Source organism: Bolinopsis microptera, chromosome 5, assembly GCF_026151205.1.
Source record: "Bolinopsis microptera isolate Bmic1 chromosome 5, MBARI_Bmic_1.0, whole genome shotgun sequence".
In the NCBI taxonomy this organism is placed as follows: Eukaryota; Metazoa; Ctenophora; class Tentaculata; order Lobata; family Bolinopsidae; genus Bolinopsis; species Bolinopsis microptera.
The window spans coordinates 21298600-21438818 of record NC_087076.1 but is presented as its reverse complement, the minus strand read 5'-3'; the positions used below and the strand labels follow the sequence as shown (position 1 = coordinate 21438818).

Sequence of the window (140219 nt, the reverse complement as noted above, 5' to 3'; positions counted from 1 at the left end):
TTAATTTTATTCTATTCTTAAATGTATAACAGGAAGAAGAAATTGTATCCCAATGGCAGAATCGAGTCACAAAGACATATATGCAGATGGGAAGGCAGTATTCAAGGGGGTGAATTTAAAGTCAGCCCTCAGAGTGCCAGTGGGTCAAGACCTTCAGAAACTGGATAAAACAACAAGCATCACAGGCTAAAAGATTCTTCGTTTGCACTGGGAATTATGATGCGTATTATAAGGACAAAAAAAACGCTCTTCCAAAACATTGCAGGAAATGTAATTCAAAACTGAATCGTGACAATCTCTGTAAGACAGGGAATTTTTTCCTGTACACATCTGTTTCCCAACAACTTACTTCTTTGTTAGGACTGTTCGAAAACGGTTAAGCAGTTTTAAGTTTCCAAGAAAATATCAAAACTGCTCAATATACAAATTATATGAGTGATGCAATCAACTCGAAACGGTATAAAGAGTTAATCTTGGATAATCCAACAAGTTCAGAACAAGACATCCCCTTCCTAAGCTTCTCTATGAACTTAGGAATTTATTGCAGTACGAACGAACGTGCAAAAGAAACTTGTGCTCAGGGAATAAGGAAGAGTCGCGTATAAGAGAAGAACATGCCTGTTCCAATACTTAATATTCAATTACCTTTAAATGTATTTATTAAGTTAAAGTTTTCATTATTAACTTATTAAATAAATATCATTGTTATTATTAATAAACTCATAGTGAGTAAAAAAGACAGTGCCAGAACCCTGGAAGTAGTGGAATTAACCCCTCAATAAATGTAACAAATATTTGCTAACAGTGTTAATATATATATATATATTAACACTGTTAGCAAATATTTGTTACATTTATATATCAATAGTATATATATATGAATATAATTTCAATAACAACATTTTTCAGGGTGTTACAGTGTTCCTGCAGCGCAATCAGTGAATGAGATACTGAAAGTGAAACTACAAATATTCTATTTAAAATGTGGTTTCTCTTGAATATCTTTTAAAGTTTTAAAATATCTATACAATCTATAAAATCGATAATATAAAACAGATTTGCAGTATTGATTTTATTGCAGGAAAAGAAGCAATTATGCTGGACTCCCTCCCTCTCTTCCCTATCTCCCTCTTCCATATGATGGATTTTTTCCTTTATGAGCTTTTGAGCCCTCTTATTTTTAAGGCATTGTTTGCCACCATTCGTGTTATGGGAATATGTATTAAATGTGGAAGCAATCAATTTCAGTCCCAATGATAATCAGTGACCCTAAAATTTTATATAATGTTATTCTAGTGCAGCAGTTGTTGTAGAGATCACCCACGTGACACTTCCGCTCACACGGCATGCCCTTACCAGTCAGTGGACAATAAGCTGACCTGTTCGTCCTTTGGTCCATCATGCCAGGAGTGGCCACAGATATAACATTGACTTATACGGGGGGTGATATATGTTGCAACATGTGCAATACAATGTCTAAAGATTTACTGGTCAATATAAGAATATATTGTTGTAAGAGGAAGGTCAGGGGAAAGCAAAGGAATTTATATTTCCCACTGGTGGGTATTGATTAGATATTTTTATTGCTGTGAAAAGATAAGATAATATATCGTACTTATTTAATTGATAGGGTACTAAGCCAACACACCACTCAAAAATAAGTGTCTCCGGATAAGTGCAGTAAACAAATCTTCAGATGGACCAGTTTAAAATCAATAAAACTCTATTTAAAAAAAATTGAAATGTATAAGCAGTAAACACTAAACATGCAAAAATTTTGTACAAATTGAGTTTATGAAAACACTCTTCAGAACATATCAAGAGAAAGGTCAGCCCAGAAGATAGAAAATCGTTATCTTCGTCATTGAAAGAGAGAATTTCGCAACAAATCTTCAGCAGTGTATTCATTGCTCCATGCAACTTAACAAATGGTACAATAAACCTTTTTACTGCAAATGCAGAACACCTTTTTTGTATCGACGATGTAAGGAAAATCATCGGAGACATGTACACTGCCCAGATGGTGATCGAGGAAGTAGCTGACTTTTTCGAGGATATGTAAATTGTTATTACCACTGAGCACCAAGCTCTGCCTGCTGTACGCGAGCTAGACAATTTCTGGCATTCTGATTCGCCACTTCTACCCCTTCACAATATGAGCATTAACCCTAGAATGCGAATGGATTGTGATGAAGAAAACAACATGAGTTAAACATAATATATCAAAACAATTTTAACTTAATCTCTATTGTTTGATAAGATACATATTTTAAACACTGTTCCATTGGTATAATTTCATTTAGTATGTCTGAGCTAGTAGTAGTATGTCTCAGCTATTAATATGTCATATTATTATGCGGAAAGAGGAGTCAGCCGTGGTCGCACTATACTATGTAGTATGTATGGCATACTTTTACACAATATATATTAATATTCAGAAACCAAGACAAGTTCTGCCTATAACGGAGCAGGAGGATTTGTAATTATTTGATATCTTTATAGTTTTAAAACTATATTTAGTCTTTACATTTGTATTCAAGTTACGAAACTGGTCGAAGCATCAGTAACTGTAAATTATTAAGTGTACATTGTAATTTTGCATGGTGCCTTTCTTGTCATTTGTCATACGTATGACAAGTTGTCAGCATGACAAAAGTGTAAATAAAATTCAGGATCTCGGCCCTGCAGTTTAAATATAACTGTATATTATAATTTATAATTAAGAGAAAGGGTCCGTACGTTGAGGAGGTGTCGGCCGAAAGTAGTCTAGGATAGACTTGGCCTACTCATCTTTCGAAAGTTGTCACAGACCGTATGTGTAAAAAGCTTTAAACTAAAGTACGCATTAAGTGGAAATATTTGCTTTCCGATTCAATAATAAGCGTTTGATCATACCATAAAAACTATGCAGGATAGTTTTCAGTATGCGTCAGAAAAAAGCTAAAATTAGACCAATTGTAATGTTTTTAGGGATCCATGAAAATGCTGAGGAAAAGCATCTTAAGAGAAACCAATCATCAGCAAAAGAACCATAACCAAAAACGAACGCGATGAAGAATTTACAATGATTAATACTTACCTTTCGAATTTGCTCTCATTAAAAAAGGCAGAATATGCAGCCTTGGGGTACGTTAATTTTGTTGATCAAGCCTCGGGCTCAGATGTCGAGAAAAATTAATATTTTGTACACTTTTGTATTGAATCTATAATTATATTAGTTATTAAGTTATTTATAAGCTACCCACATGTCAAAAATATAATCACCCCTCACCAGCATCTATATTATATATCAACAGTTTATGAATATCATTTCATTAACCATACAATAATTTTCAGGGTGTTACAATGTAGCAGGAACATCAGGAACCGAAAAACTGTAAGTAATACTACAATTACAAATATTCTTGTTCAAATGAGTTTTCTCTTGAATATCTTAAAAATCCATAACATAGAACAGACTTGAAGTATCGATTTGTTTGCAGAAAAAGGAATGGATACAACTAACATCGACAAACAACTTGTCCGATAAACAAGGAACCGAAACCAACGAGTGCTCCAGGAACGGAGATTCTGTAAGTAGTGATATGTAAATATTCTTGTTAAAATGTGGTTTCTGTTGAATATCTTGAAAAAAATCGATAATATAAAACAGACTTAAAGTATTGATTTTATCGCAGGAAAAGAAGCAATTATGATCCTATTATGCCTTGTTGTGTATTGGATGGCAAACATGGTGACTCCTCCTTGATGCATATATCACGGGAGAAACAATCGGCCCCATAATACAGACAACGCCCAAACCAGGTATATAATATATATATTACTATATGTTAAGCGAGGGGGAAATATTTATTATTTTTCGGGTCTCAATTTTCCAGAGCCATAAAATCATTTTATCTCATAAAGTAATACCATACAGGATATGATTATATTTCTTCTACTAATTTCAAGAAGTTCCGGTTTAGTGACGGATAACAGCGTTACTGTCACTAACCGGGGCATTGACCCCGCAATGTTCAAGGTGTTCAAAAACCAGTTCGAGAGTAAGTAATGATTATTTCGAATACATGTCATTTCATCTTATAAAATAATTACTTACAGCATATATGCTATGATCATATTTCTATTTATAATACTTAATATTCAATTACCCAATAAAGTGTTCAGTCCATCCATAAAAATAAAATGTGCTCTGTAATTATAGTACCATTTAAGAGGGGACAACCGCCGCAGACAGAGTAGATTCCTCTGGAGGACCTGTCGTGATATCATGGATCGCTTAGGTTCCACCAGGATCTGGTAGTCCTCATAATTCTGCGGCCTCTATGTATCGTCATCTCGTACAACTCTTTAAGAATCTTTAAAGGGATTTGGCATGTGGAAATTTGCAGCCTTCCAGACATTGATTGGGTTAACGAGGTGTCGTACGTCATCTCAGTCACGTGACCTCAGGCTCATAATCACGTGACCTCAGACCCAATCAATTGGGTTCTGGCCTGGTCAGCCCCCTGTCACCCGATCTTGAGGTGACGTACGACACCTCGTTAACCCAATCAATGTCTGGAAGGCTGCAAATTTTCACATGCCAAATCCCTAAGATTCTTAAAGAGTTGTACGAGATGACGATACATAGAGGCCGCAGAATTATGAGAACTACCAGATCCTGGTGGAACCTAAGCGATCCATGATATCACGACAGGCCCTAGTGAACCTACCTAATATACATTCAATTAAAGTTTTTACAGTGATCATTATAAGTACACTCACAACTATAATGTTTAGAAAGCTATGTCACTGCACACAGTGCAAATAATACATTTAAACGGGTTGAAAGGGCCGAGGTTCTATTTCCGGACAACGCCGAAAATAAAGATCGGAACGTGAGTAACGAATCTAAACTTTTAATTTCTTTTTTCTTTGGGGTTTCACACAAATTTTATAATATAGTTATCTGTTGCATTAACCATTCCTAACTTTTAAATGTAATAGAAATCTACTGACTTTATTCAAACACGATGTTTCAGTGAGTTATCCTGCCACATCAGGATAAAGAACTGTAATGTCGCAGAGAAATTACACACTCTTCTCGAGTTTAAAAATGAGCAGGTATATACATAAACTCTCGTCCACCCTAACCGCACAGGAGGACAACCCTGTGTGACGTGTGTCTAGTAGAGCTTGAAGCTCCGGTAATTAATATGATACAACACATACTTTCCTGGAAAACTCCGAGCAACTACTCAAAACCCTAACCTTTTACTTTGATCGTAATTTTTGAAGTCATATATTTATCAATCAACGTCCGTATTTTAGAAAAATTGTCACCTTTACGATAACATAATCTCGTTCTGTTAATTCAAACAGCGAAACTGCTAAAAAAAGAAAAAAGTTGTCTTTAAACTTTCATAAGCATATTAAGATTTTAGTTAGTAAAACAAAGACTCATAACTTATCTTATCTTAAAGAGAATGCCCATAACGCTAAAGTCCACGATTCAAAACTTCACCGTTGTGGAATGGAAAGTCGCTAATAAGGGCGAGTCTCCAATAGCTGTTGTGGTAACTTAATCAAAGATAAAATTAAAAATGTATTTCGAATTTTCAATAAGTGGTGCGATCTACGCATCAACAAAGTAGGATAATAATAATGTATAAGAAAATGAATATCGATGATATGTTATAAAATTAATTGCAATATCTTAAAACGGGTACTCAAAGGTTGCAGGATTTTATTAATATAACGAAAGAATGATTTTTTTAAGGACTCGAAGTCGGGAAAAACGAAGAAAACAGGTACTGCTTCCTCTGGGAAAGGTTTTTCCAATAGGCGAAATGAGAGGAGATACGTGGATAGCAGCATTAGTTCACAGCACATTAGTTCACAGCACTGGAGGTTTGTTTGTTTTCCCTTAAAATTGGAATTTACCTTTATCAGTTTATCCATCCAATTTGTGTTCGTTTTAAAATTGTATGTGAATTACGACTATAATCATGAACTTCATGACCACAAATAAAAGTGATAAACTGGAATAATAATTGCACTTTATATTTCAGCACTGTAAACATTGTCATCACGAAAACATAGAGTTCCCTTGTGACAAAAAGTTCCCTTGTGACACTTATCACAAATGGTACCCTACGAAAGTGGCACACAATCTTTATGTGGCAAAAGTACACGAACCCCTCGTAAAACCCGCGCCTGCCCGTTTAGACGAGAGTTCATGACAAGGTCCACTAGTCATCCCCTTGTCGACGTTGAGGACTCTGGCTAGAAACCTGACGGAATGTATTTTGACGTCTCATCTTTTAAATTTTAACAGTTCTTTTAATTTCATTTAAAATAAATTTGTTTAAATGCAAAAAATGTTGTGATTATTGATCTTTATTTCTCCAGTGAGGTGTCTCATAAGTCATAGTAAACTGTCAGATCTAAGTTTCATGTTTTTGTGTATTATACACTGGCCTTTGCACTAATTCAGGAATTGCTGTACAGGGAATGTAATGATGGATGTAATAAGTCCTTTCATCATTTAGGTGGGGGTGTGGCACAATCATACATCTACGTCTCCAAAAGCTGTGTCTCCAATGTCCCTAATGTCCCCAATGTCTCCAAAAGCTGTGTCTCCAATGTCCCCAATGTCTCCAAAAGCTGTGTCTCCAATGTCACTAATGTCTCCAATGTCTTTGTCTTTTTCGGAAAGATAAGGTGCGGGAGACATTGGAGACGTGTCATCCCACCCACCTTATAGGATATGATTATATTTCTACTTCTTATTGTGGACCTTATGTTCCGGTTTAGTGACCAATAACTGCACTACGTGCGTTACCTGAGTATGGACGAAGGAAACTCCCCTCCAGCCCAGCCAGCCATGAGCCACCATTCCAGCCACCATTCCAGCCACCAGCTATCCACATGTTAAATCGTTTTAAGAGAATTGAAGCAGACCTATTCTTCTTACAGACTTTACATATAAAGATCTTTTATTTGTTTCTAAATTTTACAGAGCCGCATCATTTTATATCGTAAAATAATACCTTTACTTACAGGATATTATGATTTTATTCCTATTGATGATCATTGTGGACCCATGTTCCGGTTTAGTGACCAATAACTGATGATTACGAAGGAGTGGACGAAAGACACTTCCTTAGAGATACAAGATATTTTAAACTGTGTGCGCCTCTCTCCCCAATAGAAAGTGCTGGTTGAACTCTTGCCTTGTAACCAGATATGCAGGAAACAGTACTCATATTCCTCAACACTGTGATATCGAGGAGCTTAGAACACCTAGTATAGGTCAAGAACGTAAGTCCTAGCGACACTCTTGTCTTGATTTATTCGTGTTGTGATATCCGACATTATATGTAATATTATAATACTTGATATTAGATAACCCAATAAAGTTAGATTGGCAACTTGTTATTGGCAAGATGCAAGGGAGGATAAAAAAGGTTCCCAACATTTTATGCAGGAAGGGGCTTGGTTTGAAAAATAACCCGCTTAATAAGCGACTTTTGGTTTGCAGTTTAATGAGTCACAGTACACACTACACATTTGATTTTTATCTTATAATTAAGATAATCTGTATAATTATAAAAAAACCTAAAACTAGTTATACTCGAAGTGAAGAATAAGGGTCATATCGGGAATCAATCAGACCCTGGGTGTAACATGATGCGATGTTTGTCTCCAGTTGAACTGGGTTTAATTAATTTAATTGGTCCCAGTATACACTAAACATATGATTTTAATCTTATTATTAATACAGCGCTTTTAAATCCTGAGTAGGTGTATCAGTTTGAATTGATGGGGAAAAGAAGTCAGGAGTTCCCGGATAGGAAGAGGGTGGCTGAGAAGGACGTTTGGGATCGCGATTACGAATCTATTTATGGGATTTGTTTTGCCCCCGAGCACAATAATCATGAACTGCTGAGTTCTTAATTATTTACATGCAGTTTTATGCTTATATTTTATTTTATTTACTACGTAGTATAGACTTTGCAGACAATAGAATATGCCTGAATTTTGGAGAGAGTCGATTCTAGCTAATTTCTACAACTCAAATTAAAACAGAGGAAAAAGAGAAATTCCAGCAGTAAATGATACAAATTTACAGCATCTTTTATGATTGGACAACATTTTGGACAACTACTTTGCGGTGAGGATTCCTACTACTTCATGAGTAGAATGGACAAAAAGGTTATAAAAACTATATATAAAGATACATGTATAAGTTAATATAATGTTATATTTGTGGCAAATTACGCTTATTAAATAAATAAAACAAATATTTAAAAAAAGAGGAGCGACCCAAAGCCTTGGATCTTACCCTGGCTTGAGGCGGCATGCAACCGCAAGAAGTTACTTTTTTTTGAAAAAACTATAAATCCATCACAAAAAAACTGCGACGCGTATGATAAAATGAAAAAGTTTTGTCACAAACATGTGAATCTAGCCAAAGAAAAGTACTATAAGAAAATGTTTGACAAATACCAAAACTGCTCTAAAAATCAATGGAAAATTATCAATGGCCTCCGGAACCGTAACAGAAAAAAGTTCGGACACACCCGTCTGAAGGACGACGATGGCACGATTATAAGCTCCGATCTGGCAGTCGCTGAGAAATTTAACGGCTACTTCTCCAGTATTGCAGCCAGTATCAAGAGGCAAATCGCTGCCCGTCGAACCTTTGACCCAGGTGGTTTCAAGCATTTTCTTAAGGCTTCGTGTAGTAACTCGATGTTTCTTAAGCCTACATCACACGGTGAAGTCCAAAAGATAATATCAGGGCTTAAGAACAAGTCCACACTCGATTGTAAAATTGAGCCATTGAAAATTGCAAACAGCTGCGAAAACTTTACCAGGGCACTAGCTAATGTCATTAACTGTTCGTTCTCCAGTGGTACCTTCCCAAATGCTCTAAAAACTGCGAAAGTCGTTCCTATCCACAAAGGTGGTTCAAAATTGGAAGTAGCTAATTATAGGCCGATCTCTCTTTTGGGATCATTCTCGAAAATTTATGAGAAACTTATGCATGCTCGTGTTTTAGAATTTTTAGATAAGAACGATTCTCTTTTCGAAAATCAATACGGATTTCGGCCAGGAAGATCGTGCGAACATGCACTGCTCAATGCCCAAAATTCTATACTACACTCTCTGAATAAGAAACAAATTTCCCTACTGCTCCTGCTCGATTACAGTAAAGCCTTTGACGTGCTTGATCACATGAGACCTTACTTAAGAAGCTTGACCATTGTGGGATCAGGGGAGTCGCGCACGAATGGTTTAGATCTTACCTTTGTAATCGATCTCAATACGTAACTTTAAACGGAACTTGCTCTTCTAGCATGCCCATAGTTTACGGCGTACCTCAGGGTAGCATTTTAGGACCTCTCTTATTTGTAATTTATATAAACGACCTACCTGGAATTAGTGATTTTGCAAAGTTCATCCTTTATGCCGACGACGCAAACATATTAATTAGTGGAACCACCCTAGAAGAAATACAATTAAAAGCTAATCAGCTAATTTCACGTCTTGTAGATTGGGTAGGTGCTAATGGGCTATCTTTAAATGTAAAAAAGACGTGTTACATGATTTTCACTAGAAATAGAATCGACTTCAGCGGCTTTAATTTGTCCATTGACAACACTGTAATCGAACGTAAGACTGAAGCAAGATTTTTAGGAGTGATCCTAGACGAAAAGCTCACTTGGCAAAAACACATTACGGCAGTTAGAATAAAGATGGGTCGTTACCTCGGAGTTATGTATAAGCTAAAGCACCTTCTACCTATCAAAGCCCGCCTAAACATTTTCCAAAGCCTTATCCAATCCCATCTAAATTTCTGTTCTTTAGTGTGGGGATTTGCCTCAAAATGTCACATTGAATCTCTGTTCACCAAGCAAAAGCAGGGAATTAGAGCTGTTATGTCAGGATATGTAAATTATAGATATAAAGACGGCAATCCCCCGGAGCACACAAAAAGTGCGTTTAGATTGCATAATATCCTAACAGTCCATAGCGTCATTGTAAAAAACGCTCTTATTCTACTACACAAAGTAAGGAACATGCCAAGCCTTCTCCCTAAATCCATCAAAGAACTTTTCCCTCACGATATTCCCACCTATAATTCCACATACGAACATAACCTTTCTTGGTTCACAACTTACAACGGCCCAACATTTAGAAATACTCTTTTCTTCAAAGGACCCATGCTCTCTATTACAAAACAAAGTAAGGATATAACTACTCCAAGTTCTACCTTTTCAATTGAAATCTTTAAAAATTCAGCTAAGCGCGAACTCCTCAAGCTGCAAAGCTCAGGAGACGATGAAAATTGGCCAAATTTCTTACTTTATAGTATACCTGGGCTAAGAAAGTCTCAAAGAGAAGGGCGCTCGCAGATAGACTACAACACCGAGTTAGTAAGCGACAACGCGTAAAGAAAGATCACTCGCGACAAATGACCATGATCTTTTATCAACAACATATCATTTTAATTTCACTGCCATTATGCAATGCCGAATTTACATCTGCCGCGCAAAACTTTTTATCTATTATTATTAAATAGTAATTAGCATGTTTACAAATTGCGACTTCAACCAGTTTTGCAGACCGTTAGTTATATAGTACTTTTAGTAGGGCATTTATTTTAATATATTTTATTTTACATTATTATATTTTAGTGTGACTTCTATAATTTCATTTATGTAATAACCATTGATTAATAAATTGCGGCACACGCCAACCTCCACCGTGGGGTTTCAAAACAAACAAAGACAACTGAACAGAGGTAGGGATGGTGTTCGCTGGGGTTTTCTGTGGAGACTCAGATGTGATGTTCTATATCCGCTTCGCCTACAACATTCTAAAATACCGCCTAAGAAATCACAAGTTTCCACTTGTAAACATAACGGTGGAAAAGAAAAAGGGGGAACTGAAGTACCAGATGTTTGTTTATGCAAATAATAAGCTGAAGTGATCGAAGTGATCTACATTTACTGTAGATATACTTGGTAGTTCTAATTTGATGTAATCCTGAAAATTTGGTATTTTTAAAGAATAAAATACGACTTGTATCGCCCGAACTTATCCGACTGCTTGCATCGTACGCATTTAACCCCCGGTACGATACGTATTTCTCCTCCTATGTGGGCCCAGAAGGAACAGGGAGAAGTGCACCAGGCTATTGTACTCAACAAAGTTTATTGTTGAACAATAAATAAGGAGAATAGAAAGCGAAGACTCCTATAAGGACAAAGTGATGGAGATTGATTTTGTCGTAAAAGGGAAGTAAGTGTATTTAGTGGGGCCTAGACCACCAAAAAAAAGACGTAACGGCCGGTTGTTTAAGAGTATATCATGTCAACTATTCTGTCGAACATTGGAGTACAAACTACCCTAGAAACATCATTCATTTCAAAGGGCAACATTGTAAAATGGTGCGGAGATTTGTAGCCGCATTAATGGGACAAGGTGGAGCGTCATGCACAAGACCGTGCCCGTTTTGTTACGTGTTACTCGATGATAAAAACCTGCCACAGAACGAAAGGAGGAAAGTAACAATGAAATGTTGATATTGTGTGCAGTTTAACAGTTTATCATTTTAAGTTCGAAATTAGTGTCCTGGTTATCAAAGCTAAACATCACATTATCTTCTTTTCGCAAGAATATCTTGAGAATATTAGAATTTAACATATAATATAAATAGTTTTGTACAAGATTCAAGATAAGTAATAATTGCAGGCTGATCATAAGGAATTTAGTGGTGGAATGATAGTTTAAGCAGATCCATTTACAAGGAGCTCCTAGCTCAATACTACATGCAGGAAACAGCACTTTGACTAAGACAGAACTACTGGCACCTTAGAACACCTCGGGAGGCAATGACAATATTGAAAATGATGCGTATATATATTCAATCATTGCGTATATATATTCAATCCGCCATGCTACGGTACGAGAAACAGCGGCAGTGCAAGATCCGGTTCTAAGAGATTTTTATGGTCGCGAAGAATCTCGCCAGGCTACACTGCGTCGGTGGGAGAACTATTTAGGTTCATGACATCTAACGCCCGCCCAATCATGGCAGCCCCATGACAATAGGTTGATGTCCGACCCGTTGTCCTTGGCCTATCTCGAGTCGTTGGGTCTAGGCGGAAACGCCGAAAGGGATGATGTTACCTTCTTGACTTAAACGTAATGGTAAATTTTTCTCAAAATCCTTGAATAAATGGGTAACCCCTAGTAATGTCTTTTCTAGCACTTTTAGATGTTGCAATGGTAGAGGTTGTCTCACTTGCAACAGTTTTAATCCTGTTAATACATTTAGGAGCAGTACTTTTAATAATGATTTTATCTTTGGACATACAAATTTTATATTTAATTGTAAAACTAATAATGTTATTTATGTTATTACCTGTTCTACCTGTAAAAAACAATATGTTGGAGAAACAACTCAACCACTTCATAAAAGAGTCAATGGCCACAGAAATTGTGTCAAAGCCAAATCATCCACATTTTTATATGAACATTTTAATATTCCTGGTCACGTCTTCTCAGATGCTTCCATACAGATTGTAGATTATGTTGATTCTGACATGTCCACCGATGTCAAAAATGATTTACTTCTCCTGGAGGATTACTGGATAGAGAAGCTTGGGACAGCATTCCCTCTTGGTCTTAATGACAAGAAGAAAGGAACGGGCAACATCTCCCAAGATCGGGTTATGAATTATTTTAGTGGACAGATTGCTCGATACAAACGTGGCAGAGGGAATGGAAAGAAGAAAGTTCAGCCTAAAAAGTCTCTGGATACCATAGAGTCTGATATTAACAGGCTGAAAGATAACATCTCTTCAGAACATTCCATATACAAAACATTAAAATGTTATAGCTTATCAGATTTAGACACTCTCTACTCTTTGAGTCAAAATAATTCAGGATTGATTTACAACGTATGTTCCTCTTTCTGTTCAACATTTTCCCCCAAATACCATCAGAACAAATCTGAATCCAGTAATAGAGAATTTATAATTGTTCCATTTAATTGCAAATTCATTGATAATCTTAACCTAAAATCTATTTTCTCTGACACTTCAGTCATTGATTTGCTTCCCATTTTGATTCAGTCTTTTACACCATTACAGATTTATTATGAGTATAATGATCCTATAAGTCTTTCTATTTGTAACTATGCTTCATTCTTAAAGAAACTTTCTATTTCTGATATTAAATCTATTTTAGGTAGTCCATGCGATTGTCACTCCTCCCCTTTCAATTATCCTCCTCATGGACATGTAGTTACTGGTAATTTAGATATTGTTGATAATGTTGAACTTAGGGAAGTACTTTCCTACGGTTGTAAATACAGAATTCCCACATTTAAATCTCCAGATGAGATATATATGTCAGTTACCGAAGCTGTCGATAAATTTATAAAATCAAAAAGTAGAAAGTACTGTCAAAAAGAAGTAAAGTTCAGCGATTGGAAGGAAAAAGTGTTATCAATAGTTTCCAATCGTATTGAATATTACAAGAAAAACTTTCCTAAAACATTTGAAATAAAAGAAAACACACTGGAAAAAGATGATGTTAAAAGAAGTCTTAAATTGCTGAAAAGTAAATACATTATTTGTAGTATCGACAAAGCTTCTGGTAATTTTTCATTTATTTGTAAAAAGTTTTATGTAAAAACTCTTGTCAATGAAATGGGTTTTGATCCTAATACTCTAGAATGTATAGGTAATGATACATATAAACCCTGTAGCGAAGACGAGACTCATTATGTCAATAAAATATCTGAGAGTCTAAAGGAGAGATTTAATGTACAAGTTGAAGATAAAAACTTGCGACTAGCACGCATCTTCTGGAACCCTAAGCTTCATAAGAACCCTTACAAGGCGAGGTTCATTGCAGGTGCCCGTTTTTGCGTTACGAAACAACTTAACGTCCAAGTTAACTGCTGTCTGAAACTTTTGAGGAAATACTTCAAGAAATACTGCGAGGCAATCTACAACAACAGCGGTATGAACATGTTTTGGAGCATAGATTCCTCAAGTGAATTCCTTGAAGCTATCAAAAATAGCGATGTTTATAATATACAAGTATATGATTTTACTACTCTTTATACCAGATTAGACTTGATTGAAGTAGAGAATATGATTAATGAAGTTGTTGATTTAATATTTTCAGACCGTAACAGATATATTTGTATTTCTAAAAGAGACAGTAATACATGTTTCTTTTCCAATAAAACCTATGATTCTCATGCCTGCTTTAGTCAAGATGACCTAAAAGAGGCTGTTAAATTTATTATTTATAACACTTATGTCGTCTTCGGTGGGATTGTATTCATACAAACCAAGGGTATTCCTATGGGTGGAAATTCAAGTTCCCCTATAGCTGATCTCACTGTTGGCAAAAAGGAATTTAATTATATGAAACGTTTACTTCAGGAAAAGAAAATGGGATTAGCAAAGATATTATCCAATAATAAACGATATGTTGACGATTTATCTATTATTAACTACCTTTACTTTCATAAATTGATTAAAGATATTTATCCTAATTCATTGGAGATGGAGCGAGCTGGTTCCAATAATAAAATCATTAACTACCTTGATTTAAATATTAATATTTCCACAGAAGGACTAGAAATATCAGTGTATAACAAAACTGATGATTTTAATTTTCATGTTGTATCCCTTACATTTCCTCACAGTAACATCCCAACCGAGGTTGGCTACAACGTTTTTTCAAGTCAAGTTCTTAGATATGGTAATGTTTGCACTAGATTGGATATCTTTACCTCCCATCTTCACAAAATATTCAAAATTCTAATTGATAGAGGATATAGCCGTGATAGACTGATTAAAGGCATTAAACGTTGTCTGAGGAAATATGATAACGTTTTCAGGAAGTTCGGTATTCTAGATGACCATAACATTATTAAAGAACTCCCCTGATATCTTTTGATTTATTGAAACACGGGTACTAACTCTGCTAAACTGAACAAATTCTGAAACTTAGGTGAATAAGTGTACAACGTGCTAAACCGAAGTTCAGACTGACCAGTGAAAATGGGCGAGCGTACCAAGTGTCATTTTATTTAGAGGTTTTAGTCAGTGATTTATTATTGAAGCTTGTAATTACATTATCTAATGCTCCTATAAATACTTTAATTAATTGTTTGTTCCGTTATTCTTTTTCCTTCCTCTTTTCCTTGTCATCCCCTTTAGTTTTAAGATTCTTGCTATAAATGGCTACAGCTAACACTATTAATGCTAAGTACCAAACAACAAGTGGGAGGTGGATCGTTGGTATACCATTAAATCGATTTAACACCGCAATTCCAGTCGCAAGCCTGGGACCACTACTAGCATAGTCACAACATCTACAAAGCTGCCATATAGCCTGACTGACAATTTTCTCGACTGACTGACAATGTTTCTTCTTTTTCCCCATTTAGAATACAAAGATTAGTACATTTTAGCTTATGATTAATATTATATTTTTACCTATAGTTTACCTAGATTGAAGTTCATAAATATTGGTAGCAATGGACCATTTCCTGTAAGATACACGGCCCACCTATTTTTCTTCTGTTCCAGTCGAAGTTGCAAGGCTGTGATTACGTACACTCCTCTCACACTTGAATATTGACAGGGAAATTCAAAGATGATTGATTTGCTTTGATTCACCGGGACGGAGCGGAGGTGTTACAAAGTAATTTAGATTAGGCTGGGAACACGCGTCAAAAGATAACAACGAACTCATTAAAAGCCCATCAACGATGGAGTATATAACTCATACCAGAACCCCATTGGGTTGGACTTGGACTTCAATCCCAATCTCTACAAGAAAGCCTATTCCGAGGTTTGCAGCTTGCAACCTAGCCTTTTTTGCTATGTTTCGCGTGACAACAAAAAGCCTTACGTTACACAGAAAGACAGATTCTTCAGGTTTAACAACGATTAGTGCCATCGGATGTACTACGAAAATATGTAGCTAAGAGGAAAGCTAGAAGCGCTTCAGAAAGAGACTGCAAAACGTCATTTTGGACAAATACCTTGCAGTAATGAATCACTGCCGCCTAGTACTGTTATCGAGAATCACGCCACAGAACATTTAGGTAATGATTAGTATTTCTTAAGGTTCGCAACACATATCAAAAAGCAACGTTTAGGGCAGAATTAATTAATCGGCACATTATTATACGACTCAATCCCGATACAAGCAAATTGGCAGGTTATCAAGTCTAAGAATTTTTTTCACGCAAGAATATATCGACAAAATAAGAATTTAACAGAGTTTGTTTAAATTAACACAGTTTGTTCAAGTTTAACAACGATTAGTACCATCGGATGTACTATGAAATCATGCAGCTTAGAGGAAAGCTAGAAGCGCTTAAGAAAGAGACTGCAAAGCGTAGAGAGGCAGATCAGAACGATCTGGCTGATCTCTAAGAGGAAATGAGGAAAATGAAGAGGTGCTTGAGGTCCCTTAGTAAAGGAGGCTGAACTAGCCCTGTTAACAGCCCGGCCCCGGTGACCGCCTGGTCCCGGCGACAGCTCCGGCCCTGAGTCGAAACTTCATCTCTTACAGCATTGTCCACCGTTGAACAAATTCAAGGATTCACAAGAAGCTAAAGGAACCAGAGAGTAGTTAGAAAGAACTATTCGAAAAAGCGATGGAAGAAGCCAAATAGATCATAAAGGAAGGAACCTCTCCCTGTGATCTACCAGATCCTCCTCGATACACAGGATGGCAAAGAATAACTTTTAGTTTACAATTTGGCTTTAAGTAAAGGATGATGATCGGAGAGCTTACTGTTGCGAATATCTCACAAATATATTATTTAAGTTATATATTATTTATTACACAGATTTATTACATTATGATTTTCACTATCTTCTTGTTAAATTACTTTTTCAAACTCTACATGTGATATTCGAACCTACCTAGGACAAATTGAACTACTTGTAATTAACACGAAAAATAATTACTTACTCCATCCTCCGCTTGCTTTAGCCTGTTTTAAATTTGCTGTCTAAAACACTATATTTAACATTACAGTAATTTTTAGTTGCCTTAGGTTTTACATCTAAACATTTAATACACTCAAAATGCCAAAATTTTGCGGAGAATAAATCAAGCGCTACCTCACAGTCTACACCTGTAGATAACCTCTCTAAATTCTACAGAGCAAGGAATTTTTCTTTCTTTCAGGGAGCACAAGAAATGCGGTATGTTTATTAGGAGAAGAGCAGAGAATACCTTTATTAAAGAGTAGTGAGTACCCTATTCTGATTTAGGTTACAACAATTAAAGACCGCGAAAATTGCGGAGACCATAATTAGGGTAACCTGAGACGTCGAAAATCCTGAGACAAAATCCTGAGGATCTCTATATCTGAAAGACGAGATGGGGATAAGTCCTAAGACCGACATTTTCTTATCTTCAAGAGTGAATAGTAGAGAGTTTTTTCTGGCTTATGATGTCTCAATGCAAGGTTACCTGCTGTTGAAACATTTCGGTGACGGACTAGAAAGCAGCCATGCAGAGATAAGATGCAGGAGAAAAAGGTAACAGGCTGCACAAAGAACTCCTCTGAATCGACTCCACTCTCCAGGCAAGATACACTACACTCAAATATACTAACTCAAATTCGAAGTTCATATAAAATCCTGTTTATGTATTGCAAGTAACTTCCATGACCTAGAAAGTTACTTCCAATTACAAGCTTGACGATCACAAATTGTGGTTTCGGTTATTAGGAATACAGCCAGTTTAGTAATACAGTTAAATTCTTGAACTGTTTGGACCATAACAAACATTTTTAACGTTACAAATATAATTTCCTATGACGGTTAAATAAACAGTGTATCTAATCTAGGCCAAAAGTATTTTTAATATCTTTCTTCATTTCCCAAACATCTCAGTATTATGTGAAAGACACTCTTCCAGACACTATTGTGAACGAGGAATGTGATACTGACTTTCCAGGATTTGAGGAGTTTGATGACTTTTTATTATTACGACAATGACATTTGGATCTCCAGACAGTGAATGGAAGGTGTTCTTGGTGATACGAGCCTAGATAAGGATACCAAGTTTTACCAAAGAATTTTGCTGTTCCTTTCATTCACTGTGAGACATAATTTAAGATAATATTACATATTAATATATTACTATAACAAATCACGGTAATTATTGGCTAAAATATTTAACTTCTAACTATTCAAATTTAGTCAATGACAATGTAGAAAAGATCACAAGAAAGGCGACCTTCTGATTTTCTGATTCTCCATTATATTACGTAACTTCTTGCGTTTCAGGATAACGAGTTACCATTGCATATAGCTGGGATGGCTTTAGTTTTAGAAGAAGAGCATCGCCAGGTAAACCTTTCATTGACTGTGAGACATGATTTTAGATAATATTACATATTATATTACTGAAAACAAATAGATAGATAATACCGATAGAAATAGCTTTTGCACTTGCAGCGTTCACGTAGACTTCTTTAGCTTATAAGGATTGTTATTATTTAAGTTGTATCAAGTGTCTTTTAAAAATTGTATTGTATCATGTGAGTTGTATCACGTTTTTAATTCAGATAAAAATATTAGCTCTAACAGAAATAACGGAGGTGATCGAACTTCTGGAAGAGAACAAAAGCAAAAAGGGTACATTGCTGAAGTACCAATAGATGAAGCAGTCGCTTTCTATTTCAATCAAGATCACAGCACTTGATCGTGGACTGAGCTAGGGTTATTCTTAAGAAAGTACGGTGTCTGGATTCCAACTCGGAATGTGCTGCATCTCTCAACTTGCAATTTTGCTCTCACATCGTTATAGAGAGGGAGAAATTAGGCACGGGGCAATATTACAGGACGAAGGCTTTTAACATCGAAACTGCTATATGTTTGATTACATGAGAAGTCACTATGTTGAAGTGAGGTCAATTTTAATAGACACAGAGCGAGGCAACGGTTTCTTAATATATTAATGCCGTTCAAAAACTTCGGGAAAGGTCCCTAAATTGGGCAACCTCTTAGAAATTATCCAAGCTTGTCTGCCTTTAGTTCTTTACATTATCTTAAAAGATTAACTGGATAGACAGTAGCTTCTGTGAGGAGGATCAGACAGAGATTGTAATTGACTTTTATTCGTAAAAATGCAAATTGTGTTTTAATTTGATACATATTATTTTCATTTATTAAAAAAGATGTATGTGATCTTTTTGTCTGAAATATTGATGACACTGGTATCTTGCAGTGACATGATGAATTTAGAATTTCTAATTTTCTAAAAGAATTTCTGAAAGAAGAACATTAGAGGAAGTAAGGAGTTTGTGAGCAGGGTCTGCAAACGAAACCACAGGAGTCAGCTCACATTAAGGAGGTAAAAGTGCTGTTACTAAACAATAGTTGACGTCAGTCTCACCTGGTTACATCTTCATGTTTATACTATTTAATATTAACATCAGGTACGAAGGTGGATCACAGCAACTGTGATACTGGTAGTCCCTTATTAGGAATGGTAGTTGCTTCCTCACCAGTAGCTGGAAGTAAAAACTCCGCGAAACAGGTTCGCCATCTGATCAACTCAGTAAGGCAATAGTTTGGGGATGAGAGATTCCGGATTTCCTACGAAATTGCGAAAAAAATGTTGATTGTCTCGAGCATTATCGAACAAAAAAGAGAAAAAAGAAAAGCTACTATTCAAAGGAGGAGTTGAAAAACACAGTAATATCTATTTGGAAAATAGTAACTGTAATGCAGTCATTGGAGAAGGTACCTGAAATAAACATTATATCATATTTTTTAATAGATACGATTTCTAATATTTACACCATACTCAGGTCTGATAGTTAAAAAAATTCCCCCTAAAGATACATAATCTAGTCAAATAATCCTATTTTTGCTACCGCTTGCGCTCGTGTTCTTCCTATATGAGGTTTAAAATCACTACCTGTTTTAAAACTAGGGAAGAAGCGGTGATGGGGCCGACAAGGGTCTGACTATATGGGATCGAGTGACCTTCCTAGGTATATTTGGGCAGTTTGCCACCATGCCCAAATCTACAACAGACGAGTGTAGGGTAAGCAATAGAAACTGATAATTCTTATTGTAATTAAAACACAATGGCTGCAACTATTGAAAATAATAGCCACAAAAAAGTCATCAGTTATATAATGTATTTTGGAAATGTATTCGGAAATAAAAGAAGGTCTTAGTATTTTTAGTATATCAGAACTCTACGCAGAGGGAGATATTAAAAACCTTTGAACAGTGGTTTTTACGGACAGCACTCACAAAACAAACCATTGTAGCTTGCCTATTTTTCTTGCTGGCCTGGAGAACCCCCGATGGTTGCTTCCTCAGCAACCCTTGGGGGTTCTCCCCCCAAGGGTTGCTGAGGATATTTGTGCTAAATATTGAGATCAATTTAAAAGACTGTAACTGTTATATACTTATATTTGAATTGTGATTGATCAATAACCTGTTATAGTTATATACTTTATTAGGTACGGGCTACTTCCAGGGTGTACGGACTACTCTATCATGGACTAAACTTGAAATACAGATAAATAAGCTCACAGGTAATTAAAAATTATGATAATTGTTAAAACTGATTTCCCAAACGCTTAACCCCAGATTGGCTGAGATCACATGGTTAACTCTGGTTAAGTTAAGTGGTTAAGTATTAAATTTATATAATACTAGACTTGCCCTGCTTGCCAAGCTAAAGAATTTCCTAGATTCGGTATCAACTTGAATCATATTTCGAGCATTTCAAAAATTCTAACAACCAAGAAAAATGTATTTGACGAAAGAGTAAAAGACAAAGTATTTGTAAATGGAAGATTCAACTTCAATAATTTGGCTTTACTGATACGTGAAGACGTTGGTAATCAGGATTCGTTCCCCAGTGCCACTAGCGATCCCATATCCAGCTCTATAATATCTGCTGCTAATATAGCAACTTACAATCATGCTAAATCGACGCTTCTTCAGTCATACCAGCGAATTTTAGATAAATTAGCAGGCGACGAAGTAAAAGATTACAACTTGATGAAAAATAGCAACATGGTTAGATGTCTCAGTAAAATTTATGGAGAGACTGATACGGATCTGCTCATATTAGACAAGTGTATTGGTTCAATGGAAAGTTACCAGATTAAGTATAGGGGCAGGGATGACTCGCTACAAGAAAACGAGGGCTATTTTTAAACACGAAAAAAGTACATCATTAAAATTCGTAGGCATATTAGTAATCTAGCATCATACAAATTAAAATTACAGTCTGAAAGTTTCACCCAAAGCTCCAAGGTTGATGATCTTCATGACAGTAGTGGGTTGGATGTAGTTTCTTCTGATCCCCTTGTTATTCAGTTAGGTAATTTACAGAAACGTATGTTAGCATTACAGTTTACCAGGCACACCCTTTTTAAGGAGTCTAACTGGGACAGACGGACTATAACTATTTATCTTAATTTACTTACTTTACTTATTTTTCTTAATTTACTTAATTTATATATTATTTTTATTCTGACCAAGACTGACCTAATTCATATTACGAATCACACCAAAAATCTGTTAGCAACATGATGACATATTTGAATCCAAAAAAGTAAGTGTCGTTTATGAGTTTACTGACAATATGAAAGATTGGGATCGGACACAACCAGTACCATAAGGACTTCGTTTAGTTCTAGAACAAGCTCATGCTTTGGAAACACAGTAGGAACAGAACAAGTGGTCCCAAGTAGACCAAAGTCAGCTTAAATAATAAAGAATCAACCTGCATTCTGCTAGGATCAATGAAGATGCTCCGGTAAAACTGATAAGGGGATAATACAGATTGCAGGGAAGGAGTGCAACCTCCTGGACAGCAACCTCCTATACAACAACCTTCCTTAATTTATATATTATCTTTATTCTGACCAAAAATCATATTACGAATCACACCGAAAATCTGTGAGCAACATGATGACATATTGAATCCAAGAAAGTAAGTGTCGTTTATGAGTTTACTGACAATAAACATATACATTTTGAGAAATTAGCTGACGTGTTGATGATCCTAGTCTACTCATTGAGAATTTAGTTCGTTTATTTGATCCTGATAGTTGTATGAGCTATATTTCAATTGGCCACACTCCTAAGTCATAATTGATTATGTGGCATCCCATACAGATCTTGGTGTAATAATGAACAACAGATTTCTGTGGGGTGCACATTGTGATCAATTGATATCTAAAGCAAGCTCAAAGCTTGGGCTCTTAAAGAGAACCTGTCATTTTACCATGGATAAACGCCAAAAGAGGGCTTTCTACCTTACCATTGTAAGATCAATCTTTGAACATTGCTCAGTTATATGGTGTCCTCAGCGATCGACACACATGTCGAAGTTTGAGGCAATCCAGAAAAGAGCGATCAAATGGATCAATGGACAACAGTTTGATCATTATAGTGATATTGAATTCTATGAGAAGCAGAAGGAGCTTAAAATTCTACCCATTAGATCTAAGTTCATCCATAATTCAATTACGCTCTTCTATAAAATAGTAAATGATTTGGTAAGTATATCTCTACCTGAATATATTACTGTTGTTGAAGCTGGAACAATGAGGTACACAAGGAGCACGGCATCAGTCATTGAAGGACTTGACACCAGCACATATACCTGCTCTATTGTACCAAACTGCGATAGTTTCAGAAACAGCTTCTTTTATAGAACAATGCTTCTGTGGAATGCACTGCCAGCCTATGTTAGACAGACTGAGAAAATTTCTATTTTCAAAACAAAGCTAACTGAATTTCTCTGGTCTTCTGACGTATGCTGGCCTGATTAGATGGCCCATCATGGAATATTATTATATATATATTTTACTTTATGAATGTCATACTCTCTATAATTTGCCCCTCGCACCTGCAGTAGAACGCGCCGTTTTTTCTTTTATGAAACAACCCGAAACAAGCGCGTCACGCAGTACGTGAGTGGCTAGATTGTAGATTGTTTTATTATAATATTATTTAATTATGTTATTTTGTTGTTATGTCGTGTAAGTTTGTGGAGTAGTAGCAAGAAGGTATCGTATACATTTAAATTTGTTCTCTTGATTATTTATTAATGATTTTATGTAGGGTCGGCACCAATGTTATTATGGTCTTACCACCGTGTTTTGGTTCAGCCGAAATAAATTTTACGTTGATGTTTTTACAATTTGTTTCTCACTCCAGCTGAGTCTGGTAGTGTTGAGTATCATGAATATTTTTCTAGCTCTCTTTTTCCATGTTTTTGCTTCACAGGAGATATTGTGGTCTTTTTATTGAATATAACTGTAATACATTGATGTAAAGTTTATTTGAATTTTGAAATAAAAATTAAGTAAAAACGCAAGAATTCTCTCATTTGAAAGTAGTTAAGTGTTAATATATTAAAAGTTACATCAAAGAATCGTTAAAAAGTTATTTATTTTTCATTTCATTATGAACATTGGGACACAACCAGTACCATAAGAACTTCGTCCAGTTGGAAACACAACAGGAACAGAACAAGTGGTCCCAAACACGGGTGGAACGGGTGATCTCGGTGTCAATTACAAGTGCCGCAAGCATGAACCTTCCTATGCTGGCTCAGTGTGACAAACTACTGAGTCAGACAATCAAAAATATAATATTTTTTCGGTTCTTAAATATAGGCTTTAACAATTGAATCTTTTATATCGCGTACGAGAGTGGAAATTTAACCATAATTTACCAAATGTTATGTAATTTGTCATATTTCCAGGTTCTGAAACACCATCTCAGACCCCCGAAAACTCGAAATCAAACCAAGATGAACAAGGTATGAATTATTGTGCAATACAATTGAAAAATTAAGAAATCGATAATATGATTAAGAAACTAGAAGACGCGATCGGGCTGGTGTGCTATGAGATAAAGGAGGCAATAGTCAACCACCTCGAACAAGGTGAAAGACTGTAACTGTTATATACTTATATTTGAACTGTGATTGATCAATAACCTGTTATAGTTATATACTTTATTAGGTACGGGCTACTTCCAGGGTGTACGGACTACTCTATCATGGACTAAACTCGAAATACAGATAAATAAGCTCACAGGTCATTAAAATTATGATAATTGTTAAAACTGATTTCTCAAACGCTTAACCCAGATTGGCTGAGATCACATGGTTAACTCTGGTTAAGTTAAGTGGTTAAGTATTAAATTTATTTAATACTAGACTTGCCCTGCTTGCCAAGCTAAAGAATTTCCTAGATTCGGTATCAACAACAATCATATTTCGAGCATTTCAAAAATTCTAACAACCAAGAAAAATGTATTTGACGAAAGAGTAAAAGACAAAGTATTTGTAAATGGAAGATTCAACTTCAATAATTTGGCTTTACTGATAAGTGAAGACGTTGGTAATCAGGATTCGTTCCCCAGTGCCACTAGCGATCCCATATCCAGCTCTATAATATCTGCTGCTAATATAACAACTTACAATCATGCTAAATCGACGCTTCTTCAGTCATACCAGCGAATTTTAGATAAATTTGCAGGCGACGAAGTAAAAGATTACAACTTGATGAAAAATAGCAACATGGTTAGATGTCTCAGTAAAATTTATGGAGAGACTGATACGGATCTGGTCATATTAGACAAGTGTATTGGTTCAATGGAAAGTTACCAGATTAAGTATAGGGGCAGGGATGACTCGCTACAAGAAAACGAGGGCTATTTTTAAACACGAAAAAAGTACATCATTAAAATTCGTAGGCATATTAGTAATCTAGCATCATACAAATTAAAATTACAGTCTGAAAGTTTCACCCAAAGCTCCAAGGTTGATGATCTTCATGACAGTAGTGGGTTGGATGTAGTTTCTTCTGATCCCCTTGTTATTCAATTAGATAATTGACAGAAACGTATGTAAGCATTACAGTTTACCAGGCACACCCTTTTTAAGGAGTCTAACTGGGACTGACGGACTATAACTATTTTTATTAATTTACTTACTTTACTTATTTTTCTTAATTTATATATTTTATCTTTATTCTGACCAAAAATCATATTACGAATCACACCGAAAATCTGTGAGCAACATGATGACATATTTGAATCCAAGAAAATAAGTGTCGTTTATGAGTTTACTGACAATAAACATATACATTTTGAGAAATTAGCTGACGTGTTGATGATCCTAGTCTACTCATTAAGAATTTAGTTCGTTTATTTGATCCTGATAGTTGTGTGAGCTATATTTCAATTGGCCACACTCCTTGCTCCTTGGGATTAAGTAAAAACGCAAGAATTCTCTCATTTGAAAGTAGTTAAGTGTTAATATATTAAAAGTTACATCAAAGAATCGTTAAAAAGTTATTTATTTTTCATTTCATTATGAACATTGGGACACAACCAGTACCATAAGAACTTCGTCCAGTTGGAAACACAACAGGAACAGAACAAGTGGTCCCAAACACGGGTGGAACGGGTGATCTCGGTGTCAATTACAAGTGCCGCAAGCATGAACCTTCCTATGCTGGTGCAGTGTGACGAACTACTGAGTCAGACAATCAAAAATATAATATTTTTTCGGTTCTTAAATATAGGCTTTAACAATTGAATCTTTTATATCGCGTACGAGAGTGGAAATTTAACCATAATTTACCAAATGTTATGTAATTTGTCATATTTCCAGGTTCTGAAACACCATCTCAGACCCCCGAAAACTCGAAATCAAACCAAGATGAACAAGGTATGAATTATTGTGCAATACAATTGACAAATTAAAAAATCGATAATATGATTAAGAAACTAGAAGACGCGATCGGGCTGGTGTGCTATGAGATAAAGGAGGCCATAGTCAACCACCTCGAACAAGGTGAAAGGAGAGCGGTGGAACGGATCAAAAGTAACCCCAAATATTTCTTCTCCTATGCCAAATCATTCTCCAAAGTGAAACACAACATCTCTACTCTCCTGAACGACAGTAACTCGCTAACATCCTTCAACAACAGTTCTCAGCGACCCTAACTGTCCCGACACGTGTGCACGATACTGATTCGAGAGTTCCAGAAAAAGCTCCTCAATCACCAGCTACCAGAATCCAGATGACTTGGTTTTTTTGGAGAACAAAATCGAAGTTTAACAAATATTTGGTAAAACACTATTGCTAGCACCGTATTGCAGATTGCTGGCACAAACGACCCACTACACTAGTTGCAAGAATATGACAAGTTTTCACTTGGATGTCAATTATTAATGATGGCCATGGTAGGCCCCCCATGGTAAGATAATATGTGCAGTTACACACCGAGAATCCAAAACTGGAGAAGTCGTCATCTACATGGAGCTGCTACGGCTTGGGAAATCCCAAGGCAGCGATCTCAAACGTAAAAAAGGCATACCAGAAATGCTTGAACGCCTTGAACCACTATTGGAAAGCGATGCTACTCTGTGCTAAGTATAAAGTAAACGGAAACCACCCAGCGAAGTCAAAGATATGTTGTCTAAAGCACAAGAACATGGAAAAGAAGCATTCTTTTTCAGTGATTTGGGGTGGGGTGGCTGTTACCTCACTGCAAAAATGATAAAAGTAACTTATAAATAAGGACATTCAACCATTGAAAATAGTTGAAGTAAAGTGGGGGAGGGGGTAAACATCTGGGCAAAATAATGAAATTGCCTACAGTGAGTAATATTTTATTATTTTTTACTAAGTAAATAATTATAGTGCTTATTCCAAGACTATTTCCATCCAAGACAGCTTCTACCTGCTTTCTGGAATGTATTACCCAATACAACAAAATGCTCACCAAAAAAACAGTTTAATTTCCTGCAAAACATTTAAAGAGTTTAGTAGTAGGTAGAGACTGAGGGAGTAGACAGCAACCTCCTAGACAGCAATACTGATTCGCGAGTTCCAGAAAAAGCTCCTCAATCACCAGCTACCAGATGACTTGGCTTTTTTTGGAGAACAAAATCGAAGTTTAACAAAAATTCGCTAAAACACTATTTCTAGCACCGTATTGCAGATCGCTGGCACAAACGACCCAGTACACTAGTTGCAAGAATATTACAGCAACTTTACACTTGAATGTCGATTATTAATGATGGCCATGGTAGGCCCCACATGGTAAGATAATATGTGCAGTTACCTAAGATTTCTTTCACCTTATAACATATCAGGCGGGATGGTCCACACCGAGGAATCAAAACTGGAGAAGTCGTCATCTACATGGAGCTGCTACGGCTTGGGAAATCCCAAGGCAGCGATCTCTAACGTTAAAAAGGCATACCAGAAATGCTTGAACGCCTGGAACCACTATGGTATGCTACTCTGTGCTTGGTATAACATAAACGGAAACTACCCAGAGACCAACGAAATGTTGTCTAAAGCACAAGAAAACGGAAAAGAAGTATTAATTTTCGGTGATTTGGGGTGGCTGCAAAAATTATAAAAGTAGCTTCCCATTTCAGGTGTAGGATAAGGACATTGAGCTATCAAAAATAGTTGAAGGAAAGTGGGGAGGGGGTAAACACCTTGGCAAAATAATAAAAGTTGCCTACAGTGAGTAATATTTTATTATTTTTTACCACGTAAATAATTATACTGCCTATTCCAAGACTGCTTCTACCTGCTATCTGGAATGTATTTTACCCAACAAAATGCTCACCAAAAAACCAGTTTATTTTCCTGTAAAACATTTAAATAGCGTATCCTTATATAAAAGGATGGCTCAAACCTACATGAAGGAAATCGTCAAAACGTACAAGATTAAAAATTCCTTCACAGAAACGACCGAGCTGGACGAGATAGAGGAAGAGAAGCCCTACAAAAAGGAGTGATTTCGTTTATTCTTTTTGATCAATATTAATTTCAGTTTTACAATTAACAATTCTTCAATTTATCCATAGGAAACAATTTGTCAAGAAATTACTTTAATTTCGATTGACCAACATTTAATTGGCTATGGTATTGATTGTTAATGGTGATTATTAGATTATATTTTCCCTTTCAAAGAGATGAGAAAATATCAAAATAATTTATCGGAGAAATTATCATTTACATAAATAATCTTTTCAATCAGATAGAAGACCATCTTTCACAGGATTCAACGCAGTTCAACACAGTCATGTTGCCGGGAAATAGGTCAGTCATTGACGACCTTAATGCCGAATATACATCTGCCGCGCAAAACTTTTTATCTATTATTATTGTGTTTTTTTTTTTTAAATTTATTTTTTTATAAATGAAAAGTTTCAATTTTAATATAATTCTATCAATATAAAAATATTATGCAGGTACCAAATTAAGACCACACTGGCTATAATTGTTAGTCGTTCTGAAATATGACGCATATCGTGCGATGGGCCTTGGTTTCGAGATAGCACCAACAAACCAGGACCGGTGACCGCCAAAGGGTGCCCATATCGCGAACTGAGATATGGGCGATTTTGTTCATTTTTTACGACAGAATCCACAGTTAGGCAGATATTGAGCTGATAATCGTAGAGAATGTGTATATGTAGTTTAGGCTTACCTTTTATATTAATTTGGTTTCATTCAAAAATATTGATATTTGACCAATTTATTAGTATAGCCAAAATCGATCAAATTTGGTACGTTGCCCAAATATGGGCATATAGTTTTAGCTCATAACTCAGTCATTTTGTTGTCCAATCTTAATGAAATTCATATATACGAGTTCAGAGGACCACTAGCTACAAGTAGAGCACCTGGGTTTTGGGCATGTTCAGGATATTTGGCTAAATTTGGTCCGATTTGGACCAAATATGGGCGGTTGGGGTCCGGGACCCCCTCAAGAGTTCGGTCACCGGTCCTAGTCCGTTGATCAACCGCTACCTCGAAATTCAAAGTTTCACAAAAAAATCAGGGTGAGCCCAAAGGAAGGCGGGTGAGCCTTAACCCATATTCTTCCACGGTACTTTTAAAAGTACGGTTCATAAACAGTGACCTAACTTGTCTCGTGACAAATATTTTTTGATACAGTTTTTTGCATTAGGTTAGAAAAGGTCTGCTGATGATTTTAACACCCTGACCAGATGGTTAAGAAAAGCAAGAAATTTATAGGATGTTTGCAAAGGTGGTCAAAAATGGTACTTTGAAAAATGGTAAATTCTCGGTACCACCAGCCAATTCTCCAACTTTGATGGATCCCAAATTTGGTTTTTTAATATTGCCTAAACGATCGTGCAATAAATAGGCAATAATGTGGGGCGACATAAAAATCATAAATTGCCTCTAATTGAGATGTAAATTGGGTGTACTTTTAAAAGTACATCATTCTAGACAATGATGTACTTTTAAAAGTACGTACTTTTAAAAGTGCATTATCTTCGAATGATGTACTTTTAAAAGGACAGGTTTCACGAAAGATGTACTTTTAAAAGTACAGGTTTATAATTTATATAGACTACACAATGTGTGCTGGCATGATTAATGTCAGTAAGACTGTAATGGCAGGTAAATTGTTCTGAATCAGAATGGAAGTCACAACAGAAACTTTCTGTTGTGACTTCTGGGATTTAGTCGATCTTGAAGGATCCACGTTTTCACCCGGTTATTCCACGTCTTCCAGAGCGGCCTTCAATATACTCTTTCTTAATGCGGGGGGGGGGGGGGGGGGTCATAAGGTCAGAATCGTACGTGACGTGGGGGGGGGGGGGGTGGGTCATATTTTCTTCCAAAACACAGTTAGTACTTTTGTACTAAGTGGTGGGTCTGCTGCTAATTTTTAGTACAAGGTACTAAGGGGGTGTCCAACCCCAAAAAATCCATTTTACCTCAAATTTCAATTTTGGGAATGGGTTTTGTTTTGGGTTTTGAGGTTTTTTTCCTTTTTTTGGGTTTTTTTATTTTGTTTCCTTTTTTTGCAACTTTTTATTTAATTCGACTGCATTGAAAAGAAACCCCCTACTAAATAGTGGGTATAATTTGTCCATTTCCCAATGTTTAATGAGCTGTTTAAAGCAATTTATGGGTGGGTATCTTATTTTATATACCAAAACACAGTCAGTACCGTGATTTCTCAAAAGTTAGTACCGCAAAAGGGGTGGGTGTCCTAAATATTATCCGAAAAAATACAGTTAGTACCGCGAAGGGGGTGGGTGGGTTTTTTTTTGTAAATTCCAAAGTTGCACTTATTCGACGTTACGTACGGCACTTGGTACCTGATCCCCCCCCCCCCCCCCCCCCCCGCTTAATGTTTACAATCCTAGATCTTCTGCTACTCTCTTCTGTTCCTCTAGAACTCTCTCAGCTTCTGCTTCTCTCTTATGCTCCTCTAGAACTCTCTCAGCTTCTGCTACTCTCTTCTGTTCCTCTAGAATACGCTCAGCTTCTGCTACTCTCTTCTTCTCCTCTAGAACTCTCTCAGCTTCTGCTACTCTCTTCTGTTCCTCTAGAATATGCTCAGCTTCTGCTACTCTCTTCTGTTCTTCTAGAACTCTCTCAGCTTCTGCTAGTCTCTTCTGTTCCTCTAGAACTCTCTCAGCTTCTGCTAGTCTCTTCTGCTCCTCTAGAACTCTCTCAGCTTCTGCTACTCTCTTCTGCTCCTATAGAACTCTCTCAGCTTCTGCTACTCTCTTCTGCTCTTCTAGAATACGCTCAGCTTCTGCTACTCTCTTATGCTCCTCTAGAACTCTTTCAGCTTCTGCTACTCTCTTCTGCTCCTCTAGAATACGCTCAGCTTCTGCTACTCTCTTCTGCTCCTCTAAAACTCTCTCAGCTTCTGCTACTCTCTTCTGTTCCTCTAGAACACGCTCAGCTTCTGCTACTCTCTTCTGCTCCTCTAAAACTCTCTCAGCTTCTGCTACTTTCTTCTGTTCCTCTAGAACTCTCTCAGCTTCTGCTACTTTCTTCTGTTCCTCTAGAACTCTCTCAGCTTCTGCTACTCTCTTCTGCTCCTCTAGAACTCTCTCAGCTTCTGCTACTCTCTTCTGTTCCTCTAGAACTCTCTCAGCATCTGCTACTCTCTTCTGCACCTCTAGAACTCTCTCAGCTTCTGCTAGTCTCTTATGCTCCTCTAGAACTCTCTCAGCTTCTGCTACTCTCTTCTGCTCTTCTAGAATACGCTTAGCTTCTGCTACCTTCTTCTGCTCCTCTAGAACTCTCTCAGCTTCTGCTACTCTCTTATGCTCCTCTAGAACTCTCTCAGCTTCTGCTACTCTCTTCTGCTCCTCTAGAAAGCTAGAATACGCTCAGCTTCTGCTACTCTCTTATGCTCCTCTAGAACTCTCTCAGCTTCTGCTACTCTCTTATGCTCCTCTAGAATACGCTCAGCTTCTGCTACTCTCTTCTGCTCAGTGCTCCTCTAAAACTCTCTCAGCTTCTGCTACTCTCTTCTGTTCCTCTAGAACTCTCTCAGCTTCTGCTACTCTCTTCTGTTCCTCTAGAGCTCTCTCAGCTTCTGCTACTCTCTTCTGTTCCTCTAGAACACGCTCAGCTTCTGCTACTCTCTTCTGCTCCTCTAGAACTCTCTCAGCTTCTGCTACTCTCTTCTGTTCCTCTAGAGCTCTCTCAGCTTCTGCTACTCTCTTCTGTTCCTCTAGAACACGCTCAGCTTCTGCTACTCTCTTCTGCTCCTCTAGAACTCTCTTATGCTCCTCTAGAACTCTCTCAGCTTCTGCTACTCTCTTCTGCTCCTCTAGAGCTCCCTCAGCTTCTGCTACTCTCTTCTGTTCCTCTAGAACACGCTCAGCTTCTGCTACTCTCTTCTGCTCCTCTAGAACACGCTCAGCTTCTGCTACTCTCTTCTGCTCCTCTAAAACTCTCTCAGCTTCTGCTACTTTCTTCTGTTCCTCTAGAACTCTTTCAGCTTCTGCTACTTTCTTCTGTTCCTCTAGAATTGTCTCAGCCTCTGCTACTCTCTTCTCATTCTCACCATTTTCGGTATTCTTTAAGTTGTGAAAAGCGTCTGGCTAAGTGCGAAGTGTGTGACGTTGCACTTTGTGTGCTTTGTTTTAAGCCTTATCATCAGTTAGAGTAAAAAGCACAAAACCAGACAATTTTCGTAAAATTCTAGTAAATTGGTAAATGGAATTATCATAGTAGTTTATTGTTTATAAGTATAGCTGTTCCCACCATCATGATTTGTTTAGTGTACCACTTAAATTTTGTTTGGTATTGTTTACATTTTATTCAGCCATTCTGACAAGGGCTTTTAGTTTTATTATCTGACCCAGAGTTTCTGTTTAATTAAGTAACATACCTCCAGAAGTACACTATTCATTAAACCCGTACTTTTAAAAGTACATTATTTATTAAACCCGTACTTTTAAAAGTACATCATTCAGATATGATGTACTTTTAAAAGTACGATGCAATGTTCCAAAAAAGAAAGCTCCAACAATGAACTTTTAAAAGTACGGGTCGAAAAAGCTAAAAAAAATATAAATTTTTTCAAAATAATTATTGCACCGTCGGAGTTGGTACCTCAGTGCTTAGGAAATAAAATTTCATCAAAAAATTCGAACGTTTAGAGTTGTTGGTATTATATGGGTTAAGGAAACTTATTCCTAACAACTATTTACTAGAATTCTGTTCTATTTATAGTTTTATACTTCAATATTTCATAACGTTCGAGTAACAAATAACTTTAAGTATATATCCATTTCAGGAGGAAAGTTATTGAAACTTTTTACTTAATTGTTCATATCCAGGCTTGCCAGCCAACAAATATACGAGGAAGATTAGCGGGATCTTGCGCCTTTCTGATGAGATGGTTCATTTGTCCCTCCACCCCCAGGACCACTCCCTCTTCAATACCCTCCAGCCTTCTCTTCAGAGATCCTAGGACAAGCTGTGCTTGGTTGTTACTATTATCCTGGCTTTCTTCGTCAGATTTGGGTGAGTCATGTTCTTTCTTGGTGTCGATGGTGGTGTCGTTGATACACCAGTTAAAAGTATCTTCATATTTCAGGTGTAGGATAAGGACATTGAGCTATCAAAAATAGTTGAAGTAAAGTGGGGAGGGGGTAAACACCTGGGCAAAATAATAAAAGTTGCCTACAGTGAGTAATATTTTATTATTTTTTACCAAGTAAATAATTATACTGCTTATTCCAAGACTGCTTCTACCTGCTATCTGGAATGTATTACCCAACAAAATGCTCACCAAAAAACCAGTTGGATGGCTTAAAAGGATGGCTCAAACCTACATGAAGGAAATCGTCAAAACGTACAAGATTAAAAATTCCCTAACAGAAACGACCGAGCTGGACGAGGTAGAGGAAGAGAAGCCCTACAAAAAGGAGTGATTTCGTTTATTCTTTTTGATCAATATTAATTTCAGTTTTACAATAAACAATTCTTCAATTTATACATAGGAGACAATGTGTCAAGAAATTACTTTAATTTCGATTGACCAACATTTAATTGGCTATGGTATTGATTGTTACTGGTGATTATTAGATTATATTTTCCCTTTCAAAGAGATGAGAAAATATCAAAATAATTTATCGGAGAAATTATCATTCACATAAATAATCTTTTCAATCAGATAGAAGACCATCTTTCACAGGATTCAACGCAGTTGACCATTGATATACGAAATTGATGTGCTTGTTTATGAAGTGACTTTAATCATAGGGCCTGTCGTGATATCATGGATCGCTTAGGTTCCACCAGGATCTGGTAGTCCTCATAATTCTGCGGCCTCTATGTGTCGTCATCTCGCACAACTCCGAAAAACCGTTGTGAGTTTGGTATGTGAAAATTTGCAGCCCTCCAGACATCGATTGGGTTAACGAGTTGTCGTACGTCACCTCAAGATCGGGTGACAGGGGGCTGAACAGGCCAGACCCCAATTGATTGGGTCTGAGGTCACGTGATTATGAGCCTGAGGTCACATGACTATGACGTCACCAGAGCTCGTTCTCCGTTTCCCGCTCTTTGGACCAGGTGAGCTTGCATGCTTGTGAAAGTGGGTGTAAGTACAGCTGTACTGTAGTTACATCCAATTACCCCTAATAGAACGAAGATTTATTTTCTGACAGAAAGCTAGAAATTTACCAAAATATCGACTTTGTTCAAAATTTATTTTGATGACCACTCCTGACCTAAAATTGCACGAGAAATCGATTAAACTTGGTTTCGGAACTCAACAATGCTTCCTTATGCCTTAAAATCCATTTTTATCGATACAATAACATTTTGATCCTGTGGATTAATTAGTAACAGGTAACAAATGCACAGAAAAAACCATCGCACTTACATTACATTCTTAACGGGTCAATTTCGAGTGACCAATAATCGTCGTGATGATATTTATACGTCATGCGTTCCTGATCATCATCAGCAATCAAGAGACAGGAGCAGCGATTGCTTTAAATCAACGGTTTACGTTATTTTTGTGAATTCGACCCCTGTTTTAACGGTTATCACAGTTTGTAATTGAATGTATTGGGGATAGCTTTACAAATAAGAGGACCAGTAAATAAAATTGCCACAAGTGTTTCTCTCACTCACTTTCGAAAAGACACAATGGAAATTCTTACTTCCATAAGATTCGGAATTTTTTTAAACGCTAAAGAAAATCGGAATTTTATAAAATCTAATCACACTTATCAACCTTTGAACGGTTAATCGAAAAATTGTGAATGATACCGCTGCAATTGTCTTATCAGTTATATGTATAAAAACCTTGTGTTAGGTGGCAGTTAAATGAGGAATGAGTTGTTAGAATGACGGGACGGTTATTTCCAATGATATCTTTGTATTGTATTGCAATTTGTGCAATTTCAGTTGGGCAGCTTTTTTAAGTGTCTGTTTTTTCAATTTTCGTAAACCTACTACCTAGGAATTTTTTGAATTTAAAAATGTGGCCATCCGATCCCCGATTGTTACTAGCACTTTGCAAATCCAACGATTTCTAATAAAATTCACGTTGCACTGGTGAGGCTAATTGGAAAAAGTGAGTCGGCGATTGGTACAATATAAATGGAAAAGACAACTACTTTTAAAAATAATATAATGATTTATTTTATAAAGTAACTTATGAATTTATTCGAGAAATAATCTGGAAGTATAATCGGCATCTTTTCACACATATATATAATATGACTACAAGCACATACACAGTGGCCAATTTGGTAAGCTGTTTACAGCAGGGTTTTAGCGTAATAATCGATCTTTTAGAATGTTCTAGTTTGAGTGTATGTTCTAGTTTACGTCACAAAAAACGTCTGTAAGTAGTATGTCAGGGATTTTTCAATAGCCATTTTGAGAAAAAGTGAGGCACGCATAATGAAAGTAAGCATATTACGTAATGTTACCGGCGGCGACCTTGTAATTAGTGTGATATCATGTTCCATGTGGAAACTAAACTGGATGTAACTTGATTATTACGTCATGTTCATTGCTCACGGTACATTTGTGATCTTATCGTGTAACGATCTTACCAGATTAGAGTGGGTCAACGTGAAATAATAATGTACCACAAGCACACTATCCTTACCCTATAGATCACTTGATTGACTCATTCAATCGTTTCTAGTGATTAATTTACACCATCTGTCAATATAACTGATTGATAATTTTAAAAGAAGGAAAACAAAATGGTTCGTAACTGGTTGGAAAATAAATGGAAATAAATTTTACGAATAGCATTAGCTGAATAATATTTACACGATACACATTAAAATAACTTTTGACTGAATTAAATTAAGGTCTTAGTTTAAATCTATAAATATCAAATCGTACACACACAATTCTTTCCACTGTCCATTTTGTTGATGGTCTATGTAGTCGAGCATAGTCAAAGGCGTCTTGTTGCTCAATATCCTCAACAAATTGTCTATAATCAGACGGAGTTTCTAATAATCGAGGGAGTGTAAACAGCATCGTGTTGTTTGACGGATGAAAGAACTTTAGTTCATCTGTAGTCCTGTCCTTGAGAATAAATCCAAACGCCACATTAACTTTGAACTTCTCGTTGTATTTTGCAACAACTTCTTCAGCTTTTCTCAAGATCGCACTATTATCAGTGGTGATTATAGGAAAATGGTAAACATCTTTCAATCGACCCTGTCTCACACTCGTTTTAATTGTGTTCCAACTCCTTTTGTAAATATCCTGATATTCTCCAGGAATCTGTGCAAGTGTGGAACGGTCCATAACTAATAATATTGATAGCAGAATATTAATTTTGAAAACCAGTTCCCCAGATGCTTTTATAGTCTTTTGTTCTGGAGGTCAAATATTTTTCATTAATTTCAGTCACTTTGATCCTCAAATTGTGAAATGGAATTATTTTCTAGCGTGCTTTCTGATTCTGACTGATCAATTTCACTAATATTAGAATCCGATGAGTACTGTTCTTCTTCCGTGTCTGATGCCATTTCAGATTCGGACTGATCAGTCATAGAGTTATTTCCATCAATATCTGATTTCTCTTCTTCAGAATTTATTTCTTGTTTCCCAGAATCATTACTTCCGTCATCAGATGGTTCAAACAATTCATCAAGATCAGTTTTCATTCGGTCAAACATGTTGACGAGATGACTAAAATTTTCATGTATCATTGCTTTTGCCGTTAATTTCGAAGCATTAGATATTTCATTTAACAGCTGGATTTCCTCCTCACTCAGTTTACTTGAGTCCACCGTTTTCAGTATTAACTTGAGGACATTACGGAGTTTAGGAATATATGCAGTCACTCCGCCTATATCATTTTCAACAAAAGAGTTCCTTATTTCAATCATATCATCGATAAGATCTTCGGCTGCCAGTTCGTCAAAATCAACATCAATCTCTTGACCAACGTTTTGGTCGACAGTATTATCCATAGTATCTTGAATATCTCTAATATCATTTTCGTTTGATTCTACTCTGAGTTTGAGTACTCTGAGTTCATTTGATGGAAGAATGCTGTCCTCATATTTAACAAAGTGAGCTTCATTAGTCACACTGTCATTACTTTTCATCTCCGCACTCATGTTCCGGACAAGTCTGTCTAATTCATCGACAGTCGATTGCAGAATATTTAGGTCTGCTTTCATTAGTACAATGTCCGTAACTTTATCCTGTAAATAATCGTATCCAGGACTATCTGTTGTGAATACGTTGGCTGCTGGAAGCTTATTCTTAGTAGCGTAATCAGTACCATACTCGTAGTCGAGACTCACGGAGTCATTGGGTGAACTGTGGACCTTATTTATATTTCTGCTATCTTTCTGTGCCCGGTGATACGAGTAGCGGTGGGTGCGAAGACTTTTAGAATTTTTGTACTGCCTTCCACAACTATCACATGAATATGATTTACTGCTCATTTGCAAGCTAGATGAAGACCTATTGAATTCATATCAGCTGTTTAAAGTCCCTTATATACCTCTCAGATGAGAGTGACATTAGTTGAAAGAATTAGTCGCATCGTTATTATAATACTAACTACAATAATACAACGAAAGTTGTATTATCAATAATGACGGGTATTAATGACGGGTACTGCTAATAATGACAGGTATTATCAATAATGACTGGTTTAGTGAGAGGTATTATTATTAATGACCGGTATTATTATTAGTGACGGGTACCATAATTAATAATGACGGGTATTATTATTAGTGACGGGTATTGTTATAAATGACGGATATCATTATTAATGACGGATATCATTATTAATGACTGGTATTATTATTATTAATAATGACGGGTATTATTATTAATGGCGGGTATTATTATTAATAATGATGGGTATTATTATTAATGACAGAATAATGACGGATATTATTATTAATGACGAGTATTATTATTAATGACAGGTATTATCAATGATGACGGTATTATTATTATTAGTGAAATGAAACTAATGACGGGTATTATTATTAATGACGGGTATTATTATTATTAATGACGGGTATTATTATTAATGACGGGTATTATCATTATTAATGACGGGTATTATTAATGACTGGTATTATTATCATTAATGAAATTAATGACGGATATCATTATTAATGATGGGTATTATTATTAATGACGGGTGTCATTATTAATGACGGGTGTCATTATTAATAATGACGGTTTTATCATTCCGTCATTAATAATAATAATACCCGTCCCGCATTAATAATAATACCCGTCATTAATAATAATACCCGTCATTAATAATAATAATACCCGTCATTAATAATAATACCCGTTATTAATAATAATACCCGTCATTAATAATAATACCCGTCATTAATAATAATAATACCCGTCATTAATAATAATATTACCCGTCATTAATAATAATAATAACCGTTGTTATTGTGGTATTTTGTGGGTCAGATTCAGCAATACCCAATGGGTACTTGCTGAATCACTGTTTTATACACTCTGTAACCAGTTCCTGTGTTCCGTCCCTTGCCCTGCAAGCCCTGTTTCTTGATTATACAGCATTTATTTATCGTGTATTACACTGTAGTATGTAATAAACATTTGTAGTAGTGTAGGATTGTTTGAATTTCTTTTTGCTAGGTTTTATAATATTTATTTGTATAATTTGTGATTGTTTCTCCCGGTTTTCTTCCCTTGCGTAGCAAGCCCTGTCTCTTGTAAAAACAACCTCGAAAGATTTGTAGATACACATAGTCTCTACACCTTTACCCTCTGGTCCCTAGGGTCAGCTGATCCCGGGCCAGAGGAAAACTACCGACTGCCAAGGTTTGACGCCTAGGCAGTCGAGACCTCTTATTGAGACCCTTTATAATAACCGTCATTAATAATAATAATACCCGTCACTAATAATAATAATACCCGTCACTAATAATAATAATACCCGTCATTAATAATAATACCCGTCATTAATAATAATACCCGTCATTAATAATAATACTCGTCATTAATAATAATACCCGTCATTAATAATAATATCCGTCATTAATTTCATTAATGATAATAATACCCGTCATTAATAATACCCGTCATTAATAATGATAATACCCGTCATTAATAATGATAATACCCGTCATTAATAATAATAATACCCGTCATTAATAATAATACCCGTCATTAGTTTCATTAATGATAATAATACCCGTCATTAATAATAATACCCGTCACTAATAATAATAATACCCGTTATCATTGATAATACCTGTCATTAATAATAATACCCGTCATTAATAATAATATCCGTCATTATTCTGTCATTAATAATAATACCCATCATTATTAATAATAATACCCGCCATTAATAATAATACCCGTCATTATTAATAATAATAATACCCGTCATTAATAATGATATCCGTCATTAATAATGATATCCGTCATTTATAACAATACCCGTCACTAATAATAATACCCGTCATTATTAATTATGGTACCCGTCACTAATAATAATACCGGTCATTAATAATAATACCTCTCACTAAACCAGTCATTATTGATAATACCTGTCATTATTAGCAGTACCCGTCATTAATACCCGTCATTATTGATAATACAACTTTCGTTGTATTATTGTAGTTAGTATTATAATAACGATGCGACTAATTCTTTCAACTAATGTCACTCTCATCTGAGAGGTATATAAGGGACTTTAAACAGCTGATATGAATTCAATAGTTCTTCATCTAGCTTGCAAATGAGCAGTAAATCATATTCATGTGATAGTTGTGGAAGGCAGTACAAAAATTCTAAAAGTCTTCGCACCCACCGCTACTCGTATCACCGGGCACAGAAAGATAGCAGAAATATAAATAAGGTCCACAGTTCACCCAATGACTCCGTGAGTCTCGACTACGAGTATGGTACTGATTACGCTACTAAGAATAAGCTTCCAGCAGCCAACGTATTCACAACAGATAGTCCTGGATACGATTATTTACAGGATAAAGTTACGTGGACATTGTACTAACTAGCAGGAACCCGTCTACCCTAAAGTGGTGTCTAGGCTCGAGAGAATAAAATAATTATTACCTATTTAATTCGCGTTTTTGACACCACTTGGGAGTCCAAATTTTGGGCACTAAAATCCTTATTCCTTGGCCAATTTTTAATTTTTTCATGCTGATTTGAAGGCCATTAAAGCATTTGACCCAGTCAAAAAAGTTTCAGTTGTATATCTTTTACGGTTTTTGCGGAAATTCGCGTTAAAGTTGATGCCGTGGTGTCAGTAAAATGGCACGGATAAATAAATATATATATATCGTCTCGCTTTATATATAGTAAGATGAAAGCAGACCTAAATATTCTGCAATCGACTGTCGATGAATTAGACAGACTTGTCCGGAACATGAGTGCGGAGATGAAAAGTAATGACAGTGTGACTAATGAAGCTCACTTTGTTAAATATGAGGACAGCATTCTTCCATCAAATGAACTCAGAGTACTCAAACTCAGAGTAGAATCAAACGAAAATGATATTAGAGATATTCAAGATACTATGGATAATACTGTCGACCAAAACGTTGGTCAAGAGATTGATGTTGATTTTGACGAACTGGCAGCCGAAGATCTTATCGATGATATGATTGAAATAAGGAACTCTTTTGTTGAAAATGATATAGGCGGAGTGACTGCATATATTCCTAAACTCCGTAATGTCCTCAAGTTAATACTGAAAACGGTAGACTCAAGTAAACTGAGTGAGGAGGAAATCCAGCTGTTAAATGAAATATCTAATGCTTCGAAATTAACGGCAAAAGCAATGATACATGAAAATTTTAGTCATCTCGTCAACATGTTTGACCGAATGAAAACTGATCTTGATGAATTGTTTGAACCATCTGATGACGGAAGTAATGATTCTGGGAAACAAGAAATAAATTCTGAAGAAGAGAAATCAGATATTGATGGAAATAACTCTATGACTGATCAGTCCGAATCTGAAATGGCATCAGACACGGAAGAAGAACAGTACTCATCGGATTCTAATATTAGTGAAATTGATCAGTCAGAATCAGAAAGCACGCTAGAAAATAATTCCATTTCACAATTTGAGGATCAAAGTGACTGAAATTAATGAAAAATATTTGACCTCCAGAACAAAAGACTATAAAAGCATCTGGGGAACTGGTTTTCAAAATTAATATTCTGCTATCAATATTATTAGTTATGGACCGCTCCACACTTGCACAGATTCCTGGAGAATATCAGGATATTTACAAAAGGAGTTGGAACACAATTAAAACGAGTGTGAGACAGGGTCGATTGAAAGATGTTTACCATTTTCCTATAATCACCACTGATAATAGTGCGATCTTGAGAAAAGCTGAAGAAGTTGTTGCAAAATACAACGAGAAGTTCAAAGTTAATGTGGCGTTTGGATTTATTCTCAAGGACAGGACTACAGATGAACTAAAGTTCTTTCATCCGTCAAACAACACGATGCTGTTTACACTCCCTCGATTATTAGAAACTCCGTCTGATTATAGACAATTTGTTGAGGATATTGAGCAACAAGACGCCTTTGACTATGCTCGACTACATAGACCATCAACAAAATGGACAGTGGAAAGAATTGTGTGTGTACGATTTGATATTTATAGATTTAAACTAAGACCTTAATTTAATTCAGTCAAAAGTTATTTTAATGTGTATCGTGTAAATATTATTCAGCTAATGCTATTCGTAAAATTTATTTCCATTTATTTTCCAACCAGTTACGAACCATTTTGTTTTCCTTCTTTTAAAATTATCAATCAGTTATATTGACAGATGGTGTAAATTAATCACTAGAAACGATTGAATGAGTCAATCAAGTGATCTATAGGGTAAGGATAGTGTGCTTGTGGTACATTATTATTTCACGTTGACCCACTCTAATCTGGTAAGATCGTTACACGATAAGATCACAAATGTACCGTGAGCAATGAACATGACGTAATAATCAAGTTACATCCAGTATAGTTTCCACATGGAACATGATATCACACTAATTACAAGGTCGCCGCCGGTAACATTACGTAATATGCTTACTTTCATTATGCGTGCCTCACTTTTTCCCAAAATGGCTATTGAAAAATCCCTGACATACTACTTCTGTAGCTTAATTAAATTTCAGATCACATCATTAATGGGTTATAAATATGACTAAACATAAACCATATTAAGTGAATGTAACTTATTATTTAGGCTTTTAACAACTATATGTCCGATATATATCCGTACCATTTTACTGACACCACGGCATCAACTTTAACACGATTTTCCGCAAAAACGCGAATTAAATAGGTAATAATTTATTTAGTCTCTTGAGTCTTGACGCCACTCAGGGGTTAGACGGGTTCCTGCTAGTAGATTTTAACCTGTCGACAATATTTCAGGTTCAATGATTCCCGCAAGAAATTATATTCCTTCGTTTTGCTCTGATCCCTACTCTGGAACTAACTGCTAATGGAATTTCATACGATTCGTTGATTTTTTGTAAAAATTGAACTTACATTTTATAAAATTCCGATATTCTTCAACGGTTGAAAAATTCCGAATCTTATGGTTAAGTAAAAATTTTCATTGTGTCTCATCGAAAGTGAGTGAGAGAAACACTTGTGGCAATTTTATTTACTGGTCCTCTTATTTGTAAAGCTATCCCCAATACATTCAATTACAAAGTGTGATAACCGTTAAAACAGGGGTCGAATTCACAAAAATAACGTAAACTGTTGATTTAAAGCAATCGCCGCTCCTGTCTCTTGATTGCTGATGATGATCAGGAACGCATGACGTATAAATATCATCACGACGATTATTGGTCACTCGAAATCGACCCGTTAAGAATGTAATGTAAGTGCGATGGTTTTTTCTGTGCATTTGTTACCTGTTACTAATTAATCCACAGGATCAAAATGTTTATTGTATCGATAAAAATGGATTTTAAGGCATAAGGAAGCATTGTTGAGTTCCGAAACCAAGTTTAATCGATTTCTCGTGCAATTTTAGGTCAGGAGTGGTCATCAAAATAAATTTTGAACAAAGTCGATATTTTGGTAAATTTCTAGCTTTCTGTCAGAAAATAAATCTTCGTTCTATTAGGGGTAATTGGATGTAACTACAGTACAGCTGTACTTACACCCACTTTCACAAGCATGCAAGCTCACCTGGTCCAAAGAGCGGGAAACGGAGAACGAGCTCTGGTGACGTCATAGTCACGTGACCTCAGGCTCATAATCACGTGACCTCAGACCCAATCAATTGGGTTCTGGCCTGTTCAGCCCCCTGTCACCCGATCTTTAGGTGACGTACGACAACTCGTTAACCCAATCGATGTCTGGAGGGCTGCAAATTTTCACATGCCAAACTCACAACGGTTTTTCGGAGTTGTGCGAGATGACGACACATAGAGGCCGCAGAATTATGAGGACTACCAGATCCTGGTGGAACCTAAGCGATCCATGATATCACGACAGGCCCTACTTTAATCACTGGAAACGAATTATTACTTCAATATTATATAATATAACTAGAAAATCCGTTTCGCAAATATCGCGAACTGAGATATGGACGATTTTGTTCATTTTTTGCGATTATTTGAACACAGAATCCACAGTTAGGTAGATACTGAGCTGATAATCATATCTAGAATGTGTAGTATAGGCTTACCTTCCATATAAAGTTGGTTTCATTCAAAAATATTGATATGTGACCAATCTATGGGCCAAAATCGATCAAATTTGGTGCGTATGCCCAAATATGGTCATATGGTTTTTGGCTCATAACTCGGTCATTTTTTGTCCAATCTTAATGAAAATTCATATACGAGTTCAGGGGACCACTAGCTACAAGTAGAGCACCTAAAATCTGGTTTTTGGGCATGTTCAGGCTATTTGGCTAAATTGGGCCTAATTTGGACCAAATAGGGCCCCCTTTCTTGTGTAAAAGCGACATGAACCCTAAAAGGTAGCCAGAAGCGACCCAAAAGCGACCGGAAGCGACCTAAAGGGCCCCCTTTCTTGTGTAAAAGCGACATGAACCCTAAAAGGTGACCAGAAGCGACCCAAAAGCGACCGGAAGTGACCAAAAAGCGACCAAAAAGCGACCAAAAAGCGACTAGAAGCGACCAAAATTTAAAAAGCGACCAGAAGCGACCAAAAAGCGGCCTCAACGTGAAAAAAGCGACCAAAAGTCGACGTTGTTAAAAAAAAGTGACCCAAAAGGGCCACTTTTCGTCATCAAAAGCGACGGTCGCTTTTACACATGAGAGGGGGACCCAAATATGGGCGTGGCTGCCCCGCGGGCACCGTTTGGCGGTCGGGGTCCGGAACCCCCTCAAAAGTTCGGTCACTGATCCTAGTTTGTTGGTCAACTGCTATCTCGAAACCAAGTTTCACAAAAAAATCAGGGTGAACCCCCCCCCCCCCCCCCCCCCCCTTAATGAAAACTTTACTTGTTTGAAGTCATTTTGCATCAGGTAATTGGTTTTGATATGGTTGTCTATAAGGTCATTTTAATCACTTGAAATGAATTATTACTTTAATATTATATATAATTCCACTAAAAATCAGCTGCTGGAGCATGATAATAACTTTTTAAAACACATACTATGCGCAAGTAACTGAACCCTAAGTTTCTGATAATCTGTTTATTTGCTTAATATTCAGGTTTCTATTTAGTTCTATAAGTATCAAGAGCTGGAAGAATACGATCAATGATCTTTTAAGCACACACGCACAAACAGAAGAAAGGCAAGCAAATATGGTTTACATGATCATGCTCAATGCTAATAAATAATATCCACATAACTAACAAAGATTCTTACTTAAAACAAGGAGATATAGCCACTTGTGAGGCCTAGGCCCCCGTCGGCGTCACTTCCAGGACCAAGTCAGCCACTGCAGCAGAACATTTTAGGGTTTGGATCATTTGTTAAGAAGCCTATTAAGTCAGGACTTAGTCATGCAGTACTATACCACATTGGTATGCAGACTATATACAACTGTTAGAACCCTTTTGAACAAGTTGTAGAGTCCAAAGTTTTTTAAAGATATAGGTTACACCAGAGTTGGCTAAGAACTGTATGTAAAACTCATCTGAATGGTCGCAATGCTTTCAGCGCATTAAAAAGGCTGCTGAGTGGCTTTGTCAATGTGAGAGAACTGCAGCCTTGGATTAGTTTGGGCTACGAGGAGATACTGATGCAAGTCATGGGATCTCTCTTAAAAAAGAATAAAAAAGAGTTGGCTAGGTTTGCCAAGGTTCAGCACCCTTCAGAGCTCGACATTAATCTAGTGAAGTCCGAGGTACGCAGCCTCATCAGTATGAGCACTAAAGGTGACTTTGAGACTAGCACTACATTGATGGATGGGACCTTTATTAAGGCCACGGAGTAAATCATACTTTTCAAATTAAATTTAAATTTGAAATTTTTAAAAATATAAACCAGAGACCCCTTAAATTTACCTGTGGCCTTAATGATATGGTTCAGATTTAATTGTAAATAAATTAAAATTTAATTGTAATAAAATAAGAGGATGTGGGACAAGTAAAAGAGAGAACAAGACGACCAGCTGATACCAGCTTGGAAATCCTGACAGGATTATCAGCTGCAAGTGGGAACAAGACGACCAGCTGATACCAGCTTGGAAATCCTGACGGGATTATCTGCTGCTAGTATCTTTCGACTGGCAGAGTTTGAGGATCTATTCAGAAGCGCAAACTTTGTTTTTTACAAAAGAAGAAGAACTAGTTCACCAGTTAGAATAAAGGATGAGGGACAAATAGAACCCAGAACAAAGATGAACAGCGGAAACATAGCCCAACAAGAGGTGTGTATTCTAAAGGATAAGAGGGTTCAGACTTTGCATATTTTAATATTTTAACCTGCACGTGCTTTTCGATTTGCTGACGTTGGAGATCACTTAAGCAGCGAAAACTATGTCTCCTACATTGCAACTCCTTGACTCCTAAGAGAACTTCTGCTCTTCTAAATACCCAAGAAGATAAATGGTCTCTCAGCTGCTTGCTGTGTCGGATTTTGTGGACACCTTGCAATACACAAGAGCGGGTATAGGTGCTATTAGCTACCTTTCAAGTATCGCAGCTGGCCACGTCAAATTGGCACAGGAGATACTGAAACTCTTCCCTAACATCTATGAGGATCCAGGTCTTCTTCAGTTTGTTCTCGTGCAATGTAAAGTGGAGCGGCCCTAACGTGTCAAGATGTCACTGAAGTATTGGAAAGACAGTGAGTTCATCATAAAGGCTCGCCTCAAACTGACTGACGAGGTTACCATTAATGGTATGGTTCAGATTTAATTGTAAAGAAATTACAATTCAATTGTAAATTTAATTGTAATAAAATAATAGGATGTGGGACATGTTCCAGTGCGACGTCCGCTGACCAACCCAGTGCTCCCAGTATAAACCTAACCGATTTGGTTGAAATAGTTAAAAGCCACGTGTCATACAACAACAACATCCATAAGATAGACCGAGCGCAAGCGGCTGCAGAAAGTGCAAGTGGTAAAGTGGAAGTGGAAGGGCTACATAAATGTAACAGGACTAAACAGGACTAAATAAATGTTTAAAGTCCGAATTTTTGTGGCAATTTGGCGTACATTTTCATGACAATTGAATGTTCCTTTAAAATACATAGTCAATTATTGTCTCCGAAACCCAAATTGATATTAATTAGAAAGAATCAATAGATCAAACCCAGATGCCGGGGTCCAGGTGTTATATATTTAAATTGTAATTGATTAATAGGGGGGGGGGGGGGGGGGGGGGGGGGGGGGGGATCATGTTATTTTTTGTCCGTTTTTGTCCGTTAATTTTTGTCCGTTTTGAAAATATAGCTGCCAAACGGACAAAAATTGTAACTTTTGATTTAAATTTTCTCCACAATTTGTAACAGGCTATCTGCAGAAATGGGTAGCCCGGTTAATGACCATGGTCCTTTCTCAAACTTTTAATCTTCAATTAGGCACAAAGAATAGTCTACACATTTTTTAATAACATAAAAAGGGATGAAAAGTTTTATTACTGGAGAGTAAAACTTTGTTAAACACAAAGATTCTTGAGCACATTTTGAGTCAGGCTCAAATGCGCTTAAAAACATTTTAGTATATAACAATAAATTATGTTAACAATAACACCAACAATAATTATAAATTGAACAAATTATTGAGAGATGAAAGAGAGGAAAAGGAGGAGGGGGGACTGAGGAGGGGGACTGAGGAGGGAGAGGAGGGGGGCTGAGGAGGAGTGAGACTGAGAAGGAGAACTGAGGAGGAGGAATGAATAGGAGGAGGAGAAGAAGGACTCAAGAGGAGGAGGACCCAAGAGGAGGAGGACCCAGGAAAAGGCCCCATGAGGAGGACTGGGGAGGAGGAGGACCGATGAGGACTGATGAGGACTGATAAAGAGGACTAAGGACGAGGAGGAGGAGGAGGAGGAGAAGGACTGAGGAGTGAGGAGGAGGACTGATGAGGAGAAGGAGGGGACTTGTACTTCATAAGACTTCTATTTAGCTTATTGTTTTAAAAACAGATGGAAGTGTACTGCTACTATGCAGGGAAGTCGCGGACAGAGACTCTACCGCGATCACCTGGGCTAAAAGATAATATAAGGAATATGATAAGAAATGTTGTTATGCACCGAGTAGCAATATTACGTTAGGGTTACTTTAACATCGACAGCTGTTAAATTTATGAATTCTAATTCATGATACAAATTTTACCATCGTTAAACTATTAGTTTATTATGGATATATGGAAGAGACCACGTCGATTGTCGACCAATATCTCACAGAAAAAGAACTGCGATACACAAGGAAATACATTTATTGTGTAGATGAACTGCTCATCACGAACGTTGCAGATAAAATGTCTGACGCAGAGTTGTAAGTTTAAGTTACATTTTTATTTTATCAATGAATACTGAATAGCAATCTTTATCAGATTTTTAATGCATTTCTGTAAAAAGGTTTTGTAGTTGGATTTAAATGTCAATCACATTTTGGTTTTCTGACGCTTTGAACCATTGGAATTTTATATGATACACAATACACATTCGCCCACATAGCATCTTCATTTATTCCACCATTCACCATATGATTCAATTAGTGACATCATTATTAATAAATAACTGGTTTTGCAGGTACCCTAGGATCGGAAGGGTGCATCAAAAGCTGAAACAGCAAAGAACATAGAGACCCTTTGTAAATTACTCTCAAACGACCTCAGCAGTAAGTTGAATCACATAGAATCTATAGTATAGTCGGGGTATAGTCCAAAAAGTTCTGTTTCTACGTGAAAATTTATTGAAAATAGTTATGTTGTTATATTAATAATTAACCTTGACGCGACGCCATCTATATCTTCCTTCAAGACTAAGAGCTACTTTACACCCAGCCAAAATGTGCTGAATGGAATTGTAAATTTCAAGAGCATATCAATATAGAAATAATGATTCTATATTTGATTGCCATTTACATTGCACTCTATTGTAAAGGGACACATCCCCAGATGGCACTATCTAAAATAGTGTTATATTCATAATTATTTTCTGGCAGAAATTGTTATAAATATAACTATTGTGAGTTATATTAGTTATAATTATTGTAAGTTATATTAGTTATAATTATTATTTATTGTAAGTTATATTAGCTATAATCATTGTAAGTTATATTAGTTATAATCATTGTAAGTTATATTAGTTATAATCATTGTAAGTTATATTAGTTATAATTAGATTGATTTACAGTTCAATTTTAACCGGAACTTAATAAAATATTGCTGACAAAAAAATATGCTCCACTGTTGTAAACATAGAAAATTATATTTGAAATTTCAAATTCAGTAACTTTCAAATTCTATAAGTTTCAACATTATAACATTGTACAGCACACACCACTGCTTGTGTATATTACTATTATACGAAAGAATGGCTGTGAAAAGAAATTCCCGATACCTAGAGAAAATCGACCCATACAAAGTAATCAAAAACTGTGTCAAGATATTAGGAATCTAATAGGACATTGTCTAATTTATTATCTAATTGATTATCTGGACATGTTTGAAGCTTATTTATTGAAGTAATTGCAAGGATGAGCTAGTTTTAAAGTTTTTGAAAAATAGTGCATGCTTATACTTTCCCTTTTCTTTGATGATTATTGATAGAGGATCGAAATGGAAATAGTATAATTTATCAAACTTATGCAGATTAATTCAAATTTATGTCCCTGTAAGTATTTAAGAAGAATATTAGGGTACGGGAGATTTGAAAGTTTAATTATACACAATGTTTAAGGATATGACAGAAATAGAGGTTGCAGAAAAGAACTGAAGAAAATTCCGGGAGAAACAAAGACAGTTCCAGCTTAAAATTAATGTTTTACTCTCCTTTCACGAGGGCACACGCCATTTTAGACTACTAGTTCTTCTTCTTATGTTTTATTGGCCTTTTGTTATATACCTCGTTACACACGGTTAGCAAGCTGTTTCAGTGTTTCCACCTCACTTTGGTTTCATTTGTACCCTAAAGACCTATTACTTTATCAAGTTGGAACCTAAAAATGGAGCAGGAGCAGCTAGATGCCCCTCTAAATGAGGAGTGGCATGTGCTGATGCTGATGCTGATGCTCGTTTAGAGGTCAATTCGTTGAATTTACTTTTAGCTTGTTTCACTTTCCGGCGGTATCCAACTATCACAAGATTACTAATTTATGGCTGCTCAAAATCGAAAAGTTAAATATTTCTGATGTGATATTTATTTCCATCATATTCAATATTCATAACTCAAGGTTAATATGTCAACAAGTGTATGCCCATATCACCAAAAAGAGAATAATTAGGTAATTGGTCCCCCCCCCGCCACTTTCATAACATATCGCGTTACAGTCATGGTTACATCAGCTGTTGCTTTAATAATGTGTCGCGTTACCATGGTAACATACTCTTACTATTAAATACCATGGTACACGCACTAGCGGGCGCCGCTAAAACACCGGTATAATTAATACCGCTCCACATCCCATGTGTACCTTGTTTTTGTTCTGTTTTCTTTTGTTAATTTCCTTGCTCAGTGTGCGTGTCTGACTATTGAGGTAGGACTATCGAGTGTTGAGCAGGTACCTTAAGCTGTACATCTTGTTATCACATCATCTTGTTATCCTTACAATACGTCTTTCTTTCTTGAGTTCATTTTTCTTTATTCAATTCATTTTTTAACCGTTCAAGTTGTGTGGTTTTACCCGTTTTTTCTTATCCTTACAATAGGTCTTTCTTTCTTGAGTTCATTTTTCTTCATTTAATTCATTTTTTAACCGTTCAAGTTGTGTGGTTTTACCCATTTTTTCTCATCCTTACAATACGTCTTTCTTTCTTTACTTCATTTTTCTTTATTTAATTCATTTTTTAACCGTTAAAGTTGTGTGGTTTTACCTGTTTTTTCTAGAACTTCCCTAAAATCTTTTCTATACACACTATAACACGTACTTCTTCAATACCACGTACAAGACTTTACCGGCTTAACTTAAGTTGTTCCCATGGCCATATTTTATGATTATGGCTGGTATTCTAGAGTATTTTTCTGGTTCTTCGCTTAACCAATCTGATAATAAAAGGAAGTTATCTGATGTAAGTGCCAGTAGTTCGCCTTCTCACAAGGATGCTCCAAAACGTCAAAATTTAAACCTTTCAGGCTCTCCTATTCAAACCGAAGAGCAGTCTATGGTAAAGCTAATCGAAAAACTGTTTGTTAATTTTTCTAATTCGATTGTTGCCAGACTTGATGCAATCTCCAATAAATGAGAAAGTTTCGATTCTAGATTAGATACGATTTCGTCAAAACTTGATACGTATGATTCCCGAATGTCTTGTATTGAGGAGAGAGCGGGGTCCCATCAGCGTTCGCCTTCTTTCTATAATTAGTTTTCATTTTTATTTTTGATTCTTAGCGAAAATAACTTGTGACAATAGCATCTTAACAATGCAAGAGTTTAGAGTTGACCAACGCGAAGTAAATCTGTAGCACAAATAGTAAAACATATATTTACACTACTGACTACCCTCAGTGGTGTGTATAGGTGTTGGTATTTGCTAAATTTTGAGTAATATAAAAATTCAATTTATTAATTATAATGGAACGTGTTTCCTTGAGCCAGAGATCATACGATGAGGATTTTATTAAGGAGGTAAATCTTTGAGTTAAGGACGGTGATTTACTTGTCATGCTGTGAATTGCGGCCCATTATCAGGTTACTTAAATATAGCAAGTTTTACCCATATATGCTTAACTATACGATGATTAAATAGTATCTAGGGTATCTATCAAGTATGACTGAACAATCTAAAAGAATCTACCTCATAGATGAGATAACCGTCAGAAAACATTGAATTTATCTCTATGGAGAAGTTATACGTTACAGATTTCCCCGACACAAATTTTTATTAACTAAAATTGTGAATAATCTAAAAATCCAATTTATTGATCATTTATAATAGAACTTGTTTCCTGTGTTCTTCGATGGAGCCAAAGGTTATACGCTGAAGATTTTATTTAGGAGTAGATCTTTGAGTTATTTGTCCTAGTATTTTTCAAATGTTGTCTTCTTTAGGAAAAGGTTGAAACTTGAGATTTTTGTGAATTTGATTTTTTGCCAATTTGATTAGCATCTACTTAAACGAATTTGAGTATCTTTGATTGGACGACTTTGTGTATCCTCACTAATTACTGAATCATAAATACCTCTAGAACTGTATCTAAACACTCAACCAGTAACCAGTAACCAGTTACCTTACCTTAAACACAACTTGAATTCCTTGAGAATAAAACTTAAACCATCATGACGTGCCAATGATACAATATAAATAATATTCCTTTCCTGATAAGAGCATTTTTCCTTGTCGCATCAAACGGGATCAATACAATTTTAAACAAGAATACATTGCAACCATGCGACTCATAAACATCCGAATTTTACCATATAAATAACATCTATTAATTTAACGACTCACTCGAAGAGTACCCTAATGTCTGGGTTGTTAGACATAGCAAGGGGTGCTCTTCCAAAGTTATCTGTGATTGTCTTATCAGCCCCTAACTGGAGCAGAGCCTTTATCTCATGATCCCGGGATTCCTTAGCTGCGTAGTGTAGAGCAGTGCTGCCTTGTTCTGATCTCCAGTTTACAAAGCGCTCTTCTCGTCCTGTAAAACATGTTTTAGATTCTCATTTCTTAGATTCTCATTGCTTAGATTCTCATTTCTTTGATTCTCATTTCTTTGATTCTCATTATTTAGATTCTCATTTCTTAGATTCTCATTTCTTAGATTCTCATCAAGGACAAAAGGAAATCGCGGCACGTGCGGAATCGCGATTTCCCCATTATCTGCGAAAGATCGCGATTTTTCACGTTTGCTGCGACAAATCGTAATTTTCTTAGATCCTCGCGACAATTCGCGGAGATATTTTCGGCTAATATTGATCAGGGTAGCATGAATAGATGAATCGTGAACAAAAGTAGTTTCTAGAAAACTTAGAAAAATATTGACTTAAAAGATTTTCTGTCAGAGTCATCCTCAATACGTACCTCTGAAGGCAGAGCTCACGCTTCTGAGCTCGTATTGCAGAGGGGAGGTCATATTTTCTCCCAAAAAACATTTAGTACATGGTTATTAAGGGGGGTCTCCAACCCCAAAAAATCCATTTTACCTCAAATTTCAATTTTGGGAGTGGGTTTGAGGTTCTTTCCCCATTTCCCCCCATTTTTTTTGCCCATTTCCCAATCTTATTTTATATACCAATACACAGTTAGTACCGTGATTTCTCAACAGTTAGTACCACAAAAGCCGCGAAGGGGGTGGGTGGGTCTTTTGACAAAATTCCAAAATTACACTTAGTCGACGTCACTTACAGAACTAAGTACCTGATACGCCCCCCCGCCCACATGGAGTGTGTTTAGACACTTGATATCATTTAAGAATGTATAGTGTGTGAACTGGGAATTGTCGAAAATGTGTAATGTATGAAAGGCAATTCCAGAACATGTAAGACTATTGTCCCTGGATCCTCGAGTCTCTCCCGATCGGCAACAGTTAATACAGCACTCAGCAGCTCAATGTGCAATAATAAATAAAATAATAAACGCTATTAAGGAACCAGGATGTATCACATTCTTTTCAGATTCGTAGGCAGCGATCATAGCAGTAAGGCCCCACATGATAAAATCTAGACTACTACTAGACAAGATTAACTACCTGAACATAACCATAAAACCAAAAAAAAAATGTTAGTCTAATAATGATCAGAGTAGCATGAACCGCGGAGAAAATTGCTTTCCAGGAATCCACTTTCACAAGCATTTCTTCACCCGCTCCCACTCGCCTGCTGAGTGCTGACGTAACCTTGTCGGCCAAAGACTTGACCACTAGACATTAAGTTGACCAGTAGACATATAAAACTTGACCGGGGGGGGGGGGGGGGGGGGGGGGGGGGGGGGGGGGGGGGGGGGGGGGGGGGGGGGCCAATGACTACCAATGGAGACTTTTGGGGACTAATGGGGACTAAAAATCATGGGGACTAGAGGTCAACTCGTTGACGTAATTCACCATTTGTCCCCATAAGTCCCCAGAATTTTTGACAGATATTTATGGTTTTCAAGTTAGTTTAATAACGATACGATCGAGATGTTTTGTCCAAGATAAGAGTAGGATAAATATAAATGGGGACTAATGGAGACTTTTGGGGACTAATGGGGACTAAAAAATCATCTAAATGGGGACTAATGGAGACTTTTGGGGACTAATGGGGACTAAAAATCATGGGGACTCGGGGTAAAATCGTGACGGAATTCCCCAAGTCCCCAAAAGTAGTCATTGGCCCCCCCCCCCCCCCCCCCACTTGACCACTAGACATAAAATTAACCACTAGACATTAACTTGACGACTAAACATATAAATTGACCACTAGACATTAACTTGACCACTAGACATAAAGTTGACCAGTAGCCATATAAAACTTGACCACTAGACATAAAATTAACCACTAGACATTAACTTGACGACTAAACATATAAAATTGACCACTAAACATTAACTTGACCACTAGACATTAACTTGACCACTAGACATACAATGGATTATGAAATCGTGCAGTAGGTGAAATCAGTGCTGTTATTGATTGTCAGCTGTCGGATACTTGTCACAAACGTCGTCGGATCTATAGTTATTGATTTGTGTTTTGCTTGTTATTGAACAATAGACCGCTTGTCGCGGCGCCGCGATTTTTGGCCAAAATAATCGCAATTTTCTTTTGTCCTTGATTCTCATTACTCTTATTCTTGGCTTCTTTTCGGGCCGGGCCTTCCCTCCAGCAAGCTGTTTGGAATTATCGCCCGTAGCCCTCAAAAGCAAACGTCACACCATATACCGGCTAGTCTACACGTCCTTAATGTGGAAATTGAGATGTGGACAGTGTTTCAGTCGGTTAACTTAGTTCACACTTGAGGTACATAGCTAACGAGCGGTCAGCCCCGGTTGACTGCACTGTTTAGCAAACTAGTACTTATAACTTGATTAATTCATGAAACGTACCACTTTCGTCACACGATTTCCTGAAGGGAGACTTTTTGCCAAGTCGTTTGGAATCTTTTCGCTTGTCAATATCTCCAGTGGATGCCCTTTTTGTTGTTTGTTCTGCCTTGTTAACGCACCACGTTATCATATTCAACTGAAATTAAACTTGGTTACCATAGAAATATGGGGAGAATTGCCTTATATGGCAGTGTTAGCATAGTAACACTACAATATATTATGGTAGTGTTACTAAACACAATAGGTTTTATAAACACAATAGGTTTGTACAAATGTACAACAGATCTTACCACCAGGCCACGTGCACTGTGACCTCGACACCTGCTTTATTATATAGTTATAATACTCTCTTGTGCTTCTACAACTCATACTAATTTGATAACCGTGTACTGCCCCTGGAACTGCTTCCTTAACGCCTTGTATGTAACGACTCATAATAAGTTAAGAACAGTGCAGAACTGAAGGACACATTCGCTCTAAAGAGCACATGGATACTTTAGGTCGATGGTAAACTCCACCAACCCTTTCTGCCTTTTGATGGAGGGTAAAATAATGCTAACTGTCAAGGTTTTGTTCATTACTTGTTCTACTGCTTCTTCGGACTAGCCCTGCAAATTGTTTCTGTCTAACCAGTATTTAACTGAAGGACACATGAGCCTCTACACCCATCTGCTCTCTGTTGGTCTGTTTGTTGTTTGTTTATAAACAGAACCCGTCCACAATCTTACCCTCCCCCCTCCTCCCCAATCTCGTATTGGAAAATAAGCACCCTGGTACGTGGGTTTTGATACCGCCAATTGTTATTAATCTTTTGTCGTGAGATTCACATATATTTGGTTACAACTTACATTGGTATTGTAGCAGTAATTTCGGTAATTTCTAGTAAATTTTTATGCCGATAAAAATGTTTCATTTAGATAAACAGATAACTTTTAACGAATTATCGGAGATAATTATCGGTTACGATTATCGGAGTGGATACCCTAGTTACAACGTACATGACGTGCAATGTGGATAAACCAGTTTAACATAAATGAGCTAGTTTCCAATAATAATATAGCAGCTAGTTTTTAATCATGGTCAGGATGTTGAACTGGTTTTTAACTGGTTTTAATCTGGCTTTAAAAGTCTGTGTCAAAGACATCGGGACAGTTTAATGTTTATAAATCGTCTTATCCGTGATTATGTTTTTCCTTCCATTTCTAGGATTGGATAGTTGTGCTTAGTTATGTTTTCTATCACACTATGTAATATAACTGATAACCCAAGTTTAAACGTATGAGATGACATAACCAAGTTTCGCCGCGAAATTGATCGCTTGTGACCCGTTTATCCATAAAATCGTTAAGATTCGCTCAAAATGATGCCACAAAGATTACCTACTTTTAGAAGATTGCGATGAAATAAATAGTCTAACCCCACTTCTTTCAATTTTATAGTGTATGTTGCAAGTGCACAGGGAAGCAGTTAATTGGTAATGAAATGAGCAATTCTGATGAGAGTAAGAAACTGAAGGATGACTTTGACAAAGAACCGGATGCAGAAGTAGATATAAATGAAGCAATGGAAACAGCAGGATTCGGATGTGGAAACATTCTTTTTAGTCTGGGTCCATTCTTTTTCTGCTGCTTAGAAGGGGGAGAAATAATAGTCCTGTCGGTAGTTGGAATCATGGTGAGATGTGAGTGGGAGCTCACTACTTTCTGGGTTACTGCTCTTCAGGTAATTTATTAATCTTAATCTCTATTAATAATCTTTATTCATCTTAATCTTTATTATCTAAAGTCTTAATAATAATAATAAATTGAAGAACACCGCTATTAAGATAAACTTATACTCAGCAGCCATCCCAGAAACTTTCATGATAAAATATAGGACTGGTAACATATAATACTTGAAAATATGTTTATTAATCTTCATACCTGATCATTAATAAATTGATTTCTTCCAAGTTTGTTCTTGATAACATTATTTTTGAAGGATTGGCCAGATAATATAACGTTTAGTATCATTTGCACTCTTTACTTTTCGCAGATAAATGTGTTCATAGGATTAGCGCTGGCATCGCTCCTTTTTTCTGGAGCGGGTGATAAATTTGGCAGGAAGCCAGTAGCTCTAGCTGGAGCTATAGGAGTTACCATAGCAGGATTGCTATGTGGACTTGCTACAAAATACTGGCATCTAGCTGTACTGCGGGGACTTGTTGGGGTGTTTATGGGAATTGGGATGGGGCCTTCTATCGCTCTTACAGGTAAGCACGGATCAAGATAATTTCTGCTACTTTTATTCCCTGATATTGCTCAGGACACTGCTTTGATCAGTATCCGTTAGCACCAAAATGTTACGAATTACGATACGTCGATACCATAATATCTCGGCTATCGAGTGCTCTTAGCATCCCCGCACGTGCGCGAGTGCTCTGCACGAAATAAAGTCTAAGTATTATGTAATATGTATTGTAATGTACGAGGGTTTCTTAATGAAAAAATTTATGTTACGCACTGTTCATCAAGGCGATTCAATAATTATCAGCGATCACTGTTCACGCATTTTCGTGGATATGTTGGAGAACAATATAAATATATTTTTTCCCGGCACACACTCAATTTAAATAAATTTCAGCGGAAATAGCAACAGTCAAATGGAGAGGATTTCTGATCTCTTATGTTTCCCTGGCGTGGGGGATTGGTGCATCACTGGCAAGTGCTTTGGCGTACTACGTCATTGATCCTTACGGCTGGAGAGGGTTTATGTTAGGAACTGCAATCATGTTTTCTCCATCAATCTTCTTCTTGGCCATCATGCCAGAGTCTCCGAGATTTGAAGCTAAAAATAGAAACTGGGACAGAGCGGAAAATACAGTCCAAACCATCGCTAAGCTCAACTGCAACAGCGGAAGCGGTATCATCAAATTGAAAAGGGTAGAAGATGACGATGACACTTATAATAAGGAAACCGGACTTTTCGGTGCCTTGAACTTTATTAAGGCAACTGGACGTATGACGGATCTGGTAGTCGTCTATGCGCTGGGATTTACAGCAATATTCATCTACTACACCATCAGTTACTCCATGCCAAGATTTCTAAATGAAGGATACTGTACTGGTATAAAAGTGACACAAGATGAATCTTGTATCTTCAATAAATCGGTTCTGTTTGATCTGGGTGTCATCAGTTTATTCGAACCCCTGGGAGTCCTAGTAGCAGTTATACTGATGGAGATCATTGGCCGGAAAAAGACATTCCAATCATCAGTGTTATTGCAACTGATTGCTCTTACAGCGTTATACTTCTGTGTAAACGACAAGTACTCATTTGTGTTTTTCACAATATCGAAATTCAGTGCGGCCCAGATTGGACTAAGCCAATTTATACTGGGGGCTGAGTATTTTCCAACTGAAGTGAGATCTTTTGTAGTTTCATTTGGGTTAGTTTTTAACAGAATAGGGGCCTGTGCTGGTATTGCATGCTCTCAGTTTATCTTTAATCTCCACCCAAGAATTGTGTTAGCATTTGCTCAAATCGCGGCAGTTGTTGTCAGTATTTGTCTGTGTGTTCTTGGAAAGGAAACAGCAGGAACTCACATCGAGTAGGGTAAGGTGGACTTATCCACTCTTTTGGTGTTATAATCTTCAAATTTTGTAGTACAAGTTGTTAGTTGTAAGGAATGATTATTGTTCTATTTCTTTGTTATCTGGAAAGCTGGAAATGGTGAAGATTTTTTGGTCAATTTCACTAATATAAAAAGGACCTTTCAATTCCGTGATCATTGTCGAAGAGTGTCTTGTAAAATTTAAAATCTGTGAATCTGTGATTTTCCTATCGAGGCTTTCCGTTGTGATTTAATCTCGGAAATCATGCCTCCCCTTAAACCGAGCTCCAAAGCACAGACCAGTAAGTCAAGTCTGTTCTGATATTGATATTTGATACCCATGAAATTCTTACTAGTAGTATTCCGCTCTTTTTATCTTATCTTATCTTATCTTTTTAACCATTTTAAACAATTTGTATGATTGATAATTGAAGGATCAAAGAATTCCTGCCCGTTTTAATTTCAACTGGTGTTGTCTCGAAACTCACGTACCTATTTCAAAAAAGAGGCACATTTTCCAGTTTCAGGCTGTTTAGTTTATCTGTTTATATATATATCAAGACGCAATTATCTTGGTATTTTAACCCCTGTATCTTGATTACTTACGCTTTAAGAGGTATAAAGATCTAACTTCAAGTATTTAACTAACATGCCCGGTTGATAGGTCTAGATATTGTACCCATGTACATTGTAATAATATCCTATTAGCCACATGAGCAATATTCCGGGAGGGATATAACAATAAAATTAATGTAGCATTATAAACTTTCATAAAATTAAAGGATGAGGGGACCTAAGAAAAAGTTGTCCAACCCGATTTTTCCGATCATTCCGATTACGATTTTGGCCTCATCAACCCTCATATCAGAAAAATCGGGAAAATTTAAATCTTCCCTCTGAGGTTTCTAGGCGATATAGGTAGCTATTTCTGAACTTAAATATGACAAGAAATCGATTGGTGGTTGTCCCAGAAACCCAAAATGGTTTCTTGTTCCAAACAATTATCGTTTCGTCCGAAAAACAACACACTGTCGCATCAACTCTTGTTTGACAGAAACATCCACCCCGGTCCACAATTGAAAGAGGTACGGTTGGTAATAACAATCGTAACAAATAGCGAACGCTTTAGTAACTTTTGATTTAAATAGTCTCCACAATTTGTAGGGCTATCTGCAGAAATGGGGTAACACGTTAATGAACATGGTCCTTTCTCAAACTTCCAATCCTCAGTTAGAGACAAAGAATAGTCTACACAATTTTTAATAACATTAAGGATGAACATTAGGGATAAAAAATCACTTTATTATCAAAATCTTTATTTATCATGTAACAACTTTTCATAGTACTGGAGAGTAAAACTCTGTTCAACAAAAAAATCTCGAGCACATTTTGAGTCAGTAACAGTAACATGTCAATATGTTACAGACTCAAATGCGTTTAAAAACATTAATTAACAATAAATTGTGTAAATTGATGAGGAGGAGGAGGAGGACTGAAGAAGAAGAGGACTGAGGAGAAGAAGGAGGAAGACTGAGGAGGAGGGGAGGACTGGGGCCGGGAGGACTGACGAGGAGGAGAAGGACCGAGGAGGGCTGACGAGGAGGAGGAGGACTGGGGATGAGGAGGACTGAAGAGGAGAGGGAGGACTGCGGAAGAGGACAGGATTGATGAGAGGAGGAGGAGGAAGAGGAGGCCTGAGGACGGGAGGAGGAGGACTAAGAGGACACGAGCGCTAAGGACGAGGAGGACTGAGGACGAGGACGAGAGCGAGGACGAGGACTGAGGAGGAGGACTGATAAGAGGGAGAAGGAGGAGGAGGAAGAGGAGGAGAAGGAGGACTGAGGAGGAGGACGGAGGACTGAGGAGAAGGAGGACTGAGGAGGACAGAGGAGGAAGACTGAGGAGGACCAGGACGAGAACTAGGAGGATGGTCCGAGGACTAAGGACGAGGACTGGGCGGATGAGGACTAAAGACGATGAGGATGAGGACGAGGACTAAGGACGAGGACGACTGAGGAGGAGGACTGATTAGGGAGGAGGAAGAGGAGAAGGAGGGAGGAAGATGAGGAGGAGAATTGAGTAGGAGAGAGAAGGAGGAAGACTGAGGTAAAGAAGAGGACTGGGGAGGACTCAGGATGACTGAAGAGGAAGGGAGGACTGAGAAGAGGAGCAGGATTGGTGAGAGGAGGAAAATGAGAAGACGAGAAGGAGGAGGACTGAGACGGGGAGGACTAAGGACGAGGAGGGACTGAGGAGGAGGACGACACGAGGAAGAGGAGGAAGACTGAGGGAGGAGGACTGATAAGAAGGAGAAGGACGAGGACTGAGGATGAGGAAGAGAAGGAGGACTGGGGGAGGACTGAGGAAGAGGAGACTTGGGGAGACTGAGAAGAGGAGGAATGAGGAGGATGATGAGGAGGAGGACTGAGGATGGGGGGGAGGATAAGGAGGACGGGGGAGGACTGAGAGGGAGAGGGAGGACTTAGGGAGTAGGGAGGAGAAGGAGGAGGAAAAGGAGGAGAAGGAGGAGGAGGAGGAGGATTTAGGAGTAGGAGAACTTAGGAGTAGGAGGAGAAGGAGGACTGAGGAGGAGGAAGAGTGACGATTAACTATATGATAGTCATAATCATGATAATGTAAAGTATGTAATTCCTATTGAGGCTCTACGACTATTGAGGCTCTACAACTATTACACGCTATATGATGCGGTGCAGTGGTATGGGTTTCTTCTTTTCTTAGTCTCATCTGCTACTTTTGATGGTTGAACCTGTCGAGACAATTTTCGTATCTTTACTGATTTTGCAAAGTGTAAACCTTGCCATTCTTCATTAAATAATACTAGTTCGCTTCCTCTACTGCTCTAACCAACTCCGGAACAAACTTATAACCACAAAGGCATGTTTACACTGTATTCTTATCAAGATTTTGTCCGTGCGATTTTGTCCGTCTTCAGAAAATAGGGTAGAACACAAAACATGAGCCCCCTCCCCCCCTAATAATGAGTGCAGATCTGCAGTATAAGCTTCTTGAATACCATAGTGTGCCTTGAAAAACAAGATCCCTGAATAGCCAAATTTTAGTAAGGGGAAAAGTGGTCGATTTAAGGGTTCCGTTGGATTTAAATGTCACAAGGATTTAGCAACGGAATATGGTAGTTTGGAACCCCTACGAACATAATTAGACTTGTCACCAATTTTGTATCTCGACAGAAACACCACTTTTTACACTTTTTACCACCTTTGTACCACCTTTCTGGTTTGCCAAATATCTTTAGTTGTGAACGTCGTAGAAGGCTGAAAATTAACCTAGAATGTTTATCTTATCAAGGAGTAAAACTTTTGTACGACAAATTTTTACATTGGACAATCAGCTAATTGGATAATTACCAATTAGTTAATTACCAAAAAAAAGTGAAACATTTTTATTGGCTCAAAATGATTAAAATCGTTTCAAACACGGAGAAATGTAGTTTTTTAGAAAAACTTCAAAACTTTTTCACTTACAAATTTTTTCGAGACTTGAAAAAATTTCGAAAATTTGAAAAAAAAAATTTTCCGCCAAAAGTAATCGAATTGCATGAAACGTGGATAAAAATGATTTGCAGAAAAACTTCGAACATTTTTAGATTGGGGAATACTAAAATCATAAATATTTGAAGTTGGAGTTCAGTAAATCTCGGCATATTTTAGTAATTAGGAATAGCTTAGCGGAAAGGGCTGAACCTGAAAAAGGTTAACCACACAATATTAGAGTTTCATAACTAATTACAATACAGCTTTACCAAATTCCACATAAAGAAACAGCACAAAAGGACCGTTTAAGATCGAACCGATTTTACCTGCTGTATACTATCATTTTATTGATTTCAATGATCAAAACCTCTCTGTACCGTCAATCTTGCCAATCTATACCGGGTATCTGAATGTACCGGACCTCTTCTTTGCCTCTATAATAATTAGACCCAGTTGTGGCAAGAAATGCGATTTCTCACAAGGGGCTTCTTTTAACTGTGCACTTTTTGTCAATCTCGCAAGAGCCCGCTATTATAGGGGGGGTATAGAAGCAAGCTGTAAATATACCTTCCATTATCCACTGTGGGTTTTTTGTGTTGTGAATGCGCATGCCGCTTCGTTTGCTATGGCAAGATACCTCGAATACCCCCATATGTCATTGCCAGGGTCGGGATAGAGCTGGAGATAGCATTGAGAGTTGCTAGAAATAGCTAGACTTAGAATAAACTGGTGGTGGTAGCTGGGTGGGTGCTAGCATGAGGTAGCAGAACGAGCTACACGGGGTTTCATTGGAGTTGGTTATTTTAAATGGCCGAAGAGTGCCGGAACTAAAGTTACTTAAGATTGCATTTAGGGGCAGTGCAAACCACGGTGGAGTCAGGGAGCACAGAGGCTACAGTGTAACAGTGCAGGAGTACTGCAAAAGAACAGTGCAAGTGATACAGTCTGCAACAGTAAAACGCCGAAGAAGGAGATAAGATTGTGGCCGCAGAGGAGGAGAGGAGCAGGAACCTGATTGTTTTTTTGGTTGAAAGAAGAGGAGGAAGAAGAGTTCCTGCTCTGGTAACCGCATTTTTGGAAGAGGTGGGGTAAGAACTTACTTCCAAGCGACACGGTGGGGCTGGAACCAATCAGGTACAGCTATCCACCTATCAAGATCACCGTCCTGAGCTTTGTACCGCGACAATTGCCCCCCTTACAATTGACCCCCCGACAATTGACCCCCTAAGTAATTAAACTGGCGTCAATTGTCGCAAAATCTAGGGCTTAGTACGACAATTGACCCCCATGTAATTACACTGGAGTCAATTGATCGGGTTAGGGTCAGGGTCCTGGGTCACGGTTAGGGTTAGGGTTAGGTTTAAGGTTAGGGTTAGGCCTAGGGTTAGGGTTAGGGTCCTGGGTCAGGGTTAGGGTTAGGGTCAGGGTCAGGGTCAGGGTCAGGGTCAGGGTCAGGGTCAGGGTCAGGGTCAGGGTCAGGGTCAGGGTCAGGGTCAGGGGTCAGGATTAATTGTATTAAATTATATTGTCGGGGGGTCCAATTGTCGGAGGTCAATTGTCGGGGGTCAATTGTCGGGGGGTCAATTGTCGCCCACCACTAAGCTTAACAGCATTTCATCATAATCTGATAGCTAGACTTTATTCTAAGTCTAGCTATTTCTAGCAACCTCTCAATGCTATCTCCAGCTCTATCCCGACCCTGGCAATGACATATGGGGGTTATTCGAGGTATCTTGCATAGCAAACGGAAGCGGCATGCGCATTCACAACACAAAAAACCCACAGTGGATAATGGAAGGTATATTTACACTTGCTTCCTATACCCCCCTATAATAGCGGGCCTCTTTGCGAGAGTGACAAAAAGTGCACAGTTAAAAGAAGCCCCTGTGAGAAATCGCATTTCTTGCACAACTGGGTCTAATTAATATAGAGCAAAGAAGAGGTCCGGGTACATTCAATACCCGGTATAGATTGGCAAGATTGACGGTACAGAGAGGTTTTGATCATTGAAATCAATAAAAATGATATATACAGCAGTAAAATCGGTTCGATCTTAAACGGTCCTTTTGTGCTGTTTCTTTATGTGGAATTTGGTAAAGCTGTATTGGTAATTAGTTTATGAAACTCTAATATTGTGTGGTTAACCTTTTTCAGGTTCAGCCCTTTCCGCTAAGCTATTCCTAATTACTAAAATATGCCGAGATTTACTGAACTTCCAACTTCAAATATTTATGATTTTAGTATTCCCCAATCTAAAAATGTTCGAAGTTTTTCTGCAAAGCATTTTTATCCACGTTTCATGCAATTCGATTACTTTTGGCGGAAAATTTTTTTTCAAATTTCGAAATTTTTTCAAGTCTCGAAAAAAAATTTGTAAGTGAAAAAGTTTTGAAGTTTTTCTAAAAACTACATTTCTCCGTGTTTCAAACGATTTTAATCATTTTGAGCCAATAAAAATTTGTCACTTTTTTTGGTAATTAACTAATTGGTAATTATCCAATTAGCTGATTGTCCAATGCAAAAATTTGTAGTACAAACGTTTTACTCCTTGATAAGATAAACATTCTAGGTTAATTTTCAGCCTTCTACGACGTTCACAACTAAAGATATTTGGCAAACCAGAAAGGTGGTACAAAGGTGGTAAAAAGTGGTAAAAAGTGGTGTTTCTGTCGAGATACAAAATTGGTGACAAGTCTAATTATGTTCGTAGGGGTTCTAACTACCATATTCCGTTGCTAAATCCTTGTGAACATTTAAATCCAACGGAATACCACTTTTCCCCTTACTATTGGTTAACAATTACTATTAGCAAATTTTGAAATTCAGTACACTGACTTTTAAATATCTCTGATCCCATACTTTATACATACAAACTAAACTTTGCTTGTTTTTGTGTATGGTGTAGTAAAAAAGGTACACCTTTTTACACTATTTTACACTATTGATTACACTTAACAAAATTATCTTCTAAAAACGTGTAGTGTACCCCCCCCCCCCCCCCCCCCCCCCCCCCCCCCCATTCTACCACATCAGACACTGGCAATCGTGTAGGTGATGTTGAATAATATCTATTTTATTACAATTAAATATGAGGTTCAGCTCTATGTAGTGCGTCAGATAGCTTCGTCGTTATAGCCAAAATTGTTATTTCGGCATGGGTTATCATTAATTGTTTACACCCCCTTTAACTTGTTTAATACATCGTGCGATGTCGTAATATTTCTATGAAACCATTTGTGGAATTTATTTTTTTATATTTAATGTTTCATTTATTTTTCGCGTAAAGATTTGCAAACATTTGTGCAGTGAAATCAATTGCTTGGGACTTGTTTATCCATTGACTCGTTTAGATTCGCTAAAACTGATGCCGTGAAGATTAACTACTTTTTGAAGATAGTTACTTAAAGAAATTGGGACAGTTTGATTTTCAGGAATTATCCGTGATTATATAATTTTTCTTTCTATTTCTAGGTTTGGATAGTTGTGCCTAGCAGTGCTGCACGCCGCCGCTGCCGATAATTTTGCGGCCACGCCGCCGTCGTTTTCAAACGGCGTACACGGCGTGAACCTTATACTATATATATATATACTAAATATTACGAGCCTCATGTCAAAATTCAAAACTGTTAAAACTTGCTCTCCAGATGGCATTATTATTCTAGAGGAAAATTTAATCTGCGAAATCACATGACCACACGCCCACACCTATTTTAACCATGCCGCCGCCGTTTTGAAAAAAAAACGGCAGCGTGCAGCACTGGTGCCTAGTTATGTTTTCTATCACGCTATGTAATATTGAAACTGATAACCCAAGTTTAAACGTATGACGTCACCCGGTTATCCATTAAATCGTTAAGATTCGCTAACAATGATGCCGCAAAGATTAAAACTACTTTTAGAAGATGAAATAAAAAGTTTGACCCCACTTCTTTCAGTTTTACAGTTTATGTTGCAGAGAGTAGCAGTTAATTGGCGATGAAATGGAAACTTCCGATGAGAATACACAGCTGAAGGAAGACTTTCAGAATAAAGAAGATGACAGCACCAAAGAACCGGACTCAAAACTAGATATAAATGAAGCATTGGAAACAGCAGGATTTGGATGTGGCACATTTCTTTTCAGTTTGGGACCGTTTTTGTTGTTCTGTTTAGAAGGGGAGAAATAATGATTTTGTCAATAGTTGGAATCATGGTGAGATGTGAGTGGGAGCTCACTACTTTCTGGGTTACTGCTCTTCAGGTAATTTATTAATCTTAATCTCTATTAATCTAAAGTCTTAATAATAATAATAAATTGAAGTTTAAGAACCCCACTATTAAGATAAACTTATACTCAGCAGTGTTTAATCTAGTCATCCCAGAAACTTTCATGATGAAATATAGGACTGGTAACATATACTTGACAATATATCGTTAATCTATCTTAATAATCTTTATTAATCTTAATCTTTATTCATATAATTTCTTTATCACAATACCGATTATCTAAAGCGATTTGATATTCTGCAGCTCCTGATATTATTAACTCAGCGGTAAATCGGGGTTTTACTGTACTTCGACTTATCTAATTTTGCCAGCCAGCGCCCAACACGTGATCACCTAGTCAACTAAACTTTGCTTTTCAGATAACCGTCTTCATAGGGATGGCGCTGGCATCGCTCCTTTTTTCTGGAGCGGGTGATAAATTTGGCAGGAAGCCAGTAGCTCTAGCTGGAGCTATAGGAGTTACCATAGCAGGATTGTTATGTGGACTTGCTACAAAATACTGGCATCTAGCTGTACTGCGGGGACTTGTTGGGGTGTCTATGGGAATTGGGATGGGGCCTTCTATCGCTCTTACAGGTAAGCACGGATCAAGATAATTTCTGCTACTTTTATTCCCTGATATTGCTCAGGACACTGCTTGATCAGTATCTGTTAACACCAAAATGTTACGAATTACGATACGTCGATACCATAATATCTTGGCTATCGAGTGCTCTTAGCATCCCCGCACGTGGGCGAGTGCTCTGCACGAAATAAAGTCTAAGTATTATGTAATATGTATTGTAATGTACGAGGGTTTCTTAATGAAAAAATGTATGTTACCCACTGTTCATCAAGGCGATACAATAGGCGATTCAATAATTATCAGCGATCACTGTTCACGCATTTTCGGGGATATGGCGGAGATTGGAGAACAATATAAATAGATTTACTTTTCTGTCCCACACTCAATTTAAATAAATTTCAGCGGAAATAGCAACAGTCAAATGGAGAGGATTTCTGATCTCTTATGTTTCCCTGGCGTGGGGGATTGGTGCATCACTGACAAGTGCTTTGGCGTACTACGTCGTTGATCCTTACGGCTGGAGAGGGTTTATGTTGGGAACTGCAATCATGTTCTCTCCATCAATCTTCTTCTTTGCCATCATGCCAGAGTCTCCGAGATTTGAAGCTAAAAATAGAAACTGGGACAGAGCGGAAAATACAGTCCAAACCATCGCTAAGCTCAACTGCAACAGCGGAAGCGGTATCATCAAATTGAAAAGGGTAGAAGATGACGATGACACTAATAATAAGGAAACCGGACTTTTCGGTGCCTTGAACTTTATCAAGGCAACTGGACGAATGACGGATCTGGCTGTTGTCTATGCGCTGGGATTTACAGCAATATTCATCTACTACACCATCAGTTACTCCATGCCAAGATTTCTTAATGAAGGATACTGTACTGGTATAAAAGTGACACAAGATGAATCTTGTATCTTCAATAAATCGGTTCTGTTTGATCTGGGTGTCATCAGTTTATTCGAACCCCTGGGAGTCCTAGTAGCAGTTATACTGATGGAGATCATTGGCCGGAAAAAGACATCCAATCATCAGCGTTATTGCAACTGATTGCTCTTACAGCGTTATACTTCTGTGTAAACGACAAGTATTCATTTGTGTTTTTCACAATATCGAAATTCAGTGCGGCCCAGATTGGACTAAGCCCATTTATACTGGGGGCTGAGTATTTTCCAACTGAAGTGAGATCTTTGTAGTTTCATTTGGGTTAGTTTTTAACAGAATAGGGGCCTGTGCTGGTATTGCATGCTCTCAGTTTATCTTTAATCTCCACCCAAGAATTGTGCTAGCATTTGCTCAAATCGCGGCTGTTGTTGTCAGTATTTGTCTGTGTGTTCTTGGAAAGGAAACAGCAGGAACTCACATCGAGTAGGGCAAGGTGGACTTATCCACTCTTTTGGTGTTATAATCTTCAAATTTTGTAGTACAAGTTGTTAGTTGTAAGGAATGATTATTGTTCAATTTCTTTGTTATCTGGAAAGCTGGAAATGGTGAAGATTTTTTGGTAAATTTCACTAATATAAAAAGGACCTTTCAATTGCGTGATCATTATCGAATGAGTGTCTTGTAAAATTTAAACTCTGTGAATCTGTGATTTTTCTATCGAGGCTTTCCGTTGTGATTTAATCTCGGAAATCATGCCTCCCCTTAAACCGAGCTCCAAAGCACAGACCAGTAAGTCAAGTCTGTTCTGATATTGATATTTGATACCCATGAAATTCTGACTAGTAGTATTCCGCTCTTTTTATCTTATCTTCTCTTATCTTCTCTTTTTAACCATTTTAAACAATTTGTATGATTGATAATTGAAGGATCAAAGAATTCATGCCCGTTTTAATTTCAACTGGTGTTGTCTCGAAACCCACGTACCTATTTCAAAAAAGAGGCACATTTTTCAGTTTCCAGGCTGTTTAGTTTATCTGTATATATATATTATATATATCAAGACGCAATTATCTTGGTATTTTAACCCCTGTATCTTGATTACTTACGCTTTAAGAGGTATAAAGATCTCACTTCAAGTATTTAACTAACATGCCCGGTTGATAGGGTCTAGATATTGTACCCATGTACATTGTAATAATATCCTATTAGCCACATGAGCAATATTCCGGGAGGGATAGAACAATAAAATTAATGTAGCATTATAAACTTTCATAAAACTAAAGGATGAGGGGACCTTAGAAAAAGTTGTCCAACCCGATTTTTCCGATCATTCCGATTCCGATTTTGGCCTCATCAACCCTCATATCGGAAAAATCGGGAAAATTTAAATCTTCCCTCTGAGGTTTCTAGGCGATATAGGCAGCTATTTCTGAACTTAAATATGACAAGAAATCGATTGGTGGTTGTCCCAGAAACCCAAAATGGTTTCTTGTTCCAAACAATTATCGTTTCTTCCGAAAGACAACACACTGTCGCATCAACTCTTGTTTGACAGAAACATCCACCCCGGTCCACAATTGAAAGAGGTACGGTTGGTAATAACAATCGTAACAAATAGCGAACGCTTTAGTAACTTTTGATTTAAATAGTCTCCACAATTTGTAGGGCTATCTGCAGAAATGGGTAACACGGTTAATGAACATGGTCCTTTCTCAAACTTCCAATCCTCAGTTAGATACAAAGAATAGTCTACACAATTTTTAATAACATTAGGGATGAACATTAGGGATAAAAATCACTTTATTTATCAAAATCTTTATTTATCATGTAACAACTTTTCCATAGTACTGGAGAGTAAAACTTTGTTAAACAAAAAATTCTCGAGCACATTTTGAGTCAGTAACAGTAACATGTCAATATGTTACAGACTCAAATGCGTTTAAAAACATTTATTAACAATAAATTGTGTAAATTGATGAGGAGGAGCGAGGAGGAGGACTGAAGAAGAAGAGGACTGAGGAGGAGGAGGAGGACTGGGGCCGGGAGGACTGACGAGGAGGAGAAGGACCGAGGAGGACTGACGAGGAGGAGGAGGACTGGGGATGAGGAGGACGGCAGAGGAGAGGGAGAACTGCGGAAGAGGAGCGAGGACGAGGACTGAGGAGGAGGACTGATAAGAAGGAGAAGGAGGAGGAGGAAGAGGACTGAGGATGATGAGGAGGAGAAGGAAGACTGGGGGAGGACTGAGGAGGAGAAGGAGGACTGAGGAGGAGAAGGAGGACTGAGGAGGACAGAGGAGGAAGACTGAGGAGGACCAGGACGAGGACTAGGAGGATGAGGACGAGGACTATGGACGAGGACTAGGCGGATGAGGACTAAAGACGATGAGGATGAGGACGAGGACTAAGGACGAGGACGACTGAGGAGGAGGACTGATTAGGAGGAGGAAGAGGAGAAGGAGGAGGAAGATGAGGAGGACTGAGTAGGAGGAGGAGAAGGAGGAAGACTGAGGAGAAAGAAGAGGACTGGGGGAGGACTTAGGAGGACTGAAGAGGAGGACTGAAGAGGAGAGGGAGGACTGAGGAAGAGGAGCAGGATTGGTGAGGAGGAGGAAAACGAGGAAGACGAGAAGGAGGAGAAGGAGGAGGACTGAGGACGGGGAGGACTAAGGATGAGGAGGACGAGAGCGAGGAGGAAGACTGAGGAGGAGGACTGATAAGAAGGAGAAGGACGAGGACTGAGGAGGAGGACTGAGGATGAGGAGGAGAAGGAGGACTGGGGGAGGACTGAGGAAGAGGAGGACTTGGGGAGGACTGAGGAGGAGGAGGAATGAGGAGGATGATGAGGAGGAGGACTGAGGATGAGGGGGGAGGAGAAGGAGGACTGGGGGAGGACTCATGAGGAGGAGGACTGAGGATGAGGACTTAGGAGTAGGAGGAGAAGGAGGAGGAAAAGGAGGAAAAAGAGGAGGAGGACTTAGGAGTAGGAGGAGAACTTAGGTGTAGGAGGAGAAAGAGGACTGAGGAGGAGGAAGACTGACGATAAACTATATGATAGTCATAATCATGATAATGTAAATGTATGTAATTCCTATTGAGGCTCTACGACTATTGAGGCTCTACAACTATTACACGCTATATGATGCGGTGCAGTGGTATGGGTTTCTTTTTTTCTTAGTCACATCTGCTACTTTGGATGGTTGAACCTGTCGAGACAATTTTCGTATCTTTACTGATTTTGCAAAGTGTAAACCTTGCCATTCTTCATTAAATAATACTAGTTCGCTTCCTCTACAGCTCTACCAACTCCGGAACAAACTTATAACCACAAAGGCATGTTTACACTGTATTCTTATCAAGATTTTGTCCGTGCGATTTTGTCCGTCTTCAGAAAATAGGGTAGGACACAAAACATGAGCCCCCCGCCCCCCCCCCCCCCCCCCCCCCCTGGGGGAGGACTGAGGAGGAGAAGGAGGACTGAGGAGGAGGACTGAGGAGAAGGAGGACTGAGGAGGACAGAGGAGGAAGACTGAGGAGGACCAGGACGAGGACTAGGAGGATGAGGACGAGGACTATGGACGAGGACTATGGACGAGGACTAGGCGGATGAGGACTAAAGACGATGAGGATGAGGACGAGGACTAAGGACGAGGACGACTGAGGAGGAGGACTGATTAGGAGGAGGAAGAGGAGAAGGAGGAGGAAGAAGAGGAGGACTGAGTAGGAGGAGGAGAAGGAGGAAGACTGAGGAGAAAGAAGAGGACTGGGGAGGACTTAGGAGGACTGAAGAGGAGGACTGAAGAGGAGAGGGAGGACTGAGGAAGAGGAGCAGGATTGGTGAGGAGGAGGAAAATGAGGAAGACGAGAAGGAGGAGAAGGAGGAGGACTGAGGACGGGGAGGACTAAGGATGAGGAGGACGAGAGCGAGGAGGAAGACTGAGGAGGAGGACTGATAAGAAGGAGAAGGACGAGGACTGAGGAGGAGGACTGAGGATGAGGAGGAGAAGGAGGACTGGGGGAGGACTGAGGAAGAGGAGGACTTGGGGAGGACTGAGGAGGAGGAGGAATGAGGAGGATGATGAGGAGGAGGACTGAGGATGAGGGGGAGGAGAAGGAGGACTGGGGGAGGACTCATGAGGAGGAGGACTGAGGATGAGGACTTAGGAGTAGGAGGAGAAGGAGGAGGAAAAGGAGGAAAAAGAGGAGGAGGACTTAGGAGTAGGAGGAGAACTTAGGTGTAGGAGGAGAAAGAGGACTGAGGAGGAGGAAGACTGACGATAAACTATATGATAGTCATAATCATGATAATGTAAATGTATGTAATTCCTATTGAGGCTCTACGACTATTGAGGCTCTACAACTATTACACGCTATATGATGCGGTGCAGTGGTATGGGTTTCTTTTTTTCTTAGTCACATCTGCTACTTTGGATGGTTGAACCTGTCGAGACAATTTTCGTATCTTTACTGATTTTGCAAAGTGTAAACCTTGCCATTCTTCATTAAATAATACTAGTTCGCTTCCTCTACAGCTCTACCAACTCCGGAACAAACTTATAACCACAAAGGCATGTTTACACTGTATTCTTATCAAGATTTTGTCCGTGCGATTTTGTCCGTCTTCAGAAAATAGGGTAGGACACAAAACATGAGCCCCCCCCCCCCCCCCCCCCCCCCCCCCCCCTTAATAATGAGTGCAGATCTGCAGTATAAGCTTCTTGAATAGCATAGTGTGCTTTGAAAAACAAGATCCCTGAATAGCCAAATTTGGTTAACAATTACTATTAGCAAATTTTGAAATTCAGTACACTGACTTTTAAATATCTCTGATACCATACTTTATACATACAAACTAAACTTTTGCTTGTTTTTGTGTATGGTGTAGTAAAAAAGGTACACCTTTTTACACTATTTTACACTATTTTACATTATTAATTACACTTAACAAAATTATCTTCTAAAAAAGTGTAGTGTACCCCCCCCCCCCCCCCCCCCCCCCCCCATTCTACCACATAAGACACTGGCAATCGTGTAGGTGATGTTGAATAATATCTATTTTATTACAATTAAATATGAGGTTCAGCTCTATGTAGTGCGTCAGATAGCTTCGTCGTTATAGCCAAAATTGTTATTTCGGCATGGGTTATCATTAATTGTTTACACCCCCTTTAACTTGTTTAATACATCGTGCGATGTCGTAATATTTCTATGAAACCATTCATTTGTGGAATTTATTTTTTTTATATCTAATGTTTCATTTATTTTTCGCGTAAAGATTTGCGAACATTTGTGCAGTGAAATCAATTGCTTGTGACTTGTTTATCCATTGACTCGTTTAGATTCGCTAAAACTGATGCCGTGAAGATTAACTACTTTTTGAAGATAGTTACTTTAAGAAATTGGGACAGTTTTATTTTCAGGAATTATCCGTGATTATATATTTTTCTTTCTATTTTTAGGTTTGGATAGTTGTGCCTAGCAGTGCTGCACACCGCCGCCGATAATTTTGCGGCCACGCCGCCGTCGTTTTCAAACGGCGTACATGGCGTGAACCTGTTTATACTATATATATATATACTAAATATTACGAGCCTCATGTCAAAATTCAAAACTGTTAAAAATTGCTCTCCAGATGGCATTATTCTAGAGGAAAATTTAATCTGCGAAATCAAATGACCACACGCCGACACCGATTTTAACCATGCCGCCGCCGTTTTGAAAAAAACGGCAGCGTGCAGCACTGGTGCCTAGTTATGTTTTCTATCACGCTATGTAATATTGAAACTGATAACCCAAGTTTAAACGTATGACGTCACCCGTTTATCCATTAAATCGTTAAGATTCGCTAAAAATGATGCCGCAAAGATTAAAACTACTTTTAGAAGATGAAATGAAAAGTCTGACCCCACTTCTTTCAGTTTTACAGTTTATGTTGCAGAGAGTAGCAGTTAATTGGCGATAAAATGGAAACTTCCGATGAAAATACACAGCTGAAGGAAGACTTTCAGAATAAAGAAGATGACAGCACCAAAGAACCGGACTCAAAACTAGATTTAAATGAAGCATTGGAAACAGCAGGATTTGGATGTGGCACACTTCTTTTCAGTTTGGGACCGTTTTTGTTGTTCTGTTTAGAAGGGGGAGAAATAATGATTTTGTCAATAGTTGGAATCATGGTAAGATGTGAGTGGGAGCTCACTACTTTCTGGGTTACTGCTCTTCAGGTAATTTATTTATCTTAATCTCTATTAATCTAAAGTCTTAATAATAATAATAAATTGAAGTTTAAAAACCCCACTATTAAGATAAACTTATACTCAGCAGTGTTTAATCTAGTCATCCCAGAAACTTTCATGATGAAATATAGGACTGGTAACATATACTAGAAAATATATCGTTAATCTATCTTAATAATCTTTATTAATCTTAATCTTTATTCATCTAATTTCTTTATCACAATACCGATTATCTATCCACTCAAAGCGATTTGATATTCTGCAGCTCCTGATATTATTAACTCAGCGGTAAATCGGGGTATAACTGTACTTCGACTTTTCTAATTTTGCCAGCCAACACCCAATACGTGATGACATAGTCAACTAAACTTTGCTCTTCAGATAACCGTCTTCATAGGGATGGCGCTGGCATCGCTCCTTTTTTCTGGAGCGGGTGATAAATTTGGCAGGAAGCCAGTAGCTCTAGCTGGAGCTATAGGAGTTACCATAGCAGGATTGTTATGTGGACTTGCTACAAAATACTGGCATCTAGCTGTACTGCGTGGACTTGTTGGGGTGTTTATGGGAATAGGGATGGGGCCTTCTATCACTCTTACAGGTAAGCGCTGATCAAGATAATTTCTGCTACTTTTATTCTTTAATATTGCTCATGACAATGCTTGATCAGTATCTGTTAGCACCAAAATGTTACGAATTACGATACGTCGATACCATAATATCTCGGCTATCGAGTGCTCTTAGCATCCCCGCACGTGCGCGAGTGCTCTGCACGAAATAAAGTCTAAGTATTATGTAATATGTATTGTAATGTACGAGGGTTTCTTAATGAAAAAATGTATGTTACCCACTGTTCATCAAGGCGATACAATAGGCGATTCAATAATTATCAGCGATCACTGTTCACGCATTTTCGGGGATATGGCGGAGATTGGAGAACAATATAAATAGATTTACTTTTCTGTCCCACACTCAATTTAAATAAATTTCAGCGGAAATAGCAACAGTCAAATGGAGAGGATTTCTGATCTCTTATGTTTCCCTGGCGTGGGGGATTGGTGCATCACTGACAAGTGCTTTGGCGTACTACGTCGTTGATCCTTACGGCTGGAGAGGGTTTATGTTGGGAACTGCAATCATGTTCTCTCCATCAATCTTCTTCTTTGCCATCATGCCAGAGTCTCCGAGATTTGAAGCTAAAAATAGAAACTGGGACAGAGCGGAAAATACAGTCCAAACCATCGCTAAGCTCAACTGCAACAGCGGAAGCGGTATCATCAAATTGAAAAGGGTAGAAGATGACGATGACACTTATAATAAGGAAACCGGACTTTTCGGTGCCTTGAACTTTATCAAGGCAACTGGACGAATGACGGATCTGGCAGTTGTCTATGCGCTGGGATTTACAGCAATATTCATCTACTACACCATCAGTTACTCCATGCCAAGATTTCTTAATGAAGGATACTGTACTGGTATAAAAGTGACACAAGATGAATCTTGTATCTTCAATAAATCGGTTCTGTTTGATCTGGGTGTCATCAGTTTATTCGAACCCCTGGGAGTCCTAGTAGCAGTTATACTGATGGAGATCATTGGCCGGAAAAAGACATTCCAATCATCAGCGTTATTGCAACTGATTGCTCTTACAGCGTTATACTTCTGTGTAAACGACAAGTACTCATTTGTGTTTTTCACAATATCGAAATTCAGTGCGGCCCAGATTGGACTAAGCCCATTTATACTGGGGGCTGAGTATTTTCCAACTGAAGTGAGATCTTTTGTAGTTTCATTTGGGTTAGTTTTTAACAGAATAGGGGCCTGTGCTGGTATTGCATGCTCTCAGTTTATCTTTAATCTCCACCCAAGAATTGTGCTAGCATTTGCTCAAATCGCGGCTGTTGTTGTCAGTATTTGTCTGTGTGTTCTTGGAAAGGAAACAGCAGGAACTCACATCGAGTAGGGCAAGGTGGACTTATCCACTCTTTTGGTGTTATCTTTAAATTTTGTAGTACAAGTTGTTAGTTGTAAGGAATGATTATTGTTCTATTTCTTTGTTATCTGGAAAGCTGGAAATGGTGAAGATTTTTTGGTCAATTTCACTAATATAAAAAGGACCTTTCAATTGCGTGATCATTGTCGAATGAGTGTCTCGTAAAATTTAAACTCTGTGCAGCAATAGCAGCAAATCTGGGGAAACTTTGAAATACACCAATTTGAAGCATTTAACCCCCCCCCTTAAAAATCTAAGATTATGAATTTTAGTAATCTGATTATTTACATAGGTCCAAAAATGTCATAGCTTCATGATAGTGCAACGAAAAAAATCTCAGAACATTATGGTGCTGAGTTAGGTGGTTAAGTAGTCGAAAAATGACTGATTTGTTAGTGGACATTTTTTATACCTCTAACACCCAAACCCTTACTACAGTGAAGATATAAGTACTACAGTTAATATTGATGGTCATTATTGAACAAAAATGGTTCATTGACACATAGTTGAAGAAGGAAATTAAAAAAATTAATAAATGTGGTCTGTGGAGTGGTTTATTTGTTTATGTTATAGTGTACGCGTGCGCGCGCGCTAGCGCGTACTTAACCATCTGTAGGCCAACATATTTAGTCTAGGCTTAAATTCTTTATATATTATGTCACCACTATGGTGCCCAATACTTTTAGTGAAGGTTTGATGTAGAACAGTTAACCACCAACTGTGGTATATCAAAAAAACCATGTTTGTACGCGTGCGCGCGCTAGCGCGTACTTAACCACCTGGTATGGCACAGCATTGAAATATCACCATAATTTCAAAAGCAGAGGTCACCATTCAGGTGCCCAAAACTTTTGACTATGGTCCCAATACCATAAAACCTTAGATGTGGCCTCAATGTGGTTAAAACATGTTTATTTTGGACTTTCGGTCAACAGAAGCCATCACAAATTAACCATTATTCAGCAACCTCCGAACTTTTTGTGCCTTATTTTGTTTTGATATTTGATTATGAGAGATAGCTGGAGGATAATAAGTGATTTTAAAGATAATGCAACAAAATGTGTGGCCGTATGGTGGTTAAAACGACCAAAAACACTGATTTTGGTCAATTTTAGACCTTTATTAACCATGATGGACACAACATAGGACTCAGCAATGTTTCTGGTCATATAAATGAGCAGGTAGTTATATCTAGATAATGTAGCATGGCCAGCTATAGCTTTACAAAGCTAATATGTGCTCTAAAAATGGTTAATTAGTGCAAATATAGGGTATTTTCGAGACATTTTAACCACCATAGCTGCACATTGATCATAATGCATGAACTTGGGGTCAATTATGGATTTGCAAACAAATATACACTCATTTGGATAGCAAACCATTATCTGAAGTTCATATTGTGGTTAATTTTCACTTTAATAGATGCCTTGTTCAACAGCCTAGCAAGTAATATAGCCCTTTTAACCACTTTTATGACAACATTTCTTGAAAAATTTTATCAAGACCCTTCAAATGTCCTTTGTTGACCAGAAAATGTTGACTAAAATCATTAATAATGTTTTGATTGGTGGTTAACAACAAATTTTGACATTTTAACCATCTTTTTAGCACTTTTTACGAATATTAACCACCTCTAATCAACCATACTATTAAATTGCACATTTGTGATAAAAAATTATCATCCATGCACAAATGAACAACCACCACTATACATCTATAATCGGAGCAATATTTATAGCTCACCTTTCATCTTAAATTTAACCACCATTAGGACCACAAAATGCCCCCCATGAGGTTTGAAAACTTTTGTGATAGTTGCACCATGATATGATCTCAATATAATGACTACTCAGTTCATAATATCATATCTAAAAATGGTGGTTAACCCTAAAACTGGTATTTTAACCACCATAGTGGCCACATAGATGACCCATTAACCACAATTATTCAACATAACCATACTGTAGTGTTTTGTGCACCAGAAAAACATCACTCCAACATTGAGATTAACCACAATGAGCTGCAACATAATGTTGAAGTCAACATACTCAAATTATGTGAAAAAAGTCAATGTCCACCAAGTTTCCCCAGATTTGCTGCTATTGCTGTGTGAATCTGTGATTTTTCTATCGAGTCTTTCCGTTGTTATTTAATCTCGGAAATCATGCCTCCCCTTAAACCGAGCTCCAAAGCACAGACCAGTAAGTCAAGTCTGTTCTGATATTGATATTTGATACCCATGAAATTCTGACTAGTAGAATTCCGCTCTTTTTATCTTATCTTCTCTTATCTTCTCTTTTTAACCATTTTAAACAATTTGTATCATTGATAATTGAAGGATCAAAGAATTCCTGCCCGTTTTAATTTGAACTGGTATTGTCTCGAAACCCACATACCTATTTCTAGGGATTTCATGTTTCAAAAAAGAGGCACATTTTCCAGTTTCCAGGCTGTTTAGTTTATCTGTATATATATATATATATCAAGACGCAATTATCTTGGTATTTTAACCCCTGTATCTTGATTACTTACGCTTTAAGAGGTATAAAGATCTAACTTCAAGTATTTAACTAACATGCCCGGTTGATAGGTCTAGATATTGTACCCATGTACATTGTAGATTGTACATCAGTCCGCAACATCTGAGTTCGTGCCCTCAAAATACCTTTTAAATAGGATCTAAAGGGTGAACGACATAAAATGTTACTTTGTTTGAAAAATTATCACCCTGTCGTTTAAAAGATTAGCAAATTATAACAAATTTGGCAGAATTTCGACAGATTTTATTGTCCGCTATTGTCCTCTTCTTTTTGGATTCTATGAGACAAGCGGACATAGACGGACGTGTCACCCTCCCCCCCCCCCCTTCTAACTTGATTGGTTATTGAAACAGACGGATTTAATGAGTTGTGTAGTCTGCTCAATCATTAGTGTCTACAGAGGGTGTTTTACTGCTTAATATCCTATTAGCCACATGACCAATATTCCGGGTGGGATATAACAATGAAATTAATGTAGCATTAGTAACTTTCATAAAATTATCACGTGCATATAGTTATACATGAGATATGTTGGACGATATTCATAATCATAAAGTCATAATGACGTTTCCATGAGAAACGTCGTAGAAAGAAGTTAACCGATTAAAATCTAAAATATATGGCTACAATAAGCTTATTAACAACAATAATAATCCTAAAATGTGCCACGTAATTATATTTAAACTGTTATAATGTTATATAGATGTAATTAACAAACTTCTTATCGTGTTATCCAGAAAATGTTGTTGCTGTTTTAAAATACAATCAGTGTTATCGCTAAGAAATCAACCTGGCTATAATAACAGATTTGATCATGTTTGTGTCTATCAATCACAATCTAGTGAATCAGTTGTTACAGTTTGTTAGGTTGAAGGTATTCTAGTGGTGGCCGTCATTATATTCATAATATTTATTGATATTGTTGAATATTTGACAGTCATAATCATAATAATGTAAATTTATGCAATTCCTATTGGGGCTCTACAACTACTGAGGCTCTACAACTATTACACGATATATTTTTTCCTTAGTCACATCTGCTACTTTTGATGGTTGAACCTGTCGATACAATGTTCGCAACTTTACTGATTTTGCAAACTGTAAACTTCGCCAATCTTCATTAAATACTACTAGTTTGCGAGCTTCCTCTATCAACTCCGGAACAAACTTATAACCACAAGAGGGGGGGGGGGGTGGGTTCGGGTGGGGGGTATTTTATCGGTTGATGTAACGGTCTAGCTCATAAATAAGTCAAATTTACCTGTTACCAAGCTCCAGAAGGAGAGGAACACTGAACAGGGTCTAAAATTACCAAAAAGGCTCAAGCAAAACGACAACGGTCCATTACAGGGACCAAAGGAAATCGCGGCATGTACGGACTACGGAATCGCGATTTTTACCATTATTTGCGACAAATTTTATTTATAGTTTAATGTATAGTCTGTTAAAATTCGCGGTATCGCGATTTTTGGCCAAAATAATCGCGAAATCCTTTTGTCCCTGGTCCATCACAGTAAAGAATTTCGGAGAGTAAATTAATAGTCAGCAATGTTTATCAAAGTTGCACATATCTGCCTCCATTTCATGACTTGCAGTTGGAATAAAGGATTGTATTATTTGTACTTCAACCAATAATTAATATAATACGAACCTCAATCATGAAAGTGATTTATCGACTGAATGTTACAAATACTGATAACCGATAAGCATGAGTCTAATCAGTGTAGAAAAGAAGCATCTAAATGTTATTTCCGTAACTTTTTTGTCCATTTTTGTACGCCCTATTTTTTGTCCGTCTTGAAAATATAGGGTACCGCACGGACAAAACGGACACAAAACATGAGCCCCCCCCCCCCCCCCCCCCTGATAATGAGTGCAGATCTGCAGTATAAGCTTCTTGAATAGCATAGTGTGCTTTGAAAAACAAGATCCCTGAATAGCCAAATTTTGTTAACAACTATTAGCAAATTTTAAAATTCAGCCACCGGGCGATGTACACTGACTTTTAAATATCTCTGATACCATACTTTATACATACAAACTAAACTTTTGCTTGTTTTTGTGTATGTGTATGGTGTAGTAAAAAGTGTAGTAACAAAAGGTACACTTTTTTACACTATTTTACATTATTAATTACACTTAACAAAATTATCTTCTAAAAATCTGCTTTTTTCCTATTATTTTCCGATCAGTCTTCACACAGCACGTTTCCAAAGGTAAAACATACCATTGGTGAGGGAAAATGTCACTTTTTACACTTTTTTACACTACACCTTTTTACACTACACTTTTGCCTTCTTCTATGTTTGGTGTAAAACAGTGTAGTGTACCCCCCCCCCCATTCTACCACATAAGACACTGGCAATCGTGTAGGTGTCAGGTGATGTTGAATAATATCTACATTATCATAATATCACATATCTGTATTTTATTACATTTCAATAGTGGTTCAGCTCTGTGTAGTGCATCAGATAGATTCGTCGTTACAGCCAAAATTGTTAAGGCTATTTCGTCAGGAGTTATCATTAATTGTTTATTATACCCCCCTTTAACTTGTTTAATACATCGTGCGATGTCCCAACATTTCTGTAAAACCATTCATTTGTGGAATTTATTTTCGCGTAAAGATTTGCTAACATTTGTGCAGTGAAATCAATTGCTTGTGACTCGTTTATCCATTGAATCGTTCAGATTCGCTAAAACTGATGCCGCAAAGATTAAAACTACTTTTAGAACATGAAATGAAAAGTCTGACCCCACTTCTTTCAGTTTTACAGTTTATGTTGCAGAGAGTAGCAGTTAATTGGCGATGAAATGGAAACTTCCGATGAGAATACACAGCTGAAGGAAGACTTTCAGAATAAAGAAGATGACAGCACCAAAGAACCGGACTCAAAACTAGATATAAATGAAGCATTGGAAACAGCAGGATTTGGATGTGGCACATTTCTTTTCAGTTTGGGACCGTTTTTGTTGTTCTGTTTAGAAGGGGGAGAAATAATGATTTTGTCAATAGTTGGAATCATGGTGAGATGTGAGTGGGAGCTCACTACTTTCTGGGTTACTGCTCTTCAGGTAATTTATTAATCTTAATCTCTATTAATCTAAAGTCTTAATAATAATAATAAATTGAAGTTTAAGAACCCCACTATTAAGATAAACTTATACTCAGCAGTGTTTAATCTAGTCATCCCAGAAACTTTCATGATGAAATATAGGACTGGTAACATATACTTGAAAATATATCGTTAATCTATCTTAATAATCTTTATTAATCTTAATCTTTATTCATCTAATTTCTTTATGACAATGCCTATTATCTATCCACTCAAAGCGATTTTTAAGTACATTTTTCTTAAAGTTATTAACTTAGCGGTAAATCGGGGTATTTCGATTTTTCTAATTTTGTCAGCTAACACGTGATCACCTAGTCAACTAAACTTTGCTTTTCAGATAACCGTCTTCATAGGCATGGCGCTGGCATCGCTCCTTTTTTCTGGAGCGGGTGATAAATTTGGCAGGAAGCCAGTAGCTCTAGCTGGAGCTATAGGAGTTACCATAGCAGGATTGTTATGTGGACTTGCTACAAAATACTGGCATCTAGCTGTACTGCGGGGACTTGTTGGGGTGTTTATTGGGGTATCAATAGGTCCTGGTCTTGCTCTCACAGGTATGTAGCTGTACTGTGTTGCCTAGTAACTGTTGCCTAGTATTTAGTAACTGTTGCCTAGTAACTTGCTCTCACAGGTATGTATTGAGTTAACCGACATACCCTTGCCAAATTCTACTGACTTATTTAGTCACGTTTTTACGATATGGTACATTGATAGTGATGTCAATTCAATGCTATTGCATTTGATTTTTATTGAATTGTAAAGTGTCAGCTGTGTTTCATTTCATCTCATTCTATTATTTTTCAGCGGAAATATCGACAATTAAAATTAGAGGCTTTCTAGTCTCATATGGTTCGCTGGCGTGGGGGATAGGTGCGTCACTGACAAGTGCTTTGGCGTATTTCGTCGTTGATCCCTACGGCTGGAGAGGCCTTATGATAGGAACTGCCATCATGTTCTCGCCATCAATACTCTTCTTGGCCATCGCGGGAGAGTCTCCAAGATTTGACGCAAAGAAGGGTAACTGGGACAGAGCGGAAAGAACTCTTCTAACTGTCGCAAAGTTGAACTGTACCGCGGGAAACATGACCGTCAGACTAAAACGGGGACAAAAGAGTGATGACAATAGCGGACTTGGATGCTGCAGTTCTTTAACATACATCAAATCAAACGGGCTTTTAAAGAACCTGATAGTAATCACTACGTTTGGTGCTGCAGCTACGTTTATTTACTATGCCATAAGTTACTCTATGCCAAGGTTCCTCAACGAAGGCTACTGTTCTGATGAAATAGTGCCCGTGGAGCTATCTTGCCATTTTGATAAATCTGTTTTGTTTGATTTGGGGATTATCAGCTTGTTCGAGCCCTTGGGAGTCTTAGTAGCTACTGTGATGATAGAGACGCGATTGGGCCGCAAAATCACCTTCCAATCTTCAGTTTTATTGCTACTGATCGCTACAGCCTCCTTGTACGTATGTGTAAACAAAACATACGCCTTCGTATTTTTCACAATATCTAAATTTGCTGCAGCACAAATAGTGTTCGGTCTGTACCTACTGGGGGCGGAATACTTCCCAACAGAAGTGAGATCGTTTGTAATAGCTGTCGGGCTGGGTTTTTGGAGGGTGGGAGCCTCTGCTGGTATTGCCTGCTCTCAGTTTATCTTTAATCTCCACCCAAGGATTGTGTTAGCATTTACTCAAATCGCGGCTGTTGTTGTCAGTATTTGTCTGTGTGTTCTTGGAAAGGAAACAGCAGGAACTCACATCGAGTAAGGTAAGTTTGACTTCTACTCACTTCAGTTCCTGCATCCATCTCAACTCTGGGCCATTATCTATATACATTATACAACTATGTAAAATATTTTATATATGGACTGTTGTGACAACATTTTAACCGATTTACAAAGAAAGCTAAATGTAGCTGGTATGGTTGCTTTTTCATAAATCAATTTACAGATGTTTAAAACCTTACCAATGTTTCGTGAACACTGAACACCCCGTATTTCTAATAAAACCTATTGCTTTAGTTGCCTAGTAACTGTTGTCTAGCAACTGTTGAATATCTACTGTTGCCTAGCAACTGTTGCCTAGCAACAGTAAAGATACAAGTACACTGTTGATAAGATTAAGGATCTATTTTGTATTAGTTAATTGTTGGGTATTGTTAGTGGCTAGGTCTTTTTGTGTAATTTATTTTTGAGTATCCATTTATTTTTTTTGGGTTTAACCAGTTGGTTTTTTTCGGTGTGTCAATAAAATCAATTTTATTGTATGTATACTACATTTTATTCACCATTTTTCTTTGTCAGTTAAACTGATATTATCTCTAAGTTGACATTATTTAGTATTTTTCGATCATGTGAGACCCGTGGCCGTGTTTTTAACTTTCTGCTCCGAGGAGAGAAAGTATTTTGAGGAGAGCTGCTCAGACATGGGCACCGTATTGTGTAAACTATTTAGTCATATTTTATACAACATCTTTGTCGCATTGCATAGTAATGGGGTAGTAAATACAGTGTTTCGTTCAAAATGTTTGAAATTGTAAGAAAGTTATTACGTTAATACACACCATGTTTCATTTATAATACTCAGTAACCTATAATGTTTGTTTCTGATGCGAAGAAGGGTTTTAAAGGGAAATGCACAATAGATTGTGATTATAGAGAATCTATACTGTAAATAACAGCAGCTGAACTAGAATAACGTTCCTTTCTGACATCTGTTACCTAGTTACTGTTGCCTTCGTATTGTTAGCTTTCTGATAAACTTGCTTATACCAGATTCTTAGACATATGTTTGCCTTGCAAGCGCTAATAGGCGTTACCTATTGCGCACGTGATCCGCTTTTCAAACAGTCAAATTAACTAAGTCTGCCTTGTTGCTGGGTAAGGCAAGCCAGCTGCCAAATAAAACCATCTACAGATACGTTGTAAAAGGAACTCGTTTTACATTTTTCCAGAATTGTTATATTACCACACACACATGACGCATAGTGTCATCAATTTCCGATGTTAAGAATAACCAGTAATAGTATGATACATTTCCTATATAAATAACATCACTACTACAGTAAATAATAATGATAAACATGTACCTGGCCGGCTTGAGTCACGTGGTGAAGTACAGTTCTCTTGAGGTTGTCCAGCTGGAGTAGGTCTGCACCGTGCGTTACCAGGACAACGCAAACTGCCTCGTGTCCCATCCTCGCACCGTCCATTAGGGGGGTTAGTCCGCTACTGTCCACCTGAGATAGTGAGGTTACTAAGCGTAACAGTTACTAAACAACAGTATGCAGGCAACAGTTACTAGACAACAGTTACTAGGAAACAGTTGCTAGGCAACATTTAATAAGGAACAGTTAATAAGGAACAGTTACTAAAGTTACTAGGCAACAGTTACTACAGTTACATCTCAGAAACTTCATACTCTAGTCAAATATACTGGAAAAAAGTAATAAAATATCAAGATCTACAATGAAGTTAAGAAACGGTTGTTTTTCATATTGAAGCGTAAATACCACATGCCAGATTTCAGGTACGTACTCAAAGTTCTATAACCAAAGAAAGCTTTGATAAACGGAAAATCAGGTGAGGTCGGTGAGAGTGACACAAGATGAATATTATATTATACCAAATATTAAATACCATTATATACCATGATAACCGTTGACCAGAACAGAGAGAGAGAGAGACCATGATATTATAAAAAACACTAACAATAGTAAGACAAGAGAGAAGACAATCAACTAAAGATCCTCACCAAGTTAGGAGAGATTCCTCTGAGCAGTAGCCAATCAGTAGCCTCGTGACAGTTATTCAGAGCAGCTGAGTGGAGCGGAGTCCGGCCGTTCTTACTGACTGTATCTGGGGAGAAATAGTTTGGTTACTGGGCAACAGTTACTACAGTTACTACAGTTACCTTTTACATCTCAACAACTTAATATCTTTGTTTATCAGGACGTTCTACTTTATCCAACTTTTATTGACGCCGAGTAACAATAGAAAATTATGTATTGAAGAAGAAAACAAAGAGATTGATCCGGTAATTAATCAATGATAATTTGGTGGGACGAGTCCGAAAGAGAAGTCATAAGCCTCAATAAAGTAACATTAGGTAAGTAGTTTAAGTAGTTTAAGTATTTTAAGCCAGTTGTTCTTGTAATCTTACTTATGAGATCAGAGTTTAACTCTAGCAAGTACTTCAACACCTCCACTTTGCCTGATCTAGCAGCTATGTGGAAGGCGTTCCAACCGTCCTTGTTCGTAAGTTTAACGTCTGCTCCGTTTTCAGCCAGCACCTTTATCTGGTAGGTTAGGAAGTGTTACTAGGCAACAGTTGCTAGGCAACGGTTACTAGGCAACAATAACTAAGGAACAGTTACTAGACAACAGTTACTTGACAACAGTATATAGGCAACAGTTACTAAGCAACAGTTAGTAGGCAACCGTTACTAGGAAACAGTTACTATGCAACGGTTACTAAGCAACGGTTACTAGGTAACGGTTACTAGGCAACAGCTAAAAGCAAAAGCCAGTCAGCAGCTTTATCTGATGGTTAGGAAGTGATAAACTGAATTGAGGAAACAAACGTTTTGGTTTTTAAAAAAAGTCAAATCAATTAGGCCCAACTAATTCTTTAGAAATTAAGATTAATTTGAGGGGGGGGGGGGGGGGGGGGGCAACCATATTAAAGTAAATTAACATGTAGGATTTTTCCCGATTTTGACCCGGGGATATACTTTAATATACTTTAATATGGTTGCCCCCACCCCCCCCCCCCCCCCCCCCCCCCCTAATTTTTAAGTGTCAGGGGACTGATCAAAAAGACGCGGACGGGTCCGGGACTCTACTGCTGGAGATTTGTCGGTGCAAAAATTAGGGTACGTTATGCGCCGACGAGTCAAGACCAACAAAATGACATGAAAACATTGAGATAATTTAGAGTGTTTAAAATTATAATTTCGGTAGTTCATTAGCAAAACTTACAATCTCCAAGTTCTGTTTTTCAGCTGCAAGCATGAGGGGGGTCCAGTCACCTTGTTTTAATGCGTCTACTGAAGCTCCTGTAATAAAATCAAGCTGAATTTCCTTAAAACATAGCAATTCTAATAAAATAATATGGAAATTCCCGGTGCAGTATCCTTTTGCAAATTATTTGTCAACCAACGGATCCTTTCTATTATTGAGACTCGGGTGACACTTTTTTAAAGGGAAAAAGGCCACTTTTCTGTTCTCAAAGGAAAGGAACGAAATGCTGTCGACAATCTCTAGAGAGCAATCAGATGAAGTATGGGCAGCATCAAGCTGCATCTCAAACACGTCCAATTACATCCCTTTTAAGGTGGCTAATGGAAAAGCCATTATCGGCAACATGAGATGGTCATGTGACCACTTTGGCGTTGATCCGTGCTATCTTGTGACCTTCACGTGTCTCATTACTTGCCGCTCTGGAGGCTAGCAAGGAAAGATTCTGAGAATTTCCATGGATCCGCGCAAGGAAAGAGCTAGGTTGACATAAAAATAGGCCTAGCACCACTCAATCGGCAGTTTGAATACTTTCAACACTACTATATAACAAATAATTTGAGGTAAGATTAAGTTCCAATGTGTAACTGGTTCTCTCCGGAGACCAGACCTCACATCTTTTGGTAAGCCTTCCACAAGGAGGGCTCTAATAAACGATACAATAATAAAGATAGAAAGCTCCCAATGTATCCAGACAGCCATGTCCGAGTCGGGTCTGATTACGTTTAAAGTTTTGTGATCACAACCAATGCAAAAAGTAGCCAATCTTGTTACAATCAAGTGCTAATCGCCATGAACCTGATTTTAGCGTTTTTTAACCGACTGACCTAGTAAATGTAGCGGCCGTAATTTCAAGACTGTTGGATACGGCCATACTCGGTTGAATACACCCCATCTCGTTCGATCTGGGAAGTTAAGCAACTGCAGGCCGGGTTAGTACTTGGATGGGTGACCGCCTGGGAATTCCCGGTGCCGTATCCTTTTTCAAATTATTTGTCAACCAACGGATCCTTTCTATTCTTGAGACTCGGGTGACACTTTTTTGGGAAAAAAGGCCCCGTTTCTGTCCTCAAAGGAAAGGAACGAAATGCTGTCGACAATCTCCAGAGCACTCTGATGAAGTATGGGCAGCATCGAGCTGCATCTCAAACACGTCCAATTACATCCCTTTTAAGGTGGCTAATGGAAAAGCCATTATCGGCAACATGAGATGGTCATGTGACCACTTTGGCGTTGAGCCGTGCTATCTTGTGACCTTCACGTGTCTCATTACTTGCCGCTCTGGAGGCTAGCAAGGAAAGATTCTGAGAATTTCCATGGATCCGCGCAAGGAAAGAGCTAGGTTGACATACAAATAGGCCTAGCACCACTCAATCGGCAGTTTTAATACTTTCAACACTACTATATAACAAATAATTTGAGGTAAGATTAAGTTCCAATGTGTAACTGGTTCTCTCCGGAGACCAGACCTCACATCTTTTGGTAAGCCTTCCACAAGGAGGGCTCTAATAAACGATGCAATAATAAAGATAGAAAGCTCCCAATGTATCCCGACAGCCATCTCCGAGTCGGGTCTGATTACGTTTAAAGTTTTGTGATCACAACCAAAAAGTAGCCAATCTTGTTACAATCAAGTGCTAATCGCCATGAACCTGATTTTAGCGTTTTTTAACCGACTGACCAAGTAAATGTAGCGGCCGTAATTTCAAGACTGTCGGATACGGCCATACTCGGTTGAATACACCCCATCTCGTTCGATCTGGGAAGTTAAGCAACTGCAGGCCGGGTTAGTACTTGGATGGGTGACCGCCTGGGAATTCCCGGTGCCGTATCCTTTTGCAAATTATTTGTCAACCAACGGATCCTTTCTATTCTTGAGACTCGGGTGACACTTTTTTGGGAAAAAAGGCCCCGTTTCTGTCCTCAAAGGAAAGGAACGAAATGCTGTCGACAATCTCTAGAGCACTCTGATGAAGTATGGGCAGCATCGAGCTGCATCTCAAACACGTCCAATTACATCCCTTTTAAGGTGGCTAATGGAAAAGCCATTATCGGCAACATGAGATGGTCATGTGACTACTTTGGCGTTGAGCCGTGCTATCTTGTGACCTTCACGTGTCTCATTACTTGCCGCTCTGGAGGCTAGCAAGGAAAGATTCTGAGAATTTCCATGGATCCGTGCAAGGAAAGAGCTAGGTTGACATACAAATAGGCCTAGCACCACTCAATCGGCAGTTTTAATACTTTCAACACTACTATATAACAAATAATTTGAGGTAAGATTAAGTTCCAATGTGTAACTGGTTCTCTCCGGAGACCAGACCTCACATCTTTTGGTAAGCCTTCCACAAGGAGGGCTCTAATAAACGATGCAATAATAAAGATAGAAAGCTCCCAATGTATCCCGACAGCCATCTCCGAGTCGAGTCTTATTACTTTTAAAGTTTTGTGATCACAACCAAAAAGTAGCCAATCTTGTTACAATCAAGTGCTAATCGCCATGAACCTGATTTTAGCGTATTTTAACCGACTGACCAAGTAAATGTAGCGGCCGTAATTTCAAGACTGTCGGATACGGCCATACTCGGTTGAATACACCCCATCTCGTTCGATCTGGGAAGTTAAGCAACTGCAGGCCGGGTTAGTACTTGGATGGGTGACCGCCTGGGAATTCCCGGTGCCGTATCCTTTTGCAAATTATTTGTCAACCAACGGATCCTTTCTATTCTTGAGACTCGGGTGACACTTTTTTGGGAAAAAAGGCCCCGTTTCTGTCCTCAAAGGAAAGGAACGAAATGCTGTCGACAATCTCTAGAGCACTCTGATGAAGTATGGGCAGCATCGAGCTGCATCTCAAACACGTCCAATTACATCCCTTTTAAGGTGGCTAATGGAAAAGCCATTATCGGCAACATGAGATGGTCATGTGACCACTTTGGCGTTGAGCCGTGCTATCTTGTGACCTTCACGTGTCTCATTACTTGCCGCTCTGGAGGCTAGCAAGGAAAGATTCTGATAATTTCCATGGATCCGCGCAAGGAAAGAGCTAGGTTGACATACAAATAGGCCTAGCACCACTCAATCGGCAGTTTTAATACTTTCAACACTACTATATAACAAATAATTTGAGGTAAGATTAAGTTCCAATGTGTAACTGGTTCTCTCCGGAGACCAGACCTCACATCTTTTGGTAAGCCTTCCACAAGGAGGGCTCTAATAAACGATGCAATAATAAAGATAGAAAGCTCCCAATGTATCCCGACAGCCATCTCCGAGTCGAGTCTTATTACTTTTAAAGTTTTGTGATCACAACCAAAAAGTAGCCAATCTTGTTACAATCAAGTGCTAATCGCCATGAACCTAATTTTCGCGTACTTTAACCGACTGACCGAAGTAAATGTAGCGGCCATAATTTCAAGACTGTCGGATACGGCCATACTCGGTTGAATACACCCCATCTCGTTCGATCTGGGAAGTTAAGCAACTGCAGGCCGGGTTAGTACTTGGATGGGTGACCGCCTGGGAATTCCCGGTGCCGTATCCTTTTGCAAATTATTTGTCAACCAACGGATCCTTTCTATTCTTGAGACTCGGGTGACACTTTTTTAAGGGGAAAAAGGCCCCTTTTCTGTTCTCAAAGGAAAGGACCGAACTGATGGACAGTCTCTAGAGCAATCAGATGAAGTATGGGCAGCATCGAGCTGCATCTCAAACACGTCCAATTACATCCCTTTTAAGGTGGCTAATGGAAAAGCCATTATCGGCAACATGAGATGGTCATGTGACCACTTTGGCGTTGAGCCGTGCTATCTTGTGACCTTCACGTGTCTCATTACTTGCCGCTCTGGAGGCTAGCAAGGAAAGATTCTGAGAATTTCAAAGGATCCGCACAAGGAAAGAGCTAGGTTGACATACAAATAGGCCTAGCACCACTCAATCGGCAGTTTTAATACTTTCAACACTACTATATAACAAATAATTTGAGGTAAGATTAAGTTCCAATGTGTAACTGGTTCTCTCCGGAGACCAGACCTCACATCTTTTGGTAAGCCTTCCACAAGGAGGGCTCTAATAAACGATGCAATAATAAAGATAGAAAGCTCCCAATGTATCCCGACAGCCATCTCCGAGTCGGGTCTGATTACGTTTTAAAGTTTTGTGATCACAACCAAAAAGTAGCCAATCTTGTTACAATCAAGTGCTAATCGCCATGAACCTAATTTTCGCGTACTTTAACCGACTGACCGAAGTAAATGTAGCGGCCGTAATTTCAAGACTGTCGGATACGGCCATACTCGGTTGAATACACCCCATCTCGTTCGATCTGGGAAGTTAAGCAACTGCAGGCCGGGTTAGTACTTGGATGGGTGACCGCCTGGGAATTCCCGGTGCCGTATCCTTTTGCAAATTATTTGTCAACCAACGGATCCTTTCTATTCTTGAGACTCGGGTGACACTTTTTTAAGGGGAAAAAGGCCCCTTTTCTGTTCTCAAAGGAAAGGAACGAAATGCTGTCGACAATATCCAGAGCACTCTGATGAAGTAAGGGCAGCATCGAGCTGCATCTCAAACACGTCCAATAACATCCCTTTTAAGGTGGCTAATGGAAAAGCCATTATCAGCAACATTAGATGGTCATGTGACTACTTTGGCGTTGAGCCGTGCTATCTTGTGACCTTCACGTGTCTCATTACTTGCCGCTCTGGAGGCTAGCAAGGAAAGATTCTGAGAATTTCCATGGATCTGTGCAAGGAAAGAGCTAGGTTGACAAACAAATAGGCCTAGCACCACTCAATCGGCAGTTTTAATACTTTCAACACTACTATATAACAAATAATTTGAGGTAAGATTAAGTTCCAATGTGTAACTGGTTCTCTCCGGAGACCAGACCTCACATCTTTTGGTAAGCCTTCCACAAGGAGGGCTCTAATAAACGATGCAATAATAAAGATAGAAAGCTCCCAATGTATCACGACAGCCAACTCCGAGTCGAGTCTTATTACTTTTAAAGTTTTGTGATCACAACCAAAAAGTAGCCAATCTGGGGGGGGGGGGGGGGGGGGGGCCAACCATATTAAAGTATATTAAAATGTAGGATTTTTCCCGATTTTGACCCGGGGATATACTTTAATATACTTTAATATACCTACAATATACTTTAATATATCCCTATCCTTGGAGGCCTACATCGAAAATTGTTACCCAAAATAAGCTTGAAATGCAATTCTTAATCGATTCCAAAAAGTTCTTGAAAAAATATTGAAAACTGATGGAGTTATTTCAATTTTAATGAAGTCATTTTGGCTAGTATTCCGAACAGAGATATTATGTGCAATTTTCCCAATTTTGTTCATGGAAGTCTTTTTACTTAGTATCCACTATATTCAACAAACACTGAGTTATATCTTTCACATAGAGTTAGTCTCATTAAAAAATATTGAAATTTTATCGAATTTGGGCAAAAGCGAATTTGGGCAAAAGCGTATGCCCAAATATGGGCATATTTTTTAAAGCTCATAGCTCAGCCAATTTTTGACCAATCTGGATGGAAATTCATGTACTAGTCCTAAAACAGGCTTATCTTGCGAATCTGAGTGAAAAATATAGTTCATCATGTAAATCTTAACGAAGAATATAAATCTTCTAATTGTTGGTATATTAAAGTATATTAAAATGTAGGATTTTTTCCGATTTTGACCCGGGGATATACTTTAATATACTTTAATATGGTTGGCCCCCCCCCCCCCCCCCCCCCCCCCAATCTTGTTACAATCAAGTGCTAATCGCCATGAACCTGATTTTAGCGTATTTTAACCGACTGACCAAGTAAATGTAGCGGCCGTAATTTCAAGACTGTCGGATACGGCCATACTCGGTTGAATACACCCCATCTCGTTCGATCTGGGAAGTTAAGCAACTGCAGGCCGGGTTAGTACTTGGATGGGTGACCGCCTGGGAATTCCCGGTGCCGTATCCTTTTGCAAATTATTTGTCAACCAACGGATCCTTTCTATTCTTGAGACTCGGGTGACACTTTTTTAAGGGGAAAAAGGCCCCTTTTCTGTTCTCAAAGGAAAGGAACGAAATGCTGTCGACAATATCCAGAGCACTCTGATGAAGTAAGGGCAGCATCGAGCTGCATCTCAAACACGTCCAATAACATCCCTTTTAAGGTGGCTAATGGAAAAGCCATTATCAGCAACATTAGATGGTCATGTGACTACTTTGGCGTTGAGCCGTGCTATCTTGTGACCTTCACGTGTCTCATTACTTGCCGCTCTGGAGGCTAGCAAGGAAAGATTCTGAGAATTTCCATGGATCCGCGCAAGGAAAGAGCTAGGTTGACATACAAATAGGCCTAGCACCACTCAATCGGCAGTTTTAATACTTTCAACACTACTATATAACAAATAATTTGAGGTAAGATTAAGTTCCAATGTGTAACTGGTTCTCTCCGGAGACCAGACCTCACATCTTTTGGTAAGCCTTCCACAAGGAGGGCTCTAATAAACGATGCAATAATAAAGATAGAAAGCTCCCAATGTATCCCGACAGCCATCTCCGAGTCGGGTCTGATTACGTTTAAAGTTTTGTGATCACAACCAAAAAGTAGCCAATCTTGTTACAATCAAGTGCTAATCGCCATGAACCTGATTTTCGCGTACTTTAACCGACTGACCTAGTAAATGTAGCGGCCGTAATTTCAAGACTGTCGGATACGGCCATACTCGGTTGAATACACCCCATCTCGTTCGATCTGGGAAGTTAAGCAACTGCAGGCCGGGTTAGTACTTGGATGGGTGACCGCCTGGGAATTCCCGGTGCCGTATCCTTTTGCAAATTATTTGTCAACCAACGGATCCTTTCTATTCTTGAGACTCGGGTGACACTTTTTTTGGGGAAAAAAGGCCCCGTTTCTGTCCTCAAAGGAAAGGAACGAAATGCTGTCGACAATCTCCAGAGCACTCTGATGAAGTATGGGCAGCATCGAGCTGCATCTCAAACACGTCCAATTACATCCCTTTTAAGGTGGCTAATGGAAAAGCCATTATCGGCAACATGAGATGGTCATGTGACCACTTTGGCGTTGAGCCGTGCTATCTTGTGACCTTCACGTGTCTCATTACTTGCCGCTCTGGAGGCTAGCAAGGAAAGATTCTGAGAATTTCCATGGATCCGCGCAAGGAAAGAGCTAGGTTGACATACAAATAGGCCTAGCACCACTCAATCGGCAGTTTTAATACTTTCAACACTACTATATAACAAATAATTTGAGGTAAGATTAAGTTCCAATGTGTAACTGGTTCTCTCCGGAGACCAGACCTCACATCTTTTGGTAAGCCTTCCACAAGGAGGGCTCTAATAAACGATGCAATAATAAAGATAGAAAGCTCCCAATGTATCCCGACAGCCATCTCCGAGTCGGGTCTGATTACGTTTAAAGTTTTGTGATCACAACCAATGCAAAAAGTAGCCAATCTTGTTACAATCAAGTGCTAATCGCCACGAACCTGATTTTAGCGTACTTTAACCGACTGACCAAGTAAATGTAGCGGCCGTAATTTCAAGACTGTTGGATACGGCCATACTCGGTTGAATACACCCCATCTCGTTCGATCTGGGAAGTTAAGCAACTGCAGGCCGGGTTAGTACTTGGATGGGTGACCGCCTGGGAATTCCCGGTGCCGTATCCTTTTGCAAATTATTTGTCAACCAACGGATCCTTTCTATTCTTGAGACTCGGGTGACACTTTTTTAAGGGGAAAAAGGCCCCTTTTCTGTTCTCAAAGGAAAGGAACGAAATGCTGTCGACAATCTCTAGAGCACTCTGATGAAGTATGGGCAGCATCGAGCTGCATCTCAAACACGTCCAATTACATCCCTTTTAAGGTGGCTAATGGAAAAGCCATTATCGGCAACATGAGATGGTCATGTGACCACTTTGGCGTTGAGCCGTGCTATCTTGTGACCTTCACGTGTCTCATTACTTGCCGCTCTGGAGGCTAGCAAGGAAAGATTCTGATAATTTCCATGGATCCGCACAAGGAAAGAGCTAGGTTGACATACAAATAGGCCTAGCACCACTCAATCGGCAGTTTTAATACTTTCAACACTACTATATAACAAATAATTTGAGGTAAGATTAAGTTCCAATGTGTAACTGGTTCTCTCCGGAGACCAGACCTCACATCTTTTGGTAAGCCTTCCACAAGGAGGGCTCTAATAAACGATGCAATAATAAAGATAGAAAGCTCCCAATGTATCCCGACAGCCAACTCCGAGTCGAGTCTTATTACTTTTAAAGTTTTGTGATCACAACCAAAAAGTAGCCAATCTTGTTACAATCAAGTGCTAATCGCCATGAACCTAATTTTCGCGTACTTTAACCGACTGACCCAAGTAAATGTAGCGGCGGTAATTTCAAGACTGTCGGATACGGCCATACTCGGTTGAATACACCCCATCTCGTTCGATCTGGGAAGTTAAGCAACTGCAGGCCGGGTTAGTACTTGGATGGGTGACCGCCTGGGAATTCCCGGTGCCGTATCCTTTTGCAAATTATTTGTCAACCAACGGATCCTTTCTATTCTTGAGACTCGGGTGACACTTTTTTTGGGAAAAAAGGCCCCGTTTCTGTCCTCAAAGGAAAGGAACGAAATGCTGTCGACAATCTCTAGAGCACTCTGATGAAGTATGGGCAGCATCGAGCTGCATCTCAAACACGTCCAATTACATCCCTTTTAAGGTGGCTAATGGAAAAGGCATTATCGGCAACATGAGATGGTCATGTGACCACTTTGGCGTTGAGCCGTGCTATCTTGTGACCTTCACGTGTCTCATTACTTGCCGCTCTGGAGGCTAGCAAGGAAAGATTCTGAGAATTTCCATGGATCCGTGCAAGGAAAGAGCTAGGTTGACATACAAATAGGCCTAGCACCACTCAATCGGCAGTTTTAATACTTTCAACACTACTATATAACAAATAATTTGAGGTAAGATTAAGTTCCAATGTGTAACTGGTTCTCTCCGGAGACCAGACCTCACATCTTTTGGTAAGCCTTCCACAAGGAGGGCTCTAATAAACGATGCAATAATAAAGATAGAAAGCTCCCAATGTATCCCGACAGCCATCGTCCGAGTCGGGTCTGATTACGTTTAAAGTTTTGTGATCACAACCAATGCAAAAAGTAGCCAATCTTGTTACAATCAAGTGCTAATCGCCATGAACCTGATTTTAGCGTTTTTTAACCGACTGACCTAGTAAATGTAGCGGCCGTAATTTCAAGACTGTCGGATACGGCCATACTCGGTTGAATACACCCCATCTCGTTCGATCTGGGAAGTTAAGCAACTGCAGGCCGGGTTAGTACTTGGATGGGTGACCGCCTGGGAATTCCCGGTGCCGTATCCTTTTTCAAATTATTTGTCAACCAACGGATCCTTTCTATTCTTGAGACTCGGGTGACACTTTTTTGGGAAAAAAGGCCCCGTTTCTGTCCTCAAAGGAAAGGAACGAAATGCTGTCGACAATCTCTAGAGCACTCTGATGAAGTATGGGCAGCATCGAGCTGCATCTCAAACACGTCCAATTACATCCCTTTTAAGGTGGCTAATGGAAAAGGCATTATGGGCAACATGAGATGGTCATGTGACCACTTTGGCGTTGAGCCGTGCTATCTTGTGACCTTCACGTGTCTCATTACTTGCCGCTCTGGAGGCTAGCAAGGAAAGATTCTGAGAATTTCCATGGATCCGTGCAAGGAAAGAGCTAGGTTGACATACAAATAGGCCTAGCACCACTCAATCGGCAGTTTTAATACTTTCAACACTACTATATAACAAATAATTTGAGGTAAGATTAAGTTCCAATGTGTAACTGGTTCTCTCCGGAGACCAGACCTCACATCTTTTGGTAAGCCTTCCACAAGGAGGGCTCTAATAAACGATGCAATAATAAAGATAGAAAGCTCCCAATGTATCCCGACAGCCATCTCCGAGTCGGGTCTGATTACGTTTAAAGTTTTGTGATCACAACCAAAAAGTAGCCAATCTTGTTACAATCAAGTGCTAATCGCCATGAACCTAATTTTCGCGTACTTTAACCGACTGACCGAAGTAAATGTAGCGGCCGTAATTTCAAGACTGTCGGATACGGCCATACTCGGTTGAATACACCCCATCTCGTTCGATCTGGGAAGTTAAGCAACTGCAGGCCGGGTTAGTACTTGGATGGGTGACCGCCTGGGAATTCCCGGTGCCGTATCCTTTTGCAAATTATTTGTCAACCAACGGATCCTTTCTATTCTTGAGACTCGGGTGACACTTTTTTAAGGGGAAAAAGGCCCCTTTTCTGTTCTCAAAGGAAAGGAACGAAATGCTGTCGACAATATCCAGAGCACTCTGATGAAGTATGGGCAGCATCGAGCTGCATCTCAAACACGTCCAATTACATCCCTTTTAAGGTGGCTAATGGAAAAGGCCATTATCGGCAACATGAGATGGTCATGTGACCACTTTGGCGTTGAGCCGTGCTATCTTGTGACCTTCACGTGTCTCATTACTTGCCGCTCTGGAGGCTAGCAAGGAAAGATTCTGATAATTTCCATGGATCCGCGCAAGGAAAGAGCTAGGTTGACATACAAATAGGCCTAGCACCACTCAATCGGCAGTTTTAATACTTTCAACACTACTATATAACAAATAATTTGAGGTAAGATTAAGTTCCAATGTGTAACTGGTTCTCTCCGGAGACCAGACCTCACATCTTTTGGTAAGCCTTCCACAAGGAGGGCTCTAATAAATGATGCAATAATAAAGATAGAAAGCTCCCAATGTATCCCGACAGCCATCTCCGAGTCGGGTCTGATTACGTTTAAAGTTTTGTGATCACAACCAAAAAGTAGCCAATCTTGTTACAATCAAGTGCTAATCGCCATGAACCTAATTTTCGAAGTAAATGTAATTTCTAAAAAGTGCCTACCTTTGCTTATGAGAAACTGCGTGATATCAAGACGTTTGTTCTGTGCTGCTTCGTGTAGAGCTCTTTTACCTGTCTTGTTAAAGCACTCCATATAGTCACCTGACAGTAAACATTAGTGAGTCACCTGACAGTTAACATTAGTGAGTCACTTGACAGTTAACATTACTGAGTCACTTGACAGTAAACATTAGTGAGTCACCTGACAGTAAACATTAGTGAGTCACCTAACAGTAAACATTAGTGAGTCACCTAACAGTAAACATTAGTGAGTCACCTGACAGTTATCATTAGTGAGTCACTTGACAGTAAACATTAGTGAGTCACCTGACAGTAAACATTAGTGAGTCACTTGACAGTAAACATTAGTGAGTCACTTGACAGTAAACATTAGTGAGTCACCTGACAGTTAACATTAGTGAGTCACCTGACAGTTAACATTAGTGAGTCACCTAACAGTAAACATTAGTGCGTCACCTGACAGTTATCATTAGTGAGTCACTTGACAGTAAACATTAGTGAGTCACCTGACAGTAAACATTAGTGAGTCACTTGACAGTAAACATTAGTGAGTCACTTGACAGTAAACATTAGTGAGTCACTTGACAGTAAACATTAGTGAGTCACCTGACAGTAAACATTAGTGCGTCACTTGACAGTTAACATTAGTGAGTCACCTGACAGTAAACATTAGTGAGTCACCTGGCAGTTAACATTAGTGAGTCACTTGACAGTAAACATTAGTGAGTCACCTGACAGTTAACATTAGTGAGTCACTTGACAGTAAACATTAGTAAGTCACCTGACAGTAAACATTAGTGAGTCACTTGACAGTAAACATTAGTGAGTCACCTGACAGTAAACATTAGTGAGTCACTTGACAGTAAACATTAGTGAGTCACTTGACAGTAAACATTAGTGAGTCACTTGACAGTAAACATTAGTGAGTCACCTGACAGTAAACATTAGTGAGTCACTTGACAGTAAACATTAGTGAGTCACTTGACAGTAAAATTAGTGAGTCACCTGACAGTAAACATTAGTGCGTCACTTGACAGTTAACATTAGTGAGTCACTTGACAGTTAACATTAGTGAGTCACCTGACAGTAAACATTAGTGAGTCACCTGACAGTTAACATTAGTGAGTCACCTAACAGTTAACATTAGTGAGTCACCTGACAGTTAACATTAGTGAGTAACTTGACAGTTAACATTAGTGAGTCACTTTACAGTGAACATTAGTGAGTCACTTGACAGTAAACATTAGTGAGTCACTTGACAGTGAACATTAGTGAGTTACCTGAAAGTTAACATTAGTGAGTCACCTGATAGTTAACATTAGTGAGTCACCTAACAGTTAACATTAGTGAGTCACCTGACAGTTAACATTAGTGAGTCACCTGACAGTTAACATTAGTGAGTCACTTTACAGTGAACATTAGTGAGTCACTTGACAGTGAACATTAGTGAGTTACCTGACAGTTAACATTAGTGAGTCACCTGATAGTTAACATTAGTGAGTCACCTAACAGTTAACATTAGTGAGTCACCTGACAGTTAACATTAGTGAGTCACTTGACATGACAGTAAACATTAGTGAGTAACCTGACAGTTAACATTAGTGAGTCACTTTACAGTGAACATTAGTGAGTCACTTGACAGTAAACATTAGTGAGTCACTTGACAGTGAACATTAGTGAGTTACCTGACAGTTAACATTAGTGAGTCACCTGATAGTTAACATTAGTGAGTCACCTAACAGTTAACATTAGTGAGTCACCTGACAGTTAACATTAGTGAGTCACCTGACAGTTAACATTAGTGAGTCACTTTACAGTGAACATTAGTGAGTCACTTTACAGTGAACATTAGTGAGTCACTTGACAGTAAACATTAGTGAGTCACTTGACAGTGAACATTAGTGAGTTACCTGACAGTTAACATTAGTGAGTCACCTGATAGTTAACATTAGTGAGTCACCTAACAGTTAACATTAGTGAGTCACCTGACAGTTAACATTAGTGAGTCACCTGACAGTTAACATTAGTGAGTCACTTTACAGTGAACATTAGTGAGTCACTTGACAGTGAACATTAGTGAGTTACCTGACAGTTAACATTAGTGAGTCACCTGATAGTTAACATTAGTGAGTCACCTGACAGTAAACATTAGTGAGTCACCTGACAGTAAACATTAGTGAGTAACTTGACAGTTAACATTAGTGAGTCACCTGACAGTAAACATTAGTGAGTCACCTGACAGTAAACATTAGTGCGTCACTTGACAGTAAACATTAGTGCGTCACTTGACAGTTAACATTAGTGAGTCACCTGACAGTAAACATTAGTGAGTCACCTGACAGTTAACATTAGTGAGTCACCTAACAGTTAACATTAGTGAGTCACCTGACAGTTAACATTAGTGAGTAACTTGACAGTTAACATTAGTGAGTCACTTGACAGTAAACATTAATGAGTCACTTGTCAATAAACATTAGTGAGTCACCTGATAGTAAACATTAGTGAGTCACTTGACAGTAAACATTTGTGAGTCACTTGACAGTAAACATTAGTGCGTCACTTGACAGTTAACATTAGTGAGTCACCTGACAGTTAACGTTAGTGAGTAACTTGACAGTTAACATTAGTGAGTCACTTTACAGTGAACATTAGTGAGTCACTTGACAGTAAACATTAGTGAGTCACTTGACAGTAAACATTAGTGCGTCACCTGACAGTTAACATTAGTGCGTCACCTGACAGTAAACATTAGTGAGTAACTTGATAGTGAACATTACTGAGTCACCTGACAGTAAACATTAGTGAGTCACCTGACAGTAAACATTAGTGAGTCACTTGACAGTAAACATTAGTGAGTCACCTGACAGTAAACATTAGTGCGTCACTTGACAGTTAACATTAGTGAGTCACCTGACAGTAAACATTAGTGAGTCACCTGACAGTTAACATTAATGAGTCACCTAACAGTTAACATTAGTGAGTCACCTGACAGTTAACATTAGTGAGTAACTTGACAGTGAACATTAGTGAGTCACCTGACAGTTAACATTAGTGAGTCACCTGATAGTTAACATTAGTGAGTCACCTAACAGTTAACATTAGTGAGTCACCTAACAGTTAACATTAGTGAGTCACCTGACAGTTAACATTAGTGAGTCACTTTACAGTGAACATTAGTGAGTCACCTGACAGTTAACATTAGTGAGTCACCTGATAGTTAACATTAGTGAGTCACCTAACAGTTAACATTAGTGAGTCACCTGACAGTTAACATTAGTGAGTCACTTTACAGTGAACATTAGTGAGTCACTTGACATGACAGTAAACATTAGTGAGTAACCTGACAGTTAACATTAGTGAGTCACTTTACAGTGAACATTAGTGAGTCACTTGACAGTAAACATTAGTGAGTCACTTGACAGTGAACATTAGTGAGTCACTTGACAGTAAACATTAGTGAGTCACTTGACAGTAAACATTAGTAAGTCACCTGACAGTAAACATTAGTGCGTCACTTGACAGTTAACATTAGTGAGTCACCTGACAGTTAACATTAGTGAGTCGCCTGACAGTGAACATTAATGAGTAACTTGACAGTTAACATTAGTGAGTCACCTGACAGTAAACATTAGTGAGTCACCTGACAGTTAACATTAGTGAGTCACCTAACAGTTAACATTAGTGAGTCACCTGACAGTTAACATTAGTGAGTAACTTGACAGTTAACAACCCAGCTCAAGATTTATGCGAGATTGCGAGCCGGACTCATCGCACAAAATTTGTAAATAAATGAGGAAACAGAAAAAGTTTAACTTAAAAGTTGAGGGAATTAGGAACTTAACATGTATTTTATATGTACTCTTAACGTGTATTTTATCACTTGTTTATAGCGTGAAAACTTCGACGTAACGCGCGCGAGATTTTTGCCAGATTTTTGCGAGTTTCGTTTAAATCTCATAGCTAGGCTCACAATATCGTGAGATTCTCCGCGAGATTTCGGCACCCTCTTTCAGCACTACATATTCGGTCGCGCGCTTGCATTTTCATCGCTTTTCAGCGTGTTTATTCACTGTACTGTCTAAGTCTTAAAGGATACTAGTTGTTATAAGATCAAGATTCACAGTGGTTACTATAGTTACCATGGTTACCATTAAAGGAGGTACTATTCCTGGCTATATTCTTTCTCAGAATATACTTGATACTGCCATAGGCATAGTGAATATTTCTTCATTAAAAGTTTGAGAAAGGGTCTCTTCAACTGGAGAACTGACTTATTAATCCTAGCAGGTAATTAACTCTGGATCCTCATCACATTGATTCCATTCTAAATTCTAGCCATAAACAAAACAAACATTACCAGATAACTCCGTTTACAATAATTTGACATGTTCCAGTGTGAACGAGGCCTTCCCCGGACAAATCCTTAAATGCCGGTCTTCTCAGTCTCTTAGTTCTCTAGATGAAGTACGAACAGTATAATCTATCGGATAACGTATATTACAAGGTGCTCTGATGATAATTTTAGTAAAATAATTAATAATTGCCAAAAGAATGACCGCCGACGAGACTCGAACCAGAGTCAACTGCTTGACGAGCGCGCCCTCAACCATCGTGCTACGTGAGGCTTACCATAATTACAATATGTAACATAATACAATTCATGAAAATACGCACGTAAATTTTTCGTTATTTATGGATCCAATAACAGTGACATACTTTTCGCTTACAAAGGGACTCGCGAAATCTTTTTAAATAGAAAATAATTTGTGGGGCAAGAAATCTTGCAGGCTGGAGGGGGGGGGGGGGGTGGGGAGTACATTTCGTGAAAATCGCACTTCTAGTGTCAAAATCCAATCTCATCGCACTTTTTTTAGAATCTTGATAGGGGGTTAACAATAGTGAGTAACCTGATAGTAAACATTGGTGAGTAACCTGACAGTGAACATTAATGAGTCACTTGACAGTAAACATTAGTGAGTCACCTGACAGTCAACATTAGTGAGTCACCTGACAGTTAACATTAGTGCGTCACCTGACAGTTAACATTAGTGAGTTACCTGATAGTTAACATTAGTGAGTCGCCTGACAGTGAACATTAGTGAGTAACTTGACAGTTAACATTAGTGAGTCACCTGACAGTTAACATTAGTGAGTCACTTGACAGTTAACATTAGTGAGTCACCTAACAGTTAACATTAGTGAGTCACCTGACAGTTAACATTAATGAGTCACTTGACAGTAAACATTAGTGAGTAACCTGACAGAATTCAGAAAAGATTGGTTAGTTACGTTTCGTTGACATACCTTATCGGACGTTTAAATTTGACTGGGCATTGCGTGAACGGACATTAAAATTAACGCTAAAAGGCATCCATTTAATGTATTTAATTTAACTACCTTGTCGGGCTTTATTTGAACAGACATTAAAAATGAACGCTAGGGCCTCCAGCGTCCAATTAATGTATGTTCAAATAAAGTCCGATCCGATTATGTAGAAATAAAACAGGATTTATCAACTAAGTCCCTAAAATACTCACTCCCAAAGTGGTCGAGTAAGGTCCGCACTACGTTGAGGTGTCCATGTTTAGCAGCTAAGATAAGCAAGGTGTCTTTATTCTTGTTAGAGCAGCTCGTGCAGCCTTCTCCTTTACACAGGGCTTCCTAGGGGTGTCGCAGTTAAAATAGAATCGTATGTGAAATCTAGTTGAGGCCCTTAGGTAAGAACTTTGGAACTCGATAAAGTTCAGTGTTTATTGTAATTAATTATTTAAAGCGTATCTTAGAAAGTTAGAATACAACGTCGTCAACTACTAGCAAAAACGTCAACTACTAGCAAAAACGTGTTAAGTATAAGAAACGTTTAGAAAGCCCGCAAAGTTTCACTGCCACCCTGGCCCTGGCCTCCCTCTCCAAGTCTCCAACATCGACTGCTGCCTTGAATCAGTTGTGAGTTTAGTTATCTTAGATATAGAATACAACCGATCTTGTGAGATAAGAAAATGGGAGTTCCAGTTTGGGTGTAAAGATACAAAGATATCAGCGTACTAAAAATTGATTTATGCAACATATGGGGAGAAAGCCGATCACCTAACCCTTTACTCTGGTCGTATTACTTTAAAAAAGCATCTATGATTTTGAAACATGTTTGAAGAAACAAGAGAGACCCTCACGTTCGAGCGAGAAAAATATTCAAGGTGGAAATACGATAGGAGGGCAAAAATTGCCATTTTCTCATTTTGGCGTTTAAAACGCTAAACTAGAGAGAAAAGACTGTAAATAAGCTACATTTTACCTGAAGTAGCATTGCACGTCCCTTTGAGGCAAGATTCAGTAGTTTGTCTGACTGACACGTTTCTTTACAATTCATTTCTTTATCTGTGAGAAGGGATGGTTATTAATTAAGAGCAATTCCATTGTCTAACGATATGGGATATCGCAATCCACTTCTTTAACGATTTGACGTGAAGATGCAATGGCGGAAATGCAACGCGGCTTGCCACGACACGACAGTCTAGTAGCAAGTAGGAATTTAATTGTGAAGATGGCCGCAGTATTTCAATTAGAATTTACTGCAGGTTTTTAAAGCAGTGAAAAAAACCAGTAGCAGCAAGGATTAGCCGCTCAGCTATTTCAGTTTAACGACGGTACAACTGACAACGTTGCAGAGGATAACGATGAAAAGGGGAACGAACAATTTAATGAGAAGCGGGTGTTTTGAATTGGAAATGCTGAAATTAACTTAGTTGTGGTGTGATTGAAAAGGAAAGTAATGGAGAGCAGCTCACCTTGACACCTTGGCCTTCGTAGCTTCATTTTGAATGGCAGATCTAGATTAGAGATCCATAAGCAATATGGAAAGGACATGTTCCTCAGGTAACTTTGATTCTAAGTTAGAACGAGAGCTCTCATCAGCAATAAAAGTGTAGAGTAAATACTATTAGGGGCTCCACGCAAGAACATAGGTTTCGACACGCGTGCACGAGCGACGGAAATGAATTAAATGACGCGAAAATTGGGCACACGCGCCTCACGCGTGAGAATATCTTACCGCGCCCAGGGCAAATAGCCCTGAGGGCCATGCTCAATAACGTGGCTGCGCGGCACCCTGTACGCACGCACGCACTTATTGCGCCGACTAAGGTCGAGGTGATGAGGCTTAAAATTGACATAGCTGTTTTGCACCGCGCGCTACACAACATACAGATTCTCACAGTGACCAGCACACCACGCCAAGTCAACGAAACAAGCTATCATGATTTGAAATGTGAGGGGAGGTTTTAACATTCATTATGTTTAATCCAACGTACCTGTAAATGCTTCACGATAGTGTAAAAGAGATCACAATGTTGACATTCACCTAGATGATACTGAAGGTTACAGAGAATTCTAACTGTTATTCGATACTGTTGACTTAGGCTTCGGTTATACATGTCAGTACATGAGTACACTATGAACTAGGAATTGAATGTGCTAGGAATTGAATCATATTGAATTTTATCCACCCCCTTTATTAACATGTTGATTGAAAGCAATGAAAGAACGTAGCATTTTAAAATGAACGACATTTCAATAAATAGTCGAACTTACAAAAGAGAAACTGAACAGTCAAGAATAAATTACAACAGTTAAAATATCATATCCCTGATCGTGTAAAATAAAACCCAAAAGTTTAAATTTAATGATCTAAAATATCATCTCTCAAGAAAGTCCAGTCGCAGTAAAAAAGCATTCCATAGCTCCCTGCAGTTTCATGTAGCGTTCTTGTACCTTTATTTCAAATTTCAGTCGTTTGTTCAGCTTTTCAAATAATTTGTCAATTGCAGGTGACATTCCAAGAACAGGTGAGTATAAATCTGAAATAGGGAGGTTAGATAAGGGGCGTAACAACTTTTTGTACGTTAAATTGGCTGGGATATGGTACATCTTGCTGTCAAATCGGACGAAATTTCGTGAAAGAGCTATAAATTGGGAAAATAGCGCATTAAACTAGGCTCTCTGTCCTCTAACATTTGTCTCACAATTATAGCTTTTAACCCTGGGCCTGGTTAAGCTACCTAAGAAGGCTAGGTTGAGAAACTAGACTTCTATTAAAGTAAAGATATAATGTTAATATCAACTAACACAACAGAACCCCTCACCTGCAAGAATGTGAGCAACATCACAGAGAACACTACAATATCTTGGATTAGTCACGTGAGCAACAAGGAACGTCAGGATTGGCTGTAATGTCTCCTCATTACGTCCTGACAGTACCCGCTTCATCGTGTCACGGCGGAACAGCTCCTGTATTACTGATACCACTATATCTGGACCGTGTCGACTCTGTGGGATTGGAGTGGTTATAGCCATGGTAACAGTGGTGGTAACCATGGTACTGTTAACAGTGGTGAGGTATTAGACCGTGCTAACTGATCATTTCAGAAAAAAGGTAATATTAGACAAATCCTAGCGAAGTAATATAAGATTATTTGGTACAATGTTAGGCAGAGAAGGCTATAAACATTATTTTGTACAAATTTAACATCATTTACGTAGCAGAGTAAACCCTATAATTAATACACACCTTAACAACGTGATCAAAAGCCTCGGTGTACTGGAATCGTTTTAGATGTAAGTCGTACTGAGCGAGTTTAGTCCTCTTAGTTTCCTTCTCTCCTGACACTGCATCTTTCTGAAATGTAACCCTTAGTAACACACCTTAGTAACCAACCTTAGTAGCACTTCTCAATATTTTCAACCTCTTGTTATCGAAACGCCCGATAATCTTTAACTGAGCTAAACTAAGCTACCATTATTGATTAACAACTAACAAATAATCAATGTTCTATGACAATATAACCTTAGCAATTAACAATTCTGAAGAGCTAATTAAGGCGACCTACCTTGGCAGGAGGGATGTTCTTGCCCCTAGCAAAGTAACCACCAGATCCTGGGTTGATAGCAGAGAGGGGGCGTTTAGTAGGGACAGGGGCAGGAGAAGGGTGCTCCCTGATGTGAACTATACCGTCACTACAGCCCACTATCAGGTGACTATTCTTAGCCTGCAGGTAGTTAGGGTAGTTGTTATACAGTTATACTCAGTGTTCACATTATCATAACACATTGTTACATTGAGTAGGTATTATCTAGGGTTGGATTACGGGTAGAAGTGTGAAAGTGATACAGTAACCATGACTACAGCAGGATTTGGGAATTGTTAAAATTTAGACTGTTGGAGCTGTGAAAGCTATATTCCAGATTTCAACTATTTGGAGATTATACAGCGATGTTTCATGATGTGACGCAATGTAAAGAAATTAGTACAGTTTCCTTATGTTGTGAGTACAAAGGAATTTGAGATGGAAATTTGTTGAATGGAACTATACAATACACATCCCTTCAAAATCTCAGAAGTAATTTTGATACTTTTAATTAAAACTTACCAGGAAGCTACAAAAATAAAAAGTAATTGTTCAGTTTCATCTCATATACAATCATAAATATCGTGATCATGAGTTACATAACATTACGAACATTACACAATTCGTGACACAACAAAATAATAAATAACTAAATAGTGAAACAGTGAATTAGTGAAATGGCAAAATAGTGAAACAGTTAAATAGTGAAACAGTTAAATAGTGAAATAGTGAAACAGTTAAACAGTGAAATATAAATTACCGTGGTTCCTACAGAGAGCACAGGAGCAGAGTACTTGATGGAGTGTGTAACTTTGTAAGAGCTCAAGTCGTACATCTTTACTTGGCTGTGGGATAACATGGTCAATATGTTATAACATGTGTATTATAATATATAAAATATTATGTATAACATATGATTAATATATAACATATTATGTATAATATATGTTTAATATATAACATATTATGTATAATATATGTTTAATTTATGTTTTAATACGGACCTCTGGTTGAAATGTTTGGTAGAGCACAGCATACTTTAATTTCAGACATTATTGAATCCAATAGTAGGTATTATGCAATACAAGATGAGATAGAGTTGTATAATGTTATGAAAAATAGTGAGTTCTACTACGACAATAAACACGTCTTTCATAAAACGCAAATGCATGATCATAAGCTAACCTATACGGCACATTTCTTTAAAATGATCATATCAAATTCATTAAATCAAGAAACAATTAACTGTAATTCAGACTGACTGATCAAGTGAAGCTGAAAGCAGCCTAGTGTTAGTGTAGTCGAGAGCGAGACACGTGATAGTCTTCTGGTGATTAGAGAGGGTGGTGAGCAGCGCACCCGACCTGTGTACATCCCACACCTTTATCTTGTTGCTGCCTGTGGGAGGAGGGGGATTACACAGGATTACACAGGATTACACAGGATTACACAGGATTACACAGGATTACACAGGATTACACAGGATTACACAGGATTACACAGGATTAAAATTAAATGATAGGTCCACTATCGTGAACCGTCATAATTGTTTACAGAATTGGATAGGTAAATAAATTATTAAAAACATTCTCAGCTTTGTTTGAAACCGTCATAATTGTTTGTAGGGGGTGTCACGTGGTGCTAATACTATGGGAAATATCATAATAATATGCTATTATTATGAGAAATACAGACTAAATGGTATTGTATACTGAAAACGCTAATTAGCCACAGATTACAACATATTATTACGGTGTTACTAAAACGAGAGTTTTTTAAACCACATATAGCCGGTCACCAATTTGGACATAAACCGTCTTTTTGACATCAAAACAGTATTACAACAAATCCAATCAACTACCTTAATAATACGTTTTATAATACTTTCAACACTACTATATAACAACAGGCTCTAATGATGTAGTTTTACGAAGATTTCAAGCCTTACGTTGTGTGTTTCCCTTCGTGTCCAAAAGCATTACCTTGATAATAAATGTTTATTGTTTATAATATGCTGTTAATCATTACCTGAGCTGATAGCAATGCCCCCAGTTGGTAAAACCACAATACTTTCCACAGGGTACCCGTGATCCATGGTCAGTGTGCACTCTCCACTTCTCTTATCCCACATCTTAACTGTGTGGTCGTAACTCCCTGTGTTAAACCCACGTGTTAAACCCACGTGTTAAACCCACGTGTTAAGCCCACGTGTTAAACCCACGTGTTAAACCCACGTGTTAAACCCACGTGTTAAACCCACGTGTTAAATATTCGGTGGTATACTTCATTACAATATGACATGATTAATGAATTTCGAAGGATTAACCATATTTGGTTTGAGAGGGTTGTACTAATCATATGCTAATTATATGTTAATTATATGTTAATTATATGTTAATTATATGTTAATTATATGTTAATCATATGTTGATATGTTACTTATATTATGGCAATAACAAAGTGGGATATGACTCACCAGAGAACCAGATATCAGGACACATAGCTACAGTAGCAGCAGATCTGATGTAATCATCGTGTCCCTTCATACACAACACCTCGTCACCTGCAGGAACCAACTGTTATATTAATTAATTAATTAGCTAATATATTAATTAACTAATTAGTAATTATGGGTACTACAAAACAGAACCGGTATCGGCTACTGATACTGCAGACAAGAAAAAGGATTTTAATAAGTTAAGTTCGTTTAAATTTTCACCATACAGCACCACTGAGAACTGTGAGTTTGAACTGTGCACAGTTTCATTCATCGATGATAACATGCCCTCCCTGATCAATACTTTTTAACGCATCCAAAATATTGATTAAAAACAATTATATGAACAGTTAAGGTTGATCAGCTGGAAGGTCAATTTCCTATTGCTGACTTGTTGTCTTGTTTAATAATTTTCCGTCTGGGAGTACGATAATTACCTGCAACTGATAACTGTTATCTTTTAAGTAAACGGTGTTTCGATCAGGGAACGGAAAAGTGCAAAAAAAACTGTTAAAATACTCCCAATCCATATTAAGTCATGGTTATTGGGGAGAGATCAGGACAAATTCGGGTGAAAAATTCTTATTCCTCTGATTAAGAGGGTAGAAATATAATCGGAAAAGAGCTTATCGCTCTCAGCCTAATTATACGAGTTTCCGTTACATTAAGTTTTCCCCCTCTTAAACCCTAAATTGTCTGTTCAATAAAGAACGATCCTCATTTTATTCATTTTCCTGAACTTTTTGTTACGTTTCTATAACTTTCCTTTACTCTTGACTGTATCCGTAAATTAAATTCTCTATAGGGTCTATACGATTATCTAATCAATTCGCAATAAAAGATTTATGCTATATTTAATTGTTTCAGCACTTAACAATATGATTATATTCAGATTTACTGAAATGTCTCGACTGTTCGTGGTGCTAGGACTACTGGCTGTTTCACTTTTTAACCTCGGCGAAGCTCACCGGTACAAGTCCCCAAAATACAGGCAACATTTCAACATAAAACAAGAGGCAGAAGGGAGTTTCACCCGCGAAGAGGCGGATGGCTACAAAGAATGTGAGGAGTACCTGGCAGATCCAGATAACGAAGATCTTTACGAAAACGCTGCAAACGAAACTGGTACTGCCCCAAATGGGCAACATCATCTGCTGAGACGTCACAAACCAAAGCCGGCTGCACAGATTTGCAACAACAAGGAGTGCCCGGTGTTTGACGAACTCGAGTCTGCTGGATGCGGGTATGAAACGCGACTGCTTGCACGTGCAAACTGGACCACCACAATGGTGGATCTGGACCGACCAGAGGGTTTTAGGGAGGCGTACATTCGGCTGTACCGCTACAGTAGTGGAGACAACAACGATCGTGGGGAGAAGATGTCCTTTCTCTCACCCGTCGTGGAGAGATATTGGCTCGACCAGAACGGCGAAGTCGTGAATGCTAGGCTGCTTGTTTACATTCCTCAACAGTTTCAGAGCAACCCTCCGGCATCCACTATCAAGGAAGTGTGGGTCCACGAATATCCTGACTATAAACTGTACATACGGGCGTTCGGGGGGTACAGGGAGGATCCTGAGTACTTCAACCAGTTCGCTTTACTGAAATCAGCACTGGAACGGGATAACATTACTCCTTTTCCTTACATGAGGTTAACTGCTGGTTGGACTCATCATGGATTCGGGAGGCAACGCATGGAAGCCATTCTGGTGGACGACGCCTACATGTGATGGACAGTTTGGGTTCAAGTTTCACATATTATTTAAGTTCATTAAGAAACTCTATTTTAACTAAAAATAATTCTGATCTTACCATGATTGTGTCGGTTTGTGAGTTTTGAATTCCGGCCTGAACTAAATCATTTTGCAGGCCAAGAATGAGATTCCTTGTTATCTTGATTGGCTCGGGCGGATTGGTTCAAATAACTTATTGGACACTTATTTATTTTTTTCCTTTTGGATACATAATTGTATAAATAATTTTGTCGTTTTCTTTCTTGAGTCACTTGGGAAGTTTTTAATATCAACAAAATCAAAACTAAATGTTACATCTATATCTATAATAAATCAAATTTGCAAGTGGGCATTTAGACAAACAGAATTATAACATGAACCTTCTACTTGAATACCCTACCTGTAGGGAGGTCCCAGCACCTGAGAGTACCTTCTACTTGAATACCCTACCTGTAGGGAGGTCCCAGCACCTGAGAGTACCTTCTACTTGAATACCCTACCTGTAGGGAGGTCCCAGCACCTGAGAGTACCTTCTACTTGAATACCCTACCTGTAGGGAGGTCCCAGCACCTGAGAGTACCTTCTACTTGAATACCCTACCTGTACATGTAGGGAGGTCCCAGCACCTGAGAGTACCTTCTACTTGAATACCCTACCTGTAGGGAGGTCCCAGCACCTAAGAGTACCTTCTATTTGAATACCCTACCTGTAGGGAGGTCCCAGCACCTGAGAGTACCTTCTACTTGAATACCCTACCTGTAGGGAGGTCCCAACACCTGAGAGTACCTTCTATTTAAATACCCTACCTGTAGGGAGGTCCCAACACCTGAGAGTACCTTCTATTTGAATACCCTACCTGTAGGGAGGTCCCAGCACCTAAGAGTACCTTCTATTTGAATACCCTACCTGTAGGGAGGTCCCAGCACCTGAGAGTACCTTCTACTTGAATACCCTACCTGTAAGGAGGTCCCAGCACCTGAGAGTACCTTCTATTTAAATACCCTACCTGTAGGGAGGTCCCAGCACCTGAGAGTCTTATCATCAGCCCCACTGAGCAGGTGAGTGTTGTCCTGGTCGAACTGTGTCACGTGACAAGGACGCACGTGACCTGTCAGCTGACGTAATGTAGACCTGGTCCCCACTTCAAACACCTGCACAGGAAACGTTACGTATTGTCAAGTTTTTAACTTTATAGTTTTTATTAAGAGTTTGGTTTTGACTATTATCACCTCAGCTAACACTAAAACTGCAAAATCATAAGCAATATCACTAATATAAGATGTTACAAATTATTAGCTTATCTGATATGGAATAAGTTAAAAGGATAACTAAAGTACAGTAATATATTATAACCTGTATAATATATTACTAATTAATTATTTAATTAATTGATTAATTAGTATTATAACCTGTATAGAGTTGTCCTCGGACCCAGCTACAACCAGTTTACCGTCCCGTCTGATGCAGCCTGAGTAAGCTGTCTTCTTGAACCTACTGATACTCTGTTGAACAGCGTTAGTCTTTACACTGTACACATTCACCTGGTTAGTACACTGTTAACACACAGCACAACAACACACATTGTAACACTGTTAACAGTTAACACAGCATTTTAATGGCAACTTCAAACTCATTACCAGGTTAACTTCGAAACAGATCGAAAGGCCGTCGGGAAGATCTGGTCGAAATCAGATAACATGACATCATACTGTCATAGTCGGTTAAAAATAAGATCTTAGTACTATACTTAGTACTATGTATGGTAATTGGTAGTATACTTTGTCCTCTTTGTAACAGTATACCTTGGTGCCCGAAGTAACAGTGTAGTAGTAAGGAGCTTCATGGGAGAATGACAGGTGTGAGACAGAGCCAAACTCTTTGATAGCAGCTGCGAACTGAAAATAAACAAGAGTTCTCAAGGTACACAAATTAAAAAGAGTTTAAATACATGACTTGTGGCGAATTATTCTGAGATGAATTTTTCAGTTAACTTTTGTCACAGGAGCAACGTAACAAAATTGCAATATTTATTAATCAGAGCACTGATAAACACCTGATAAAGACGTTCCCTGAGAAGGTTTCCAGGCTACTCAAGTGTACCGATGATTAATAACGGTGGCTACCCAAGTTGGTTTGTTGCGGAAACTAATATATAACAATACTAAGCTTAATAACTTGATATTGTAGTACAGTAATCGGTCATGATAAATGATAATGCATGGTCACTATTGTTGTTATGATTTGGGTCCAATGAAATATGTTCAGGAGCAATCTAACATTCATTGAAAGCACTGTATGAAAGACTACGGAACTTTTGAAACTATTTGAAACTGAAAGTTTTAAGCATGAAAGTAATGACTATTGTCAATCCCATATTATATCAAAATGATAAATAAAAATGTGATTTGGCAATAAATACCTTAAATTTCTTCCAGAATCTTTCCTCAGGAGTTGATTTTGACAATATTTTAGTATTTTCTTTGATAATCAGTTTCTTTAAATCTGCCATTCTACCTGTTGAAAAGTAGTATTAGATTGATGAAATGAGAGGCTGTAAAACATCTGAAGCAAAACATCAGCTGTTACTCAGATCAGAGTGGGTAAATGACAGCAGTTTCAATTGCGATTTTTACTAAAACAGTCAAAATATGTCACATCAAGAAAATGAAAAATTAAAGTTTCGAGGACTTATGTGAAATCCAAAAAATTCTGTATAAGTATCACAAAAATAAAACGGTCAAATTCATTTAACATTATATGATGTCCTTCTAGGCGTGGCTAATCGAGTCAAAATACAAAAATAATAATTGCTTGTGTAGGAAATGAGCTTTAATCCAAGATCGTCCAACTTAAATCTTTATAGTCGAAGTTAAGATAAAAAGTATGAGCTAATCCTGATTTAAGAATTTATCATTATCAAGTAGACACTAATTATGGTTATATCTAAAACTATCTCACATTATAAACTAATCAGATAAAGATAAGATATGCTACTACTGTTTACTCTATAAGATATGCTACTAGTCGAACTTTTTCTGATCCATCAGTCAAACTAAAAGTAGCCACATTTTCATTAAACTCGACACTACCATCTTTGCTCAAAAACATATCTAACTTTTCGCATTCTTTCCCATGAAAAGCAACGTAACCCCACTTCCAATAAGTTCTCGTTTTATCGCAAATTGGTTTACTACACCACGAAATAGGGAGAAATGTGGACTCATCAGCATTTTCATCAGCAGCGATAACTTCCAAGGCAAAATGTAATTTTGGCATGTGGTGATATCCGTGCCGATTTGTGTCATGCTGTTCTAACTTCATCTTTTTCTTTTGGCGATTCTCTATCAAAACGAACTTCATGCTAAACGTGTCAGGGTCGTCTCCGATCATAGCAGTTGTAGAAAAAACAAAATTCATGTCCTTATACTTCGCTTCTGTCTTAAACTCGTATGAAGAGTTATGACGGAAATATTTCTCCACAAAATCTCCAGCCGTGATGTAATCACAAAACACAATCGTTCTGGGTTGAATAGAGACAAGGCCATTAATACAGTTTCTTACGTTATCAATTAATGGCATTAAGTGATCTGAGTTTGCACTATCGATACGGTTAACATAATTATAGTTCATCCTGCCCCAGCAGTGTTCATCTTTGATAGCAACAATTTTCTCTGCTATGTCGTCAGGGACTTTACAACTACCCCCAAAAAAATCTTCTTGGAATAATCTACACCATAGTCCATCAAACAATGTATACAAACTGTCAACTCTTGGATTTGAAGCAAGTTTATACAGCACAAATTCAAAGTCGGTGTAAGAAAGGAAATCTTTTGGAAATGGAAAAAGATCAAGTTCTACAGACGAATTTTGGTCGTGAGATTGACTGGTTGTTTGTCTATGTAGCGATACAAATAATTGATAGTCTTCCTTTTCAACATGTTCAATGTTTTCTAGTGTTGTAAACAGTTGAGCATGTATGTCTGGATGTTTTCCCAAGCAAACAGTTAAATCAACATTTCTTAAGAGATGTCTACTGTTTTCATCGAGGTTCTTGCGTCCTAGCTTTTCCAGATGTTCCAAAAGAATTTTTATTAATACATGGATCAAGTCCTGTTTCACGATAGTGATACATGTATTAATCTTGGCCTTTGAGCAGATTCCTAGATCAACCAAGTACTCAGTAATGAAACTACTCCTCATTTCAGTGGAAAAAACAAGGTTGATCTTCCTTGCCACCATGTGAAGGAGATCCTTCGTCTTCAGAGTAGACAGGACATACACAGCCTCCTCGACAGCAAACAATACATCAGAGTAACTACTATCACTATTCAGTCTCTCCAGGTACGACAAAAAGTACTGCTCACATTTGGCAACAAGCCAGTCAACCTTGAAGACATAGCCCATCTTATTGACTTCCCTGAAATTACCAACATTCAATGCCTCCACTTCTCCCGTGTAGGAAGCCTCAATGAAACAGTCCACTGCCTCCCTGCTAAAGTCATCAGCTTCAAGTGATGTCAGGTGAAGGTCTGTGGTCAGGTTATCAATAATTTGGCTGTTCAGGGACAATATAATGGAGTTTGCTTTGATCTGAACTCCTTCTCTGAGGTTGAAGGAGAGGTTACCGTGACTTGGTGCCCCAATGTGGTGTCTTCCAAAATCTGCTGGAACACAAACTTTGGGAGCCATTTGTAATCTTGCTAGAAGTAAAATGTTAGTGATGATAATCATGAACTAAAGTACTTAATTGGAATCATATAAATCATCACTTCTCACATTATTGAGTGTCTCCACAAGCATTCCAGTTATTGTGAGCTAAATCTTCGAATGGAGGAATAAAACATCAAGTCACAAGAACAAAATGTATATATAATAATATCAGTCATCAAAAACTATAAAACAAAACACAAAAACCAGTCATGAAATTTTAACTTTAAGTGACCATATTATATAGATCACATTTCTCTTGTGCAGGCAACAAGGTTACCAGGTTAAGGTTTTTTCTACCCATGCATCACGAAATTCGAATCATTTATGATATACCTAAATTATGACAGCGCTTTTCACCAACTATCTAACTATAGAACGGCTGTGCACAATAAATGATATTATATATTATAATATAAAACATCAATTTCTTTATACATACATTACATACATGTGCTACATGCTACATGAAGAGGTCTCCTCCTAGTCGTTGGAGTGGCCTGCACCACACACATCTCTTCTACGGTGTAGCATGTTCCTCCATTCCACTCGTTTTAGAGCTAACTGTTTTACTGCGTCTATGCTGATTTAATCGACACCTGTAAAGTCAGCCGCATCCTCGAGTACACAGGCCATCCAGCCTTTGCGGGGTCGTCCTCTCAGTCTCTTTCCATAGTTTGGTTTCCAATCCAGTAAAAAATTGGGAAACCGTGTCTCTGGCATTATGTCCAACGTGTCAATTTCTTTATAATTAATATAATTAATTATTAATGTTCTTTGTAAGTTTATATAATTATAATTTACAGTCTACATGATATGCTACCAGGCGACATGTCATGTCATTTTGAATATTGTAAACGTACGCAACACTTTCGTCTTTACTTTCGTCTTTACTTTCAATCTCATCTGACTTGTCTTCCTGGTGCTCGTAAAAGTCTATAATTCCCCAACTCCAAGTCTTGGGATCATCATAAGTTGGGTAACCACACCACGAAATAGGAATTATCCTTTTATAATACCTTAGTTCCCAAAAATTTGTGTGCCATTATATTGAGCACAATTTATTTGAGCCCGAAAAATTTGGGCAGAAAATTTGAACTCATTTGGGCGACCGAAAATTTGGGCACAAATTCTTCGAAAAATGAACGATTTTCCACTAAAATCATCTACAGCGCAGCCCCTGGACATATCTATCAATGGGCTGGCTAAGAAATTGATGCGCAATAAGTACGAAGATTGGTACGAGAAAAACATAGTGTGTCAGCTCAATGCAGGAGTTTCATCAGACAATGTGAAAATTTATTTAAAAGTGAGGCCAGATGACATAAGGAAAGGCTTTGAGAAGTCGGGTATAACTGATGCTTGTAGATCAGACTTTACGGTGGATGATAATCCATTTGCAGATCTTGTTTAAATCTCTAGCTATCCTTACCTCTAGCCATTTGTTTTATTAGTACCTGTTAGCTATTCCAGTTATTTCTATTCATTTAAAATATAAGCCTTTTTACTTGGTCAAGCCATGAATGACAGATTAGAAAACTAAAATTTCAAATATAATTTCACTTGGATATGAAGAAAAAGCCATCTTTCTATAGATTTCAGGGCCACAGGCCAAATGCCAAAAGTTTGGTTAGCAAAAAATTTAGCAGACGGAAAAGATTTATGCAATAAATTTGGTCTGCAAAAAATTTGGGCGAGAGGCCCGCTCAAATTTTTTGTTGCCCAAATTTTTGGGAATTAAGGTAATCTGTGTCTGTGGTCTCCAAAGCAATGTGCAATCGGGGCATTCGGTAAGATGTACTCAGTTTTGGATCAAGCAATTCCAACTTCATACTGAATGTCTCAGGTTTCTCTTCGAGCATGGCGGTCGTAGAAAAAACAAATTTGATATTTGCATAATCAGTATCAGATAACTCAAATTCAAATGATGAGTTTTGGCAGAAATATTTCGCCACAAAATCTTCAGCAGTGATAAAATCACCAAATGCAATACATCCGGTTTGATCAACTTCGAAAACTATTTCACTGCTAAGTGCCACCGGATCAATTAACAGCTGCAGATGTTCATCCCTCATAATATTTTCGACATATTCTTTATTGAGTTGGTCCCACCCACGCTCTGCTTTGACAGCTATAATTTTCGCTGACAGGTCTTCGGGGACTACATAATTGCCCTCTTGATATAATCTTAACCACAATCCATCAAAAAATTGGTATAAATTGTCAACTTTTGGATTTGAGGCAAGTTTACAGAACACTGTATAAAATTCAGTATTTGACTGAAAATCATTTGAAGAAGAAAGAAGGTCAAGCTCAATCACTGGACTTTGGTTTTGTGGTTGACTTGTTAATTGCTTACTTAAAGCTACAAACAATCGATAGTCCTCTTTTTCAACATTTTCAATACTTTCCAGTGTTGTAAACAGTTTTGCATGAACTTCAGGATCATTTCCGAAGCAAACTGTCAAATCAATGTTTTTTAAAAGATATCTACTGTTGTCATCAAGGCTCTTATGTCCTTGATTGTCCAGATGTGTCATCAAAATGTCTATCAATATATGAATCAAGTCCTCTTTGACGATGGCGATAGAAACATCTATCTTGATCTTTGAGCAGATCCCAAAATCAGACAGGTACTTGGTGATGAAATTGTCTCGCACAGCTGAAGAAAAAACATGTCTAATCTTTCTGACCACCAAGTTGAGAAGAACTCGTTTCTTCAAAGCATACATCAGATATTCAGCCTCTTCAGCAGCAAATAGTATATCAGGATAGGTGCTTGCATCGTCAAGTTTATCCAAGTACTTCACAAAGTAATCCTCACATCTGGCGACAAGCCAGTCAACTTTAAAAACATGTCCCATCTTGTTCACGTCCCTGAAATTACCAACATTTAAAGCCTCCACTTCCCCCGTGTAGGAAGCCTCAATGAAACAGTCCACTGCCTCCCTGCTAAAGTCATCAGCTTCAAGTGATGTCTGGTGAAGGTCTGTGGTTAAGTCATCAATAATTGGGCTGTTCAGGGAGAGTATAATGGAGTTTGCTTTGATCTGAACTCCTTCTCTCAGGTTGAAGGTGAGGTTACCGTGACTTGGTGCCCCAATGTGGTGTCTTCCAAAATCTGCTGGCACACAAACTTTAGGAGCCATTTGTATTTTGTAAACTTGCTAGAATTGGAATGATGGTTGTTAAATTGATTATTTATACTACCCCGGTGCTTAATTGGAATCATAATATTATGTAAGAATGATCAACAATCATAATCTTGAGATGCAGACAAACCGTTGCATAGGATCACTCCAATAGGCCCCCCCCCCTCCAATATCAATTAAAGCATCGTCATTAGGACAAATACATTTTTATAAGAGGTAGCATAGGTACTATATATCAACAAACATCAATTATCAAAAAACCACAAAAACAACAGTCATAAAACGTCAACTAACAAGAATTTCGCCGCGGTTAAACCACGCACGATCAATTTTCCCTACGATGTACTTGTATTTTGTACCATTAATTCTTTCGAGTGAAAAGTGTGACTGGAAAAAAGTGCAACATATTTATATACTATGTTTTAATAAATGAGTGGGATTCGCGCATGGTAAAAATTGACGATTTATTTGACCAATGTAGCGCCGCGCGCATCAACAATAAATAATCCAGAAAATTGCGGAAAATAACTTTGCGAAGGAGGAACGTCACTGTAATTAATTTACACATGGCTAGCGTCGCGCGCAGCATAACAGACGCTTCCAATACACATAAATATAGGGGAGTGGTCTATATTGCAAAGGAGCAGACTTTTGTCGTCAACGTAGGACCGTCGGGCCACCTCATATATCCAAAACCGGTTACTTATTCCCTATGATCTTTTTGCCTTTGGCAAGAGCAGGGAAAAAAATTAAAATAAAAGCTAGAGTAAGACATCATGCACCTGAACACAGCAGTCAGAAGAGCAAGTAACCACCCTGCCCCCCTCACACACTAGTCCCCTCTATAGAACCCTGGTGGACCCTCTCATTAAATATCACTCCACCACTCACCACATCTCTCAGTATCAGGTACCCGTTCTCAGATCCACATGCCACCGTTATCTTGCTACTGAGTTCTTCAAATATTTCACTGACATTAGTCCCAGTAATGAGCCTATTCGTTTCAGGTAATCCTCTGATAACGATGGTGTCAGGACTCCAATGTAGGTGAGGGTACAGAACCCTACCATCCCCGAGGGTAGAACAAGTTGTCTGAGTTTCACCTTAGTGAGAGTCTCCCTGATGACCACAGTGTTGTCATCAGAACAGCTGAGTAGCAGAGAGAGACCTGAGTGGAGGACCCAGGAGAGACACGTGACAGCTAGGGTGTGGTCTTTAAAGGTTGAGAGTGTTTGTTTAGTTTCCAGGGAGGTTATCTTCACTGTTTGGTCTTCTGAGCAGGTTGCTATTTTAGTGGAACAAGGACTGAACTCCAGGGACCAGATCTCTGCTTTCAGGTTCAAGGATCCGAATCTGGGGTCAGTTTCTGAGTGAACAGGGTTGTGAACTCTCAAATTAAATAGTTTGGTCAGGACACTGGCACTGCTAATTTCGTAAAGCTCAATGTCTCCAGTAACCATTCCAAAACATAACCTATCACGAGTTGTTCTGATGCAGGTTATAGTGTCTTCTTTGTAAGTAACAACTTTAGGTTCACTCCTCATGTCCCACTGAAGCAGACACCCAGACAGAGTACCAATAAACACGCTCACATTCTCTCCAGTTCTAACAGAGTTCAAACATCTGACACTGTCCTCTATCTTAGTCCTGAACACAGGGTTGTCATGGTGACCAGGGTTGTCATGGAGACCAGGGTTGTCATGGAGACTAGGGTTGTCATGGAGACTAGGGTTGTCACCTGGGAGACTAGAGTCCCAGACCAAAACGTTCCCACCCAGGTCACCGCTCACAATGTAGTTGTCGTCAACACAAACTCCACAACACACTATTTCGTGGAACAGAAAGGAGCTCATCTCAGTTGTCAGTTCTAACAGCCCTGAGTTAAGATCTGATTCTTGGACAATATCTTTTGAGGAAAACTTTACTCGAAAGACTCCGTCTACAGTGCCTATCCAAAGTGATAGATCAACTAGTTCCATGAAACACACAAAACCTGATGGTCCTTTAAATGATTTAACAGTGGCTCCAGTTATTAAATTCAGCACGATGAAATTATCCCTACTTTGTTGAAGCAGAACTTCATCTTCAGACACAAACACCATAGCCCAAATAGGGGATTTAGAAACAGCTCTAAGTTTACTCGAATCTTTCTGTGCCATTGTTTCTGAATCAAGAAGGATCAAATCTCGTGACGAAAGCGCTAAAACTATATGCTTATCACTGATAGCATGTCCGATTGCAGCACTCTTCTCCGACATCACCTCAAACTGATTCACAACATCCAGCTCCTCATTGTACCTGATCAAGGTGAAGACAGGCTCTACCCACTTCCAAACAAACAGATCACCCTGGTGACAAGCTATCTGCCAGATATTATCGTACAACTCCTCAGATTTCCACACAACACCACGTTCCCCTAGCTGGTAAATAATAACACACCCCGGCTTAAAGTCATCATGCCCTCGAGTCAGTACAGCTAACTTAGTGGGAGTCAGGAATTTAACAGTAGCTGTTGGAGGGTTTGGAGCTTGGAAGGAATATTTGAAATTCCAATGAGAGTCGTACAGGGCAACCAGTCCACTCCAGTCACAACTAGCACGGAACATGGAACCATTTTTTGTGGGAGGGGACTCGCAGATGAAGGTTATAATACTTCTGTGGGGTGTTTTAATGGTGTTATCACCTTCTGATTCTCCTGTAACTGTGTTAATGGTGTTATCACCTTCTGATTCTCCTGTAACCGACCATGCTGTAATGTCACGTGACCGAGGAACAAATATGTGGTCAGAAGATTTGACGACTGCACCGAGGGTTATGGTGTGAGATCCAAATACACGTGATTTTAGGTATGTTTTCTCCTCGACCTCATCTCCAGACATTAAGCTGTTTCTATGAGGAATCTGTGTGATGCTTGTAATGATACTTTTAATACTATCCATGAATTGGGATATTACTTGCACTGTCGAACTTTAAAGCAAGAAAGTTTGAATAAAATGTTAAATGAACAAAATGAACAAAATGAACATTTCTCATATGATGACTGTGTTCAGTACACTTTAGTATGAGAGATTAGCCAAGACCACAAAATAAATTTTTGACGTAACGGTATTAAAATTCGGGTATTTTAGACGGATAGATTTATTTTTTATGTCATCTATTCGACTTGAAACAGTGAAGAGAAAGAACTTAAATCAAATTGTAATTATATCAAAAGCAAAAAACCATATTATAATTAATCAATTCTAAATTCGGATTAAGTAAGCATAATCTGAACATTACAGGGAAAAAAACAATTAAATTAAGGTATCAATTACCAGTTTTACCGGGCTTAATATTAAATAGTTTTGTACAGCATTGCAGCACTGTGAAATATTTACACAATAATAACAAAGTCGCATTTCAACTAAGATTAAGCCAAGCTCTACTAAAGTAAGCAAACCCAACTACTTAACTTATTTAACATTAACTCTATTTTGAATTCTCGCATTTAACTACAGCACGATTTTTTAAGTGTTAACATTAGGGGTCGTTCACATATTACGTAATCAATATTTTAGCAACGTAATCAACGACCAAACTCCCCCCCCCCCCCCCCCCCCCCCCCCGTAATCAACCGTAAGCATTTGGAAACCCCTCCCCCCTCGGCTGATTATGTAATATGTGAACGACCCCTAATAACACCAACTCTATTTTGAATTCTCACAAACTACTGTACAGCACGATTGTTAACATTAACGTTAACTCTAAAGTTTATAAACATAAGTATTAACATGATTAACAAATGCAGCTCCTATCAAATCAACTCATCTTAACTAAAGTCTCTCAACTAATCAGGGTCAGGATAGTAAGTGAGAGAAACCTGGCTTTTGGCCAAGTCTGGAGACAGCAGGTCAGGTGACGCCATTGTGACGCCATTGTGACGCCATTGTAAGCTTGTAATCGGTTGAAAAGCAGCTCATAACCTGTAACTAGCCCTGCAAGACATTAGGCCGCCCATATTTTACACTAGCATGCAAAGTTCTACTCAGCTATACTGAGGTAAAAATAATATATGGTTTGATCATCCAATACCGTTTTTATACTGGTAACAGTAAACAGTTAACACCCAAAATATAAAGATTTAAGCTGAAGGAAAATAAGATTCAACTATTAATTCAAATGTACTATGTGTCTCCATGCCTCCACAGCCATGTCTCCACAGCCATGTCTCCACAGCCATGTCTCCACAGCCATGCCTCCATAGCCATGTCTCCACAGTCATGTCCCCACAGCCATGTCTCCACAGCCATGTCTCCACAGTCATGTCCCCACAGCCATGTCTCCACAGCCATGTCTCCACAGCCATGTCTCCACAGCCATGTCTCCACAGCCATGTCTCCACAGCCATGTCTCCACATCCATGGACCATGTCTCCACAGCCATGTCTCCACAGCCATGTCTCCACAGCCATGTCTCTACAGCCATGCCTCCACAGCCATGCCTCCACAGCCATGTCTCCACAGCTTCTCTCCAGTTCTTAGTAAACCCAAGGCCACAGCTTCATGGTACCTTTACCAGGATAGTCATCAAACTTGGTACCGTACCACCTATAAGTGTGATGTGCACGTGCACAGAGGTACGCTACCATGGGAACGTAGTTGACAAACGCTCCGAAACTGTATCCTATCAGACCGAATCCCAACCACGATGTCAGCTCTCTGGGAGGATACTTATTTACAAAAATAAAATCATTAAAAGAAAAGAGCATGACTGTTTTGCTATTAATATATAATCTGTTAGCTCAAAAGTAAGATTTCAAAATACACTGAGCAGTTGCTTCTAAAAGAGGCTTCAAATTCATGTAGAAAGATTGATCATTTTATTTGTCCAAAGTCTTAAATTAGAAACAATTAACAACTCGGTAAACACACTCTAACTGACCCGCAGTACTGAGGACAGACAATGAGTCCGAACAGCCCCCCAGTAGGGACAATGTACTTGTAGGACCCAGGGGACCGGAGAGTAGAGAGAATGTAGTGGTGGACCAGGTTAATCAGCTGCCCTGTTACCCAGATACAGAGTCCTACTTTCACTCGTAGCTGCAGGGGAGTGGGTTTAGTTAGATACAAGTACATTGCAAAACCTGGTTTAGGCTTCAATCTGCTCAACCTATCAGATCCAATCTTCCTTTTATTTTCTTCTTTTTTAATTATATCCGATATTAATAGGCTTGAAATATTTTCGAAGTGTGTCCACTATAGCAAACCTCATCGTCAAGGAAAGAGTTTCTGTCAGGTCCAGAGAGTCTGTGGAGAGAGTATGCGGTAACCACAGCTCCAAGCGAGTAGAAAGAGGCTATCTGAAACAAACACGTGTAGTGTGTACTGTATTATTACACAGTCTGGCAGTGTTAAAGGCAGGGTTAAACACAGTGTGTATCGTCTAAAAACTAAGTGTAAGGTATTAAATAACAGGAGCATGATAATGTTCAGTTAATTCAATATTTTATGCTGGGACTGGACGAAATGTTTATAACGCAACTGAGAAACAAGTTAGAAAAAGTGAGAAAAAGTGAGAAACAAGTGAGAAACAAGTGAGAAACAAGTGAGAAACAAGTGAGAAACAAGTGAGAAACAAGTGAGAAACAAGTGATAAACAAGTGAGAAACAGGCGATGAGAAGCGTACCTCGATAACAGTTAGAAATAGGCAGTCCTTACTGTACTTGTGTACAAATAGCACCTCCAGACACCGTTTAGTGAAGTGAGTACAGTATAAACCCAACATCAGCAGATCGTACGAACTGGGGGGACAGCTTGGTTATTTGGAAAACTTCTTACTCTGAACAAATAACGCTTTATCGATATTCCTTAAAAACTAATCCTGTCAAATTTCCCAAAACACTGTAAATCTGACCTGGTGGGAGCACCCAGGTAGTTCCAGACAATAACGTAAGCTAAAGCGGGAGTGGAGTACATGATGAACCACCCAACTCTAGCGGGACACCCCCCTTCTGGAGCGAACTTACTGAAACATTATTGTTACTGTGGTTACTGTGGTTACTGTGGTTACTGTGGTTAATGTGATTAATGTGGTTAATGTGCTGTGGTTACTATGGTTAGTGTGGTTACTGTGGTTACTATGGTTAGTGTGGTTACTGTGGTTACTATGGTTACTGTAATTACTGTGGTTACTGTGGTTACTGTAGTTACTGTGGTTAATGTGATTAATGTGGTTAATGTGCTGTGGTTACTGTGGTTACTGTGGTTACTGTAGTTACTGTGGTTAATGTGATTAATGTGGTTAATGTGCTGTGGTTACTGTGGTTACTGTGGTTACTGTAGTTACTGTGGTTAATGTGATTAATGTGGTTAATGTGCTGTGGTTACTGTGGTTACTGTGGTTACTGTAGTTACTGTGGTTACTGTAGTTACTGTGGTTACTGTGGTTAATGTGGTTACTGTGCACTGTGGTTGTTATAAATGTTGGAACATTTATTATTGAATTGAAAGAAAGCACTGATACTGTTGAAGCACTGATATACCAGAACTAACTATGACATGTACACGATACAGTAAATTAATTAAAATTCTAAACTTAATATATATTTCAATAGCGATACAAATAGATCTACACCCATTCTCTACACCTATTTATTCATAGGTCCTGCCTGTTATAATATATATAATAATGGAGATTATTATTATGATCACTTAAACAAGATCCTAAAAACACGTATAAATAGTCTTAGAGGATTTATTTAGAGGTTCTATTTAGAGGTCCTATTTAGAGGTCCTATTTAGAGGTCCTATTTAGAGGTCCTATTTAGAGGTCCTATTTAGAGGTCCTATTTAGAGGTCCTATTTAGAGGTTCTATTTAGAGGTCCTATTTAGAGGTCCTATTAAGAGGTCCTATTTAGAGATCCTATTTAGAGGTCATATTTAGAGGTCCTATTTAGAGGTCATATTTAGAGGTCCTATTTAGAGGTCCTATTTAGAGGTCCTATTTAGAGGTCCTATTTAGAGGTCCTATTTAGAGGTCCTATTTAGAGGTCCTATTTAGAGGTCCTATTTAGAGGTTCTATTTAGAGGTCCTATTTAGAGGTCCTATTAAGAGGTCCTATTTAGAGATCCTATTTAGAGGTCATATTTAGAGGTCCTATTAAGAGGTCCTATTTAGAGATCCTATTTAGAGGTCATATTTAGAGGTCCTATTTAGAGGTCATATTTAGAGGTCCTATTTAGAGGTCCTATTTAGAGGTCCTATTTAGAGGTCCTATTTAGAGGTCCTATTTAGAGGTCCTATTTAGAGGTCCTATTTAGAGGTCCTATTTAGAGGTCTTATTTAGAGGTCCTATCTACCTGTACTGGAGAGGGTACCACTGGAGATACTCGTTCAGGTAGTTACTAAAAGTGACAATAGCACACAGTATCAGAAAACCTTGATTCTCCCATGTCAGTTCAGCAGGAAACCATAGCCACCCCTGAAATATTGTTCATGTTTCTGAGGAAATAATAGAGAATAATTATTTTAAATACTTGTTGAACATTCGAGAATGTTCCAAAACTAAGTTCCAAAACTTAGCCTTAATGGCTAGATTAATCAGGAGTTTTTGATGCTGTGAAATTGGAACAGGTGAAAGTAATATCCCGGGTAAATGCCTCACAGAATGGCTAGCCTCACAGAATGGCCAAATTTGTAAATGTTTTTGTAACTAATTTTTTATAAAAGACTGGTAGGTTTTGTGGATACCATATGGGGGGGGGGGGTGTCATGTCCGTCTATGTCCGCCTATGTCCTGTCCTTTTTGGATTCTATGAGACAACGGACGTGTTTTTTGGGACATTAGCGGACACGGACGGACATTGGCGGACTCGGACGGACATTGGCGGACTCGGACGGACATTGGCGGACCCGGACGGACATTGGCGGACTTGGATGGACATTGGTGGACATTAGCGGACATTTGTGGACATTAGCGGACAAACATTTTGAGAACTGAACAGTACTGAAGAGTACTGAAGAGTACTGAGGAGGATGGCTGAGAAGGATGGCTGAGGAGGATGGCTGAGGAGGATGACTGAGGAGGATGACTGAGGAGGATGACTGAGAGGGAGGAGGAGGAGGAGGAGGAGGAGGACCCAGAAGGAGGACCTAGGAGGAGGAGGACCCAGAAGGAGGACCTAGGAGGAGGAGGAGGAGAACTGAGGAGGATGACTGAGGAGGAGGAGGACTCAGGAGGAGGACTGAGGAGAACTGAGGAGGAGGAGGAGGAGAACTGAATAGGAGGAGGAGAAGGAGGGGGACTGGGAGAGGACTGGGGAGGAGGAGGACTGAGGAGGAAGAGGAGGAGGATGAAGAGGAGGAGGAGGACCCAGGAGGAGGACCCAGGAGGAGGACTGGGGAGGAGGAGGAGGACTGGGGAGGGGGAGGACTGTTGAGGACTGATGAGGAGGACTGAGGACGAGGAGGAGGAGTAGGAGGAGGACTGAGGAGGGGTGGAGGAAGAGGACTGAGGAAGATCAGGAAGACCCAGGGGGAGGAGGAGGAAGAGTAGGAGGAGGAAGCATCTAAATGTTATTTCCATTTTTGTCCGTTTTTGTCCATTTTTGTCCGTTTTTGTCCGCTCTATTTTTTGTCCGTTTTGAAAATATAGAGGTACCGAACGGACAAAAACATGATCCCCCTATAACAGCAAAAATTGAACATTTTATTTAGCAATTTAGGTGTCCATTAATGTCCGCCTATGTCCGCCTATGTCCGCCTATGTCCGTCTATGTCCGCCTATGTCCGCCTATGTCCGCCTATGTCCGTCTATGTCCTGTCCTTTTTGGATTCTATGAGACAAGCGGACATAGACGGAGGTGACACCCCCCCCCCCCCCCCCCCCCCCCCCCATATGAAACAAAAGTCTTCTGACAACACTTCCTGTGGTGAAATCATTAACTAGGACCACATTTTCTGGCATAAATATGACTGTTTATGTAGAAATTTTGAGCACTGAAAAATTTGTTTTCAAATTTTCGAACTAAGTTTACATTTTGGTGAGAACTTCTGGCACCAGTATGACAGAAGATGTTTAAAGAATAGTATTCATCAAAAAAAACGAACATTGTTCAATTTAGGAAGAAACAAAATGCTAAAATGGCTACACGCCTCACAAAATGGCCAAAATATGCCTCACAAAATTTGTTTTCAAATTTTTGAACTAAGTTTGCATTTTGGTGAGAACTTCTGGCACCAGTATGACAGAAGATGTTTAAAGAATAGTATTCATCAAAAAAAACGAACATTGTTCAATTTAGGAAGAAACAAAATGTTAAAATGGCTAAACGCCTCACAAAATGGCCAAAATTTAAAACTCCTTTTATTCAATGAAACCATAAGTCTAAAGTATTCACAAGCTATTTATCATACAATAACACCCCAGATGGAGTGTTTTTACAGCCGAATGAAGGTTATAAATCATGAAATCAGGGAATATGAACAACGCCACACAAAATGGCCATTTTTGGTGTAGGAAATTATGCCCTTTTTATTCAGTTCTAAGAAATTTCACCTATATGGGGGTGTTAACAAGGCATATTAATACCAGCAGCATGCCTGAAACAAGAGCCAAAGGTTTTAGAAAAATAAAATTTTCTCGTTTTCTTTTTTTTTTGCCATTTTGTCAGGCATTTTTTCTTTTTTGTGAAATAATTTTTCACAGCTCAGTTTTTTCGTGAGTTTTAGGTTATTACCCCATTCCTTAATAGGTTTTCTAAGAACGTGTGGTGATAGAAATTTAAAAAGTATCTCCATCAAAAAAATTATAGAAATTCAGATTTGGCCATTCTGTGAGGCATGTTTTTTTGGAGGAAGATTTTCCGGCCAATTTTTCTCAAAGAAAAAATGGTTATGAGATTAAATGAACCCCCGGGAAGAAAAATATGAGTGTCAACTTAGCTTCTTATGAGATAAAAACTGGAATAAAGTGTGTTTTGTGACTTTGAGAGACCTTCCTTTTTTTTGGCCATTCTGTGAGGCAAATACCCGTACCCTAAAAATAAAAATACATAATTCATCGAACCTTGAAGTAAGCGAGGATAACAGGGAGAATTCCGAAGGAAAATCCGACAATAAAAGGACGATCACCCATCTTGCTAGAATAATTTAGGGTAAAGTTATAAATAAAATATCTGTTTCTAAACTTTAGAATTGTGAAATAAACAACTTTAGGAGATGTGTCAGAGCCGGTGATAAATGTCAAAGCGAAATGTTGTGTGTTTTTAGAGAGGCCTAATAGTGAGCATGAAGCCGTGTAAAGTTCAGTAACTATTGCTACTAAATCGGTATATATAATAATTGTGAATACTGAATACCTGAATACTGAGTATCTATAGTCGGTGAATGTAACGGTTGTACCCCCTGAATGTAACAGTTGAACCATTGTGACGGTACGGTGCGTAACTCGTCACACTCGAGTCTGTCACAGTAGAGGTAGAAATATACAATTTTGACTAACTACTCATGAATTTTGAGCGTGGTGCAAACCACAAACTTTTACATTTGCAGCTCATAGAAAGGCTGAGGCAGCAAGGACCGAAATGGTGTTCGAATTATGAAACATAATTGCAACAAAGATTATATTGAGATATTTAGCAATAAATTTCAAGGGGCTGGAAATAAATAAATAAACTGAAACTAAATCACACCGCTCGCGCTGTATCATTATCTTGTTCCATAACACAATAATAGACACTAACCTCATAACCCATATCATGGAACAGCAACTCCTAATTACACGACAAGATAAACCCGTACGGATAATCCGATCCACTTTAAAATGTACCTGACACTTTTTGCTAAACCTCATTAAAGTATGTAAGTTATGGTACGATAACTTGTTGGTCCAGGAATTCTATAAACTATCTTATTACACGAGGGGACAGGAAATAAAACTCACAAATTAAATGAGCACACTTTTAGTTTCCTGTTCTTACCGACTATAATATCCGGTTATCAAATACAGTTTCTTGTATAGAATTGAATAATCTCAAATGGAAAATTATAATCCTGTAATATATAACTCTCATCCAGCATTCCTAATACTTGAATTAGCTTCCAAAGTATCTAATACCTTATCAACGATCTCACTATAACTCTGATAAGAAACACAAGTGTCCTTATTCTCCAACAAAGTCCCACTATCCAAATATATTGACAAGTTAGGGTCTATTGGCACTGAGCCAAGGAACTTTAACTTGCAGTGTTCAGCCAGTCTCTGACCTCCACCCTGGTTAAATAACAGACTGCAGTCTGAACAGTTCGGGCACACAAACCCACTCAGTGTTTCAATAATACCTAGTATATTAGCTCCGGTCGTCTTGCAGAAGCTCACTTGTCTCAACACATCTGCTGCGGCTAATGCCTGGGTAGGGTAGTGTTATTATTGCAAACTTCAACTGTTTTAAACCCACAGACTTCGGGTGATTAGGATCGGATGCAAGTTAATAATAAACTTCAGAGTCCTTCAAAACCACAAGTTATTTAAAGAAAGCTTTTTATAGTGGTTATATAATCTCACAACGGTTCTGTCCGGTTTATAATGCAGATGTCAATGTTAGTTACCTGAGGTGAGGTAGTGAGGATGACGGAACAGTTAGGGACACATTCCATTACAGCCATGTGCTCATCTGATGTACCTGATAAAACACGTCAAATCAGTGTCCTGAGAGATACAGGAATTCTTATAAAATTGGACAATTAAATGTGAAACAAGTTAGAACTAAAGAAGAGTTGTGTACTGTATTTCCTGTAGTTAGCTGGATGTTGCCTCACATTACCTGGCGGTGTGTCAATAATCAGGTAGTCAAGTGATCCCCAGCAAACATCCTCTAAAAACTGCTTTATCATAGCAGTTTTCTTGGGACCGCGCCAAATCACCGCCTGATCCTGGTTTTCAACCAGATAAGACAAGGATACTGCCGATATTCTCCCAGCCCCAACTGATTGAGTTAAAGGAACCCAACCTTGATCACAGGAGTGGATGTTTCCCTGAATAGTTCAGAATGAGATTATTATAACTGAGATGTACGGTTATGAAAGAATGGTCATTATACCCATTATAATTAACAATACATTGTACAATATATAATATATTTATACTGATTGTTGTATAATGTATAAGTTGATAGCAATAATATATGACCAACCTTCAGTCCAATCATCTTAGAGAGACTTGGTCCACACAGGTCAGCATCAAGGACTCCAACAGAGAATCCTCTTTGAGCGAGATTGAAAGCTATTACCGCAACAGTTGTGCTCTTCCCAACTCCACCTTTACCTGGAATGTTAAATTGCACAAATTGTTAACAACATGATTGTGATATTTAAAAATATTTTTGGAATGCTGTTGGCCCATAACAAAATTTATAATGACTTCGTGAATACAACTCGTAAACTGCTCTTTTCAGGTGAAGGAAACTGTTCAACGTTTCAATGTAACATGTATGAGTAATGTTCCTTATCGGATGCTACATCTAGGTTATATTATTGGAAGAGTTCAATCCTGAAGTTAAGCCAGTGAATTTACCTGAAAACACACCAATGATCCGTTTTACACTGGATGTACCAGAAAACACCTCAGTTGTTTCGTTATTATCATTCATTCTCTGGCCTACAAAAGGTATGCATTTAAAATAACTATGCTGAAATACAATGTTATACCTTTGACACACCAGTTCTAGGTGCAATGTGCATGGTGTATATCAATCTGATCCATTCTGGAAAATTTCACTGATCTAAGAGACAGTGACGTAACTCTGCAGTACTTAACACAGCTTTTACAGCAGGGTATGGAGGAAATTTCTGTATCCTGTCTCAAATGCATTACAAAAAGAGGACTTTTCAAGAAAACAACAAATTTTTATTTAAATCAATTATAGCAACAATTTGAAAAACTTTTAAAGTTATTCTATTACCAAGGAATATACTACAGGTACTTGCAAACATGCACTTGCATTGTATTTATAAAAACTAGAAATTAGGCTTCACAGTAAAATGGAGAAGCAGGCTGATCTTGGAGAGAGCAGACAGTAGAGTTTACGCACCCACCAGGGCTACCTACCTACCCCAGTTGTTCTTTTTGGTTTATCAGCTTGTATTGTTATATTTATGGACCCCAAGTCACCACACTAAGAAGAAGTATGTAACAAAATGAGTTAAGTTAATGTCATCATATCAGTTTAAAACAGTAAAAGTTAAGTTAAGGATTGAAGGTGGATCATTGGTATACCGTTAAATCGATTTAACACCGCAATTCCAGTCGCAAGCCTGGGACCATTACTAGCATTGTCACAACATCTGCAAAGCTGCCATATAGCCTGACTGACAATTTTCTCGACTGACTGACAATGTTTCTTCTTTTCCCCATTTAGAATACAAAGATTGGTACATTTTAGCTTATGATTAATATTATATTTTTACCTATAGTTTACCTAGATTAGTTAATTTAATGGTTCAAACGGTTGGGAATATAATAATGTTGGTATTTGTATCTGCTGCAGCAATAATATCGATGTGTTTTTCGTCTAGAAAATCTTCGCCACTTCAATAGATATTAAGTAAAACAAAATTTAAGTAAAACAAAATTTAAATTTTATTGCCATTACAATGAATAATAATATCATAATAAATATAAGTAGACATCCGATAATAAACTTGTTACATCCAGTACAACCCAAGATGTCAGCCAACGCGACTTACAAAAATAAAGAAAGCTAGCATGTTCATTGTTGATAGTTTTTCTAACGAGCATACTTAGGCTGTACGGAAATAGCTTTAATGTTTAATTCTACGTCATATTAAAAACATTACATCATTTTTGCTAGATACAAAAATAAATTTTGAAATAAATAACTCTTTTGCTGCTAAGGCGCGGCACCGCGCTGGGTCCACATGTTATACAGCGTGTAGCAACACAGCGCTGAAAATATAAGATGATTGAGCTATAACATATAAGCGGTGCGCCGCGCCTAAACCTAAAACCATAAACTTTAAATTGTAAATATTGTCAAGATATTTAAACGAGTTTTTGCGAAATAATATGACATGCTGACTTCTATTCGTAGGATATTACAATTATACCCGTGCCAGTTCCAAATGTGAGTCAGCGCTTAAACCAAAAGCAGTTGGCAAAAGGAGCCAGTTGCCTGCAAGAGCTTTACTAGCACCCGATTTACCACTTTTGGAGCACAAACTCAAACCTAAAACCGGCCAAGCACAAAAGTATGTTATCGCCACGATTGGGTGGATTGATTCCCAGATATTTATCAGCACGCGGCACTAATAATATGAAGTTCATTATCGAATTTTAGATATGCCATGGATCGTTTAACACATATATAAAAGGTTATTAAAGAATAATTAATGTTTGGTTGTTGGTATAAATCGATATTAATCAATTATTTAAAATAGTATTTGTGTTTGTTATTATTAACTATTGAGTTTCGTTCGATTTAAATATTAAAACACTACTACAATACATTTCACAAAACAAAACGACGGGGACACAGAAAGGAGAAGGACAACACATCACACGGACGGAAACTGCTGCTGTTGACGAGTATCTGATTATATTAATTATGGGTCTCTTGTTCATTAAAATAGGTGTGATCATACTTCTAGAGTATATTGGGCTGACACAGTTGCTGCAAGGTTAACATTGGGGTCCAAAACCCGGAGTGTGATACAACTTATTTTCGCGTTACGTAGTAAGAGATACAAAATATAAAATATAAGATATAAATGACTGCAAGTTTACGGATATAGCGCGGCGCCATTTCATTATTCTGGCGCGGTAAATCACGCTGGGTAATGAAATGATAAAGTTATACAATGTTTAAGTTTCGCGCGCTACGTTTACACAATATATTTGTGAGTCCGTCCCACGTTCCAGACGAACACTCCAGACAAGTCCAGACACCAGTGTAAAGCGGATGAGCTGATCAGTGTTCTGTGTTATATGCGTGAATATATAGTTTCTATGTTTGAATGTGGTGTATTGTGTGTGTTATTTTGTGTGTGTAGTATGAAATCTATATGGACTTGTTTGTGTGTTCTTATTATAGGCACATGTCATTTCCATCAAAGTTGAGTTCTGACCATTCATCAGTGTTTCCAGCTTTTTGAGCATTGAGTAGCATAGTTTTAATGCGACCTTTAACAAGTGCAATTGGGGACGAGAAGTCAATCTTACTAGAAGGTTTAAGGAATTTATTCCACATATTCGAGGTTTTATATACAAACAAATTGGTTGCAGCGGGGATAATAAAGTAGTTATCACGTCGGGGTGACTTTTGAAATAAATTGTACATCGGTATTGGAGTGTGAAGTTTGATTATTTTAAACATTTCAAGTAGACAGTGGTACTTATACAAATTATGCACGCATGGGTCGGCAAATTGGTGAGTGAGTGATAAGGTGTAGAATACCTGTGTTACGGGTGTAGAATGTGAAGGATATGATACATTCATCACACACACATTGTTATATACTTGCTCTATCCAGAGCCCTTGCGCTTGTAGTAGCGTGCGCCCGCCGATCCAGCGGTTTCTTTACTTGTGAAACATGCGCGCCCGCAGTGGCGCGAAAGTACATGGTTAGGTGAATTATATACTAAAGATAATGTACTAGATTTAATAAACAATATACACATAATATAGTTAAGTATGATAAGTAGTAGATGAGTTAAGTAGATATAGTATCATCGATTACAGTTTATGGCGCAACATAAAAATTAGCCAAACGTCGCTGAAGTGCTAAGCCAATGAAAAATTGTCTTCTCTCTCATGTCTGAACTGAGAAGATATCAGTTAATACTAGTCAGTGTAATATAAGATATATTATGAGTTTGCACAGAATTTTGTAGCCCCGATATCATCTATATGCCATTTAGAGTGTACAGGGATAGTGAAAAATAGAAATCAACCTGACAAAAAGAATGAAGAAACGAATAGTTAAGCGTAAGTAAGTAAGTAAGTTAAGATTATGACATAACAACATCACAAGTGTCTACAAAATATTATTTGTTATTGCACTCAATAGAAAAATAATTTAAATAAATATATTTTTGCATCAACATTAATAATTTATTAAATTCAATTTTATTAATTAATAAAATCTAATACACTTTACCTGCATGGCACGATGACAACTGATAAAGTCGCTTTTTCAATTTTTATTTAAGATGTTGATTTAATTTGATGCTCAGGACGAGTGCGCAGCGTAAAATTCCCGATCCTCGAAAAATGTTGCTTGTTAAAAAACTTCGCACATACAACATAATGATATAAATCCAACTCTTTTTTATCTAACAAAACTAAGGTGTGAAACAAGCGTGCAGGCGCGCTTGTTTCATTAAACCATTGTTAATAGTTTGGCCCGGCGCGCGCTACTTCGTAGCACTTGCCATCGGGCCATTTCGAGGAGAAAGCAGCGAGTAACATCCGTCAATTGTTTCACAGGTAAGGAGGCGGGAGCGCGCCAGTGCAATTGCAAGCGCATGGGCTCTGGATGCTGGATAGAGTAACGTTTTACTTATGAAACCTCACTGGCACGGGCCTAACTTTGAAAGTAAAAGAAATAAATACTATTAGTTTTTAGTAAAATGATTTTGTATCACGTCGTGACCCCCCACGGTTGTTTCACTATAGTTTAGAGTTAGTAAAGTTTCTACGATACAGGGGGAGCCGCGAACTCGTGCGCAGCGGGTCATACAACGTATGACAAATAAGATTGACGGATGTTACTCGTCTAAATTTCTTCGAAGTATAGCGCGCGCCGCCCTCTCGAAATGTTCCGAGGCACGTGCTACGAAATAGCGCGCGCTGGGCTAGTCCATTAACAATGGACAATAAAGTGACAGTGTCGCTTTGTAAAAATAAAGTTTCCTCCCCAGGAAAATTAGGGCCAGGGAAATTGTAAATTGGACTCGTCGGACGTCGACAGTCTTGACGGATGTTAAGCTCGTCTAAATTTCTTCGAAGTAGCGCGCGCCGAAACCCTAACCCTCAAATCTGATCCCAACCCTAACCCTAAATATGCCTAACCCAATCCTTAACAAAAGCATTTGCTGAAACCCTAACCCTCACGAGAAATTAGACTAACTTTCTTACACTATATTTGATATTATGGTCATATTACGTGATCGAGACAGTTTTCGCCATTATTGAATATCTCAATCAGGGGAGCATTCGGAATCAGCGTCCGAAAATAAATCGATTGAAGTTGGTTTCAACTGTGGGGGCTCTTTTAGAACAATCTCGAATATCGACTGTATATAGTAGGGCTCTTAGGTGGCGATTACGTTTTCACCTCTTGAGGGAATCCTACGCATGTTGTTAACTGTCAGACTTTGGACGAGGAAATGTTCTCGCGCCGTACGTTTATTATGGTAAAGCATTTTGGTACCAGAACGATAAATCTGTTCAAAATAAAAAGTTCGAAAATAGAGTGTTTTAGTGAATAACTTAGAATATATTTTTGATTTTCTCAAGGTCTGACTGATAGATTTTCTTTAAACTTTCCAGATAGTTACAAGGCTATATGACGGATAATGTGTGAGAGTTTGGGAGAATTTATATGTGCCAAACTTGAGATATAATGACTTCAAACACAAGAACTGATTTTAAGTAAGGATTTTAAATTAAGTTCAGGATTATAAAAAAATTCTCCGATTTGCAGTTCGAATAATATGTGCTTGTGATGCATCCGGCATCAGCATAATCTCAGAGGAAACATCTCTCGCGTGCATATCTTTTGTATCTTTTTTAGCAGAACTCTTTCCTCAGAAAGTCACCGAGTAAAAATGAAAAAGTCAGATGACTGTAACAAAGCAGCAGAAATCCCACACATTAATAGCCCTCTCTCATCACTATGCTGAAATTAAAAATATAATTTTTGACTGTACAATGGTAAGTAACTTTTCAAATCTCAATCAGGTTTTAATTATCTCAGTTACTCGCCAGATTTTGAACGATTAGGCGCTAGACAGTATGATTCTAAAGATTTACAATCTTAAATTTTGTACTACCTTTTATTCATCCTTAGAACAACATTACGAAGTACTCCAGCGGACGAAGTACTCCAGCGGACGAAGTACTCCAGCGGACATCTGAGCAGAAACGATTTCACTCGACCAAGGTACTGGAGCTGAAAAATTTTGAGTCATATTTCTTTTGTAAACAAGTGAAAAAGAAGTACTAAATTACAAACAATGTCATTAAGCTTATTAGTGATCATGGATGAAGATAACAATGTAATTAGGAACAATTTAAACATGGAATGCAGCATCGTATTGATTGAGTGGGTCTCAGAATTAATTTAAAGATAACACACTTTAAAAAAAGTTTAAAGCAGTCGGTCGGATTAACAAGTAAAAGAAATACAGTAGTCCCGGTAATAAAGCTTTAATATACCACACATCATGAGGAACAGTGTGTAAAAAATAACATTAAAATAATTTACTGGCTAAACATTTCAGGTTACTTAATGATTGAAAGTGCCTGTGTACTACTGCATAGTACATAATACTGTGTAGTGTGTACTATTTACTGAGTTATATTAATATATCGTGTATTGCTGGGAAGGCTGTTAATTTAGGATAGAGTAACAAATTCAATTGGGAATTGAAAGCAGTCTTCATTACGAAATTTAATATACATGACTCACTCCATGCACTAACAAAATTAAAATAATAGACCGAATAGAAATTACATCAAAGATCAATTAACAAGTATATTAATTGAGTGTATCATTAATTAAGTCCTCCAAATCCAGAGCACTGGAAGAGAGGCTGGGTTGAGTGATAAGTGAAGAAGTGAGGAAAGCTCATTATAATGATTACGTGAACATGTTACATGCTAGTGGAATGAGTATACTAGTATAGATACACCTGTAGGTACTTCAAGGGGCTTTCCAGAGACTGATGAAAAGGGTGATGGGCTTATATTACAGTATTTCGGTTGTAGTTGGAGCTAGGAGAGAAGTTGCCCAGGGTTTGGAGAGTAATTTGTTGTTAAGGATTCAGACAGCCTGACAGGAAACAGTTACCAGAGATTTTGACGCTGCCGTTGGATTTATTTTTTGCGCTTCTCTCCCAAGATGTGTATCGCGATTATTGACGTCCTCGGCGATTTTAAGTATGGTCTTCCTAATATCCGTAGAGTTGAACCAGAATCTGTTGGGGGTCGTTTCCACCACTAAATGCCCAGAGAAACCCAAAGCATAGAGGTCCACACGAGAAGTTATCCGTCTGCTGTTGGCACGGCATGGCATTGATATATTTCACATTCCTTGCTGTTGGATGTTCTTATCTTGAACAGACGAAAATCCGGTCACCATCCTCAAGCACTCACTAGATGATTTAGTTGCTACAGGAACTAGCAGGCGATTATCAATCTTCGTTGCTGGCTCTATTTTCCTAAACTCTAAAGAGTGGAGGAATGGTAACAGGCTTCACTCCCTATTCCACTCACTGACTGGTCGAGAGGCCGACTTCCAGGCCCCCTCATTACTAGGGGGCCCAGGGAGATCAGATCATGTCACTAATTAGTGACGTATAATTAGTAATGTGATCCATCAGTAGAATTTAACTAACCTAGAAATGGTAGAGTTCACATGTACATCATAGCTGTGCATTAAGAAGTAAACATGATCTTTAAGATTTGACCGCTCGACTCGTATAACTATATCACATAAGGGACAGGAGCTCTTGCTAAAGAGGGGTTCTTGTATCTAGGGATGTGAGACGTACGTGCCAAAGGCATGCAACGGGAGTGAGCCGATCAAGTGTTCTTAGGTATATTATATACTGGAAGATGATAGACAATAGTATCGCATTCTATCAACATGCCTACCTTCTCCAAATTCATCTCTGGTCGGACAGGATGTCAACAGCTAGGTACTCGACTCTGATGGATACATCTACTCCCGGAAGAAGGACAAGTAAAGGATTCAGCCCTCAAGTCTGCCTGGCTTTCACAGAGGATTTAAATCCCGAGTGCATCGCCCAAAGCCCTCTGTTCAAGAGTATGTGCGAGCTATCAAAGATCAGCAAGTCATTACCGACTTTCACATCAACAGGTTGAGTGTTGGCAAGACACCCGCTAAGAGGCGAAGGAATTACCATACCCAACTCCACGATATCTGTTCTTTTAGTATTGTGTGTGTACTTGTTAATTTAAATCAAAACTAAGGGGTAAAACTGGGCTAGATATAGGGTAGAGTTCACATGTTCTGTAAATCGTAGCTGGTGGATCACATCACTAATTATACGGCACATCACTAATTATACGTCATATAATGATCTGACAAGCAGCACTTGTCACAAGAGACAAAGGATCTCATCTCGGAGCGGAGTAAGGTCAAGCAGAAATGCCCATGTGATGGATTCAATAGATCTGAGTATTCTCTTGCTAATAAGCGTGTTAAGAAGAGCTGCAAGAAGGACGATGAGAACTGGGCTTTACGGGTTGCAGCCGATCTGGAAACAGCTTCTTCACACGGTCAGCAGAGGGAGGTCTGGCAGATGATCAAGTCCTTGTCAGGCAAGAAGAATCGGAAGTCAACTGCTGTCAGAGATAAAACCGAGAAGTTGATTTCTGACCCCGCTGCTCAACGAAAACGATGGGGTGAGCACTTCGCTGAACTACTAAACCCGCAGATAGGAGACGTGGACCTTTCAGACCTAGACAGTCTAGAGGTCGCACCATGTTTTCCGTATCTGAGTGATAGTGATTTGATTTTTGATTTGAAACTTTTACAAAATAGCAAATATACAAATGTACAGCAAGTCGAACAAACATATAAAATGGGCCGAAATGTATAAATGCTATAAAGCGGTAACTAGCGCTGGAAGCTGTTCTTCCTCCTCTTCTTTCAGCCCAAACACGATCAGGTTCTTGCTCCTGTCCTCCTCTGCAGCCACACTCTTCATCACCTTCTTCAGGATTTTACTGTTGCAGACCGTACCACTTGCACTGTTCTGTTGAACAGCTGCACTATAGTTCTGAATCCCTGACTCCACCGTTGTTTGGACTGTCTCCTCAACAGACGTCTTTAGCAACTGTAGTTGTTCGTCCTTCTGCATCAGCAGCTGGCCCTGCAGTCTGATCACCTTTTCTTTGTCTGCTAGTGCTTCCGTCTTGAAGCACTCGATGATCTCCTTCAAGAGATACATCTGACTACTCTGCCGACGAACAAGGTCCACTGCATCCACAATCCAGCCAGACAGAGTCTGTTTATCCTTTGTCTTGATCTTTTCACGACTATCGTAGTCGATTTCACGGTAGTCTATATGCAGGTCTTTTTCTAACTGATCGGACCAGCGTGCAACACAGCCTTCCACATCTTCCTGTTGATCATAGTTGAACTCCTTAATCAACTCCTGGGATCGGGTCAAAGTTGGGTCATCCCCCATAGTGTACTTGTATAGTAATGTACAAGTACACACGCAAAGGTAAACTACGCGGTAACAGCAAACTGAACTTATTGCAAATTTACAAAAGATAAGAGAGCTCGATATTTGCAACACAAGCTACACTGATTACACACATGCAGAACAGAGATCTCTGAGGCTTTAAAGAGTCTGAAGAATCACAAGAGCTCTGGAATTGATGAAATTTCCAACGAACAGCTGAAGTATGGGCTCCTGGTCTTTTAGACAGGCTTGAGAAACTGTTTGCACGTGTTTGGGAGACGGAGAATGTGCCAGAGGATTGGGTTAATGGTATCATTGTTATTGTCCCGAAAAAGGGTGATACATCATTCTGCTCGAACAACAGGGGCATAACCCTACGCTCCACGGCATCAAAACTCTATCAGATAATAGTGTTGCGACGGATGAATGCGGGGCTTGAAGAACTGCTCCGAGAGAATCAGTGCGGGTTCAGGAAAAAAAGGTCTTGCATTGATCAGATTTATTCGCTCCGTACTATTATTCACAACAGCATTGAGTTTAACCTCCCCCTGTACTTAGATTTT

At 38.3% G+C, this 140219-nt stretch overlaps 10 protein-coding genes and 11 non-coding genes across 21 annotated transcripts; 16 read left to right on the top strand and 5 right to left on the bottom strand.

Annotated features, from left to right (window-relative positions):
- Nucleotides 1-50082: 50082 nt before the first annotated feature.
- On the bottom strand, nucleotides 50083-97279 carry LOC134814780 (ankyrin repeat domain-containing protein 16-like). Its single transcript, XM_063823008.1, has 7 exons — nucleotides 97212-97279; nucleotides 86192-86268; nucleotides 85374-85509; nucleotides 84966-85069; nucleotides 84301-84450; nucleotides 54508-54643; nucleotides 50083-52122 (listed from the first exon to the last, which is right to left on the bottom strand). Exons 2-7 carry the CDS (start codon nucleotides 86222-86224, stop codon nucleotides 51929-51931), a joined length of 753 nt encoding a protein of 250 aa, XP_063679078.1. The 5' UTR covers nucleotides 86225-86268; nucleotides 97212-97279; the 3' UTR covers nucleotides 50083-51928.
- LOC134814775 (putative transporter SVOPL) lies at nucleotides 55945-58871 on the top strand. The gene is made up of 3 exons (XM_063822991.1): nucleotides 55945-56229; nucleotides 56542-56758; nucleotides 57130-58871. Exons 1-3 carry the CDS (start codon nucleotides 55990-55992, stop codon nucleotides 58098-58100), a joined length of 1428 nt encoding a protein of 475 aa, XP_063679061.1. The 5' UTR covers nucleotides 55945-55989; the 3' UTR covers nucleotides 58101-58871.
- LOC134815710 (putative transporter svop-1) lies at nucleotides 65541-68563 on the top strand. The gene is made up of 3 exons (XM_063824285.1): nucleotides 65541-65851; nucleotides 66237-66453; nucleotides 66845-68563. The coding sequence occupies exons 1-3, from the start codon at nucleotides 65714-65716 to the stop codon at nucleotides 67489-67491; spliced, it is 1002 nt and encodes a 333-aa protein (XP_063680355.1). The 5' UTR covers nucleotides 65541-65713; the 3' UTR covers nucleotides 67492-68563.
- LOC134815690 (putative transporter SVOPL) lies at nucleotides 73238-75667 on the top strand. Its single transcript, XM_063824251.1, has 3 exons — nucleotides 73238-73549; nucleotides 73943-74159; nucleotides 74551-75667. Exons 1-3 carry the CDS (start codon nucleotides 73289-73291, stop codon nucleotides 75519-75521), a joined length of 1449 nt encoding a protein of 482 aa, XP_063680321.1. The 5' UTR covers nucleotides 73238-73288; the 3' UTR covers nucleotides 75522-75667.
- Nucleotides 80855-83772, top strand: LOC134814774 (putative transporter svop-1). Its single transcript, XM_063822990.1, has 3 exons — nucleotides 80855-81166; nucleotides 81545-81761; nucleotides 82012-83772. Exons 1-3 carry the CDS (start codon nucleotides 80906-80908, stop codon nucleotides 82977-82979), a joined length of 1446 nt encoding a protein of 481 aa, XP_063679060.1. The 5' UTR covers nucleotides 80855-80905; the 3' UTR covers nucleotides 82980-83772.
- On the top strand, nucleotides 87093-87211 carry LOC134816185 (5S ribosomal RNA). The gene has a single exon (XR_010160372.1). It is a non-coding gene; the product is annotated as a 5S ribosomal RNA (ribosomal RNA).
- On the top strand, nucleotides 87947-88065 carry LOC134816184 (5S ribosomal RNA). The gene has a single exon (XR_010160371.1). It is a non-coding gene; the product is annotated as a 5S ribosomal RNA (ribosomal RNA).
- On the top strand, nucleotides 88801-88919 carry LOC134816183 (5S ribosomal RNA). The gene has a single exon (XR_010160370.1). It is a non-coding gene; the product is annotated as a 5S ribosomal RNA (ribosomal RNA).
- LOC134816182 (5S ribosomal RNA) lies at nucleotides 89656-89774 on the top strand. Its single transcript, XR_010160369.1, has one exon. It is a non-coding gene; the product is annotated as a 5S ribosomal RNA (ribosomal RNA).
- Nucleotides 90512-90630, top strand: LOC134816180 (5S ribosomal RNA). Its single transcript, XR_010160368.1, has one exon. It is a non-coding gene; the product is annotated as a 5S ribosomal RNA (ribosomal RNA).
- LOC134816179 (5S ribosomal RNA) lies at nucleotides 92089-92207 on the top strand. Its single transcript, XR_010160367.1, has one exon. It is a non-coding gene; the product is annotated as a 5S ribosomal RNA (ribosomal RNA).
- LOC134816178 (5S ribosomal RNA) lies at nucleotides 92945-93063 on the top strand. Its single transcript, XR_010160366.1, has one exon. It is a non-coding gene; the product is annotated as a 5S ribosomal RNA (ribosomal RNA).
- On the top strand, nucleotides 93806-93924 carry LOC134816204 (5S ribosomal RNA). The gene has a single exon (XR_010160389.1). It is a non-coding gene; the product is annotated as a 5S ribosomal RNA (ribosomal RNA).
- Nucleotides 94663-94781, top strand: LOC134816203 (5S ribosomal RNA). Its single transcript, XR_010160388.1, has one exon. It is a non-coding gene; the product is annotated as a 5S ribosomal RNA (ribosomal RNA).
- On the top strand, nucleotides 95524-95642 carry LOC134816199 (5S ribosomal RNA). The gene has a single exon (XR_010160384.1). It is a non-coding gene; the product is annotated as a 5S ribosomal RNA (ribosomal RNA).
- On the top strand, nucleotides 96379-96497 carry LOC134816188 (5S ribosomal RNA). Its single transcript, XR_010160374.1, has one exon. It is a non-coding gene; the product is annotated as a 5S ribosomal RNA (ribosomal RNA).
- Nucleotides 96816-110605, top strand: LOC134814779 (heme-binding protein 1-like). The gene is made up of 2 exons (XM_063823007.1): nucleotides 96816-96941; nucleotides 109519-110605. The coding sequence occupies exon 2, from the start codon at nucleotides 109529-109531 to the stop codon at nucleotides 110354-110356; it is 828 nt and encodes a 275-aa protein (XP_063679077.1). The 5' UTR covers nucleotides 96816-96941; nucleotides 109519-109528; the 3' UTR covers nucleotides 110357-110605.
- On the bottom strand, nucleotides 104777-112883 carry LOC134814773 (U3 small nucleolar RNA-associated protein 15 homolog). The gene is made up of 12 exons (XM_063822989.1): nucleotides 112779-112883; nucleotides 112162-112254; nucleotides 111769-111900; nucleotides 111366-111510; nucleotides 108606-108692; nucleotides 108158-108283; nucleotides 107392-107527; nucleotides 106890-106974; nucleotides 106112-106270; nucleotides 105793-105900; nucleotides 105368-105551; nucleotides 104777-105082 (listed from the first exon to the last, which is right to left on the bottom strand). Exons 1-12 carry the CDS (start codon nucleotides 112866-112868, stop codon nucleotides 104928-104930), a joined length of 1500 nt encoding a protein of 499 aa, XP_063679059.1. The 5' UTR covers nucleotides 112869-112883; the 3' UTR covers nucleotides 104777-104927.
- Nucleotides 112884-118985: 6102 nt separating this feature from the next.
- On the bottom strand, nucleotides 118986-121117 carry LOC134815359 (uncharacterized). The gene has a single exon (XM_063823882.1). It carries the CDS (start codon nucleotides 121095-121097, stop codon nucleotides 119157-119159), a length of 1941 nt encoding a protein of 646 aa, XP_063679952.1. The 5' UTR covers nucleotides 121098-121117; the 3' UTR covers nucleotides 118986-119156.
- Nucleotides 121118-121866: 749 nt separating this feature from the next.
- Nucleotides 121867-128345, bottom strand: LOC134815326 (3-oxo-5-alpha-steroid 4-dehydrogenase 1-like). The gene is made up of 7 exons (XM_063823844.1): nucleotides 128266-128345; nucleotides 125558-125679; nucleotides 124112-124222; nucleotides 123884-123998; nucleotides 123464-123556; nucleotides 123139-123296; nucleotides 121867-122915 (listed from the first exon to the last, which is right to left on the bottom strand). The coding sequence occupies exons 1-7, from the start codon at nucleotides 128332-128334 to the stop codon at nucleotides 122735-122737; spliced, it is 849 nt and encodes a 282-aa protein (XP_063679914.1). The 5' UTR covers nucleotides 128335-128345; the 3' UTR covers nucleotides 121867-122734.
- A 439-nt stretch (nucleotides 128346-128784) lies between these two features.
- On the bottom strand, nucleotides 128785-130855 carry LOC134815656 (cytosolic Fe-S cluster assembly factor NUBP2 homolog). Its single transcript, XM_063824209.1, has 5 exons — nucleotides 130771-130855; nucleotides 130391-130521; nucleotides 130022-130232; nucleotides 129807-129880; nucleotides 128785-129606 (listed from the first exon to the last, which is right to left on the bottom strand). Exons 1-5 carry the CDS (start codon nucleotides 130844-130846, stop codon nucleotides 129268-129270), a joined length of 831 nt encoding a protein of 276 aa, XP_063680279.1. The 5' UTR covers nucleotides 130847-130855; the 3' UTR covers nucleotides 128785-129267.
- Between the last annotated feature and the right edge of the window lie 9364 nt (nucleotides 130856-140219).

Coding starts and splice junctions, on each gene's coding strand:
- LOC134815710 (XM_063824285.1), top strand. CDS start 65,714: ATGTGGCACATTTCTTTTCAGTTTGGGACCGTTTTTGTTGTTCTGTTT. Junction 65,852..66,236: donor TCTGGGTTACTGCTCTTCAG/GTAATTTATTAA, acceptor TTTGCTTTTCAG/ATAACCGTCTTCATAGGGAT. Junction 66,454..66,844: donor GCCTTCTATCGCTCTTACAG/GTAAGCACGGAT, acceptor AATAAATTTCAG/CGGAAATAGCAACAGTCAAA.
- LOC134814775 (XM_063822991.1), top strand. CDS start 55,990: ATGAGCAATTCTGATGAGAGTAAGAAACTGAAGGATGACTTTGACAAA. Junction 56,230..56,541: donor TCTGGGTTACTGCTCTTCAG/GTAATTTATTAA, acceptor TACTTTTCGCAG/ATAAATGTGTTCATAGGATT. Junction 56,759..57,129: donor GCCTTCTATCGCTCTTACAG/GTAAGCACGGAT, acceptor AATAAATTTCAG/CGGAAATAGCAACAGTCAAA.
- LOC134814774 (XM_063822990.1), top strand. CDS start 80,906: ATGGAAACTTCCGATGAGAATACACAGCTGAAGGAAGACTTTCAGAAT. Junction 81,167..81,544: donor TCTGGGTTACTGCTCTTCAG/GTAATTTATTAA, acceptor TTTGCTTTTCAG/ATAACCGTCTTCATAGGCAT. Junction 81,762..82,011: donor TCCTGGTCTTGCTCTCACAG/GTATGTAGCTGT, acceptor ATTATTTTTCAG/CGGAAATATCGACAATTAAA.
- LOC134814779 (XM_063823007.1), top strand. CDS start 109,529: ATGTCTCGACTGTTCGTGGTGCTAGGACTACTGGCTGTTTCACTTTTT.
- LOC134814773 (XM_063822989.1), bottom strand. CDS start 112,868: ATGGCAGATTTAAAGAAACTGATTATCAAAGAAAATACTAAAATATTG. Junction 112,255..112,778: donor GATTCTGGAAGAAATTTAAG/GTATTTATTGCC, acceptor GTTTATTTTCAG/TTCGCAGCTGCTATCAAAGA. Junction 107,528..108,157: donor GGGCATTGCTATCAGCTCAG/GTAATGATTAAC, acceptor CTCCTCCCACAG/GCAGCAACAAGATAAAGGTG.
- LOC134815326 (XM_063823844.1), bottom strand. CDS start 128,334: ATGGGTGATCGTCCTTTTATTGTCGGATTTTCCTTCGGAATTCTCCCT. Junction 123,999..124,111: donor TACCTGGGTGCTCCCACCAG/GTCAGATTTACA, acceptor CTGTCCCCCCAG/TTCGTACGATCTGCTGATGT. Junction 123,557..123,883: donor TATTTCTAACTGTTATCGAG/GTACGCTTCTCA, acceptor TGTTTGTTTCAG/ATAGCCTCTTTCTACTCGCT.
- LOC134814780 (XM_063823008.1), bottom strand. CDS start 86,224: ATGCTTGCAGCTGAAAAACAGAACTTGGAGATT. Junction 84,451..84,965: donor GAGGAATCTCTCCTAACTTG/GTGAGGATCTTT, acceptor TCACTATCTCAG/GTGGACAGTAGCGGACTAAC. Junction 54,644..84,300: donor ACGTGACTCAAGCCGGCCAG/GTACATGTTTAT, acceptor GTTTAATTTCAG/TTGAATATGATAACGTGGTG.
- LOC134815690 (XM_063824251.1), top strand. CDS start 73,289: ATGGAAACTTCCGATGAAAATACACAGCTGAAGGAAGACTTTCAGAAT. Junction 73,550..73,942: donor TCTGGGTTACTGCTCTTCAG/GTAATTTATTTA, acceptor TTTGCTCTTCAG/ATAACCGTCTTCATAGGGAT. Junction 74,160..74,550: donor GCCTTCTATCACTCTTACAG/GTAAGCGCTGAT, acceptor AATAAATTTCAG/CGGAAATAGCAACAGTCAAA.
- LOC134815359 (XM_063823882.1), bottom strand. CDS start 121,097: ATGTCTGGAGATGAGGTCGAGGAGAAAACATACCTAAAATCACGTGTA.
- LOC134815656 (XM_063824209.1), bottom strand. CDS start 130,846: ATGAATGATAATAACGAAACAACTGAGGTGTTTTCTGGTACATCCAGT. Junction 130,233..130,390: donor CTAAGATGATTGGACTGAAG/GTTGGTCATATA, acceptor TGAACTATTCAG/GGAAACATCCACTCCTGTGA. Junction 129,607..129,806: donor TCCTCACTACCTCACCTCAG/GTAACTAACATT, acceptor TACCCTACCCAG/GCATTAGCCGCAGCAGATGT.